General features: G+C 39.0%; 7 protein-coding genes across 9 annotated transcripts; 3 read left to right on the forward strand and 4 right to left on the reverse strand.

Annotated features, from left to right (window-relative positions):
* Nucleotides 1-12,756: 12,756 nt before the first annotated feature.
* ndufb6 (NADH:ubiquinone oxidoreductase subunit B) lies at nucleotides 12,757-52,190 on the reverse strand. Of its 2 annotated transcripts, XM_053338202.1 has the most exons (5): nucleotides 51,937-52,190; nucleotides 50,192-50,284; nucleotides 49,712-49,756; nucleotides 49,370-49,448; nucleotides 12,757-12,766 (listed from the first exon to the last, which is right to left on the reverse strand). In XM_053338202.1, exons 1-4 carry the CDS (start codon nucleotides 52,114-52,116, stop codon nucleotides 49,383-49,385), a joined length of 384 nt encoding a protein of 127 aa, XP_053194177.1. In that variant the 5' UTR covers nucleotides 52,117-52,190; the 3' UTR covers nucleotides 12,757-12,766; nucleotides 49,370-49,382. The 2 variants fall into 2 exon arrangements, with proteins under 2 accessions (XP_053194177.1, XP_053194169.1); XM_053338194.1 differs by lacking the exon at nucleotides 12,757-12,766 and having other exon boundaries at nucleotides 49,316-49,448.
* Nucleotides 19,569-21,308, forward strand: cdkn2a/b (cyclin-dependent kinase inhibitor 2A/B (p15, inhibits CDK4)). Its single transcript, XM_053338211.1, has 2 exons — nucleotides 19,569-19,697; nucleotides 20,943-21,308. The coding sequence occupies exons 1-2, from the start codon at nucleotides 19,569-19,571 to the stop codon at nucleotides 21,192-21,194; spliced, it is 381 nt and encodes a 126-aa protein (XP_053194186.1). The 3' UTR covers nucleotides 21,195-21,308.
* On the reverse strand, nucleotides 22,963-39,508 carry mtap (methylthioadenosine phosphorylase). The gene is made up of 8 exons (XM_053338165.1): nucleotides 39,402-39,508; nucleotides 37,286-37,372; nucleotides 37,101-37,159; nucleotides 36,693-36,860; nucleotides 31,462-31,564; nucleotides 29,190-29,429; nucleotides 25,400-25,522; nucleotides 22,963-24,032 (listed from the first exon to the last, which is right to left on the reverse strand). The coding sequence occupies exons 1-8, from the start codon at nucleotides 39,423-39,425 to the stop codon at nucleotides 23,994-23,996; spliced, it is 843 nt and encodes a 280-aa protein (XP_053194140.1). The 5' UTR covers nucleotides 39,426-39,508; the 3' UTR covers nucleotides 22,963-23,993.
* toporsa (topoisomerase I binding, arginine/serine-rich a) lies at nucleotides 41,733-47,695 on the reverse strand. 2 transcript variants are annotated; one of them, XM_053338102.1, is made up of 3 exons: nucleotides 47,575-47,695; nucleotides 45,142-45,188; nucleotides 41,733-44,798 (listed from the first exon to the last, which is right to left on the reverse strand). In XM_053338102.1, exon 3 carries the CDS (start codon nucleotides 44,793-44,795, stop codon nucleotides 42,342-42,344), a length of 2,454 nt encoding a protein of 817 aa, XP_053194077.1. In that variant the 5' UTR covers nucleotides 44,796-44,798; nucleotides 45,142-45,188; nucleotides 47,575-47,695; the 3' UTR covers nucleotides 41,733-42,341. The 2 variants fall into 2 exon arrangements, with proteins under 2 accessions (XP_053194077.1, XP_053194083.1); XM_053338108.1 differs by lacking the exon at nucleotides 45,142-45,188 and having other exon boundaries at nucleotides 47,575-47,689.
* Nucleotides 52,191-52,866: 676 nt separating the features above from the next.
* Nucleotides 52,867-63,292, forward strand: LOC128378613 (PRELI domain-containing protein 1, mitochondrial-like). Its single transcript, XM_053338185.1, has 6 exons — nucleotides 52,867-52,991; nucleotides 54,495-54,701; nucleotides 55,331-55,556; nucleotides 57,416-57,529; nucleotides 58,005-58,083; nucleotides 62,560-63,292. The coding sequence occupies exons 2-6, from the start codon at nucleotides 54,610-54,612 to the stop codon at nucleotides 62,685-62,687; spliced, it is 639 nt and encodes a 212-aa protein (XP_053194160.1). The 5' UTR covers nucleotides 52,867-52,991; nucleotides 54,495-54,609; the 3' UTR covers nucleotides 62,688-63,292.
* A 5,903-nt stretch (nucleotides 63,293-69,195) lies between these two features.
* mxd4 (MAX dimerization protein 4) lies at nucleotides 69,196-90,639 on the reverse strand. The gene is made up of 7 exons (XM_053338176.1): nucleotides 90,607-90,639; nucleotides 90,435-90,509; nucleotides 89,690-89,789; nucleotides 86,270-86,299; nucleotides 73,330-73,444; nucleotides 71,461-71,623; nucleotides 69,196-70,150 (listed from the first exon to the last, which is right to left on the reverse strand). Exons 2-7 carry the CDS (start codon nucleotides 90,496-90,498, stop codon nucleotides 69,984-69,986), a joined length of 639 nt encoding a protein of 212 aa, XP_053194151.1. The 5' UTR covers nucleotides 90,499-90,509; nucleotides 90,607-90,639; the 3' UTR covers nucleotides 69,196-69,983.
* Nucleotides 90,640-115,155: 24,516 nt separating this feature from the next.
* On the forward strand, nucleotides 115,156-120,726 carry LOC128365676 (WW domain-binding protein 1-like). Its single transcript, XM_053326282.1, has 8 exons — nucleotides 115,156-115,200; nucleotides 116,323-116,470; nucleotides 118,430-118,591; nucleotides 119,615-119,694; nucleotides 119,733-119,791; nucleotides 119,832-119,944; nucleotides 120,047-120,082; nucleotides 120,236-120,726. The coding sequence occupies exons 1-8, from the start codon at nucleotides 115,156-115,158 to the stop codon at nucleotides 120,724-120,726; spliced, it is 1,134 nt and encodes a 377-aa protein (XP_053182257.1).
* The last annotated feature ends 8,228 nt before the right edge of the window (nucleotides 120,727-128,954 follow it).

Raw genomic sequence — 128,954 nt, forward strand, 5'->3', positions numbered from 1 at the left:
AAAATCAGCCTGTGGGAAAGTGTCTTAATCCAGGCAGACACTGTAAAATTTTAGACACAGGATGAATGTCTGCCAGATCGTTGTCATTGGATGTGAATTAAATTATAGAGAGTAATTTTTTTTTAAACTTGTTTTCTTCTTCACAATAGAATGTCACAAAGTAATGCGTCACAGTTGTCTTTGTTTGAATAAACTTAATTAGAACTGAAAATCACATTTTCTGTATATTAGGGCTGTCAAACGATTAATTTTTTTAATCACGATTAATTGCGTTTTGAATTGCATGTTTAAAATCCTGTTATTTTACATTTCAAGGCAGTTTTAAGCCCATAATGTAAAGCATTTCTTACCAGAGTGTCTTAACTGGGAATCAATCACGGCTCTGCTGCGACTCCCACACTCCACAATGGTACTTTGGTGGAGCTGAGGCTCACTTGGCTGCACCTGGGTGTTTAGCGTGGAGGTGCTAACTCAAACTCGACGTACTCCAGTGGTAGTTAAACTCCGTTTTAACACAAGTTGCATTTTACTTTTGACTTGTCAACTGAACCGTCTGGAAGTTTTTTAAAGTTTAACAAGCCGTTCAAAAGTCCCGTAGCTCTCTTACTTTCCATCACCGCGGTAGGTTTACTGCAGGAAGCCACTTCAAAGCATAGCGCTACAGCTAGAGGAGCCGTCTACGGGTGAGTAGAAGGGACAAAAAGGCTTGCAAAATTAAAATGAGATTTAAAAAAATTAACGCGTTATGGATTGCATTAATCTAATTGCAATTAACGCGTTAACGCTGACAGCCCTAATATATATGATTTCACTATATCTCACACTTTTAACTGATCAGAAATGCCAATGAATTATTTGTTGTTTCATTTGTGAAGAAATGTTCACTATATTTTCAATTGCTGTGCAGTTCCAACCCTTCTAAATTTAACCTAAAAGAAATTCACTCGTTAAGTCTGATGATTGCGTGAAAACACAATCACTTGCAAAACATGAACATGAAGTCCAGACTTCCAAATGGCACTGCATTGAAAATGATCACGATAGCAGTTATTTTATCTTTTGCCATTATGATTGTGAGGTAAACAGTAGAAATACACTGTTCATGTTATATTATATAATAATCTACCATGCATGGATGTATTTGATTGGCCTCTGTTGCACCTTTCCAAATTACATCATGTTGTATTGCCACAAAAACTGAGCTAGGTTCAACTTTTTTGGGAAGAAATGAGTCGAAGGTAACACTTCAAGTCCATACAAGTCTTATGTGCCTAATGCCGGGGACACATTTCCTACATGAGCAGTGCATGTGCGTCAAAGAACCTTGTTTTTCATTTCAGCACCCATGTTAACAGGTTACAACAGCCCCACAGCCCACGTGAGCGACGCGTGGCTGCGTGTATAAGAACATCATTATAGATATAAGATCATTATAATTGTTGTCAGTTTCCCTCCTGACAGTTAGTTTGGAGGTTTGTTTGGGAACTTGATGTCTTATGGAGGGATTTTCTTCACATGTAGTGGTGACAGCAGGGGTTTAACTGGCAGAATAATCAATATAATCAATTTTAAAAAAGACCTGTCCTGTGTAAGGAGTGTATATTATTAATTTATTTTTCACAAGAAGAAGTAGGCTGTGTGTCCCAGATATAACAGCATTGGCACATGGAGCAAATAACACCTGCCAGAAATCATGTGGAAACATTATACCGTTGCAAAGTTTTACCCAAAAAGCTGTTTCTATCACAGTAAGTACATTTATTCAAGGCTTTAATTTTTTTGAATGACAAGTTGTGTTTGTTGTTTCATGTGTCATAGGCACTCATGATGATTTGACAGATTATTTAGTACTCTGGTACTTACCAGTTTACCATGTCAGAGCTTTCAGTATAGAAGCAAGTACAATTTAACTGTGAGGAGTTATTGGCAGGATGACTGTAACAGGTGTTTCTTTTTTCCCTCTACAGTAACACCTTCATTTTAAAATGAATTATATTTAACTGTAAGTCACTCAGTATGATTGGAAACAGGAATTTAAGGAAATGTAATGTGTTAATGGGCTGATCGACATTAAATACAAATGCACATCATTGATGATTAGGCCCTATGTTCTAATAGTAAGATTTTATATTTTTTTATTAAGTGTAAAGAACATAATATATTTGCAATTGCATATTAACAAGGATATTGTCAGACATTTTGAATAAAAACAAGAATAATATAAACAATTAAAGTTTATACCGTTAATTTTGACCCACCAGTGTGTCACTTTTGCCAAGACTGATGGGGTTGAAAGTAACGATGCGCAACTTCTGTTGACAGTGAAATTATGCTGAAGTCATTCCACATTTGTAGAAAATAGCTCCTGGTATTGATAGAAGACCTGTGAGTTGTTAATCACAATGAAAATTAGTTTCTGTGTGTAGCATTATCTTTTAAAATAACATTTATCTGAAAATTCATACTTTCAACATAATTTTCTCCTATTTGAGGCTCGAGGTCTCTTCAGCTTTCCTGAAAGAGTAATGCGTAGAATATTTACAAGATTATAGCATCCTTCATCGTTCTTATTATAAACACTTTCATTTGTAGGAAAATGAAACAAACACTGGGGACACCAAAGATGGAAATGTTGAGATTTTGGTAGTTTCAAGCTGTAAAACACACTAACATTTATTTCAAACTGACCAAAACATTTCCAGTGGACTAAAATGTGTTTGAAATGGTTGTTTTAAATCAATTAGTGTAATTCAACCAGCATTTAACTGTCTTTCACCACTCTCTTGGCACAGTGTTTTGATAGTCCGTCACAAAGACATATTTCCGAGTGATCTCGTTAAGCTGCAATATGGCGCAAAGACACTAATTTGACAACAACAGAATGTGGCGCTCACATAAACACAGGCCAATTTCATGTTGTGTTTATACAACTGCAAACAGACACACATAAACACTCTCCCACAGTCTGATGGGCTTAGCAAGATTTTTATTTTCTTCCCTTGACGTAGGTTGCACTCTCACGTCACACTCCTTTTTTTTTCTCCCACTGGTGCAGCTCCCCCCTCTCAGTCTCTCCCTGTGGCATCAGTCAATGAGCTGGAAGAAGGAAGAGACTAGAAGAGACTGCTGGAGCGCCATCTCGCTTCTACCCCCTACTCCACCCCACCTCTCTTTCATTTGTATGTGTGTGTGCACTCATACAGTCACATAATAGTCTCTTAAGGCTTTTGGAGGATACCGTATAAGAGTGTAAGGTGCTTACCTTACACTTCTCTCCCATGGTTGTCCTTCAACTCACCACTTACCTCTCAGAAGAGCTCTCTGCTGCTGCGCTGCCCATGTCTCAGCCATTGTCCCTAATTAGGGATTCAGGACCCAAGCCCATTCAATTAATGTGTAGCCACAATGCACCACAGATTCACCCCACTCTTCACCCTTTCAGCCCCTCCTGAAAGCCGTAAAAAGCCCTTTCTGCAGCAGATGGAGAATTTTTTAGTTAATTAAAATGACCAAAACTACTGTATGTGTGGCAAAAATATGCCCTGATAAAGATGATAAATCTATTTTTTATTTTCATGAAAAAGAAATAGCATAAAAACTGTACTATTCATGTCATCACTAAAGGGAAGAAGGTTACACAGTTACAACAAAATCATTGCCAAATATGCCTCACCGCCTAAACTGCAGGAGGATAATGACTTTTTCGCATGTCTCACAGTGCACGATTATGACTTAATGAAGAGGTCTGATGTATGCAGTCATATTGTATTTGCATAAGGGCAGCTGAAGCCATGATATGCTGGTGGCGCAAAAGCTTAAAGACAAATGGGCTCCTATCCATAATGTCACCAGTTTAAGTACCTGGACTGGTTGGGAAAATCTGGGCAGGGTGATGAGAGTGAGAAAGTATCTTTAACTACAGTGCCATCATCATTTCGCCTTCCAGCAAGGCACTTAACCCCCAGCTGCTCTGATGGAGCAGCTTAGTGGCCGACAGACTGTGGTGTACTTAGCAGCGCACTCTTGCCAGTTCCTACCAAGATAAATAAACCTTTCAGAAATTATGATCAGAGTTTTACTGAAGCCTATTTGGGATGAAGCATCCACACTCTTAAAATGTGTAACTCCAGATGAAGCTTTTTTTCTAGTGGATAGCACTTCACAATGCAAAAGTACTTGAATCCCATGACTTATTTAACCTGTTACTTCACCCCACCTCACTCCTCTTTGAAGCAAAGTCATTCTTCAAGTTGAATCATTTTTATTTATATGGTCTAAAACCACACAGTTTGTGAGGCTTTCCTATGTGAACCACATATCGTACACCTATCACTTGACACTTGATTTGGAGAAGTAGAAACACCACAAAAGAAACCTTTTCACAGGGAAATAGAAAAAAGAGCAACAGACAGCTCTGTTCCAGGATGCGCAATAGATGCCATGCAGGGGGCACAGAAATGGCAGTAGTAGAATTACAAAATAGAGGAACAATAAAATTAAGTAAATAAAGCCCACAACATATCACAACAAACTTAACATTTATTTTTATATATTATTACTATATAAAGTTGATATGGCAAACTTGAAAGGAAACAACTGTTCATTTACAGACCCGGCAGACACTGAGCAGCATGAGCATTTATTTGAAGTAAGGTTTGTGTCCATCTGATGAATGTAAGACCAGATTTCACTCTCCATGGCTAGCTTTGTGTTTGATGCTGGACAGGTAGTGTACAGCGTGTTTATCAGTGTTATTGCAGAAAATGGCCACGTGCTGCTGGAAACAGAGTTGAAGAGTGGGGCAAGCAGTAGCTACCACAGCTGGAGGTTGAAGTTGAAGAGGAAGTACCTGTGCAATGACACTGATGGCCACTAGTTGCTGGCTCCAACTGAATCCCATTAACAACCTCAACTTCTCTCTTCTCTAAGTCATTCTTCAAGCTAATAAGTATTAGTGGTAATGTTGGGAATAATTGTTCTGTTACTTGATTACAATACTGACTCTGTTAGCACAATTTAGCTGAAGTAGCTGACATAAGCCCAAGTGTGCACTGCTCAGTGTTCCTAGTAAGCTAGCATTCATTTAGGTCCAAAGTAGTTATTTCCAGAGCATGAAGAGCAACTGCCCGCATTCCTTATTTGGAAGGTCCTGGCTCAAATTGGAAGAGACGGTCAGAACATAAGCAGTATTTTTAAACAGCTTCAGTGTAAACTAATGGATGATGTCACACCTCGCTATGTCCATCTTTGTGTACAGTTTATGGAATGGAGCAGAACACAGAGGCATTTGCTTCACTGTTAATGTGAAATTATGAATTAGAGCACCTTTAGTAAATATAAAGTATAATAAGTTGAAGTGTTTCCAGAAAAGCATAAGACTATGCATCATGCTTGCCAGAAAAAATGTCTTCCCAGATCTACTATAGTGTATATACTAGCAATGAAAAATATAAATGACAGACAGTCCACAGGTCTGATGACTTACCCATGCAAGCTCTATCTTAACATGCACATTAGCCAAAATCTCAAACCATACAATGGGTGTACACTTAAAATCTGAAGCTACAGCCACTCTGAGTCTGCGTAGACACCTCCAACTGAGTGATACTTATCTTTCTTCTGTGCCAAATGATTCAATTACTTACACTCACCCAGACAGGAAATTAGGGATTTTATGTATGAAGTATTTTGCAGGGCTAGGAGGCGTGAACAGGCTTCTTAATGAAGCAAGCCAGCCTGAGTTCATAATGAAGATATCTGAGGAAGGAGAGAATTATTGCAACCTGACCTGTAGACCTTCAAGACACATTTACAAACACGTGCCCACTCTTTCACTCCCTTACAAGCACAGACACACACACACTCAGTCTAAACACATTCTGCAAATTCTTGCCTCTTGACATGAAGTTTACATTTCATTCCACTGCAGCGCATTACTATTTAGTAAAAAGAAGTTAAATCAAGTTACCCAAGTGGTGAAGAAAAATAAATACGCAGAGAAAAATGTACGTTTTTTTGACAACTTTGATACAGACATCAAAAGATCAACTGTTAGTTGCTGTTAGCAAAGCTAACACCGTCTCTAAACTCAGCTCCACTTATCCTAATGAGACTGAATGGATTGAAAAGGGTGAATGCTGGGAAGCAGGGGCCCCTGTGAGACTTTTGAAACCACTGGATCCGTCCCTGCACATGCTTAGCGCACATCTACATCATGATGGTCACTAGAGAGAATATTAAAATGAGTAATTTATATGCACATCACATACTGTAGGTGCATGGCTATTGGAAATCAGCATAGATGGGAGGAGGAATGCCTGCACACTGACTACAAACCACAATTAAAGGTCTCAAAATAATTAACAATTCACAAAGTATGCATGGAAACTTAATCAAAAGCAGGCTACATAACCTCTGAAACAGTGGGAGTACAGAGACAGTGTGCAGGCGCTACAGTTACTATGTTAATAAATACACATATAAATGAACAACAATCTGTATGCATGTAGAAATATTGGGGTGTCATGGTCGAAAAGTGATCCAGTATGCATACAGCACCATGTCACAGCATGATTGGTTTGAATCCAACAGAAGACCTCTGTTGCATCACATCTCTCTCTTTCTTTCTCTTTTCACATTCTCTGTCTCTTAAAAGGACAAAAATTACAAAAATTGTAAAGGCACAATCTTTAACCCTTGTGTCGTCCTCCCGGGTTAAATTGACCCCGTCTCCTTTGACTGTTCCTTCTTTCCTTCCTTCTTCCCCTCCTTCACTCTTTCTTTCTTTCCTTCTTTCCTTCCTTCCTCCCTTCCTTCTCTCCTTACTTCCTTCCTCTTTTCCTCCTTCCTCTTTTCCTCCGTCCCTCCTTACTCCTTTCCTTCCTTCCTTCCTTCCTTCCTCCTTTCCTTCCTCCTTTCCTCCCTCCCTCCTTCCTCCTTTCCTTCCTACCTTCCTTCCTTCCTTCCTTCCTTTCTCCCTTCCTTCTCTCCTTACTTCCTTCCTCTTTTCTTACTTTCTCCTTTCCTTCCTTCCTTCTGTCCTTCCTTGACCTGAGGACAACAGGGGGGTTAAACGTGTTGTAGTTTAAGATGTGTGAGTATTTTCTGGTATGTGTGTTTCCTTTGTACCATTAGAGGAGTTTTGGTAGAAAATAAATATATATTAGTGGTATAAAAACTAAACTTTGTTAAACTAAGTTAAGTTTTATGGCCCCTGGTTTAGGTAAAATGATGCCTGTCTACATAACCAGCAACCAGTGAAACTGCACAATTCTCAACATCTATCACATAATTGGGATGTCCAGTTATATTTTACATTCTTCAGGTTGGTTGAACAATATCACACTGAACTTTGAAAGTGATCTAATTATGTTGAAAGCTAATATAAATGCCAAAATAAAGATGTCGGAAAGAAAAAGAAAACCCTTCATAATAGGATATGCTTCAATAAAACATAAACGTAAGGTGTCAAAAGTGTGCATTATGTAATATGTTAGAATCAGTACTGAACATGAGTTATCCATCTGTGTCCTGCACACTGCACAGTGTCAAATATGAGCGAAAATACCTTAAACAAAAGCAATCCTGCTTACTTTTGACCATGAATATGGCTGAACATACAGTCTAATCCTCACAATTATTACAGCTGGTGTCGTTTTTTGCAGTTTAACTAGCAACGGGCAATAGATTCATTTTAAGTGGAATATATTTACCCTTCACATCAGCGTTGGTGTGTGGCAAGCAATTGCCCCATGGGTATATCACACAAACACAAACGTACAGGCTGGGAAACAGGCACGCATGCCCACACACATACAAACACACCTGTAAACATATAGCGTGCTCTGGTATGTCAGCAACTGTCTCCTCCTCTCATCACATACATATACACATCTCCTCCTCCTCCTCTCCCACCCCACCATCCAATTCCACACACAGAGCCTCCCCCGATGTTGTGGCCTGCCCGTGACAGTAATTGAGGGAAGCTGGCCGGAACAGTGTGAAGATGGGGGGAGGAAAAAGGGAAGGATAGGAGGAGAGAGAGATGAGAAGAGGAAGGGAGGGGGAAACCATTCATCTGAGACCCATGGATGTGGAATGGCATATTACAGGTCTAATGTGTAATTAGATAGATAGGGAATAAGGTCAGTGTGCTCTGAGAGGAGGATATCGCTGTCAGCACAGTGCCATCTAGTGGCGGCGTGTTGTACAAGGTGCCTCATCCTCAGGTGGACAGTTGTGAAATGAGTGCAGATCAAATTAGGAGTTAACAATGATTTATGACACATTCTTCACCATCTGTAAGTGGAATTTGTGTTTGTTTCCCAGACTGTGTGTCGTGTGGCTGTCACGTGCACTGCCAGACAATGGGGTATTTGTTTGTTTTCGTCATGTGGATGTTGCTGTTGGCAAATTGATTTAAATGATTTTCACACGGAAACTTTGATGACTTTTCATTCTTACAAATTATGCCTTGGTAAATTGGTTTGGATATGCTGAAATAATAAAAAGAAAACATACAGTACACCAGGTTGTGAATTTATGAGACTGTCTGTCAGAGACCTGTGAAGACAACAGACAGGCTTTTTTTCTGGGGTTATTTGAACATTCACATAGTTCAAACAACTTTGAAATGCATTTTTTTTCTATGTAGCCCTCCTATGATCCTGATTATAAGTTAAACCACTCTTTACCCACTCTCCCATCCATATTTTGACCCCCACCCCCTGTCCCTTAGTTCCTTTACAGTAAAAAAACCATATTATTAGATCTTATATAATCATTATTTCCACTCTATTTTGTATTCTTTTTTGTTTTTTTGTTTTTTTTAAATATCAACACAGGAGATATAGGAATACCATACTATAGCTTATGCATCAGATTAACTGAAATTAACATGATAATATAACCATGCCATAGTTTGTGTCAATTACAACATTCATAGTATTTCATAAAAATCTGGGAAAGAAAATAAACAAACAAAAAAATTAAATACATAGAATTACATTACATTACATACATTTAATACAAGAATTACATACATTTAATACATATTCATATTCACACAGTATATATGAATATGCCTGTACATGGGCTATACATCCATACAGACAGACAGGTAGACAGTCTAAATGTCCATCTGCCCACGTTCATGTCTGTGTTTACGTGTTTGCTATGGTAATTCTCTAGTCCCTAATGAGAGATCCAGGCCTCCCCTCCCTGCTTCCTGACGACAGGTGTTTGGTCCAGACCTCTTGGAGACAGTCAGATCACATGACAGGAAGCTGTTAAAGGTGCTGGGCCAGTAGTAAACACAGAAATTACCATCCTGGAGGCAGAAAAATATTCCCTCCCTGCATTTACAAGCCTCATGCAATATGTGTTTGTGCTACATAAAGCACCACAGATGTGTTTAGAAGTTATTTCTTTTAATTATTCACTATTTTCAATGTGTGCAGCAAAATCTTAAATGAATGTGCACAGGAGCGGCCCGAGGCATGGACCACATAGGTGGTTGCCTAAGGCGCCAAATGTGGGAGGGAGCACCAAATGAGTGGGATGGGTTGTTTTGTTTCTTACCAACAGGTGTGTGCTTGTAAACAGCTTTTGTAAATACACACTTGCTCTCCCTTCATTAAATTTTCTTTTTCCCACTTGTATGATTTGTGTGTTTTTTCATCCAGTTGGATTATAGGTCAGTTTTGGCTTGACATCTACCAAACTTCATGCTACCATAAACACTCACTGAATGCCACCTTATCCCTATACTTGTCTTTTTGTCTGGAGGACTTAGAAGACTTTGCCTAGGCTGTTAAAAAGTAATGTCATTTCTTGAAGTCCCATTGTGTCTGCATTGTTTAAGTTAATGCTTTTAACACTTTTATTTGAGGTGTACCAGTTGTGAATCACTCTTATTTTCAAAAGTTACTTCATTAAAATTATATGAACCCTAAAAATATTAAATTACTGCTGAAATTAGGGCTGGACTGCTGGTTACTCTCCAAACACTGCCAAATCCAACTGCTCAGCATATTAACATAAAACTTACATTGTGTGTGTGTGTGTGTGTGTGTGTGTGTGTGTGTGTGTGTGTGTGTGTGTGTGCGTGTGCGTGTGTGTGTGTCCACGCCGGCATACTCCTCTATCGTTCTATTACATGGGCCAGTGACTGCGCCATCTCTCCAGTTTCACCCTTCTGCTCTCCCAGACGTCTCATATTGCCCGGAGGGATGGTGTTGATGTAGGAGGCAGAGGGAAGGGGGGCTGACTACTCGCATTATCTGTCTGAATGTAGCTCAAACCGCACGGCCACAGCCTCTATCTCCTCTCCGCTGACTTCAACATCCAACATTTGGTCTCAATAATCTTAGATTTCTTTTGTTCATTGGGGTCTTGTTAATTTTGATAGGCAATAACTGCATTATTCACTGTGACAAAATGAGTGATGAAGCAGTGCAAAGAGAATCAAATATCAAAATATTGCAGTAACGTTCACTCAGATATGTTCAGAAATTGTAAATAAACTTTTATAGATCTAAACCTTTCAGGTATTGCATGATGTGATGAACTTTACTTGTGTAAGTTATCATGAATATGTTGCGCTGCAGGATAATTGATGATTAATAACAGTCACTCCTTCTATCTTACATAATAATGAAGACTTAACCATATCTATATATACCATATAATTGTGAGCATATCTGTACAGGTGGAAAAACACCAGTGTGTCACACATCCATTAGATAACCTCAGTCTAATTTAGAATCAATTCTGCCCCCTGGTGGTAAGATGTCAGACAAAAAAAAACCCACACAGTAAACTAAAGTAGAGCAATGAACTTTTACCAAGGTAAACTGAAGTACGCTAAACATAAAATAATAATCATAAAGATAACAGTGATAAAAATGTGATGATGGCTGTAAAAGTATTTTATACCGATCAAAATGCATTTTCTTATCAGAAAAGCAAAGGTCTGTCATTAAACGTAGCAACTATCATTAAAATGGCACGAAACGTATGAGTCATTGTACTTTTATAGGCAATTATAGGATCTAACAGCGGCTTATCATGTTATTTAATTCTGCTGATAGGTTTCTCTTTCTGTCTTGTATATCAAAAAATGAATAGGAACAAGATCTAGTTCATATTCAGCAGTCACCTACTATACTAAGATACAATAACACATTTAAGCATATTTTTTTAAGTGTTGCAAGTTAAATAGCATTGTTTTCTTGGATATAAACACTAGCGTTCTTGTAAATGTCTTATTCAAACTTCTGTTGTATCCAGTAATGTTTTTAAAGTGGTAGAATCAGACCACAGAAGTGTATCTCCACTGAGTAACCGTCTCCAATCCATTTGGTAAACACCCCCTCAGTGAATAGCAATGAACACACAGGAAGACAGGCAGCATACAGTAGCATGTGCAGAACTGATATTTCTCAACGCCAGATCATTTCATGTGAGCGAATATCACAGAGCAGAAAACAGAAACAACTTTTACTGTACACAGTACACAATGACAATCCAAAGACCAAGAGTGAGAGTTGCAGTGCTGACAACAAGAAAAACAGCAGGGCAGAGACAACTGACCACACCCTCAGCAAAGAGTAAACACGTGTGCTGAAGCTCACCTTTTATCAGAGCTGCAGATTATTTGCTCTGTTATGTAAATAACAAAATATGTTCTTATATATCTTCATAAAGAGGTGGGAGCATAAGTAGGCTATTATTAGAAAAAAAACAGGAACAACACATTTATTAGGCATATTCTTCCTTAAAGTTGATTTTAGAAAACTAAGCTATTTGTAAATTCCCTAATCTAAACTAATCTTTCTGTAATAAATACCAAACATTTCAATGAGGCTGGATTCTCAGATGCCAGAAGGCTTTTCGGCCACCCACGCACCTCAGAGAGCAGACATGACTAGCTTTGGCCGGAACTCATCAAGGGGAAGATCTGATGTTACATTATACTGAAAAACCTCAGAGTTTTACATCCTCAAGACTGTGGAGGAATATGCTGCTTCCAACTACTGTAAATTACTTGATAGGTGCAATGTGGAACAATGAGAATCGTGTTTCCAGCTTGACTGTTGCTGCTGGTTCGAAAATTAGTCGATAGTATACAAAAAGTATTATTACTCCAGATTAAGCCCTACTGCTGAATAATTATCTGTCAAGCATTGGCACGAATGTGAGACTGATTCTCATGTGGTGAGTCACTTGACACTTGTTTTTTTGCTACCCTGTCACTGGTGCATTTCCTGGTTAAAGGGTAGGATCACAATTTGTCACAGAGGATGTCAGGTGCCAATATGAACACTGAAACAGGTTTTTCTTGTTGTAATTGTTCATCCTGTTCATAACAACAATTAGAAGAACTCCCAAATGCACTTACAATGTAGGTGATGGGCAACAAAATCCGTAGCCCTCATTTTGAGCAAAAATGTAGTTTTATCTGAAGATAATATGAGGCTTGAGCATCTGAGTCATTTTAGTAAAAAACTAATCCCTGTTTGTGTTTCCTGTTCAGCTGCAGTGGGAAGATCTTAACTAAAAAGGGAATCGGGCACTAAAAAGGCATTGACTTTGAGAGATATTGACTTGATTTGGCTCATTTGGATGGCTGGAGTCTCATATTAGTTTGAAATAAACTTTCAAATATGTTTTTGCACAAAAGGAAAGGAAGGACTGCAGATCTCATCCCCAATTACTTACATTGTACAAGTTTCTTAATGGTAAGTATGAACAGGCGAAATTATTACAGCAAGAAAAACGTCAACTTTCATTAGGGAACCTGATTATTGGTTTAGGACTTTAAAAAAATTGGAACCTGTCCTTTGTCCTAGCAACCAACCACAAATAAAGTAGTCGAGAATCAGTTTTGTAGTAATGCAACACAAAAGAAGCACTGATTGCACCTTTAAAAAACAATTATTTTCATGCATATATTTATATGATAATAAAGAAGACTCTTGACCAAGTGTTCCCAGTAACTTAGAAACAGGTTTTAAAGACACTTTTCTTGCATGCTAAGCATATCTGCAGGTGCTGCCAGTAATCACTGTCATAATAAGCAGAAATGATGTCACCAACTAGTTAATCATTGTTCGAGCATGGAAGTAAATGCTGCCTTTATTATCCAGGACATATGGCTTTATCATCCTGTGTGCTTCCTGAAAAAACAAACAGCTGTGAACTGACTACACAGTACATTTCACTACCTCTACATTAAATATAGATAAACTTCAATATAAGCTTGTGCCCGAACTCTGACCCAAGGCAGTTTTCTTATAAATGGACAATAGACTCCTTGTGAGAGCAGTCAACTATTTAACCATTGTATGTTAGCCTTTTGACAGTTAATTATTTCCCCCTTTAGCTGTCTAACTCTTTCCATTTGCCTATCTATTTCAGCATTGAGGTGGCCCAGTGGTCATACGTAGGCGTTGGCTGCTCAATGTGCATGTGACAGGCTCAACAAGAAAACAGGACCTAAAGAGAAGCTACCTCCCTCTCTTCCTCCCTCTTTACTCCTGCTATCCATTTGCCGCCAAGTCCTAGAAAATCTGTGGCCTTATATGCCTCCGATACAGTCACAAACAGCTTATTGATATCATCTGTGGGAAGTGGGTGGCACACACTACACTCACCAGACTAAATCTAAAACAGTGGGATTTACTGTGCTCACCGTGTTTGACAAGCAAACACCACAAACACGACTGTAAAGACTATGAATTAATGAACGTATAAATTTGTCAATACTTCTCTCACATCTGAGAAAACAAAACCAGAAGTGATTTAGAAAAGTGTGACTCAAATCTAGCTTTCAGCTTTCGTGAAGATGGTAATGTTTTTTTCGTTTAGAAGTTAAAAGTAATCTGTCAACATGCTAAATTAGTAAGAATACATTAAATTGCAGGTGTTTACGAAGACCTGAAACCACTCCAGGTACCATGAGTATGATTAAGTGTTTACCAAGAGGCCAGACAACCTTTCGATTGTGCTTGACATTTGGTGCCTAAATGAACACCAGTATATGGAAATATAAGCTTGAGCTGCCATTAAGTATTTGGGAATGGCTTTAAATGGTTTTATAAATAAAACATTTAAAAAAGCCTACACACACTAAAGTGTGGAGTTGAGTGGCCAAAATTGAAATATAATACATCACAAACACAAAATAGCACACTGTAGATAACCAGTCTTATATTTAGAGGTACATTATTTGTCTCAAAATGAAACCAGTCTGGTTAGTAATTGATTTGACAGGAGATGTTTCAGTCTAATACAGGTGGGTGGTGTCACTATTGAATATAAGCGGACTGCTTCTTCTTGGGAACATAAAATTGAATAATTGACACCTCTGATTCTGTAGAAATGTCTGCCAAGCTAAAGGTCAAACCGGCCTCAAAAATGAGAGACAAAGCTATCAGTGAGCAACATGTACAACACCACTTCCTCTTGAATGAATTATAGTCAGCTTTTAGATGACTGAGAATTGCGAGAAGAGCATTGTAAATAAAAATTATCAAGGAAAATATTCAATAAACAGTTTCACTGTATAGCAAAGTGTGATTTATTCTATTGTATTATGGACAAGATGAGTACAGAAGAAAGAATTTAAGACTGACTGCATATTATGACTGGAATGAATGGATCAATTATGAGGGTATTAAAAAACAGTAACCTCAACTATGAGGCATCCTCCCTCTGTCTGGCGGTCATGGCTCTGATCATGTAAAGCATTCTGGCAGGAGGGCTTCAAAGCAAAAATGCCAACATAACAAAGGCTTTATCAGCAATACTGTATACTGAATAGTGTGTGTTTAACCTAAGACACAGTTTTGATGTGCCTTTGAAGAAATGTGCGGTCTGCAAATTGCAGAGGCAGGGTTGGATCTGTGTGTGTAGGTCTTCTCGGGACAAATGAGTCAAACTGAACCATGATAGGGACCTTCTAGTAATGTTTTGTGTGTCGTAAAGAACAGTGATACAAAGCAGGTCTAAAAACAGTTTGTGTAACATCATATGAATTAATCTGAGAAGTGTTAGAGTAGGATAAGACACAAATAACACCAGGCAATGAAAAAATAGAACAATGTGAAAGGCCAGTGTGTAAGTAGGGCAGAGCCGCTGCTCATCATAGCTTGGTGAAATACCACATATTGTGTAGAAGTGCTTACAATGAGAGACTATCAATAAGAGTGTGTTTCTACATGGCCTTATGAAAACTAGCTCCATAGTGTCTGCTGATGCCACTGGGTGGAGGCAAAATAAAGGAGATGCATGACAGTTATAGCACATTTCTTAAATGTGTTTGCCTTGAAGAAACTGAAATACAACATTTTAATGTATACTATATTTGAAGTTAACTACTGGCCATAATATTCAAAATGTATCTTTTCTATGATGAGGAAATGACAGAGGAAGAGTACTAGAACTAAACAAAAAAAACACAGAATCTGACCTAGAGTTTGTGTCATGTCACTGTATCACTGAAGATACATCTAGATTGAGTGGCAATACGTGTAAAGAATAATAATCATATTTGTGTAAATGTGTCAAGTGTTCATTCATAAACAGGGCCAGCCAGCCAGCCAGCCAGCCAGCCAGCCAGCCAGTAAAAACTTTTAAAAACAGTTTTGAAAAAAAAAGGGAGAATTTCAACAGGAGGTGATTTCATTCGATGGGAATCAGAAAGTAGGTATTCCCCTCTCTGGCTGTCGACAACAGTGGTTTGGATTGCACAACTATGTTAGTATGCAAAACAGTATTCAGTACAGATCGAAGTGTGAACGATAAGACATTTAAAAAACAAACAAAAAAACAACAACAAAAAAAATCTGAATGACCAAGTTGGCGTATAAGTTTCATTCACTCATTATTTAAAAGCCACATACTGTAACACTCAACAGCTAAACTGAGGTATGCAGCTCAGAGGAGGTTCACTGACAGATCACAATGATGGCCACATCACTATTGACCACTTTCCTCCAAACTAAGCAGCTAAATTTAGCAATGAAAAGGAGGACTTTCTTCCTAAAGCATTTTTTCTGACCAAAAGAACGTTCCAAATGCACTTATGTCATGAAGTCGAGCCCTACAAAGAAAAACCACTGAGTAAGACATGTTTGATGATGGCCTTGACTTTAATTGTCACCCACAAATCCCTTTTTTTTTCACTGTTTAAAATTATGAACTGTTTACTCTTCCATACTTTAAACAGAACATAAAAGGCATATAAGCCATAACGTCTGTAATCATTCTCAGTGCTCTTTTTTCACACCAAACACACAGTCACACACTCACATAAAAGCACACAAAGTCACACATGCGTGCGCACACAGGGGACTTCCAGACCAACACACCTCCACCCACACTCAACCTCCATCGCTACAGGCTGTGAACCCCCAGACAAGTACACATTCCACACAGGTCTGCTCACATTTACACCGATAAACTAAGAATTAATTGACACACACTCTGACTCTTTGACTCTAATACTGTAACGGCTGCAATAAACCGAGAATTATTATGTTAAATCAACATGCAGTTGATGAACTGCCAAGTCATGTGATAATCAATAATCATTTGGATCATTTCATTCCTCCCCTTACACAAACTCACAAAATCTTAACTGTAAAAAACATCTTTTGAGATACTTTTACTTTAGACTACATGAGTATTTTAATATTGAGTATATCAAAATAGGAAAATAGTACACTATGTTTATTGGACATATCTTTGTTACTTTCAGATTTTAACTTTACACGCAAAACATGATTGTCTTATACACAATTATACAAATATGTGTAAGAGTAGTTAAAAAGACTTCCACCTCGACTTGCTGCAATTTAAAAATGCTGTTAATGCAGTAATGCATCAGTAATAATCATATAATAACAACATAATATGACCATCCTGTCACATAATGATAATTTTTGACACATCAAATGCATTTTTATGTATGTACTTCTTGTACGATTGTGAATGCAAAACATTTAATTATGTTTAATCATTTCTACATTGTGTGAAAGTAATAAAAAACTACAACTTCTGCCAGTGGGGAAAACTAAATTCAAAGTGGCCTTTAATAGTTATCTTATATATCCGCTAACAAAAGTAGTTTTTAACTTATGCACCCACAGAGGGGTTAGCTGACTTTTCAGAGGGATACTGTAGATGAAATATGTTTGTCAGTGCTCTAAACTGGCTGTGGTAATGTGAACTTCCTTTTTATTGTGATTTTATTGACTCGAGAATGTGACTTTATGGTGCGGAGTAATTAAGACCTGGCTGACAATCTGGATATAATTAAATTTAACAATACAACTTTAAAATTTCCGTATGTGGTTGTGTGTCAAACTAAATGCTTTCACACTCACCACTCATACAAGGAATGGAATAGAGAACTATTCAGCTGCCCACAGACATGCTGAATAACCACCATCTGTGAAATCAAACTTGTCATATGTGTTGTGTTTTTAATTGCAAAATCAGCAGTTTTTTATTGGTCTCAGTAGGTAAGGAGCTTGCTGCACTTTATGTTTCAGTTTACTTTGCAATGACAAAAATGAGCTGATAGATAACACCCTAGCACCGCCCACGCTGAGTGAACACAGGCTAGATTTTACAAGCCAGTGCAGGTTTAAATAACCTTTGTCTAAATAACACCTGGACCACCTTTTGATTGAATTCTATTTAATTAAAGAGTGTAATGTAGCCATTGGGCGCACTTTTAAATACTAACCCTCCTCAGTCATAGCCCATTGTCACCCTTTATGTGTTGTATTTTAGAGGTGCAGCTATAGCAACCCATTTTGACAAACAATGAGTCTATCCATCCTCGTCTCACACCACATACATTCATTTACTAAACAATTACTGGGCACATTCCTAGCATAGACCTTGCACACAGTTTTATGTGGTTGTCTATTTTCCATTATATCCACGTGTGATGAGTGGTAACAGTAAATGAGAAACTTGCTTACTTACTTAATTTACTGCTGTGGTTAAACAATGGAGAAGCATGAAAATCACAGCTTCACCTGTCAATAGTTTCCTTTTATAATAGACTGATATATTAAGCATCTTCTTATAGAAATGGCAACTATTGTTTCACACAGTAATTGTTGACTCTGCCATTTTGGAGGTAGACAGGAATTCCAGTCAGTCTGTGAAAGGCCTCTATTGAGATGATGCACTGGGTCCACTGGCTCCTTAATACGAATCAGCTGTCATAGCCACCACCCAGTTAAAAATCTATTTTCGTCTGCTCAGCAAAAACTGACCCAAATTTGATTCCGGTTTATTCCAGTTTGTCGTAGTTGACGTAAAACAGAGAGCTTTGTTTGATGTTTTATATAAATTTCAGGTATTTTAGTGCAGACGCTAAGGCTGGATTGCCAGTCGAGGAAATCCTGAGCTCCCCTGGAGCTCTGGGACTCTGGGGGCGGTTTCAGGATTTGCTTTGCCACCCCTACAGTGCAGGAACTGGACTCCATTTCATACACTATAAACTGCTGTGGAGGTTTTGGGTGCCTGATAAGCCTTCCAAAACAATTATATAGTACTAAAACCAGCCTCCCTGAGTCATATTTTATTATCACTACATCAAACACAGGCCCTACAAATGTTGTGTTAGATTTTTTAAAGAAATGGATGTGATCTAAAAGCCCAGTAATACAGCCTCAGTTTTGCCCTGTAAGCCCTGGAGCGAGGTAATCAGGTGACAGACAAACTCCTCCTCTTTGGGGTCTTCAACCATTTTGCCTGCCTTACAAAATCTTTTCTGTTATCATATTATGTTGTTTTGCAGTGAAGGTAAATAACTGATAAGCTTCCTTGTCAATTAGCTGTTTTTGTCTTTACAGATAAATCAGCTACTGATTTATCTGTAAAGAGCAAAACAACCTTTTCTGAGAGCTTTCAATCAATCAAGCATATGACACATCGTCTTCAGCTGATGGAGTTTTACCAGTTCGAATTCAAATTTCCATTTTGACTTCTTGGCTTAAAGTTAAGTGGGAATAAATGGGAACTTGAAGAATGACAAGCAAACTCCAAACTGCAAAAAGGAGATCGTGTGATATAATTTAACCACCAGATACAGTTTGATGTTGTTGTGATTCTGTCACAGTCGTCGGGAGGAGTTGGTTTCCATCACTCCACAGCGCGATAAGGAGGAGCCATGGATGCTTAATGTGAGCAGACGGAAGCAAAATGTGCTCCTGCTGTCAAAACTAGTTCCGGCGCATGCGCACAATCGCGCCACTGCAGCAACAGACAATTACGTCACCCATTCAAAATACAGGCAAGCCCAGACACACACCGAGCTACAGCTGGACAGGCGATGGTGCACGGCTTACTTATCCCAGCCAGACGACCGGTGAGCCGGACAAAGTGACAAGCCGGGACAGTCGAGGACTACACCTCTATCACAAGCTGCAGTTCTTCTCTCCTGCCTGTTTGCGAGCTGTTCTCGTTCCCTAAACAGACGCATCTTCAGGCTACCTGTCAAAGCAATCTGTCACGGAGGTTATCGCTGCTGCAGAGTTTGGGACATGACAATGACTCTCGAGGATGATCTGACTACAGCAGCGGCGCAGGGAAACACGGTAGCTGTGGAGTGTCTCCTCCGGGAAGGGGCTGAAGTTAACGGGGTGAATCGCTTTGGACGAACCGCTCTACAGGTCAGTGTCACCAGATGCGCGTTCATCGGAAGATAAAAGACACATTTTGCACTTAAATGCGCTTAACAGACACCACCAACCTCTGCCTATGCTTCACAGACATCAACAACCAAATACAGCCAGTATTGACCAGGGAAACCATTTTAAACCAGGCTGTTTGGTGTTATTTACTTTCTGAAAAAAGTAAGGCGCACACAGTGACGCAGAGTCCCGTGAATCTTTGGACCATGGACTACACTAATCAAACTTTGGCTTTATTTTATTGAGGAAGAATACAGTCCAAGTTTCCATTCGTGATCATGTAATAAAAAATCGCACCGAGATAAATGAAACGAAACTGTTTTGACATTGGTTTTTTATTTGGGCACTGCGTTGTTTTTGATCGAGCTAAAAAAACAATAGTTTCTATTTAAAAATGGGATAGACCTATAGATGATGAAACAGCCTGGTATAGAATATATACTTGCGATAAAAATATAATAAGGCTATATTCTCATGAAAATAATAGGCCAGCTCCAGATGCGCATTACGCACTATACCCAGTCCACACAAAAACAGTTCTCATCCATTTGGGACGTATCCTGTTGTTTTTCTTTGAAATGGGATATTACAACAACAAATGTGTTGCCCGTGACATATCATCTTTAATCAGAACATATTGTTGTACATTTTTAAATATGTTTTTGAAAAGACTGACGCCTCTCAGCCCGTGTGCCGTGCGTTATCACTAACTGCATTATCAAAGTTTATCGAGGAAATAGTCACAAATCACCTTTGGCTACAGTATTTATCTTTAAGATTATGATAATGAAACGAAACTAAAGTGCATGGAACCTTTAAAATGTTGTTAAACAAGTCATGTTAGATGCGCTGTTGGTTTCATTGTCACGTTGCATTGTTTTGCTGAGTTAAAAATTAATAGCAGACCCAATGCTTCCCAGAGGCTCTGCACTCCTCTTTCCATTCAAAAAAATATTGGTTCAAATATAATGAATTATAGTGCAAATGGGACATTGTGTTATACTACATGTGTGTCAATGTTGCCACATTTCCAAACTTGAGTCAGCATTTGATTGAAAAGTAGGCCAGAGCAAAACTAATAAGTCATCTTTTTTTCTTTTTCTTAAATGTGAAATGTCTAAAATCTTCTGTGTTTTCTGTAAGATTTCAGAATAACTGAATAGATTTTTTTAAAATACTCTTCTAATCAAATTAAATGACACTCATGGTTATATTTTTATGAAGGTCATGATGATGGGCAGCACACCGGTGGCTCAGGTGTTATTGAGGCACGGAGCGGATCCTAACGTGGCGGACGGACCCACCGGCACCACACCGCTGCATGATGCGGCCAGGATGGGCTTTCTGGACACTGTACGGCTGCTGGTACAGTTCGTGGCTGACCCGCATGTCAAGGATAACACAGACTGTCGGCCTATCGATTTGGCCAGGCAGAGTGGTCATGCAGATGTGGTGGCTTTCCTGGACACTTTGTAAAACACCCTGACGCTGTGATGCCTAGTTTGGGGACAGGCTGCTGAAACTGGGCCCAACAGGCCTGGAGCCTAAATTACACAAAGACTATTCTGCTGTAAATTTGACTTATATTTATTTGACTGCTTTTTTTGCTGAATAGAAGCCATTATTTTATTTTTAACGAATTCATGATTATGAGTCGGCGTAGGGTCGGTGATATATTAAATAAGAAGAGATAATATTGCTTTAAAGCCTGGCATTTCAGGGTGTTCAGACATTTACGGAAACTTTGTCATGATTTATTGTACTTTCGGCTTCCGTTGAATCATCGAAATATTGTTAAAAATCTTTAGGAAATCCTACTGTAGGCCTACAGTTTAACAGTGGGAGCTGTCGGCCTGTAAAATTTTAAATAAGATGATGGTTCGTTTTTGTTAACTTGATGATATTTCCGTATTCTGATATATCTGTATTTATATTTAACCATATAACACGAAAGCGATTGAGGATATTTGCACATGTATGCAAATGTGTGTGTGTGTGTGTGTGTGTGTGTGTGTGTGTGTGTGTGTGTGTGTAGAAGAGATTAACTAACCGATCTGCATACACTTTGCTGTACAATGATATTTAGATTTCGGATATGATGCACTTTAATAAAAATGTCACTTCTTTAAGTTATAGACGGAACGCCAATTTTTAGTTGGCTATATTTCACAAATATTTTCTGAAGGATGGATACCAGAGAATTAAAAAAAACCTAAACAAACAATGATTTTATGACTTTTTAAATCCATGTGTTTGAATTAGCCTATAGCCTACAAATGCAAAAAGCACCGTTTAACTCCAGGCAAAGATTTTACTGTTAAATTAGGAAAACTTGCTTGATGACTTCCCCTAATTAGCTTTTTTTTTTTTTTTTCATTCTGACTAGATCAACACACAGGCTGCAGATTAAAAGTTTTTTCTAACACTTCATGCTAAATCTTGGGCTAAAGGATCAATTCTAGAAGTTAACATATCAATAAGCTGCAAAACAAAACTGATGCAAACGCGTGAGGCGACTTTTCGAGTAAAAATAACTAAAAACAGGCTTTTAATTATAACGTATGCATGTGACGTTTCAGGCTGCAGAAAATGAACAACTGACGTAAAACCCGTTCATTCATAGCCAAGACACATTTGCTTATGAACATTTCCCTTAAAAGGAAACCATGTTATCTGGCCGGGAGGGTTTGAAAGAGAAACAAGAGGACAGGAAAAAAATATGAGTATGAAAGCATGATTCATAAACAGTCTATAAGCATGATTCAGAATCATAATGTATGTTTCTGTGAGTTAAACATGAAGTCCAGTGGTTTTAATGACTTAGTGCACAACAATGGATTTGTCTACCCGAGCACATTTATAGGCTGTCTAAAACCACAAAGAGCATAAATAACCCTGCTGTTTTCGTTTCTTTTGAAATCATGTCTCCAGTAGTATAGTGTTTGCCTGATATAATAACGTTACCATGACAAACCCGTTTTATCTCTACATAAATTCAGCCCATCATGTCATCATGTCAGTGGCAGCATTTATTTCCAAATATCATTCAAAGTTCAAGAACAAACTTTCTAATCTTGACAGCCACTGCAGCAGGGTTTAAAAGCACAATTTATTTACCCATTATTTATTTTTCTGTATTTTTAGTATTAGTTTTTGATTTTTTTTTTGGTAGTCTCAAAGAGTTTGCCACCCAGTATTTCACAGATTCCACTGCACTTCTGTTCTGCACACAGTTCAAGTTGTTTGAAGATTTTCATATTTGGTCAACAACTTGTAATCAGGACCTGAACTCTTTGAACAGTTACAATATTTATAAGCATATATACATTTTTTTTAAAGCAGCCTTTATTAAGCTTATTATTCTGTACAATGTCTTCATATAGAGACAAGGTAACAAAGAGGAAATACAGTGCAAGGAGGCTAATATTTGTAGACACTGTGCAGCTTGATAATAATCAGATGCAGCAAATGTAGAGAAACATACTGATCTAATGTGAGTGACAGAAGGACCATCACTCTTACAGACATGCTAATTCCATTACACCATGGCAAATCTAACAGTATATAAAAGGTATTACATGTGAGAAAACAATGTCATTCACCTCAGTCAGTACCCAAAATACTGTCAAACTTAATTGTTTAATGAATAAGAACAATAAAGTTTACATGTAACATGCATGTACTGGAATTTATGGATGATTTGCTGTTGTGGTTTGATTCATTTAACATTGTCATTAAGACGAAATGCAAATGAAAGTATTCCACAAAATGTCTTAAAAAATTGCCCCAACAGCTAAAGATAGAGACATCCACTGTTCTTTTATCCTATAACTCAATCTTGCAGAGGTGTTGGCAGGTTTTTATTATATCTTACATTAACAGCAATACAGATTATGACAGTTTACCGATGACAAAAAAGATAAATCCACAAAAATAACACCGTTGATTTTTTTGAACTTAAACATGAGGTTGGACTGACAGGGAAAAAAAAGTCTGCTGGAAAGATGTGGTTGTTGTTCAGTGTTCAGAGAGAGTAATGGCGGGGGTGGTGTGTGTGTGTGTGTGTGTGTGTGGGGGGGGGGGGGGTGTAAGGTAAACAAAACCAATGACAGTCCAGCTTAAGACACAGCACATGCATTATTTATGTGAGGCACTTTCTTGTGATTCAATGATGACAAATCCACAGGCGGAGTTGAGTCTGTTGTTGTCCGTGTTGGTGTGGACGGTGTCTGGGATTTGTATCCGTTTGTTTTTCCTTCATTGTTCCGTACGCGCTTAGTGTTTTGGTAACATTACTGAGGATTGCGCCATTGACTGTAACAAGACAAAGAAAACAGTTAACATATATGGGTCAATTACATTTTCTTTTGTTCATGTGTTTTAGCCAAATTTAAAAAAGGGTTTAAATTTGAAAATAAACATATTAATGACTTTCACACATTCTTTTTTTGTAGACACAGCATAACATTTCTGCTTTTAATCCATTTTGAGAGAATATATTAGAGTATTATGGCAAAAGTGGTGTAACCATAAAAATTGTGTACCAAATAATTAAACTTGCTTAAAATGCAAAATTCTCAATAAAACACCATCAACTAGTTTGGTATGATCTTAGATAATAACTTTTTTTCATATTAAATAAAAAAGGTAATAAAATACAATTGTTCTAAATATTAAATTTAATCTGGGGAATCATGTCAATCAGGAACCATTTCTTTTTTTTTAAATGAAGTAATTCATTGTATAAGTGCACTTAAATACACTGTAGGTGGATAAAATATTTAATATATTTATCATTCTTTTGTGGTTACACCATTTGACATTTTCAGGAGCATCCAGTCTTACTTTTGGTATTTAAAAAATGATACAAATGTCATTTCAAATGACATAAAATCAACAAAAATACAAAATGTGCATTTTAACAAATCCAATGCATGCTTTTAAAACAATTTTTAAATATATTTTTGAATTGCTCATCTTCTCAACCCTTATTTGTCACTGACCCATACTGCAACACTAACTACATTTAGATGTATACGCTGTCCAGTATTTATTTCAAAGTACTGAAAAACTTCCATCTTTAATATACAGTTAAAACAACTGTCAACCCACCAACATCTAAAAAATAATAAATATTCAGAAGTTTTAATGCTTATACCTTTCCACTGCAAGCACTCCCAATAAACACATTGTGTGAGGTGGGATCATTTTGCAACAGAAATGAAACTACTTACCTTCCTGTGACCTTAACGTACTTCAAGCATATTAAAAACAATTATTACAAATGGATTCAAAGGATGTGCCCAGTGTTAAAGTGCTATTGGTCATATGGTATCACACCAGTGAGTAGTATTAACACTATACATGCTTATCTAACGTGCATTTGACTGTGTTGTCATTTTATAATGCTATAAAAAGATGCAAGACAGTACAATAACAGTTTCTTATACTTGCTGTGTGCAGCTGGGGGAAATTGATCATGATAATAATCACATGATAAACACCTATTGTTTGAGCAGTTGTGCATGGGATGCTTTGAAATTTAACAGGTTTAGGAGGTGGTGCCACGGAAGTCATTATAAATTAGTCTTAGTTCCAGATACCCAGCTTGGCAGTAAAAAGACCTTTCAAAACTTCCCCAGTTTGCTGAATGGAAATGAATCATAAACTTGACAACTTACTTTCAAGGTCTTTATTGTCTGAGCCCAGTCCATCTGACTAATCTGGGGGATTGCAGTTAGCAGGATACTGCTAGCTTTGTTGGCATTCTCCTTCATGGTCTTCATTACGTTGTCAACACAGACCTAAGAGAAGAAAAACAGTGAGGAGAATTGCTCACAGCAGTGCAAGTTTTACTTCCTTTAAGTACAGTCTCTTTGTATTTCCGAAAAATCTTTCAATGTACATTTGTTGTGGCAGAGCGTGATGTGAAGAAAGACACTATCCTGTAAAATTTGAGCTGATGTTGTGATAAGCATGAGAGACATATAAAACATATATTAACACATTTATTATGTTAAAAGGAGATCACATTAGGAAGGGAAAACCTTCAGTAGTGAGGCAGATTTAAGGGTCTTTATGTGAACAGCATGAGGACTTTGCTGCAACACTCACCTAGAAACACTTAAAAATTAGGGCAGGTCAATAAAATTAAAAATCAGTATCATGAAACTAAGAACATTGACAATAGGTATGAACCTATCTTGCTTGACTTTTACTCTTTTGTCATGTTAGGAATAACTTCAATTTTGTTTGTTTTTAATAACAATACTTGATCTCGTAACAGAGTTTTACAAAGACTCCACTGGCAGACAGTAAATTATTATCTTGAATTATCACCCTTTCCTGCATTGTGAAAAAACACACTGTACTGCACAAACGTAAAGTTGAAGCTTAAATTTGAAAAGTTAAAAGTGAAAGTCACTTGAATCTTGCTGTTTTTCTAGCAGCCAGCTGTGCCCTATACAACAGTGATTCGTTATGGGATATTAATGAGGCATGCCATGTGTATGACACTGATGATCACCACATTAGTGAGTAATATCACTGTAAGAAGATGAGAACTTTAAATCAAAGCAATGTAATAAAGTCATGTGCAATAACGGATGCTTCAGTCTCATGTGTCAAGATATTAATATATATATATATTAATATATTTTCATGGAATTATAGAATAATCTCTAAATGATAAGACAGAAAACATTACTTCCGTCTTGTGCAAGTGTTTACCTCCTGTAACCTTCATTAACGCGTGGGTGCTTTGTTTTCATGTCACATTCAATGACTAGTTTCATGTTTTCGTGGTGTTTGCCAGGATGAAGACAGTGAAGCTGATGACTCATTGTGACTCAACCTCCTCTGGCAGGGCTTGCACCGGAGGCTGGCAGGCGAGCTGACTGAGGCGGGTGGGAGGGGGGGTAAACAAGGGGAGAAGGCCAGGAGGTAGTATGAAGCTGGGAGGGAGCGGAGGGACTGAGGAGGAGGGGGGGCGGAAGGATGTGGCGAGTGTTCTGCAACAGGAGGGGGAAGAGGTCAGCTGCAGGAACTCGGAAGTGGAGTTGTGAGTTGGGCTGGATCGGTGACAAATCAGCCAAAACTCACCCACACACAGTATATCAACTGCATTATCCTGAGTGTCTGACAAACAGTAGGTCACTCGGAAGTCATGAGAGCACACATACTCTGTGGTTAGCCTGCGTACAGTGCACAGATGGTACAAACCTCTGTGCAGAACCCAACATACTAATAAAATATATAATAAAAGAGAACTTTTTTTTTTCTTGTGAATGCAGTGTTTTAGAAATGCGCCCACTTTAAAAACACTGAAGAAAGTTCAAAATACTATTTAAACCAAATGAAACAAACCATTATTAAAAGCAAAGACTTCCCTTTTTTGCAGATGGGTACAATTAAATACTCATCTGCAAAAACGCTCCAAGAGGAACGTGGGAAGAATCTTCAAACAGAGCTGACTGAAAAGTATTGCCAAAAAAACTTGCATTTTTTTTTGTTAACATGAAGAGAAATTAAGCTTACCATTTACATTTCTTTAAATGCTGGAAAGTATAGATTAAGTATAAGATATATGTGGTGTTTTTTTAAAAGTTGCTTTCCTAATCTGCAAATACATATAATTACCCAAACAATGCCCAAACAATACTATAACTCTTAGTCTATTGACTACATGAATAAATGACTAGATACATTTTGGTAGTTTGTAATAAATGGGAATGTGTCTCCAAGGTTTGACTTTAGCAATACATTTAAATGTATAAAAAGAGGAATGTTATAGATGGTAAAGAGGACTTTATGTTGTTGTGTGTCTAACTACAACACGATGCTTTACAGTAAACAAAGTCCTTTTGTGACTCACTAAATCTTCCAGTCAGGAAGTGAAAGCGCAAAGTGACCTGATGCTTATGTGTGAAGCACCAAAGTGTCAAGTAAAATTTTAAAAACGAGAAAAGAAACAAAAGCTAGATTATGATTTTTGATTTTCACTCATTTTTCATTGATTTATTTAATCTATTTTTAAACACATTAATATTCAAAAATATGATGTTTTTTGCTAAAAGTGAAATAATGAGCCCTAACACAGGCAAATCAACAAAAGATGTCCCACTTCAGCTTTATTGATAAGTAAACAGGCTTTCAGTATGAAAACCATTTTTGTAAACGTGACTTTCTGGTTACTATTCTCAGATTTTTAGGTACAAGAACAATGGTTATCACACAGATGTAATGTGTTGCAATTATATCACAGTTACTACTGGCTCAAAGATAATGTGGGAGGATTGGACATTATTGTGCAATAACTGTTTTATTGCGCAGCTTGGTACAAGTAGTGCATGCCTGTGCAGTTTAATGAAGTGGCACAATATTATCGGAAGAGATTATTTTGCAAAGCCAGTGGTTGTGTGTGTCATGGACCCTCAGGGGTTCCTGTATCCTACTCTGAGAATCACTGGGATGAAGTTACCCAGTCAATGCTGGTCAAACTGTTGAGAAAATCAGTGGTTTGACTAGAGGGAATAGGGAAAAATCCCAGAGAGAATTCGTAAACAGTAGAGTAGAAGGGTGAAAGCAACTGGGGACAGATATGATTATACAGAGGACATCACTATTTAAAGTTAAGAAGATGAGAATGAACAGAGATATCTGTAACTTTAGATAATAATGGCTGAGACACAAAAAGCTCAAGAGGATATGCCTTTTAGTGTGTTTCCGTATTTGTGTCATGGACCATCAGTTTAAATATAATCTCAGTTTTTTAATATAACACAACGTTGAATACTGACCAAAGAAATATGCACATTTAAGAACTGTGTCTGTGAGTCAACTTAAAACAACCTGTATATCGATCTCCTCCATGCTTTATGCCATTTTTGTGGCAATTTTTAATACTCCTTTTTTTCCCCCGTCTAGCTCAGGAAAATGACATCCTCACAATTAATCCTGCCACATATTTTGGCAAAGGTCGTTTTACCAAATAAGGGAAACAGTTGACAATGAGCATCAGACCTATTTGAATTGTTTCAAAAACAGGCCATAGCAGTGCATCTGCAAAGCTGTCACCACAGCGTGGTAAAGAAAGGAGAAGTATAAAACCAGTTATTATAATGACCTATTATGACAAACACAGTACACAAACGTTACAATGCTGTTTATAGCTAAAATGATGCGGTGTACTGATCCCTTTCTGACAGCTTTCAGCTCAGCTCTCCAGTTATGCTAAGCTGAATGCTAAAAAAATGTCAACAGGATGAAGTTGGTAACTCACTATAATTCTGGTACAATTAAAAAGTTGACAGTGCTCTAAAGATAAACACACTGTGACAGGATGTGATGTCGTCCGGTGCACCACCAGTGCTTCATCCTTTGGCCACACAGACTCACACAAGACACAAACAAAGACAGAGGAGACATCAAAACCATAAAAACGACAGTTAAGACCTTCAGCCAGCCACTCACCGCCTCCTCATGTTCCTTCCAACAGTCATAGTCTGTTGCCATGGCAATGCTGGCATAGCACAAGCCGGCCTCCTTGGCGAGGACCACCTCAGGCACGGTGGTCATGTTGATGACATCAGCACCCCACTGGCGGAACATCAGACTTTCTGCCCGCGACGAAAAGCGAGGCCCCTCGATGGATAGCATAGTTCCTCTCACATGGCACTTGACCCCGAGACTCCGAGCCACCTCCACCAAAACCTGCACCAGGATAGAGAGTAGGGTTGGAAAATTCCGGGAATTTTCAAACTTGGAAACTTTCCATGGGAATTAACGGGAATAAACCAGGAATTTACTAAACTGAAGGTATGTTCTTATTAGGGAACTTAAATATAGTTGTGTAAAATATTTGAGCATAATCCTGACTAAAACAACCAGATAACATGCAGTACAGTTGAATATCTATGCTATCTGAGACCACGCCCCCTACATGCACTGTGCATTCCTCCATCACATGCACAGATCCCGTCAGGGATGTGTAGCTTCACTGACACATTGTTGTATTTTGTGTGTGAGTTGTGTGTGAAACCATTAAGAATAATAACATTTAGTTGTTTTTTTAATAGTAAATTATAAATAATTTTATAATTTAATATAACTTCAACAGTTCAGGGACATCAAGCGACATTGTGCACCTTTTTTTATCGTCAACTTAAAATAATGTTCTGTTTTTTAATGAAGGGGTGGGCTTTTTTTTATCCAATTAATCAATTAAATGATGATACCTTTCCACTAAATTACCCTCAGTTGCCATAAATTCCCATAAATTCCCATTTAATTCCCATAAATTCCCATAAATTCCCATTTAATTCCCATAAATTCCCATAATTCCCATGGAAAGTTTCCAATTTGGAATATTTCCAAAATTCCCCAGCTTAACTTCCCATGGAAATTTACCGGAAACTTTCCGGAAATATACTGGAAATTTTCCACCCCTTTGCAACCCTAATAGAGAGTCTATAACTGTCCGCATAAAACCAACAAGAGAAGAAGTAGCAAGTTTTCACGTGGCTTAAACAGCTAGTCAGCTCATCCCCAAAACTGTTCACACGTCCTGCTACACTGTGTGGTCTCAGTTGATCCATAAGCGGTTTTAGTGAATTACAGAAGCAACAGCTGCCCCCAACCCGAGATGGCCTTTTTGGCACAATAATATGTCCTGACAGAACCAAGCAATAGTGCTTGTTCTGTACAAGCCAACAGATCTGAAACGTCCATAGACAGAAAACTGAACTGGTAAAAGTTACAAATGACCTTTTAACCTCATCAGACAATGGACTTCTCTCTGTCCTCATCCTGTTAGACCTTAGTGCTGCCTTTGACACTATTGATCATCAAATCCTGTTGCAGAGACTTGAACATTAAATTGGCATTAAAGAAACAGCATTGAAATGGTTTAAAACATATTTATCTGATAGATTTCAGTTTGTAAATGTTAATGATAAATCCTCCATGCAAACAAAAGTTAGACATGGTGTTCCTCAAGGCTCAGTGCTTGGACCAATACTATTCTCCTTATATATGCGTCCTTTAGGAAACATTATCCGGAATCACTCAATAAATTTTCATTGTTATGCAGACGATACTCAATTATATCTATCAATAAAGCCAAATGAAATCAACCAGTTAACTAAACTACAAACATGCATTAAGGACATAAAGGCCTGGATGACTTGCAACTTCCTGTTATTAAACTCAGAAAAAACTGAAGTTATTGTGCTTGGCCCTAAACACCTTAGAAACTCATTATCAAATGACATAACTACTCTGGATGGCATTACTCTGGCCCCAAGCTCCACTGTAAGGAACCTAGGAGTTATATTTGATCAGGATCTGTCCTTTAATTCCCACACAAAACAAATCTCAAGGACTGCCTTCTTTCATCTGCATAGTATTGCAAGAATTAGACATATCCTGTCTCAAAATGATGCTGAAAAACTAGTCCATGGACATTAGCCATATCCTATGGACATTAGTCCATAACATATGGTTCAGAGTGTGCGATGAGTCGTCTGACTCAGCGTTTTCATGCCTGCAGGCTGTGCAAACTTTGCCGCTCACATGCTGCTTTTTTTGCATCACTCCTTGTCTATTTTTAATCAGCTTACTTGTGTCATTGAAACGTGGAATATATTTTGATTAGTGACTGTTTAATGATGATAATACAAAAAAATAAAATAATAATAATAATTAAAAAAATAATAATAATAATAATAAATATGATCAAACTCACCTCTCTGGTTCTGTTGCAGAAAGGCTCAGCCATAGGAATGTGACTCACACCTGGAGGACTGGTGGGCTGCCCGTCATACAGTGTCTGAGCCCTCTTGGTAGTCCTGGCAAAAAGGTAATATTGAACATTGAAAAGCTATTATTAAGCTAACACAGGCACAAAATCCATAATTATCAAAAAGGTTTTGCAAATCTTACTTACTCTCATTAACAAATTGATCACAGACAGATTTGTTGCAGATGGGGAAAAAAAATTAACAAATGAAAATAAAACTGAAAAACTGCAAAGACATACAACTCAGCGAACAAAATTATTCTAGGAAACTCTGTCGACATGAACACTAAATGATATGAGTCAAGCAGAAAAGTAAAAAAATAAATGTATATCATAACCATAATCTAAATGTCTATTTGCCTGATAGAAATCTTCTGAGGCAGCCATAGTTTTACAGACATATTTGAGTGAAAATGTGTTTTAAAAGTCTATTTTATTTAAAATATGTAGTAGTAGAAGCACTAACACTAAACAGAAGCTCCTGCCCCTGGCACCATGTCAGCAACTGTCCAGTTTCCAGCATTGCTGAGTCAGTGAAGCTCCACCAAGCATAGCCTCAACTTGCTTACTCCAGTTAAGAGGCGAGCGGCTGCATTTTGCACCAACTGGAGACGTGAGATGGAGGACTGACTGACACCAAAATAAAGTGCATTACAGTAATCCTGCTGGGATGTGATGAAGGCATGGATTACTTTTTCAAAGTGCTGTATTGTGAGGAAGGGCTTTACTTTTGCCAGCTGTCTAATGTAAAAAAAGTTGAACTTCACCACATCAGAGTAATTTATGTTTCCTGTTAGCCTCTCGGCTTGTTCTGTAAATGCTGAATTCTATTCCAGTGTTCAGTGATATCAAAGTAAGTTCATCATTATGTAACAGAGTAATAACAAAGACATGTCTTATTAGCGTTCTAATTCATGGCATAACTTGGTTTTTCTTCTATTTTGACAGGAATTGCCGAGGCACAACACAAATTATAATCAAAATATGAACATTTCTGCTGACAGTAATCTTGTGAGCTGATGCCCAACCCTATATCTTACTCATAACCCTGGCATTACAGACTTAAGTCAATACTTCAGCCAGCTGCACCTCCACCCTGCCAAAAATAAATACCAGTAGTGTGTGTGGCAATCTGTGAGCCGAGCACAATACTTGTTTATGCTACCTAAATCGAGTTAATGTAACGTGGCCTGACATTTCATCAGCAGTGTCATTTCTCAGTCACTGTTACAGAGAATGTTTTCCTCGATCAATAATTATCAGATATTTAAATTATGCCTGAAATGCAAAGGTTATGTGATGTGAACAATTATACATCAAATATACTGAAAACATCCATTTCCAATATAATATAATAATATTAATATCTACAAGCTTCAGGAAATAATTGACCTGATTTTATTACAAAACTACATAAATACTACAACAGCTTGTAAAAATTAAATTATATGTTATGAAGTTATCTGAAAGTTTTTCTTATTATATTGTAAATTTTAATTATTCATACATTTTAAAATATAGACAGTGACATAAAACAGATCAATTTAATGTCTTTGTTTTTGAAATGCCACTTGGCTGATATGAAGAAATTAAGCCCTTTCATTAAATGTCACCAACCAACCAAAGTTAAGAGTAAAGTGAAAATGAAAATACTGTTACAGCACCCAAATATTTGGTTTGCAAGAGCCATAAAAATACGAGTACGCAGAGGTGATGATATAACAATTGTGGCATCAATGAGGCCAAGCCTTCAGAAACACACTGTCACATGCTGCAGGACAAGTCTGAACAAGTCCCAACAAGCAACTTCCTCATTTCTGATAAACAGATCTTGTCTGTGCTTGATACTAGTGGCTAAGCTATTCATCGGTTTCAGCAAAATGGACAAGCGGAGCAGCAGACAACGTGATGCAGTCGTGTATGTATGAAGCGTAACACACTGACACGACTGTGGGAAGGCAGTTTACTACTTATCTTATTTTAACCAGCTGTATGACAATTCATTGGGCACAAATAAGCATATTTAAACAGCACCTCTCTCTGCACATATTGAGTTATTTAATGGAATTTGTGCAACTCAGCTAACAGAGTGCACGACACTCCCAAAAGGGTAATGCTCGTTGTATGCTACACATTAGTAGATATGTACTGTTAGCGTGGTGAATGGTGGAGTTGAATGTGTATTTTATGCCATTTACTTAAGGTGTTTGGATTTGAAATGAAAAGATGAGTGCAAAATAAAAAGGAGCAAACATCAACTTTCATTTAATGGTCTCAAATGGCTGTGTTGTGTTGACTACACCAATTTCAGGAATGCAAAAGTTGTCTAACAACAGTTGTAACTGCTCGTTGCCCAGGTGTTTCCTTTTGTATGGATTGCTCACATATAAAAAGGGCAGTGCGTGTCTAGCCTTCATTTTGGTCTATCTTTTCAACTGTTGGGATTGCAATTGGTGCCAGGGGGCATAAACCGACATTAAGACCAGACAACCGACTATGACACAAAAATGGCTCAACTGTAAGCAGAGTAAACAAAACGGTCATTGAGAAGCATCACCACAAGAAATGGATGTATCAAGTACAGCAGTGTGAAGAGTTCTGAGGCAAAAATAAATTCTGCTGAAAAGGCAGAAGACAGACAGTCTCAACTGAAGGCAGTTGTTTTGAAGGCCGGGAAAAGCATTTCCAAACAAGATAGTAAAGGTTTAGATATGTCATTGAGTCATTGACTTGATGCCATCATTGCGTCAATGGGCCATGCAACCAAATATTAAACTTTATAACTACATTTATTAACTTTTGCACATTCGAAAAAGGGGACTCAACTTTAAAAACTGATTTTTAAATTAAATGTCAAAATGTATGTACATGTAGGTTTGGGGAATATATTCATATCGTGGTATTCAGAGGTGGAAAGTAATGAATTACATTCACTCATGTTACTGTAAATGAGTAGTTTTTTTGTGTACTTTTTAAAGTAGTTTTAAAAACTACTTTCACTTAAGTATGGTTTGTTGTGAAGTATTGTACTTTGCTACATTTTAAATCCCATCCGTTACTGAGTAAAAAATGTTGGCCAGATGTTTTTGGTTTTTTTAAAGCAAAAGGTACAGCATCATTAACCAGCATGATACAATAACTTAACATTGAGAAATTATTGCAGCTTGTGACAACCTGGCAGCCAGTTCTCATAGCAACATAAACTCTAACAGAACACAATAAACTCACATATTTATGGACACACACGAAAAGAAATGTCCATTAGACGTTCACGTGAAAAGGACAGCGTCAGAAATGAGAGAATTGAGTGAATGGTGCTAGATATAGTGTTGGATTTTGAATATCGTAATATGGCATAAGTGTTGTCTTTTCCTGATTTTAAAAGGGTGCATTACAGTAAACATTTTCTGAACTTACCAGACTGTTCTAGCTGTTCTATTATTTGTATTAACCCACTTAGTCATTATATCTACATTACTGATGATTATTTATCAAAAATCTCAGAGTGTAAATATTTTGTGAAAGCACCAATAGCCATCCCTATAATATTGTCACAATATCAATAAAAGGTATTTGGTCAAAAATATTGTGATATTTGTCACAATGTCACCCAGCCCTATGTGCAAAGTGTGAAATAAAAGCTAAAAGCCTGTCTTTACTCTTGTCGCGTCATGTTTTGACCTCAAATTCAAATGTGTAAAGTAGAAAAAATTTTATTCAAATTTCACTCATTTTTTTTTTTTTTTAACCAGCAAGTGCGTGTATTTCTAAGGAAAGATTCAGGACTCACTTAGTACAGTCTCCACTGAGACAGAATAAGCAGAATATATATGTGGTGTGATAACTACCAGTATGTGAAAGACTGTATGAAAAAAGCTCAACAGCTGATGGTTACTGATGGTGTTAGTGCAGTAAAATTAATGAATTTGAACTGAAGGCTGAAATTCTCACGAGTCAGGGGAAGTGAAACACTACACGAAAAGTGAAAGGGACAGGAAGAAGTTGCGAACTGTTTATAAAAATATCTTTGTAGCAGTTTGTGTTCCAGTGTATCCGTCATCATCGTGTCGGTGTTAACTATCATCTGAGGTGGAATGTCACAGTGTTAACATTTTTTAGCTCTCACCAAAGCCCTAAGCAAACTGTGACACTCAAGAACCCTACACACTATGTACTACTGGGAAGTCAGTAGCTCTTCCCATTGAACAGGATAGTAAACAAATAATGACTTTGACAAACATGTCAAACATGGTGAGTCTGAACACTCATCACGCTGTAACATGTATCCTGCTAGTGAGATGTGTGGGAACATGCTTGAATTGTTATACAGTAGATCCTCTTGTATGATAATTACAGGATAACCACCAACAAAAACCTTTTGACAAAGGTTATTTAAAAAGGGAAGCTAGACAGTCAGCAGTACTAATCCTATTTTACAGAGTTTAATTAATAAAACATTAGCAAGTAATATTGCAGTTTTACTTACAAACTTTACACAAGGGAAGTTTGTTTTCCAGACTGAATTTTAAGGAGGTCAATCTATTAAATTTTGTCCTACTTCCAAAAGTGTCCATAGCAGTGTTTCCCACAGGTTGAGAATTCATTAGTGGGTAGTGGGTGGTGCAGTGTGTGACAAATGTGCATGCAGAGACTCATGCAGTTTAGAGGGGGCGAGTGTAACCCAGGTTATTTTCTGTAACTACAATTTACAGATGTCCCTAAATGCCTCACATGCAGAAAGTCAATAGACACAAACCACTTACTGATGTTCCTTAAATGCCTCACATTCAGACCATCGGTAGATGTTAGCTAGGTGGCTGTGCACAGAGTAGCCTCTAGTCCCCGATTAGTTACTGCAGCAAACAACTCGGATTCTACCTCTTAATTTAGTAGAGCCTATATTTGGGAAATGCTGCATAGTCCCCATTAAACAGTATATTGGCGGTAATAGAGAAGAAACTCTTACACACCAGTGTTATACTTGTAATGTTTTATTTGTATATTCTGTTTACTGAGAACTTTAATTACATGTACTTAATACTGTATGGCAAGCCCTACTCACATCTTTGCAGACAGCTGCTCTAAAAGTCTAGTCAATATCACTTAATCTTATTCTATTTGAGAAAATAGGTTAAAAAAAACAAAACAAATATCTAATATGGTCAAAGCCCACTCACCGGTCAATGAACTGATCAATGATGACAATGTCTCCTGGCTGAATCTCCTCCCGAAGTGAGCCACATGCCGTAGTAACCAGCAGATGTGTACAGCCCTCTTCTTTCAGTGCCCAGATGTTGGCCTGGTAGTTCACGTTAGATGGCATTATGGTGTGTTGTCTTCCATGCCTAATGACAAAAAAAGAGGAAAGAAATTGTTATATTGTTTTCTGAATTTAATGTCACATATGTGAAAATACACACTTGGATTTATCAGACGGATTAAATATTGATGAGAAAAATGCATCTTTTCATTCAGATATGTACTGTATGTTGCCCAGTCGAGCAGGTCTGAAAGTGCAGAGTTTGTCCACTAGATGGTGCTAATACAACATGCATTTTCACACAGAGTAAAATGCCATTTCTTACCTTGCAAGGAGCACACATTCAACATTTTTGATCTTCCCCAGTATCAGGGCATCTGATGGCTGTTAAACAAGAGCAGAATATGCTATTACAAATTAAACACTGCATTGATTTATTATTTTGAAGGCAGAATATGTGAGAATACTGGGAGAGTTCATCCTGAAATATGGCCACAGTGCAAAACTAACCTTTCCATATGGTGTATCAACATAACGCTCAGTCCTTCCCTCCAAGATATCAGGATCATCAAGGCCCGAACCACCAATTATTCCAATCTGAACAAAAGTTTAGAGACAGTCATGAATTAATATCTGTACAATTCATCTGTACAGCAAATTAAAAAACATGAAAAATCTAAACTTTAAATAATGAGTTTTACATTGAGGCATGGATGAAAAAAAGCGAGAAGTCTTGTGTTTGTGTACATATTTACTGTTATTAACAGTGGTTTAAGGTGAGTGTATTTATTCAAATACTGTGCTTATACTTAGGCTTCATTACATATTTACTTTACTGTTTGTAGTCAGTTAACAGCAGTGCTCAAAGGCAAGTTTACACAAGTAACATACTCAAGCTTCAGGTAAATATACTTGTTTTACTCCACTACTCCATTTATTTGACAGCTGTTGTATTAATGGAGAGTACTTTACAGATTAAGATTTCACATATGACCAGATTGTAGTCTATAATATAGTTGAAAAAATAATTTACCTACAGTGTGTTACATTCTTCAGATTAGCTCCAACACTGGAGTGCTGCTTGCACATTAATTAATGCATCAATAATAGTTATAAAGCTGCAACAATTAGTCAATTAATCAATCAATAGAAAGAAAATCTGCATTTATTTTGACAGTAAAGCTACTCTCAAACCAAAAATACAAAAAATTCCCTAATTCCAGCTTGTTATTTGTATTTGCTAGTAGAGCTGCAACAATTAGTCAATTAATCAGTTAGTTCATCAACAGCAAATCAAACTGAAATCAAATTTTGATCAAATCATTTTAGTTTTTATTATTCTCTTATGCCAAATGTGGTGATTTAATGCTTTTCTGTCATACATGGTGTTAAAATAAATATTATAGTTGGTTTAAGTTGCTTAATGCTGCAGTGTGTGTTGTGTCTCATTAAAAGCTGGAGTTCCCTACGTTAACATTAGTATAGTGTAGAAAGTTCGTCGCAAAGGCAATTACTTAGTCATTAAATTAATACGAAGTCATTAAATCAAAAAATGCCTCCAACCACTGCTGTTTTTAAAGATGAACTACATAGTAACTGTCATTTTCAACAATGTCCAGTAAGAGATGAAAACCCTGGTGATGTAAATACAGACATTTACCATTTACCATTGGATTCTGGGAAATGTCTATTAGAGAACTGTCAAATATTTGTGACATTTCTTTAAATGAAAATCCACTAATTCTACTTCTGATGAAATTAGTAGGAAATATTCTCACTTGTTCTTAGTAATCAGAATATAATATCTATATATATATTATATACACACACACATATATACATGCATACACACACATATGTATGCAGATATGGTATATGTGGTTCCTATTCCTTGTTTGTATACCGACATGCTATATCCTCTGACCTTTAAGTATTTGTTTACTTGGTTTACATAACTACTAATCTACAAATTGATATCTGATGAACTAGTATTAGGTGGCTTTTTCCCCCTGGTTGTCATTTTTTTCCTTATGCTATGTAACCACAGCATAATTGCGTAATATGATTTCTTAAAATGCAAATTAAAAAACAAAAAATTACACAATATTAATTACAATATTACACCACATGGGGATACTTCCAGTTTTAGCTAATGCTTTAAGTATAATCTGCTGACCATACCTAGTTACATAATGTTTTCAGTGTGCCACTTTTACTTAAGGTGAGACTTCCTCCACCACTCTTCAGCAGCCTAGATTCACATTACACATCACTTGAGCTGTCTCTGTGCAGGGAGCGAGACCTGCAGGGTGCACGCTGCCAGACCACGTGTTAAATCAACTCTACCTGGGATGGTTCAGCATTACCTGTTCTCACTATACCGCACTTGCTAACTTAAGCAGCTAGGATACAAATGTAAGCCGTGGTCGGTTCTTTTTGAAGACTGTAAACTTTACTTAAACCGTGACCACAGCCAAGAGCCTCACCCACACTTCCAGGGTGGACATACAAGCAAGCACATCCTGCATTAAATAACCCAGATATGCTTTTCTTCTTTCTTCCTCTGTTATAGCATGTTCAAACACACAATGTTCAGTCACCAAGGCTTACAGTGTAACATATTTACCTTTATGGGTGTCGTGGAAGCCATGACGACGCTCTCCTTAGATGCAGAAGTGAATATTTCTAAGTTTAAACGAGGTAGACAATTTGAACACAATTTGGCGTTGACAACATCCGTCACCTCAGGAGGCGTTATTTCCCCCACCCGCATTCTGCAGAGACCCGCCCCTTCCCTGCCTGTGATTGGCTCTAATCCTGACATTTTTGCTCTAACCCAGAGTCCTGTAGAACAGAGTCACGTCAATGGAAATACTCAATACTACAGGGTTGGGAAGGTTACTATAGGTTACAGATTACAAATTACCCTATTTAAAATGTATGTTTTCCAACTAAGTGTACCTATTAAGCCCACCAAAATCTAAATTCAGGCGTTTCTCATGGATACTGACATGATTTATAAGGGAGATAATTTCTTATGAAGCAAGATGTATCTCTCATTTGAAAATGTATTAGGTAGGTGACACACCATTTAAACCTGTGTGTCCCAAATAAGGGAAACCCTCCTCCTGAGCAAACTCTTAAAGTAACTGTCATTTAATTACGCTTTTTTTTCTCAGTAACTGTAACGGATTACAGTCACATTTATTTTATAATTAAATTAAGTAATGCCGTTACATATAACTAGTTACTCTCCAACACTGCATACAGGGGTCTGCTCCATAGAAACATGTTCTGCACATAGACTGTTGGTTCTGCACTACCCTACAGAAGAAATCCATTTACCCATTTAGGAGAAAGGAGGTGACGCGACTCTCGCTTCTACAAAACTCTGCTCTAACCAATAATGTCATTCCTCGTGCTTAAATCTAACCAATCCAACCACCGAAGGCAACAACTGCTAGCCAATCAGAGGCAGAGTAGGTAGAGGAGGGCGGGTCTTTGCGGAACGCGGGTGGAAAGAGAAATGAACCCAAGGGACCGAAGACATGTCTCTTCCTGTTTGATAACTCGGCCTTCATGTGCAAACATATCGTGGTTTCAGGCTGTTTATCTAGTCTATTTTTCACTGAGGGTCGTTTTCCAAAGTAAACTATTTATTTACCATTATTTGCTTACGTTGTAGGAGGCCGTTGGTTCCCCTTCAGTTTTTTACGATTAAGTCCACTTGATGCCTCCTAATCTAATTAACACCTTTGCTTTAGTTGTCATATTTTTACTTAACTATAGGTAATAAAACTTCATTTATATTTTACTTCAAGAATTATTGACGTTACCAATTTATAGGTTGATATTTTTAAAAGTAAATTTAAGACTTACCTTTTTACTCAAGCTTTCAATTGAACTTTATTGTATTTATTAATGAATGAATCGTTGTTTTCTTTTTATGTTTTAGCCTGTTTTTCTACTTGGAAATCTGTTTTTATGCTATTTTATTTCATGACCGTTTTCCACATATTTATGTCCGGTTTTACTTCTTCACATTTACTCTTAATTGTTTTATTTTCCTCTTATCGTTTTCCTTTTAATACCCTCCCTCACACTTCTGGTTTTACTTACTTTATTCTATGGTGACTTTATTATTTCTTTATTGTATTTAATTAATCTTTTATTACCTTTTATTTATCTGGTTAATCTTAATTTTTTATATTTTTATCCTACCTCTGGTGTTTCCTCATTGCAGATTCATGAGTTATGATAGTGTTTCATTTTTTATTTACTCTATTTGTTTGTGTGGTTGTTTTTTACTAAGCACTGTTACATAACCATGTATGAAAAGTGCTATACAAATTAAGTTGATTGTTATTACTTTCATGACTATATGTATAGAGTGTTCATTATCTGCCACATCCAAGTCAAAATGCTGAATGGTTTTCCTATTATAGTAAAATAAAAATGGAGTGGTTGCCTGAAAGGTGCAAAAAAAAACAAATTCATATTCAATACACATGAGCATATTTTTTAAATAATTTTCAGCCCTGTGAAAATTATTGTATGTGTTTGTAGTACTGCACCAAATTGTGCAAAAGAACATAGCACGTTTCCTGTTTTATTGGAGTCTTGATAAATACTTTGTAATAAAACAGAGTACGATTTTTTAAATACAATTTCAGTGCTTTTAAGTTTGCTTAGAAAAATAGGTGCAACTTGGAGTCCAGCCCCAAAGCAAAGCACATAGCAGTCAGACAGACATCCGTTGTGTCTTCCATGTGATCTGTGTGCATAGTGGAATACTACTTATAATGGCAAGTCAATTATGTATTGAATGTATGTAAGCAGGTTTGCTGTTATGTAACAAATCTATGACCCAACTATCACAAATATGAATCTAAACTCACTAACAACAGTACTAACAGAACAGCAACATTAAAAAAAAAAATACTACACACAATTGCTAATTACAATTTATTTTTAAATAAAATTCCATACAAAAGAGCCCATTCGTGAAATCCAATTACAATCTGTTGATAATTAGCGCTACTCCACGAGCAGCAGGTAGAAACGGTTTTGTCTCAAGAATATAGCTGACTTAACCATAACAAAAAAAATCACTGTAATCAACATTATCCCTGAGAGCACCTGAGAAATTAAAATATTTCCTTTGAAAATAATGAATATCCAGAACACGAACAAGTGAACGACTCCCTATTTATTCAATTGAGCTTTGTTCATAGTGGCACTTCGCAAGTAAAATAGGATTGTTTAGGTGTTAGTTATCAGAGTCAAGAAAGTAGGCCGTGATGGTCTAAAACAGTCACTTATCCACAGATGACCTCCATCCAATTCTACAAGAATATATATGTTTGTTATGTAAGCCGATGTCCAATGAATACTTGTGGTTGCATTTAAAAAGGGACCTGTGTATAATCCACCACATCCATCGAGGTCAGATGACCTGCAAACTATTTTACACTGTTCTCATCTAAAATACTGCTGGCAGGTTTTAGCAGCTGAGGGTGAATCCATCAGTTCCCACCACACACACAGTGGATATGTGCCCTCCCAGTTATGGCAGTGGAGAGTCCAGAGGGGTGGGGTCTACTGGGTCATCTGTGGCATTATTGATGAGGTCGTTAGAGATACTGGCCTGGGTAACGCTGTCATTAGCAACATCATCAGTGTCACTATCAATGGTAATGACAGTGGGTGAATGTTTCTCTGTGCGTTCGTGACTCTTGTGCCTTTTGCTTTTCTTCTTGTGCTTCTTCTTTTTCTTGTGGTGACGTCTGCTTCGTTCACATGAATTTTCCTCGTTGACGAGCTCCACACTGAGGCTCCTACTACCCTTCCTTGACCTCTCCTTGGACTTTTTATGATGCTTCTCTTTGCTCTTTTTACTGTGTTTTGTATGTGTTGTCAAGGCGTCGCCTTCAGGGTGAGAGCTGGAAAGCGTGTTGGAAGGTTCCTCCAAGTGTCTCGTTTTGTATTTCCTCTTCCCACCGGGCTTGTCATGATGAGGCCTCCTTCTCGATGAGGGGGAGCGACTGCTCGAATTAGTCCTCGATCGAGAATGCCTCCGGTCTTGTCGGTATGATTCCCTACTGTGGCTCCTAGAGCGAGAGTAGGAGTGTCGATCAGAGTACTTTCGGCTACTGTAATAGTAGGACCGTCTCTCTTTGTAATGCAGCCCACTCTCATCTCTTTCTTGGCTGTAATGGCTATATGACTGATAGCTGTGTGGTGGTGTATTGTAGCTAAAATTATTGTCCCTTCTTTTATATTTGCTGTCACATTTTGAGTAGGTGAAGTCTCTGCCACCGGAGTAAGAATAACCTCTTTCTCTACTACTTTGCGAAACCACTGGGCTCCTGCTAGAGTGTCTGCGCTCTGCACTCCTTGACCTCCTCTTTCTCCTATGATCTATTTCCTTTGACCAGTGCCTCTCCCATGATCCACTACTATTACCATATCTTCTGTCTGCGTCACGGCGATCCCTGTTTTTTCTTTCGGACTTACTGGATGTCTTGTGTCTGCTAGATGTGAAAGATCTACATCCTTCTTTTGAATCCGACTGACTACATTGGTCAGTTTCTACATATTCTGACCGTCCAGGATCGCTACTCTGTGAAGCTAGAGGACTGAGACTGGTGAAGCGGATGTGTTGAGGTAGATGAGGCACTTCTTTAGTATCTTCCCCTGCAGACTCATCAGAGTCAGAGGAGAGCTGGACCAGCTCAGGAGTCCTATCAGCTGTTGGCTTAATAAAACCCACAATTAAACAGTCATCAGTATCAGAGGACAAACACTCCTTGATGTTAACTTCACCCTGAGTCAAGTCTGTTTGGTCATGAGAACTAATTTGCTGTGGAGAAACCCCAAACGCTTGTGTCTCCTCCTCTAGACTGTCTGTGTCTGAGTCAGGGACTGACAGCCTCTCTGTCCTGCTCTGCTCTGCTGTCGTAGAATATGATGGTCCAGGCGTCTCATCATCCCACATAGAGTGGCTCAGAGTAGATGTGGTGTCTCCTGGAGGGTCCAAATCCACAGAGGTTTCCTCATCCTCTGAGATAGCTATTACAGATGAGTTGGAGCTGCTGTCCTCATTGGAAGAAGGGGCTGGGCAGTCATAGACGGCATGCTGGTCATAAGCTTCCATATTGAAAGGGGACTTTGCAAAGCTGATGAACTCATGCAGAAAATGCTCCGTGCGTCCCTGGAGGAACGGCCTGAGCTCTTCATGAATAGGTCCCTCCTCCATATCATAACGTGTAATGCGAGACATAATGATGTGTTGAACTATGTTGACCAAAGAGCCATGGAGCCCGTACAGCACCACAAGTTCTCTTTTTAGCCAGGGGATAAGTCTATGGAGGCAGGCAGGATTTCTTCGGTAGAACTCAGCCGAGGTGTCTCGAGAGCGGCCGCCATCCCTCACACCCCTCACCCTCACACCTCTTCGGTACAGTTCCCTCCTGAAGTTGACCATTTCTTGCTCTCTGACATTGTTCACTGCCCTGCCTTCACTTGCAGCTCTCCTCTTGGCTGCCAACCTCATCATCATGCGCCTGATGTAACGGTCCTGTCGATGTTGGGGAGGGTTTGTTGAGGCTTCAAACATTACTCCATTGTCTGGAGGAGGAGAGGTCCTTCTCTGCATCTGTCGATGTACCCCAGTAAGAGTTGTGCGGTATCTAAACCGCACTCCCTCAAAAGACCCAAAGGAGCCATTATCTAGTGGCTTCAGGTCATACTTCTTAAAGTCTTGCTCTGACTTTATACTGTGATATATTGAATTAAATGGCTGTTTGCAGAGAGGGCACTCAGCTTTGTTCTTGGACCATTCGTGAATACAACGGAAACAGAACTTGTGCAGGCATAGGTCCAGGTATGAAATGTTGTTAAAAATGTCCAAACAGATGGGACACTTGGAGTCTGGGGACACATCTTCAGACATTGCTTCAGAGGTTTTCCGCCTGTCCCTCTTTTTGCTCTGCTGCAGGGCGATCTTGATAGCTGACATGATCTGATACGATAAGAAAACATGGGTTAAAATCATTTTGAAATTGGAAATCCTCACATTTACCAAACAGAAATATTATGGCAGCAGTAATCTGTAAAGTTCTTATGATGTGCTGAAATTCAGTCTACAAATCATATGTATAAATTAAAGCAGCCAAAATGAACCCCACGACTGCACAAAATATGTTCCCGTTCACTCAAAAAGAATGTACTTTAAGTATTTTTCATGTACCTGAATCATGAGGTAACTTGAGTTTGTATCCTGTGGTTTGTGCAGAAAATATAATTAAATGTGTTGCATTTAATTGCTCATTTGTAATATTTGGTGTTTGAGTCAGTGTGCAAACCTTTCAGTTGCCTTATGTGTCAGCTCTGAACTTCTAGCACCCATGCACTGAAAATGAAAAAGAAGATAAGAGTCACATTTTATAACATACACTGCACATGAATCAGTTTTATATATATATCATGTTGAAGGGTTATGACTTGGTGTTGTTAGCAGGCATGTTCTCATCCAGGTAATCATCATCTTTCTTGATACAGTTAACACGATTTCATCATAATGAGGACAATATAAGAGTATACTCTAGCAGTGTTTCCCATTAATTATATAGACAGTCTAATTTGTGCCACCACAGTTTCCTAGTGAGCCAAACATGTCTGTACATTCTCACTTCCAAAATGTCCAGCAAAGCATGTCACCCTGCACCAGAGCTAATCTGCCCTAGTGAACTAGTTGAACTTGGATAATCACTTCTGCTCTCTTTGTTTCAGAGCTGAAATATGGACATTAGTTTCTTGTTGATGGTTTTGTTGGAACATTTATGAACTGGTAAAAATGTATTTCCCATGCTTTGTGGGTGTAACCATTTTGCTGTGGCATCACCATTCATACCAATACAACCAGTAGTTAAATTACTAAAGCATAACATTGTTTAGAGTAGAGCACAAATTTTATTTATTTTTTATAGATTAATAGATTAATTTTTCTCATTTGGTGTTTTGATGATGGTGGTGGACACACTGGTCGAAAATCTCCCATAGATGTTCAGTTGTGTTGAGATCAGTTGACTGCGAAGGCTTCACATAATTGTCATACTCAAAGAGACCACTCCAATCAGGATAGAAATCAGTGTTTCCCACAATACTTTGAGAGACACTCTAGGGGAGCCCGGGGACATATTTTTAAGTCAAACGCATCATTCTGGTGCACTCTAAGAGCAAAATTAAGAAGTAATATATATTTTTTAAAGTGCTCTAAACTATTTTGTGCTATAGTAATTTAACTACTGGTTGTATTGGTATGAATGGTGATGACAAATGACACCTACAAAGCAAGGGAAATTACTTTGACCAGTTAATAAATGTTCCAAATAAACCAACCAGAGACTGATGTCCAGCTCTGAAACAAAGAGAGCAGAGGTGATTATCCAAGTTCAACTAATTGACTCGGGCAGATTATCTCTGGTGCAAGGTGACAAGCTTTGCTGAACGTTTTGGAAAATGTGCAGACATGTTTGGCTCACTATGAAACTGTGGTGGCACAAATTAAGACTATGGTGGACCGTCACAGTCTATATAATTAATGGGAAACACTGAAAATGTTTCATAGGATAAACATGATCACTCCCAGCAACTTTGTATTGATTTGCAGTGACCCTCCGCTTTAAAAGGGGCGAGTGGACGAAAACCATACCAGCAAATTCCTTAGTCACCTGTCTATGCCTGTCTACATAAATAACCCCAACACTAGCCAGTACACATCCCACCCCATTTAATGGCCAAGTATGTTTGCACAAACAAGGAATTTGACTCAAATTAAGTGGCTCTCTAATGCACTTACATTAAATAACAACACAATAACCTTCAGAAAGATACACAAGAAATGAATATTTACAGGTGAAACTGTTTGTGAACTGTACACAAGATTCAAATAGTGCAAAAAGCCGTTTAAGGTGTGCTGAGATTAATGTTAAATGGTAAGAAAAGATTTTGCTTTATTTATCAAACGTAGGTTGGTTAAAGATTTACAGTATACACAGCCTGCTCACAAAAATAGTATTGAATGAAATGCATTGCACGTTTTGTATTTTGATTTAAAATAAATGTGTTTAAAAGGTGTATTGCTCTCTCTTCATGTACAGCTCTCCTCTTGGCTATCTATAAACGAAATTACCTTGTAATAACAAAAATTGCTGAGAAACCAACCAAATAAATAAATAAAAATAAGTAGCCAGTGATGAGGCCATACATGGAGATACTGTATGCTCGTTATGACAGCATGTGATAAGCTACTTTGAGGGTTATACATCAGGTTTATACACTGCCGTATTAACCTTGAACCTGATGAATCCCTTGCTCATTTATCGGTAATCGTGATATCATTTTTAGACCTTGAATTCACAGCGAAAATGCTGCATTCAAGGCAATTATGACTCTGCCTTTCTGCCCCTTTCGAATGCGCTGTTTTCACTTAGTTAGCTTAGCAGGCTACACCAATAGCTTCTTAGCTCCTTCAAAGCATCAAAGTAATGTCCCAAAATAGCGTCAGTTTAAAAACAAACACGTCGGATTTAGCTGATGACAGTATATTAATAATCCCGAGATTTACACAAACTAGCTTGTCAGAAGAAATTTGACAATACCACTTAAATATTGTGTTGCGTCAGTTTAAAAACAGATGAACTTGGTTAGCTAAAGTTAGCCAGATAGCTAAGGAAGCTAGGTAGGCTCGCACTGTCACGGCTAGGCTTAAAAAAGTTGTGTAATTCATATTTTACCTCAAACTTTCAAAGGTGAGCGTTTGGCAGCTAATTGGCCCTCTTCGTCTTGTGGAAACCTACTTATTTCTACATTTCCGAGCAGCTGTTTACATTAAACCTCAGTCTAGCTTCTTCAGCCCCTTTCTGCCCCAGCGGTGAGGTATTTTATCTTTCAACAAGCGACAGGGAACTTCCGGCCTTCAGAATAAAAGCACCACACTGGTGTTTTGAAGACCTATCACTGTAAAAGTAATTTGTATTCGCAATAAAGCAATACAAACTCACTTTAAATCTTTAACGTCTACATTTCTATTAATAATAGCTACTCTTTAATATTATAATTAATAATTAATATATCAAAACAGCCATTGTGTCCAAAAATGCATTTTAAAGTTTATGTGAAGCTTACGTAAGGCGTCAGCAGTTTGAGTTAGTCATATCAAGTGGATATCTGGTAGCCTGGCTGACACCAGACTGCGTCTCAATCTCATGTGAGATTGAGGTAGGGTCTTTTTTTGTTATTGAAAAAAGAACATACAGACAGTATACAGTGAACAGTATACAAGTAAGACATCAAATAACAGATGAGCCAGGGGTAGTTAAACAAAAATGTTGTAATGGGTAGGCTACAGATATTTGATGTTTTAATAGCCTTTTGATTAGTCAAATTATCAAGTAACTTAAAATAATGCTCGATTTCTTTCTGAACAACAACAAAACAAGGTTATTTCCTATTAAATGTACTCATATGGATAAAAAACTTTGCCATAAATAAAATCAAATGTATTAAGAAATAACATTTTTCTTCCTTCTTAGGATAATCATGGAAGCCAAACAAAACATTTTCCCAGAGTACAAGGAAATATTTGATGAGATGATCAATAATAAATCTGCTGAAGTCTGCCCATAATTTCTTTGTAGATTGAGGTAGGGTCTGGCAAGGAGCCGTTCATTTGGACAAATCATATTTCATATCATATTTCGCCAATCATATCAACGATAGACAATATGTTTCCCTGCTGTGGAAATATAGCAACAAAGAGAGGGACTCTGGCACTAAAAAAAACAGTGACACAGAAAGATATCTACTTGATTTTAGATAGAATCCTAAAATAAGCTTCAGAGAAACTTTTAATTATATTTTTGCACTGGACTTTTTGATGTTGCCCCCCATCAATTATATGTTATATGTATTATGCCATTCTTAAGTAAAGGGATCTTATGACTAGTATTAAATGATCAAAGAAGTATAGCAAGAAAACCCCTTTCAATGTTCCTTTTGGCACCAGACTACTGTTTTAAAACAGACATAACATTGTGAACCCATCTTCAATGACACAAGCATACAGTGTTCTTCTTTTTAAGGTGAGTGTTCTTGTTCCAGTTTAGTGGCATGTCTGATAAACACCAAGTCAAAATTTGAAAAAAAAACATGTATGCTTTCACTTTCATTAGGCTAACTTGGTTTCCTGGAAATCTAGTGCAACTTCACGGTTTAACTTATGCTGTATCACATTTGATATGAATCTAAAAGTCAAACCACGCATAAAATTTAATGCGTCAGAAATGTATCAATCTATTGAAGTAACATGGTTTCAAACTGTCATTAACAGCTTACTGTGACCACACAGGAGCACAGAAAAAAAAACATACGATCAGTATATCTAATTGAATGCACAATAAAAGCCTTTAACTTGTGAAAAGAGCAAAAATAGTCACTATTCACATGAATTTGTAAAATCAGACTCATATTCTAAAATGGATTTGTAATATTTAATGGCATATACACAGTTTTTACAACAGACACTTATTGAAATATTTCAACTTCAGTGGTGACCATGGGTCTCGGGGAGATCTGGAACAACTTCGCCTGTCTCCAGAATGGTGTCACCCTAGACACAGAAACAAGAACAAACATGTAAGAATTCTTTTTTTTTTCTCCATCAAGACATCTACTGTTAGAGAGCAACTCTTCTAGGTTTCTGTGGGATCATCTCAGGACAGAAGCCTGTTTGTGTGGGATTAGTCTGTGGGGAAATCAGGCCTAGGTATGTCTGGTAAATCAAGCTCATAAGCAGCTGCACACACAAAGAAGGGCTATAAATAAAGGACAAACTATCATACAGAGTACAGTGAATAAATGAGTCATACTTACAGGGAACAGCCTGGGCTTCAACTCCACAATACCAAATGGCTTTTGCTGTGAAGGACAATGGCATTGTTATTTAGTAAGTCTAATGATCACTACATTGTCTCATGACTCATTTTACTTTCTTGTAATATCTTGTCTTGTAAAATGTGTTCCTGCTTTATTTGCAAATGACTCTACTTGTTTGTGACCCAACAAATGAAAGAACGCTATTAATACTAAAACATGAATGCAGAGTTCACAGCTCTCTTATCCAATTCCTGTCATTTTTCAGCAGGTTACATGTGCAAATGTGTAAAAGAAAAGCTCCTAAATGGCACGCACAACAATAACAGAAACATCCAGCTCAGGAAGTCTTACAATTCAGTTCACAAGATATGTGGAACATTCATAATATGTGATAGGTTTCTATTCTGTTTCCTTACTACACACAGGACATTTCGCAGTGTGATATAATGTCACAAATAAACATTTCAGTTAACTTACGGTAACATGGTACTTCACGTAGTAGTGAACAATCCAAGCAGGGATCAACAGCCGTGTTAATGCAAAAACTCCACCTGTGTATGCTTTGTAGGTCTGCAAAGAAAATAGATTTGCATGTAAATATGAATGAAGACAAGTACATAATGAATTACAGTGATTATCCTGACTGCTCCTAACAGATGCATACTTCAACCTAGACTGAAGATGGTACTCTCACTCCAAGTAGGTTAGATGTTAATACATGTTAGACAAAAGAAAACTGAATTGAAACTGGAGCTGTTTTGCAGACTTGATACAAGCTGAAACAGTAAGTGAATTGGGGCCTGATCACTATATTGGTCAACTGATATTAGTGGCCGATATTGTCCTATTCACAACCATATTAATATTGATATATATGTTGTCCAATCTGTACCTTTATTTTCTTAAAGAATTTTAAAGCAGATACGTATGTATATTTGATCATTTTTCTAAATTCAAGTTTAATGTACATAGGTTTGTTTATGTTCTATATATTTTTTAAATGTATAGTTATTTATAATGATTGCACTTCCAGTAAAGTTGACTGTTTCAGTGCACCTGTGTCATTGATCACTGCAAAAATAGTGTGTCTATTTATGTATAACCTCAAATAAACTACTGTAAGAAACAACCATCACAGCAAAATGTTAACATATTGCTTCTAAAGCATTATTAGTTATGTGATTAATGTAATCTTAAAAATAAAAAAAAATAAATAAATAATACAAATTACAGCTTTTATCCAAAGTACAATTTTTCCACAACGCCTCTCTGATGGTAATACTTTAAATGAACAAACATGTATTCAGTAAATAGTTTAATTAAAACTGCATAGAGGTGCCTTGGACTGGGGTCACCCAGGATGCCAATATATCAGGGTTTTTTTTTTTTTAAACAAACACTAATCAAAACAGAAACAATGATATGAAGTCCTTATGAACAAACTGACAAAGTCATAAATATTGGAAAGATAGAATAAAGCACCTGTGAGATATGATATAAAGTATACCTCTGGGGTCAGTGGGGACCCCAGCCGGTAGGTAGAGATGCACCAATACTGATGTCAGATCTGTGATCTAGTGTCCGATATCATCAACTTAATTGAGTAAATAAATGTATGTATGTATGTATGTATGTATGTATGTATGTTACATTTTGTTTTAAAGTTAAACATAAAAGAATGATCACAGTCTCTTCAACACAGTGAGCCATTCAGCTCATTAAATAACATTAAGACTCAAACCATACACCACTCACTCTGTAGTGTATTTACTTTACTTTACTATGTAAGCCCCAACATATTGCACATGTATATACCTCAGATTTTCTACACATTGCACATTTATTTATTTCCAGCTTGCTGTATGTAGTATTTTATTTGATCCTATCCTAAAACATTTTTTTATAGCAGAGGAACCCCCAGACCCCTTGTTTTGTCCCCCCTACTTCTCAAACCAAAGTTACACCCTTGACTTCCACCCTACGCTGCTACTTTTTTCCACTGTACTGCTGTGTCAATTTGAATTTCTCCCAAAGGGGGGGTCAATAAAGATACCTCTTATCTTTTCTCAACACTATTACGGATCGGTACACTAAGTTTCACTACAAAACCAATCATGTGGTGTCCTGACAGCTTCATTTGTCATGCAGCTTGGTTATCCTGTTATCACCAGTGGTTGTTGGTTAGCTAGCTCTCGTTAGCTTTAAGCTACAACGGGACTCACGTAAAGCCTCCACAGGCTCTTGGGCTCCAAGAAGCCTGCCCAGAACTTGGCGACAGCGCCGGGAGCTTTAGCTGGAAGCACGGGCTCCCTCGGGCTCAGCTCCTGGTCCTTCAGCCACTGCCTCCGGAGCTTGGTGAGCTGGTTGACACGGAGCTGCTCGTCTGGCGTGTACCCAGACATGGTTTATTATTACTGCAGATTCAACCTCAACAGACCTACAATGACACCATGGAGGACACTTCCTCTGGTAGACAAGTGCGCCGAAGAAGAAGAAAGAGGACACGTGATGCCGATTGGACAGGATGACATATTTTAGTGCGACACCTACTGCACTGGATGATGAAGTGTGACCTAATGCCCATAACATCTGTAACTTGTGTTATTCTGTCTTTCATTTCATACTCTTCTATTTGTAATTCAGTTATGAATGACAGTGAATGAAGATCAAGCGTGACAGAAGCAGTGATGGTTTAGGAGCCAGGTTCGTCCATATGATCTATATCTAGGCCTATGTGTCTATATTATCTATTTCTATATGTCTATATTATCTTTATCTATATAGCTATACATCTATATTGTCTATATGAATCTATTTCTATACTCCTATATTGTCTATATCATCTATTTATATACCCCTATATTGTGTATCTGAATCTATTTCTATACGTCTATATTGTCTTTAAGAATTTATTTCTATCATCTATATTGTCTATATGAATCTATTTTTATATGCCTATATTGTCTATATGAATCTATTTCTATACGTCTACGTTATATCTATCTATCTATCTATCTCTCTATCTATCTATCTATCTATCTATCTAAGGATTTACAGATGGCCGGTAGAGGGCATAAATGCTGCGTCTCCTCTGACCATCAGAAGAAGGAGAAGAAGAAGATTTTAATGAGGTAATCTGTCAGACTGTCAGACCTCATTGCCTGCCCGGTGTTTCTGTCACATGGAGCACAATAATGGGTGTAAATGGCTAACGTAAGCTAGTCAATTTGTGGGCTAGAGGCACACCAGGCTGGCACTCACACTGCGGATACATCAGGTAAGACTGTCCTTGTTCCCTGTTTGTCAAGAGCGACTGAAACTTCATTAATTACTGTCCACTTAGTATTCAGGCTAGTGAACTACGATAGCCAACCTTAACTTAGTTGACTTGTAAAATCCTCACTCAGTTTTACTATCACTATTAGACACACACTTAGTCACACGTTTACACCATAGACTGGTTTACACTAGTTGGGTAAGTTTATTTTATTTATAGGTCAGCTGGCTCGATATTTCCAGGTAACTAGCATATCATTAGCAGCAGCGTTAGCCGGCGAGGTAACCCATGCAAAGCAATTTAAAACCACAAGCCAAGGACATGTGTGCAGGTTGCATAAGAAGCAGTAATAGATAGTTAATTACGACGTGTCAGTGATTGTTGAGTTGTTAAGAGCTCAGGCTGCCATAGTGGCACGGTGTAGCATTTAATGTGAATAATAACAGACATGATAACATGCAAAGATATTTGCATATGAGTATAATTAGGCATTAAGGGATAGGTTCACATTTTTCAAGTCTGCCTTAAGTAATTAGGGCTAAAATCCTCAGTGTGTCCACACAGTCATTTTGTGTCGAATACATTTAAAAGTTTATCTGAAGCTTATATGGCACTTCAGCAGTTAATTATAGCAAGTGGATATTTCCCACATTTACAATCTTTTTAGCATAACATTCCCTCTTTGTGTTTTCCTGTTGAACTGTCCTGGAAGTATTGTAACAAAAAAGGGTCTTTGGCACTAAAAAGACTGTAATGCTGAATGATATCTACTTGATTTGGCTAAGTTGGATAACTTCGTATTAGCTTCACATGAACTTGTAAATTGCAAAAAAGGAAGCTTGTGAATTCCCCCCCACCCCCATCACTTACAATGCTTTATTATAAAACATTTTTCAGTCTTCATCTGGGCACCTGACTGCTATTTCAGGACAGACTTGAAAAACTGTCGCCCCCATTTAAGGACATTTCAGCTATACACCAGGGAGCAATTACTTTCTGCAGTAAAAAATCCCATCTTCCAAGCTCCAATTTAGATATACAGATGTGTGTGTACAGAGAACTTTATTGGCCAAATATGTGGAAATACAAAAGGAATTTGTACATTTATAACAGGAAAAGCTAAGTCACCAATAGCTAAAATGAACATAAACATCCTATTATGTACAGGGAAGCAGGCATGAGAATAGATAAACAATGATGGAATAAAAAAAATAAGGTTTATAATAAAATCCTCTATGACAGCATAGTGTATATAAATTTATATTGTTATATTTCCAGATATAGTAATGAAGAGAGTGTCCTGGAAAATCAGTTGAAGAACTGTTTATGGATCTAATGACCACAGAGGAATGGCTATTTTTGGCTAATCTGGCAAATTTAATGTGTACCAAATAAATGTATTTAATCACAATTTGACAATTAAAGGATATAATGAACATGTTATGGCACAAATATATAACATACTATACATATTTGTTAAAGCTTTTATCTTCATCTTTACAGGACTGTGACAGACTTTGGATGGAGTCAGCACTCAAGTTTTCATTGTCTTGTGTAGTTGCAGTGAGGAACCTCTGGGTTCAGGTTTCAGGTCATTCTGCACATCATCGAGAGAAGAATGGTCAAGTACTTCTGTAACAACACAGACATCAGGGGTATGTGGGACCACGTTGTCTCTGCTTTCTGGCAGAGGTATCCTAACCCTTTCAGGTATTGTAATATTTTCATGGTCAGTCTTTTTGTTTTATTTGTGCTCATTTGAAAGAATGTTGTGACTGTCAAAGTCCTCTCTCTCTTCAACATATTCAAGCATTTATAAGTTGAATCAATCATACTTTCTCACTTTGTATAAGAAACCACAATAATGATATGTACAGTTATCTATAACATCATTATAATTATTATAGTAATGTCAGTTAATGGAGGACTTTGGGGATAACTTTATGAAACCACAGTGCTCGTACCATTAGTCTGATGATAGATCTGAGTCGTGTCATATACCTTCAGCTAAAACGAACTCTCAGTCATAACTGAGACTGACAACTGAGAAAATGCATCAGAGAAGTAAAACTAATTTGAGCATATTCAAAGTTATATGGTTTTATTCTCATTACGAATTGACTTAACATCACCAGAAACTTGACGGGTCTTTGTTCACAAGTTTTCACAAACATCAACGATGAACTTTGAGCACAATACAATTCAAGAAAACACCCATACACATTTCCAGTAAATTAACTGTTTTCAACAGAACTGAAAATAATCACAAACCAATATGAAACCTGAAAGTAACTAGTAAACCTGTGGCTGGCATGGCTGTGTGTTTCTGTGCCAATCAGCACCCATGTCCTCACAGAGGACGTTGTGTACCGGGAGGTTACTGCGGACCACCGGCTTCTCTCCAGACGCCTCCTGATGAAGACCAATCGGCTGCCTCGCTGGGCGGAGAGGTTCTTCCCGTCTGGCATGTCTCGCTATGTGTATATCATCGAGGACTCCATCGTGGATCCTATCAACAGGAGCCTGACAACCTACACTTGGAACCTCAACCACACAACTCTCATGGTGAGGAAACTGATACCGTGTGGTTTGTAGCTTTGAGAATCACATTTCAGTTACATTTTTAACCCTTTTTGCAGCCAGGTGTCTATTTTCCAGTCAGTATAGATGTAGTTATAAAGTTTTCACCTATGTCTTGCTAACTTTGTACACTTGGCCTACATTACACAGAGAAAGCTCACATTTTTACTTGGCTTCAGCATTTTGTATTTTGTTTTAGATTCTTAAGGCCGGTGTCTTGCATGGCAATTTGAATTAAATTCAATTCACAAAGTAAAAAGAAATCTAATTTTATGGATCTCTTCACTTGTTAAAGTATACTTTATTGATAGAATAGAAAAGACTTAATTCTGTGCCATGATAGCACAGTGCAGTCAGGTGTAGCTGCTAACTTCAGAGAGGAGGAAATATTCATTCTACCAACCTGATCTTCAGAGATGACGATCATTAGGACGCAGTTCAGATGTAATAATCTGTCAGGGAAGAAGAACCTTGATATGGTTTGTACCATATTTCATTTTATTTATTTATTAATAAGGTCCCCACACATTAATCAACATTTCTATAAATGTGTTGGTGTTAGCCAGCTAATTTTCAACCACAGTCCTCTGATGAGACGTTTTGACACCTATGAGGTGCTAAAACATAGAGAAGGAAGACAACAAAACAAGAATACTCAACACAGAACACAAGCTATGCAGAGTAACAAGAAACAGTAACGCATTACTACAGTAATATCACACAATAATAAACACCACACAGCCACGCAAGCAACACAAAGTAACAAAACAATACAGAGTTATAATTCAGCTATGGGAGAACATACTGGATTGTTAAAAAAATAGTAGATATCCCATGTTTACCTAAGCCATGCAAAGCAGGCTGCTTGGGAACAGCCAGACGTGACAAGTTTGCAGCAGGTTAGCCAGTAATAACAACAATGATAATAAAATGAGCAATGTACTATGTAGATAAGACACTTTCACATGTCTGACACGCCTTGAGTCTTTGTGAAGTTGTGGTAGGTGGTACAGTTTCCTATTTTAGTTGGTAGGGTTTTTCATAATTGAGAAGCATGATTGGCTGAAGGAACAGGACCTGAAAGAGGTTACACAGAGCAGCTCTTGTAGATCAGTTGGAATTTTTTTGCTTAATAAAAGTATTAAGTGGTGTAGGAGCCATTTAGGATCTTAAGCATCAGGCAGGTGTCTTGTATTTTGTTAGATTTTCCCAGGTAAGGATGTAATATTTGCCAAGAATATTGCAGTGATGGTAAGCATCAGGTTTTCTGTTTAACATTGTGAGAGCCTACTCATATGCAGCTTGAGATTGTGCTATTTTTACACTCTTACTGATGTGCGTTACACATTAAAGCAGCGAAGATAAGTCAGTGAGATAACTAAGCGGTCGTGATCAAACCAATTGACTCATCAAAGTCAGTGTTTTCTATTTGAAAGAGTTACGGAAACATTGGAAACAAACTCTCTTCTGCAGCTTTGAAACATTTGGGTAATGTAATGTTGGGTAAGATTGCGTAATTTAAAAAAATTAGACATACATTTTCAAGTGAGAATTAATTTGGATCCAATATTGACCCCACTAATTCAAATCAAATTGTAAAATTCACACAGATTCCCACCTGCAATTATCTCTCATTGGTTTAACATATAATTAGTTCAAAGAAAAATGGATTTATTAGGTTCAAGCCTGTTTTTGCACTATGAATCAGCTCTTAAATACCTGTATATGAAAACTGTACACCGAAAGCTGTTATTAAGCTCTTTTTCATTGGCTCCTGAACTCTGTGAGAAAGTAGAATGTTCTTTACCATAACCTGTTGACGCTTGCCTCTCTCCCAAAATCAGTCGGTTGAAGAACGTTGTGTTTTTCGAGACTCCGAGGAGCAGCCGGCCACCACCCAGCTGAAACGGGAGGCGTGGATATCATCAAGCATTTACGGCTTCTCCAGACCTATTCAGGTACTTTTCATCTCAACATACGATAAAACGTTTTTTTTTTGTTTCAGCCAGTATTAATATTATTATACATATTACATATATATATTAATTATACAGACACCCTTACTTTTCTATGCTGGATTGCCACGATATATGTTTATGCTTCAGTTTATGTAGATGCATTTGTTTTTATCATAGAGGGTGACATACATAATCCCATATTCAAGCCTGTACAGTAGTTTGATTTGTAGGTCAGAGGTGTGTGTGTGTGTGGGGGGGGGGGGGGGGGGACTGTGTGCAAACACCAAAATAAACAAATGAGAGATTTGAGAGAAGCAAAAAAGAATTAGTCTGAAATTGTTATTATTAGCTGCGGAACATGCCAGGCTTGCTCCAACATCCCAGGAGAAAAGGAGAGAGAAGACTTGTCAGCTGTTGGTTGTTTTTCAGACGTCTCCCCCACGTAAAGCCATTTCCTGTTTTTGTCTTTAACCAGGAGTTTGGATTGGCCCGCTTCAAGAGCAACCAGGTGAAAGCCATGAAAGGGCTTGAATACGCACTGACAAACTTACAGGGTAAGTACACATCACCAGAAATTAAAAGGGAATGCAAGGACAAGTGAGGAGGAGGTAGAAAATACGTTTATTTTTAACTGTTACCATATCTGGAAAGGAGAAAACTCACACAGGAAGAAGGGCTGTCTTTCCTCAAAACATTGAACCACAATACATTGTACACTATATTTATTTTGAATTTATAGATTAAACTTTTTTTTTTTTAGATTTGAAAGAAATGTCTAAACATCCTTGAAACATTCTCAGTGGAAGTAAAAACTGAAGTGGCTTACCGCAGACATTCCAAGCTTAACATTTACATCTTAAGGCTACATTCACACCCAATCCTACAATACGGAAAAAACATCAGTCATAATATTCATTTCAATGGGGATGGTGAGTTTAGGGTGCAGGAAAAAAAACCCAGCAGCAGCCACAGGGGAAGAAGTTGAACCAGAATCAACTTCTTGCCAAAACACAACCCAACATCTTGCTGCTGTGCCAATCACGTAAGCCGGCGATTGGTCTAAAGATGCCCACGAGAAGAAGACTTTATTAGGACGAGGAGAGAACACTTATCTTCGTTTAATAATGTTAAGATTGGCTCTCTGCTTTCTGACTCATTTTATAAAAAGATGAGAAAAAGAGAGAAATGGAGAACAGTGGTGGTCAAGCGAGCCTGAGAGTGAAGGAAAAGCGGGAGTAACGTTAGCGAGAACAAAGCAGTGAATCAGAGAAATAACATTCAATATGTTACACTAAAGGTTATTTTTCTGCTTGTTTCATGGAGGTTATTTTCTAAAGCACAAATAAACTCGTCCACACCTCCTCACAACCCTGCGGGAAGGTGCGGCATTGCCGGATTTGGTGTGAATACGGCTTAATACCCCCCAATCCTTTTTTATCTGATCAAAATGGACTCGAGTGTCACAGAGCAATTGAAAGCATGTTCAGGAATTCTTATTTTTGTCAGTAAAGCCTCTCAGCATTGCCTAGAAATGTACTCTCACATGTCTTAGAAAACGAGTTGATTTAAACACCCAAAGCAGCCTAAAGGACCTTTTGAAATGACTGTAGAGGGATATGAAACCATGACAACCACAGTGGCAAGAAGCTTGAATTAGACTTAGACAAAACCTATTTGGGTAGTTAGTGTTGCATGAACATGTTATATCAAGAAAAACTATCCTCTGAGACAAACAGGTGCAAAATGATCAATGAACTGATAATAGACACAGTAATAACCTTCCTGTTTTTAAAGGTGCAGGCTGTAAAATGTTAGTTGACAGTAACAAACACAAGTGTGTTTCCGTGATCTTTGCCGAGAAGAGAAATCAATACCACGCAAACCATCAAGAATGAAAAGTCAGTAATCATCAGGCAGGTGTATTTGAAGCTATGCAGACATGGAATAAGCAGTGTCTTGTTTGGCAGTGAGTCATGACAAGTCAGGTTTGTGTTGTGCTACAAAGTGTAAGTTGTGCTGATGCAGCGCTCTGTTGTCTGAAAGGACATTCTCCCATTGTTGTGATTTTTGTCCCACTGCCCCTTTGTTGATGGCACTGCAGGAATTGGCATCATGCTGAGCGTTGTGGTGAGTATTTTAGCAGCGGGGCATCCATCTGCCATCCCTGGCCTCGCCTGGGTTTGTCACATGATGCCGTACAGTATATGGGCCATTGCACAGTAGTCTGTGTAGCAGAGGTAGTGACTGTCTCCCCTTATGTGTTGTGTGGGCAGGTACATGATGTACTTGTCTTGAAAGAAATCAAAGAGCAGAAACTCGTAGTAGTAAAACTGAGAGAAGTGACAGAAAAGTGAATCTAGTGGTATAGATGTAGGTAGTGTATAGTTTTAGTATACTTTGATGTTATTTTTGCATGAAGTGAAAACAACCCTAGTGATGACCTTTCTGTAGTTACAGCAATTTCTAGGCAGTGATTCTTTTTCCCTTAAATGTCAAAATGAATGTTTTGATGTTACATTTGATGTCTATAATCTAGCAACTCCAGGGCCAAATGAAGGATTTAACATAAATACACTTTCATTAGAATCCTCATACACAATAAGTCAAATGTGTACCATTACAGTCAGGAACATCGCTTGTGATACGATCTAGCTGAAATATACTGTGTATAATGGTTTTTACCTCAACATTATACACAACTGGTTTTCACAAGAACCACTTATACGTTATTTGTTCTTAAGAGGCAGGTATAAGTAATTTAAGAACATCACAATCCATCAGTTTTCTATACTTAAAATTTCATGAGTGAAGTGTCATGAGTAAGTCATCTCTGCCTTTCGGCACAAGGTAGAAACTCTCGTTTCACTTAAAATTTAATGTCCTTATCTGATTTAATATGACACTGAAATTAACATAAAATATACATATATAACTAAAACATACTTGATGCAAAATTAAATAGTTATTTGCCATGTTTTCATCATTATGGCTGAAGTTTTTTTTTTTTTTTGGCTCAGAAACTTGTATATATGAGTAATTGCTATGTGGTGCCTCTGTATCTCTGTGATGCTTTCTGTTCTGTATCATCTTATGTTGAAGCTGACAGTGTAACATCACTAGTAGATTATAATATTCTCCTCTAACATCTCTGTGACTGTCACATGACCGCCTCCATTCAAGGAGCACTTGGCTTTAGAACTATATTTTTTTAGCATCTAACTTCATTGTAAAATATTCCCTCTTTATTTCTGTCACAGTGCAGAGCCTCTCTGACACGTCGCTGGCAGCTGCATTCATATTTTCTAATTATTTTGGGTCTCCTACTGTCACTCCTAAATTTATGTTTTTGTTTACTGATTTCTGAAAGCAGGCCTTGAAGCGTTTTTACTCAGCGGGAAGTTTTTTGTGAATGAAACTCGCCCACAAACGGAGCAGATAATTGAGCCTTGTATGGCAATTTTCGGGGCATGTATCATGCTAATGATCACTTCTCACGAACACCGACACCTCATGAGCCAAAGGCATAAACCAGGCTGAAATGAACGATTTACAACAAGTTCAGGCAGTTTTAGGATAAGAATACAAAATGTTCTTGCCTGAGGCCCATTGATCAATAATTTAATGGTATTAATATTTTTTTTACGTGCTACCTGTATTGTACTGAACTGCAGTAGTACATATCAGAAGCAAAACCAAAATGAAGCAACGATTCCAAATTCCTATTTTGCATTTCTCATCTTGTTTTGATCTTACTGCATTTTTGATGTTTTGATATTACAGTTCAAGATGAATAGTCACATTGTTAGATTAGACAGATAACTGTAGAAGCAAACCATGCGACTCTAGAAAATAACGTCACTTACTACATGTGGCCATTGTATGGCAGTATAGTCAATGACAAGTGATGTGGAACAGAGTGGTTCTAACGTGTTAATGCTTTTAAAGCTTTGAGGAATTCCAGTAGTTATGTATGTCATCATCTTTTATATTTCCTTCTAAATATATTTTATCTAATCTTATAGAGTGTAGTAAACTCGTCAATCTGATCTTTTTTATTTATGACTTTTTAATGAGGTGGCTGTCAAAGTTCAAAGTACTTTTTTTGTCATTGTCACAAGAACAGCAAGACAGCACAGCATCTCTAGAAAATAGGCAATACAAGTTGAGAAATGTGCAATACTACAATAAATAAATAAATAAATAAATGAATAAATAGGTGTCACCACACAGGACTACAATCATAAAGTGCAAAAAATATATAAAAGTGCATGAGCTGAGTGCTGACGGAGGTCCTTACAAGCGTTTCAAAGCATCTACAATAATACCAGTACCGAAAAAGACTGCATTTACATGTCAGATACAATGCTCACCTCATAGATTATTTTTTAAACATTCAAAATTAAATTTTGCAGCAAGCAGGTCGTCCAAGAAAGATGTATGACGATGACGTGAAAGTAAAAATAAAGATGGCTTTTAAAAAAAGAAACAAGGAAGTAATTTTGATTCAACTGTGTAAGCTGTACAGCTTTAGTGCATTGTTTTTAGCTCCCGTGAATTCCTACGTTTCACTCCCTGCAGTCACTGTCAGCCTCCAAACATGTGAAGAGGCTGCCATGGCAGGTGGCACACAGCCACCTGCCATGGCAGAGCTCTTGGTGAAAACCCAGTGCTCTGTCTGAAAGCACCTAAAAGTGGAGGAAACCGTTGAGCTGCTCTCTCGTATTGTGACTCAAGTTGTTGTTGTTCTGGTACTTTAAGGCTGAGGGTTCACAGTGAGGTCAGACACAAAAAGACTCTGCAGCCTCTGCTATTGGCCTGATGAAGTGTGTATTAAAAACTATCTTTGTAGAGGAAGGTCTATGATAATATAATAATATAATAATAATAATAATAATTATAAGTTTTGTCATCTTTACATCTTGCATGCCCTTACATATTTTCAGCCAGCTGTATGTTGACATGCATAAAAAGCTGTTTTGTATGGTGACACCCACTCTGTTGTGTCTGTGTCTCCCTCTCTGGACTCACAGGAGAGACGCCCCAGCGGCTGCTCAGGGACAGGGACAGGGTGAAAGACGCATCAGAGAAGGCCAAGGAGGCAGCCAAGAGTCTGGCGTCAGCTGCTGCCGCCCCACAGAAACCCCCACAGTTTGTGTGACAGAGTGTCAAGTACTGTACAGGTGACATGAAGTCAGCACAATGCCTTTTGATCATCTCGATTATCTCAAAGAGACAGAAGTTTTGCTGGGATCTTTCTCAATGCTGTTTTTATCAGTGTTTTTCTATTGTTGGAACCAGCCTCTGTCGGGTTAGCTTATCTCTCTACTGCTAGACTGGTTTTTATTTCTCTCTCTATCCTCTCAGCTCTTTCTTTCTTTCTCTTTCTACTTTCATTAAATCTCAGGTCATTAGCCTTTGAATGAAACCTTTGGCCTTGATGTAAACTTTCAGACTTTGATCAGCAACACCCTTTTAATGCTGTAATTATGTCAGCTGTAAATTCATATTTTGATATCTTGGTCACATATTTAATATTTAAACGTATTTTTATGCAAAATGATAGAATTCTCAATGAACATTTTTGGTATATTATCAGCAATACAAGTAAGATATTGCATTGCTTTAGGTATTAGTCCAGCCTGAAGTCATTAGACCAAATCATATGACTGTGACTGTACTTTTAATTTCACTTTGGCAAGGAAGGGTAACAATTACAGCTTGCAGGGGATTTTACAGACTCTAAAATCCTTTTGTAAAAGGATCCTTTAAATCCTTTTGTGAAGTGATCCCTTGCTTACTCATTTTACAATGAGTGTGTTTACATGTGCACTAGTATCATGGTTATGTATTGAGCAATATTTAGAGAGACTTTGGTTTACTCTGCTAGAAAACAGGGTATTTTGTGATGTTAACATTTTATGCTATGTTAGCAGGTGCTTCCTTAGCTTGATTTTTGTAGTAGTTTAGTTAGTAAAACAAAGAATATTACAACATATGACAATCAACAGCAGCCTGATAAAGGGAAAATACGAGTTGGGTAATGCAGAAAAAAACCCAAAAACAAAATATATGTATCGTCATATTGTAACATCCAGAAACCAAACTATCATCCATGGCAGTTAAAACTAACTTAGTAAGAACACAAGTGATTGCCTGAGATGTTAAGAAATCAAAGACACACATTCATACCAACAATCAGAAACCTGGATTATCATGTTATTATTATGCCAACAGAAAAATGCATAAGCAGGTTTCTCTTGTTTCATGTAAACGTGACATTAAGAGTGGTAGATTAAGAGTCAAAGCCAAGACACTAATGTGCATGTAAACACTCATTTTCTGGGTCCAGCACTGTTAATACATTGGGTTAGCTGTGGCTCAGGAGGTAGAACAGGTTGTCCACTAATTAGGTGGTTCGATCCTTGGCTCCTCCTGTCTGCATCTGTCTTAGTCAAGATACTGAACCCCAAATTGCTCCAGATGGGGTGAGTATGAATGGGTGAGCATAGAAACATTGTGGGCTGCTTTGGACAAGAAGTGCTATATATCGCTCCCAATGAGCAGGTTGGCACCTTGCATGGCAGTTTCTGCCATCAGTGTATGAATGTGTGTGTGTGTGTGAATGGTGACGTTTATTTTAATGCGCTTCAGGTGGCCGATAAGACTAGAAAGGTGCTATGTAAATGTAATCTATTCAATAAACTTCCCACTTTAAACCCACAAGCACACAATATATTCTGAAATATTGCAAACATAATTAGAAAGTTGGGTGTAAATGCTGCTGGTTAGTCACTGCCAGCAAGGCCTGTACAGAAGCACTGAAAATGTAAAGAAACCAAAGTGACTTGTAGTTTCACTGTGTAATGTGATTAGCCTTTAACTGTATGAGTGTGTCACGGTTGAGATAAGCTGAAGTATCGATGAAGATTATATTATTTTATTGTGAACATTTAAGTTAATTGCATTCCCTTTAAGGTGGAATTGACTGGATTCTCTGCAGAAAGACTTGAATTATAGTAGAACAATAATGAATGTGATATATTTTACTGGATTATGTAGCATTAAGGATTATGTAATATTCTGTAATTTATTTAACCTGGTAGCAAGGTGTTTTATGTATAAATAGAGTTGCTGGTCTTCAAATTTAAAAAGATATTTGAAGTGTGTGTGTGAGAGGAGAAAACAATTTTCAAACAACAGTTGTAAGTTTTGTTTTTTTTCTTTGTCAAGTTGAGCTTTAATAAAAAGTTTGATAAGTTATTGATTTAATTCAGCCTATTTTTTCATTAACTTTTCTCCTTTTCATCGGTGACAGGAGATGAACTCTGCCCTTTTTAAAAACTGATTAATTTTCCATACTGCAGATCACAGTTTCACAGCTGCACAACCAAACAGGAAGTCTCGTAACATTTGAACATCTTTATCTGCATATTCCTATTGATTTGTTCAGTTGAAGGTTGCTCTGTGGTATTTTTCTCCACATTAAGCGGCGTGTTGTGAATCATTTTACAAGCAATAATGAGGCTGCAGAGAGTTTTTATGTATAAAACATTTTAATTATATTACAATGAGAGAATACACAATACCGTCAAGTGTTTGCTAAATTGTAGCCAGCACCAGGTACTCGTGTACACGCACTCGCACACACAAAACAAAATCAAAAAAAAAAAGGAACTTATATAACATCTTCTGAATGCATATTACACATCTACTGAAAAGAAAATATTCACAGGTCTCTGGCACAGAACTCTCCCTACTCTGCACAGTATGTCAGCCCAAACAAGCTCCACGCCATCCTCTTCTCAACGAAACCCCAGCCAGCTCACCCTCGCTATGGCCTCCAGGTTGTTATGGGTACACAAAGAGAACCCCAACACTGGTAAGACACCTTGCGTAGAGTCTAGAGTATCGCTCAATACATGAAGATTGAAAGTAAGGAGAAAAGACATGAAGGCTGACGTCCAGAAAGGGGGCTGCTTACCTAAAACCTACAAGTACTTTAAAGCTATCTGGAATTAAATAAAGGAACTTTTACCTGTCAATCGGTATGGAAGGTTTAAAAGTGACTATTTATTTGGCAGGAATATTTCATGGAAGTCATCGTGTCGGTTTTTAAAAGCACTGCTAACAAAGCAGGCTCGGGTAAAGGAAGATGTCTTCTGTGTTTTTCAATTCATCTGTGCACATAGACATTTCTGCCTTGACCCCAATCTCTGCGCTAACTGTTCTCAGTCTGTGCTTATTTCACTCCACCCCCCCATCCACCCATCCACCCCTCACTCACTCACTCACTCTTTTCTCTGTGCGTCTCTGCCTGCTGACTTCCCCAAACATCACGCTGTGCTTTTGTGTTCTTAGAAAACCCACACACTTAAGTAAATCTCTGTGCAACAGAAACATGAAAGCAAATATCAGACCTTGTCTGTGCTTGCTCTGAAGTCAATTTTAGATCAAGATAAATGAGATCAATGTTTTTACCTTTTTCGCAATGAAGAAGAAAGAAGCGGTGACATTGTGTGTTGTCTCTCCACGGGGTTAATGATAAGAGCAACTGAATCTTAACTAACAGGTACAATCTCTACTTCTTTTTTTTTTTTTACGAAAATAACTTTTTCCAAGGCACATCATTAAAAGAATTTCCATAATAACTATCCATCCAGCATCCAAACAAAATGTTACCACGTCCAGTCAGCGAGTGTGTGCTATGTTCATTTTTCAATGACGCCACTGAAAAATTATAATCTCATGTCTGGCCCTCTGCTCATCCCATTCACTCCGTCTTTATCTTACTGGGAGGTTCTGTGCAAGAGAATAAATGTATGCCATTAACATGGTTTACTTACTCAGTTGTTCATTTGACCAACAAACTGAAAAAGGACATTTTTTGCTACCAACAGTCATGTACAAATCCTTGACATGAATGTAAACTCTGGATGACGAAAAAAAAAAACAGCTTTTCAAACAAAAAAAAAAACAAAAACATTTTTTTAAACCTCTAGTTAATTTTTTTTGCCCTCCTGCAGTGTTTGGAGAGAGTGCAGATAGGAGGTCAAAAATTCATCAAAACAACAAAAAAAAAAGTCAATAAAGAGTTGGTCAATAATAAATGCACCACAGAGTCAAAAGCAAAACCACCTGTTTGTCTTAAAAACCCTGCCCGCCCACCCTCCCTCAGAAAGCACAAGATGGTAATATTGCTGTGTCTCAAGAGGTCCCCTGATCAGCGGGTAACACTATGTCGGGACGGACCACTGGGAGCGTGGAGGATAACACCTTAAGCTGCCATCATTGGATTATTCTTTTATCGCTCCTCTCCCAGTGACTCCCATTGAACAAACACATAGTCGACATACAATAATAGTAAAATGACAAAAAAAAAAAAAAAAAAAGAAACACGCTTCAAGCCCATAAGTTTTGAACCCCGTTGGTGACCATTCGGGGTGACTGGAAGCTGCCATGGGAGTTTACCAGTGTGTTTTTATCATTTCTTGTGACAGAGGCTGCACTGGCAGACGGGCGGGCGTTAAGAGGGTGGGGAGTGCCTGGACAGGGCGTATAACAACAGCGTCTCCTCAGTAGAGATCGAAGGGTCTTTTTTTTTGTTTCCTCCTTTATTTTCAACAAGGTCTTCTCTTCACGTGCCCCTTGCTCATGGAAGTGTTGACTGTTTTGGCATGGTGAGGGTCGAAAAGCTTTCAACCCCGCCGGATGAGAAGAAGAGGGAAGATGAGATTAAGAGAAGGGGAGGGGAGTGCGTTGGAGGGGTGACGACCTGAGTAGGGACCAAGGCTGGGGAGGTGGGAGTAGGAAGTGGGAGGAGGATGAGGAAGGAGGTCGAAGGCTCACCAAGGCACAGAATGGCAGCAGGAGAGTCACCCAAGGGAGAGGGGCCAGTGTATCAGCTCCCCTGCCCCCACTCTCCCATCAACAAGCCTGGCCTCCTGTCTGTCTCTCATATATATATATATACATATACACACACAATATATATACTATATATACATATATATGTATATATATATGTGTATATATATATATATATATATATGTATATGTATGTATATAATATTGATATATAGATATACTCACTCTTTTTTGTCTTTTCATTACAAGAGAACATTTAGGAAAATATAATACAAAATTTAATACAAGAAATATAGACACTGGCTATTATCACTTTTAGCAACAAGTAGCTTCTTTTGTATGCAAGTTTTTTTGTTTTGAGTCTTTTGTAGTTTTTTTTCTTTTTGTTTGGTCAGACCTGCCATGGTGGACTGGCCCTTGTTTTGTTTTTTTGTGAAGTGTTGGGATGCCAAGCTCTAAAGACTGCCAGAGAAACCGAGGCCTTGTGATTATTAAATGGTCAGAGAGCAACAGAAGTGCCTCCTCCGTCAATAGTGACTATTGTTATTAATAACCTTACAGAATAAATTTCAACAGTGCCCATTAGCTCCAGAAAAAGGTAATGCAAAGAAAATAAGATCATTAGTCTGGTTAAGTACTACTGAAAGTGATTAGTTTTACTAAAGTTAACTAAAATGAACGCCTCTACAGAGAACAAATCATTAGAGCTGGCCCTTTTTACACGTTTACAGCTTTGACTTGTTAATCAGGTAAAAAAAACAAAAATAATTCTACATGAACACTGCGTAAAAAAGTAACAGAGCTGTAGAGAAGTGCAAATTCTGGATCAATGGACTTGTGAGCAAACAGGACGAACCACTAGTGAAAAAGAAAAAGGAGGTCCGTTCTCTGTAGCCACCCACTTGCCATCTATAGGGTAAAAAGGTAAAGGAAAAAGTCTCCCGCAACACCTTATGGTCCACCAGAATCGTTTTAAAACACTCTGAGGAAGCACCCTCCTCTCGTATTTATTGCTACATCAATTCGCTACTGAGAAGGAAACACAAGACTTGAGTCAATCTTTAAGGAGTTTTAGTTGTGAGGCAACTCTTGTTTTCATTTGATATAGTAGTCCATCCACACCATAGGGTGGTATAGTGTAGTGGTCAGTAGTGTGGAATAGTGGTTAGGCAACCCAACCAAAGGGAGACAAGAGGGTTTGGACAGCAACTGTACATCTATATACATTCTTTCTTCTCTGCTACGGCTCTGTCACTTTTTTAGTTTGTCTTAGGCCAAAAGTCGGCCACATTTGGTAGACAAGATCTGACTACAAACAGAATATTTAGATTACAGAGGTGCTGCTCCGCTTTGACACTATCCTAAAAAAGTGAAAAATTAAAAAGGAAAAAGTATGTTCATTCATGTTCTTGCCGAGAGTTAAATGAGAAGATTGATACCACTCTCTTAAATGTCCATTTAATATGAAGCTGGAGGCCGTTAGCTTAGCCTAGCATAAAGATTGGGTTCTGTCCAAATAAAAAAAAACAATCTGCCTAACAACACAACTGTCTTGTTTGTTTTGTCTTATAAAAAACAAAACAAAAAATCAGTCATCATAATGGTGGGGGGGTAGGGGGTCATGTGAAAGTCACTTCTTGGGACAAACAACTCCCCTTAAAACTGCAGCTTGCTTTTTACAGATTAAACAAACAAGATACAACATGTACTGAGTTTTCAAGGTACTGGTCATTTTTTTCATCTTTGGACAGAACCATGCTAGCCGGACCCCCCCCCCCCCCCCCCTCTCTCTCTAAATGTTTCCAGGCTCCAGCTTAATATTGACTGGACACATATGAGAATGCTATCAATCTTCTCATCTAACTCTCTCTAAGAACATCAATCAAGAGTATTTCCCAAAATGTGAAACTATTCCTTTAATCTTTCACCATTTTAGGGAACATCTGCTAAAGCTACCCCTGTGAATCATGCTTGTGTGAAGGGAAGATACTGTGTGATGTAAATACATTTTGAGGTCCCAATGTTGCATGTATTGCAGAACAAACAGAAGTGCTAAACCTTGTTTGTGTATTATTGCCACATGGAAATGACATGGAGCTTATATGTTGTTTCTGACCTCTCTTAAACTCGCTAGCTTGGTCTTTCTCTCTTGTACACACACACACACTAACACACACAGACACACACACATTTACAAAACCCTGATTAACAAGTCAAAGCTGTCCACCACACCACAGAAGTCTCTCCGACAAAACCCACAACTTCTACTCTGCTCTCTCTGAGCCTGCAGCAAAACATTAGGTAGGGGTTGGGAGGGCAGGGTGTGTCAGGAGGGGCAGGTTCAGGCAGGATACAGAAGGGTGAGGTAGGGTCAGTGGTATATAGGAAAGAGGAGGAGGGAGGTCAGGAAAGGCTTGAGTGGCATTTCAGCTCCACGGCTTCCTGGAGAGCCGGAGCCGGGATAGGAGGAACAGGTTCAGGGTGTACCGCCTTTGTGGACTGGTCTGATGTAGGTAGTGGGCGGCGTTCGAGAAGGAAAAGCAATGTGTGAGGGAGCTGGATCAGGCTGGGAGATGGAGGGCCGCTGCGTCTAACAGTGGTGCGGCTGCAGTCTGTGGGAATGTGTGGCTGTGTAGCTGGTGTCGCTGGAGCTGCTCTGGAGGCTGTAGTGGTCCTCCTCCTCCTCCTCGCCGTCGCTGATGCTGTCCACACTGTCAGCCTCGCCGGGGGTGAACTCCATACCCTCGATGTCCACCTCTGCACACAAAACAGAGAAGAGAAAACAGTTCTTTAGAGCGCTGTTTGAAAACAGAGCAAAAGAGAGGAAACTGTTTATTTCCACCCGCCAACTGTGGGCATGTTTATTAGGGATCCTGCTGCGCCTGTGGATTAAACCTGGATTTAAACGGCCATTAACTCTGGGCAAGCAGACAGATCTTTGTGCTCCTGCAGCTAATCCCCATCCATTGATAAACAACTGCATTTGTGTTTACCTCATCCAGTATCAGTAACCCTTCAGCAACAGTGTGAAATAAGCATTCGATTAGAGAGTCTGTGACACTGGTGAGCAGCAGATGCACCTCAACACCCCTGACCTTTTTATTTATCTAATTTCTACAGATAAAATGTGATAAAGCTACAACCAGTACTGCACCAACACACAGCAGACCCACCCCAACTTGACATCTCTCACTTTCAGTAGCTAAAGAGGGAAAGCCCAGATTTCTTTATCTGGATTCTAGGGTGTTAACCTTTTGACCTCAGAGCATCACCTGCAAACATTTTCACTTGGATAACAGTGTAGCTCAGAGTTTATCAGTGGACAACGAGAGGAATTCAAACAGCCAAACAACCCACACTGGATTTACATGTGGACAAAAGCTATATTAATGTTGCACTGTAGCAGTTATTTGCTAACAGATATAGATTAAGGGAATACAGTGTGCGTGTTGAGACTGGTCTAAGCCATACTGTAGCTTGGCCTTACTGATTTGCATCAAATGTGGAGGTGATGCACATTTGATTGAGAATAAAGCCACAGTTACATAAAGCCATGACCGCAACAATGGTCGGAGGTGTATATGAAAACCTTCTGTAGAAATAATATGGATTGGTTTGGGATATAGTTTAAGTTCCAGTAAGTCCCATTTAGATTAGCCTGTAAGCAGCGATGATTTGAAACATACTGTAACATATTGCAGTTTAGCGCTGTCACAATATCAAAGTTTCACTAAATGAATACACAATAACAATATTATCACTTTAGCTATAGAAAATATGAAAAAAAAATGCTATCAGTTAAATCCTCTTTAACTTTGTCTGTTGATTGTTTTGTTTCTTTTCAGGCAAATAAATTACGCTCAAAATACAAGTGGAGGTGGAGGTGGAGGTGGAGGTGGAGAGAAAGTCTGTAACCATATCTGCACAAAAGTATACAAAAAGGTCAATTACACTTCATGGATTGTGAAAAGGCCACACCCCTACTGCAGTTAAACTGTCCAGAATTTGGGACAAATGTGTTGCTATTAAAGCGTTGATCCTTGTTTTAGTGCAACTGGTTGGCGTACCTTGCTCGGAGTCGGTGGAGATGGTGGAGCCCATGCTGTCAGTGCGGATGCGCTCCACGGATCCTGACACAGAGAGCTGCTCCAGGCGGCGTTTGAGGTAGCGGTGCTCTCTCTGCAGCTGCTCCTTCACGTTTAAAGCCTTCCTGTCCTGCTCCTCCAGCTTCTGCAGACACACACAAATAAAAAAAATAAAAAAATCAGTGTTTGTTGGATCTAACCAGCTCAAAATGTATACTCTATTAAATTTCTAATTGAACCAGTGCTTTTCTTTTACATGTGTGCCATTCTATTGAAATGTGCACATCCCCCCAAAAGGTCACGGTGGGAAATGTTTCTGTTTCTACTTTTGTGTTGCAATACGTTATTTTTTTTCATTTCCTGGCAACGGGGATCCAAAAGCTCTTATCAAAAGGAACATAAAAGAAGTTAAGAAAAAAAAAGATCCCACTGTGACCTTTCAGGGACTCTGTAGAAGTCCCACAATCACACAGCATATAATTTAAGATCTCTGGCATTTGACTTTCAAATTTAAAAGACATGTCACTGCTGGAAGCAAAATATTTCTGTTTTTCTTTGCTTGCTTTTACAGCAATTACTTCTGTAATTACTGTTGTTGGACACAGTGTCATCTTTCTTTGCTTAAATTTGAATTTACGTCATACTTATAGATATTGCTGCTGTTTACGTAAAACTATGAAAACTTATGAAACCAGTTTTGTTTTCTGTCATATCAGTCGAGCCTCAGCCAAAGTTTCAAAAGAGAGTGTTTAACAATAACAAAATTTCAACGTGTAATTGGGGAAGTTGCTTTATGACTGTGTAAGGGTAGTGGGTTAGAAAGTAAAAATAAACATAAACTCTTGTAAAAGTTTGACTCAACGCGGGATTGGATTTTGCATGTATTTGCATGTGAAAGTTTCTCTGTAGTGAATCGAGGCAAATTGCACCGACGCATGTCGTTGCCCCCCTATGACATGAGAACAGGAGATATAGCGAAATGACGAGAATTAGCAGAGGCCTTCTGAGCAGAGACAATTTGCACAGTAAACAGGAAGTGAAGGGTTAAAACTCGGCGTGTCTGGATTTTCCACCGACCACACTATGACTGCTGTTGCTTCTTGTAAACAGCAAGATCAGTGCTCACATGTGCAGCTCATCTTCTACAAATTAAGATTTTTTTTTTATTTTTAAAGTTCTGAAAGTGATGATGTGTAAAGTTTTATAAGCTCCTCTGTGTCACTGCTCCTCCTTCTCCTGCTGCTGCATGCCCCCCCCCCCAAAGTATCTCACATATCCTTTTGTGTATGAGAGCTGCAACGGTTAATGAACCAGAGAGGAGGAGCCTTAAACAAACTTCCAATTATCTACTTTCACATATCTGAAGATCAGCCACCAAATGTGCTGCTAGTTCCACTCTGTTGAATCATTTGTTTAGGGTTTCAGTCTTGGGGAGATTCTGAACTGCTCTGATTGAAAGATTAGAAATAAGCACACCACTTAAAGAAGGCTAAAAGAAAAAAAAAAGTGTTTGAAGAATCCTTTAACAAAAATGCTCTTAATAACTTACCAAAGCCTATGATGACATATTCAAACGTAAAAATCAACTTTTCCTCAAATGTAACACGTCTGAACCAAGTGGTCAAATGCCACCCACGGCTCCGAAAGAAGGAAAAAGATAGCACTGACTGCAGCAATGTAAACCAATGGTTAACTACTTCTCTTCGTCCATCTTTATATACAGTCTACGGTTGAAAATGTTGCAGTTTTTGCTCGATAAACATCAAACGGTTAAAGCAATTATCCTAATTGTTGTGAATGTGGTACGTATTTGGCATTCTTCGTGAGGCTGTGTGTGTGTTTTTTTAGTACCTTGATGTGCATCTTGGCCCTTTTCAGCAGGCTCAGTGTGGTGTGTCTCGTGCTGTCTGGACCCAAAGGCACCAGCTTCTTCAACTGCTCCAAGTACAGTCGTAGTTTGGCACGTCTGCAAACAACACAGGACACGGGGTGAGTCAGCAAGTATCCACCAGCAGAAAAGACAGACTACACCTACACAAACACACTGACAACAGGCTTATCCGCCAGTCCCTCGAAGGACAGAAACAAATCAAACTCTTTGTACCCTGTGAATTTGATGTCCTTGGGTGAGAATAGTGACTGAATACTACATGATCAGAGTTGGTTTCAGTTCTGATTTCAGGCTTGACCGTGAAAGAAGGTTCAAAGGATTGAAGAGTCTTGCTAGTTATAGGTGTTAAAAGCTTGCAGAGGCTCCAGTAAACCACTTTCAGATTTGTTTTACACTGAGAATATCTACACCCATCGATGACATGCAACCAGATATTCAACCAAACAGCCCAAAGTCAGAGTTCATGTGTCAGATGAGATTCCTCTATCCCTTTTTATGATTGATTTTTAGCTGTGGTTTTCTTTCTTTGATTCACAAAAACCTGCACATAATACATATGCACAACCAAAGGAATGACACACTGACTTCCTCGCTGTCCATGATGGATTGACTGATGCACAAAATGGCAACCCAGCTGTGCCCTACTGAGGGAGACTCCTTAAAGCCACAGTCCCCATGAGCGATAAATCATTATTGAGTAAAGTGACAGCTATGAGAGGTTTCTCATCTGTTCTGGTCACTGTTGGCTGAACTCAAGATGCAAACCGTGGCCCCAGAAAACCCTGCATCCTTGCCAAAAGCCCTAGAGGCCAACAACCCCGGATCCACGAGTAAACAGCTCGCTGGATACAGCATGTGGATGTTCAATTAAGTGACAGTGACGACAAAGAAAAGTTAATCTCTGTGCGGACACGGATTGACTGCACGGATATTGTATATTATGTCAAAGGACTGCCTTTTATTTACAACATTTTTATCAGCAGATTACCTCCCCTCTCTGTCCTTGGTCCATTCAGATTTGCTCATAAAGGCCATTCAGGCCTCCATTAGTCAAGCTAGTGCATGAACCATTTCTTTGTTCTGAGTGAGGCTTCCCCCCTTTTCTCCTGTTCCTTTGGCTAACTCCGGCAGAACGGTAAACAAACTCCGACAATGCGAGGTCTCCGCTGGCCATCGCTACGATTACAATAAACCTAATCAGAGAAATGAAGCTTTCTGGGGATGACTGCAGAGCTAAGAACACAGGAGGCCACAGCTCAAGCACAAGAATACACACTCTAAACATATGCACACAAACACACACACACACACACAGTCGTTTCCCTGTTTCTTTTTCAGGAAGGGCGTCGCCTATGTTTTTCACATAAAGTAAGACCCTCTCAGTAGCCCTGTCTGTTTCAATTAGAGGTGGACCAGAGACGGCCAGAGGGCAACAAGAGAGTCTCAGGGACTAAATATAATAATCCAAAATCTTAAATGATAATTGCATTTTTAATTTTTAGGGATTTGATTGTAGCTGTAAAAAAAATGCTCTGGATTTTTAGATTATGCCTTTCAAACCATCTCTACCTCTCTACAGGTGCACACACAAGCGTTCCCAAAAAAAGGGCGTGTGAAAGTGCTCCAGTTCTTTTATTTCCTCTTCTCCCAGGGGGCGCTTCCACTCCCCCCCACCCCCCTCCACTCCCACCCCCATCCGCTGAACCCCTCCAACCCTCTGCTCCACCCTGCCAACACCAACACACCCTAGTCCCACTGGAAAACAAGTGTCTTCTGAGGACAGGGGTGGGGGCCCACCTCCAACCTGCCCCAGTCACAGCCACATGAAGCACTTGAACTCCAGCCAGGGGAAGCAGGCAGGAAGGAGCTGGGGGTCTGTAGCGGGGGAAGGGGGGGTTTGGAAGGGAGTGGGGTCCGAGCAAGTGGATGACTTTCTCTTGGGTTGAAAAAAGGGCTCTTTGAGTGCAGTGTGCTCAGCTGCACTAGGCAGCGCTCCACACACATCATCCAAAGGGTAACTTGAGCCAATGGGCAACCATCTTGCAACCCCCCCCCCTCCCCCCCGCTTCTCCATCTCCTCTAATGAAAAACAAAAACAAGGCGTTCCCCTTCACTGCCCTCCTGCCCTCCTTCCCCAGAAAAACCTCTGGTGTTTTTTATGGACTTATTCATCACAGGCCCCACCTGTACGCTCACCACATATTTTACCTGGCAGACAAACAGTAGAAATGTGCACAGATGTGCTTTCACCATCACTGTTACCACATAAAAATAAAATCAATGTCTGCACTGTTTGGTGTTCAAGCTGTCAGATAAACCTTCTGATTCATAAGCAGACATCGAGCTAGTCGACAACTGTGTGGTGACTTAGAGACAGACCGTACACGTGACAACAATAAGACGATCACAAAACACAATGGCTTATATACAGTATGTCATTCCTTACTATTGTTCTGTAATGTATCTTGGGAGCACTGAGGGCTTGTGGTCAGCAGAAAAGCTGATTATTTACTTGAGTCAAGATGCAAAATAAGGAATCTAAAGAATTGAAAAAACAATCTCTCCATAAGGTCCATTTAGTAGCTGCTTTAGAGCTTTTGATCCTATCACATGATCCTCATCAGCAGATGGAGATTGCCCAGTTCCCTTGGAACTGTGGATGTTTGAATTTCCATTTTCTAATCATTTCAAGGACTACTTTTCCATGTTGGCTTCAAAGTTTGAAATGATTGACAGCTCCAGAACTTTTAAACTAAACTAAATGAACCTTGTGGTGAGATTATGTTATTGAATACTGTGTCCTGAGTCCTAGACTGAACTTTCATTGTCAATGGAACAACTATCCTGATCTTGTTATCCTGATGTCTAATAAATTTGAATACATCTGTTTCAACTGGGGCTGCATGTTATCAGTTTTAAATTTAAAACTCAAACTAATTTAAAAACATATCTTTGCATCCTCTGTGGCACATTTTACTTCCTACATCCAAGATATAGTTTTGGCTTCACAACATGCACGCTCATACTTTTAATGCTGATAACAATCCACACAAGTATTTCTGTCTCGTGGGCTGCAACAGGTCTGGGCAGTGTCTGGCTGCTCCAAATTTCTCTTTCTTCTATCTATCTTTTCCACGTCATCCGTCTGATGCATATCAGTGGGACAAGACCTGGTTAAACCTGGCAGCGTGTCCCTGACAGCTTCCTTACAGCAGCATGTGTTCCCCCACCGAGAGACACACACACTATTTTTCTTCAAGACCGCACAGACTATTTAGGGCGGAGCAGGACCCTCCCTCCCTCATGTCTGTTATTCCTGAGCAAAGCCCTGGTCACGCAATGTTTATCAGATTGCCTCAAACAGCCGTGCAAAGTGTGGCACCAGATGAACGTTGTGTCCATGCAGGAGAGCAGACAGTTTACACCGACTGGTCCACATGGTTCTGAATCACATCAAATTTTCCAATTTGTCTGGGTTTGAAAATAGGACAGGCTTTGGTATGTCACTCATGAATAGAGAGTAGTCGTGTGGTGGCACATAAGGGTTTGCAGAGCTGGCAGATTTCTGGTTTGTTTGCGTCAAACATTGTACAAAAGTCAAGGTTTTGTGTATAGTGCACGCAGCACTCACAGGCTGTTCTCAGCACGCCAATGATCTCATTTTAAAGCAAACTTCTAAAGAATAGTAAAAAGTTAATTTAGTACAATATTATGGCAGCATTTTAACACTGAAAAGTTTTTGTGAAAATTGGAAAGCTGCAAAAACATAATGCTGTGTAATTTCAATAGTAAATCTGCAATTTGATTAACATGGATTCATGCCTGCAGGGAAATGACCACCTGACCATTCTCACGTGCAGAGTACCACGGGATGATTTGTGTCTGATCTCTGGCCTTCCCTCCCCCTCCTATTCCCTCTCCATCAGGCGCTCAGTGCCAAAACAAAGCGAAGGCGTAGGGGAGGAAAAAAAGGAACTTTTGCTCAGAATGCTGCACACTGCTGAAACTAGAACAAGCTATTTAAACTGCTGACTTGTGCTCCAAGGTTACTGGGTACACATCAGGCCTTTCTCACAGATCTGCCCATACTTTGGGCCTTGGAAGGTGAACAGCCATGAAATATCTTGGTTTGCTGCTTAAAACAAATGCTGTTTGTCTGCAGCCGCCTGTGTATGTCTGCCTGATGCATACTGCAAGAAATGTCTGCACCAGAGGATGACCACAATCAGTTTCACAGTGTCCACACACAGTCATGACGGTTTGTCCTGGAGACGGCAGTGTGTCTCTGGACCGTCCAGTGCTCTGGGATCTAGGATCTATGGGCACACAAAGCACTATAGGGCCTGAGAAGGCAAGCCAGTGCAAACAACGGGCCTTCACCCCTCACTCACTGCACTGTTTAATGAGCTCGCTGCAGCCCGGCGCATTCCTCCACCCATACGCACAGGACCGAGTGGCTCGTCTGGCTCGGAGCCATACCCACTAAACTAAGGTCAAAGGTCATCAGAAACACCACTGCAATGTTTCCTCTCACTGCTAGAGCTGACTCGGTTTGTCCCTGTTGGTTTTAAAGAAAAGAAAATGTGATATGTTGCCTCTGGTGTTGTTTTGACTTGAGCCCACAAGACATCAACACTTAGGTTTCACTGCCGAGTCAGCTCATATTGAATACTTATAGAACAATTCAGTATCAAACTTGGTTATGTCCTTTGAAGTCTCTAAAAAAAGGGGATCTGGTCTGTGTTTTTAAAGAAGAACTAAGTAAAAACCACACTGTTCTCACAGAGTTATTTTGGAAAACTCACTAAAAACAAGTCTGACAGAGGCAAAGAGCACAAACAGCCAGATGATCAAACAGCTTTTAAAAAGTAAAACTATGGCTAAAACTGACAGTTGTAAACATCCATCACAGTTTATGGATTCAAATTTGACCAGTTTTCCATTTACATAGAGTGCTTAAACACAGTGCTCTAATAATCTGATCTATTTGAGCTTGTTTACAACCTGTCTGATTGCGTGACTGCTCATGTTTCAGCCAAGTCAAATTTTAACTGTAGCATGGTTTCAGTATTTCCAGATCACAGCAAGTACCAGAACTTCAGTGTTGCAGTTTCATATCTCATTTTTTAGGCTAAATTCTTAATTCAAAGCATCAGTGTTTTTTTCTTAACTTTTAAGCAAGTATACAAAAAACATCTCAAAGTTTTCAAAACCTTCCTGCATCTGGTCCTGTGTTTACAGCGTGTCTCTGTAATGTGAAGTGAAAGTGGGGGCTGCGTTGCGTGAGTGTGGATCACCGCGGTGCAGTGGTGGAATTTAGGGGTTGCCATTGGAGTGGCTCCACATCTGGCTGGCAGGTTCCTGGGGAGTACGATGCAGATGGAGGGAGGGAGGCTTGAGGTGGTGAGGGACCCTACCCAGGGGCCAGCCGACAAACACACACACACACTAGGTCTTTCAGCAGCCCCTCATCAGTCTCCCTGTCACCCTCTAGCCCTGCCCTGAACGTGTTTACATTTAACAGAGATCTGATGTGCCGCCTCTGAAAAACAAGAGGGTAGAAAAATAAGACGGCGCTGAGACAACTCATGTGAAACTGGCAGAGTGGTTTGCCACGCTGCCCACGCCAGCGAGTCAAAAAGACAAACGCAAACACACACACACACACACACACACACACACACACACTTAAACAGTGAGAACTAGGGAGACACGAGAGGCTTTTATCATGCAGTCATCTGGGACGAGCTGTATTTGTTTTCTGTCGTTGAGGATGCCGCACCCACCCACTGTGTGCAGTGACAACTGTGAGGCGAGACAGACGGATACAAGTCCCCCATAAACACATTCTCCTGACGGCAGGAACATGGAGCTCTCTCTCACATGACTCTGCTCTGACACGCAAGCAGCAAACAGAAACTTGAATACTCCAAAAACAACAACGCACACGGAGAGAGGGAGGGGCCTAATTACTTTACTACAACCAAAGAAAAGGCTCTGCATAGTTTACTGGTGAATAAACAACAGGAAACTGAAGAATTAGGCAGTTTGTTGTTCACTCGACATAGTAGTATTTCTACAAAGCTAACTGGAATTTCCACTGGGCGTGCTTGGGAATGCCTTCTAATTAGATTCATTTGATTTTTGTGTGTGTGTGTGTGTGCAGTGAAACAATCCCCTGTGTGAGTATGGATCATTACAAAATCCCTTCCTCTGCACCGACAGCTTATACTGGTGTTAATAGAAAAACAGATGTCAAATAGAATTTAAAGAGGAGAGCGTGTGAGCAAACAGTGAGGTAGAAGGGGGGGAAGCTAAAGAACAGTCTCTGTCTCTGTGCATCTCTGAATCATGTCAACACAATGTGAAATGACAGACCTGGACATTAATTGCCTTCCGCTGCATGCATTTGAAAAGTACATGTGCAAATGTTGGACTAGACTAGCAGAGACAAGTTCAGCGAGCTCAATAAACACATTCCCCCTGACACCGAGGTTGTGGTTTTATAAGGAATCTTTGTCAATGATTAACACGCAGGAATCCAGTGGTATAAGAGAGGAGATCTCAGCTTCCATGTTGACTGTAAAAGTTGTTGTTTACTTTGGGAGAGGAGGTTTTGGAACAGTGGGGCGGGGTCCATCCTTGGGGTCTGGAGCCACTTATGGGGGTCGCAAGATAAATCTGAGGAGTGCAGAATGATAACAGAACAAATTGTGCTTTTTTTTTTCAGACTTTCCTCAATATGTTTTTTTTTGCTGTGAATTGCAGGATGTTGGTACCTCTTGAGGATTTTTAAAAAAATAAAACAGGTGGGAAAGGTTTACATAGGCTCATGCAACCTGTGACAAGCAGTTCTTTTTCAATACAGAACAACTAAACTAGACAGAATAAAGAAGAGAAAAAAAAATAGACTGATTTATGACAGAACGCCTGCAGCTCTTAACCCATCTATTGATGCATAATCAAACAAATATTTGCTTGCTTGCCAAAAAAACAAGCATTGCTGAATGAGTTTGTGGCTGCAGAGCATTCTAGTAGTACTTGGCCTGCTAGTTTTGTGATCCCCCATCCACCCACACACTCTTCCCCTTAAACTGCCTCTCTTACTTAACTCTGCATTCCAGCATATGTGTGCATACTCTGCTGACCTGAATTTCAGGCTGACTGCTCGACACACAGAGCAGCCACGTCCTACACTGCCTCCAGTCCCTCCCTTCGGCAACACTCAAGAATGTTTTTGCCTCCTCCTCCTCCCCCTTCTCCCCCTGAGCAGAAGGGGCGATCTGCAGGCCTACACGACACACCCACTTCATTACATGACCCACCTGATTGATGTAGCAGCATGCTCACACTGCATCCCCCCCAACCTCTAACCCTACACATCTCAATGCTCTTGTCTAACCCTAACCAAGTGCATATAGTAAAATGGGTGTGTCATGACACAGCGAGTCTGCAGATAAACCAACTTCCTATTTCCTTTTCATTGTGTTTCCTGCTCTTCAAAATCCCCCCCAAAAGCAACGTCCGTACCCAGGATGATGGTGCAACGATAGAAAAACATCTATTGTTTCATATTATGCATATTATTTCTTTGTGTCGCAAATCAGACTCTGTAGGCCAATATTTTTTTGTCATTTGGATTACACTGTGCGTCCTTCAGCAAGGATGCAGGCAGGGAATTTGCATCATTAACAAACATGGAGGAGAGCAGGAGAAGAACTTTGACCTACCAACACAAAATGAGGAACTCGTACCTAAAAGACAGACTTTGTACTTCTGTCACATGGATGTGGTTAGGGTCTGAAAAGTCTGACATGGACCAGAAAACTGAAGTTTATATCATTATCTGGATATGACATTACCTATATCGGGACATAAGATCTTTGTCGTATCGCACAGCCCTACTTGCACCTTGCCACACTGTTGTTTTTATGAGCATCAGCTGCTTTGCTAGCCAAGTTTACTGACACAGAAACGTGGTGTACCCTGCAGCAGTGACACCTGAGAGGGAGCAGGAAGGTTCTCACTTAAATGTAGGTCTACATTGGTCGTGATCACACACTCAAATGACAAAGAAGTCAGTAAACATCATCTACAGACAGTACAGGCCTTTTGTAAACAGCTACTCTGTGACCACGGTCGGGGCTTTGACCTGAGTGAGCTTCTCAGCACCTGGTGACCTCACAGCGGAGAAATTCAACATGTGACCTCTTCTGCTGACCTCCAGCTTGAAGCCTGTTTCTTATTCTTTGTCCGCATAAAGACTCTGCTTTTTCAACACCACAATTACAACCCTGACTGTCCCAAGGCTATATCCACAGACTTCAGTAAATGCTTAACTACTAGGACAAATCCAGTGCCACAGATTTTATCACACCGGTTAAATGCCCCTTTAATATCTCTGGTTGTGTAACTCTGCTACACTCTACATTCCCATAGTTATTTTATCCACAAATGTTTATTCAACTGACTGTTCCACTGATCACAAAATGCATACATTTAAAGCTAAAGCAAGTTGATTAATTGATTAGTAAAAAATGAATACATAACTAGTTTGATCATCTAAATAATCATAAGTCATTTTTAAAGCATCTTATCTTGGGCTCTGAAACACTTTAAACATTTGGATCTGTTCAAATATTTTCTGGCTTTTATGGACCACACAAGAAAAACATCAGTTAACTAATCTGTAATGAAAATAATCATTGTATATAAATATAAATTCATTTATACACTGATAGAAAATTTGACCTATATCAGCCCTATGCCAACTGTAACATTGGGTCACATTGACTGAATGTACATGAACTATGCCATGTGCCTTATTGACTGAACAACACTGAGTATATAAATCATTACACTGGTTTATTATCTGCCGATGCAGGTCTAATGACTCCAGCTCACCACATACCCATGAGGAATATAGTGTGACATTTTAGGAAGTTAAGTACAAAAGCCACGTGCAAACATGTGAGACACATGAATGCCACATTAAAACCAAAACTGCATTACATACAGAAATGCGTGTCACTTTTGTTAATGATATTATATGACCTCAATCTTAGCTGTGATCACGATGGTTGTGGGGTTTACAATCCACATTAAAATGTAGATTAGCAGGATTAACGGGCCTATCAAAACCCGCTGTCCTCCACATAAACTCACTGTCACGAAAGAAGATTTATTTCTCAAAAGAGGAGAAATGGGCACAAATGAGTTTTGGCAGTCAGACCAGGAAAGAGTGATAAAGACCTTCTATAAGAAGGGCGCGCAGCTCTCCTCCTCCTTACTGCCTCAGGTTTCTGCTGACTCAGGCACTTTTAGGGGGAGAAATGGAGCGCCAGAATGTGGAGAGGGTGGGGAGGGGAGATAACAGAAAAAACAGATGTGGTCTCTGGAGAAAGAGGGAGACAAAGAGTAGAAGGCAGGGAGGTGAAGTAACAGGGCAGCGGACGGCTCTCCCTCCCAACCCATAACTCAAAAAGCTCAGCGAGGTGTGTCTATAGACACACACACACACACACACACACACATATACACACAGGCCAGCTTCACTCGAGGGGAAAGAGCTCCCTAAAGCCAAATAAGTCATTCATCACAGCTGGGAGTAGAAGACACTTGGAGAGTAAATTTAATTAGAGAGACGATTAGACCGTGACAAACTGTGTGCCGGCTCCTGTGTTCATAAAGTGCGTGTAAATTTAAAGTGAAATTCAACAGGTGCTGCTGTGATGTGCAGCCAGATATACCGTATATTGTAAAGGAACTGTATTTGTTGGAAATCAAACCAGTTCTCTCTCAGCGTCACTCGCTCATGTCATCTCACAAATGAAACCGAGAGCACCTGACTGCTATGGGTGGTGTCTGTCTGGAGAGTTAAAAATAGAGCTGTAAATCCTTTTTTCAATTGAGGGAAGCAGAACAAACATACCAGATACTCTGCCTTACGCGCCCGGACTGATTTCCCGTAAACAGGTGTTATGTGGGAAAACAAAACGTCTGTAGTTTCGCAACTACTTGGTGTTGCTAGAAAAGGAAACGTGTGGCACGGATGAGTCGTCATAGGCGTGATAAACAGCGGTTGAAGTAAGAAATGGGAAGGAAGCAATGCCAGCGGAGACCAACCACACAGTAGCACTTGGTTTCACAGAAACGTCAAGCTGATGCTCTACAGCTCTGGCTTGTGCCAATAATGCAATGATAGGAGAAAAAAAAGGGGAAAAAAGCAGCAGAGTCACCCTCTAGATGGTCTTTACAGAGCTGTCACGGCTACACTCGGGCTGCAGCAGATAAGCAGGTTGCGTCAGGACAGACCACCCTGTGGGACGCTGCTGGCACCCAACCAGACGTCTCACTCTGATAACAGGACACAAATATATGCAGGGTGCCTCCTGAACAGCAGCCAAGGCAGCCATTGGTTTCATGAGCAACACCTAGCATGCATAATATCACTAAGGGTTGCCAGAGAGGCTGATGTCACAGAAAACAGGAAAATTTAGAAAACTGTCACATTAGACATTGACATTGCCTTCAGTATGACTTTTGAAATGTACAACCTTTAGACTACTAGCTTGTTTTTAGGCAACATTTAGCATTTGATAAGTTGAAAAAAAAAGGGAGGGTTGTAGAATTTTTAAAAATGATTTTTCATAGTAAAGTATCCAAAAAAAACTAAAAGTGTTTAAACTAAAAAAAGGGCTTCAAAAAGATTCAGGAACTGTGAAGGTAATGCTAATAAACGACATTTTGACTACCCACAATGCCAATAGCTTCCAGCATCTAAACCAGACATTCATCAGTCACCTAGTCTACCTCGTGAACATACAGTACAAGGATGGCTCTGTTGTACCAGCGTGAACCAAACACACCGACACATGACCAAACAAAGACAGTGAGTCAGCCTGAAACAGCAGCACCTCCCCTGGAGTGGCGTCTGAGGGCGTGAGGGGAGGTTGAGCCCTTGGAGACGATACTGGGACTAGTGCAGATTAAACACTGGGTGAGTGATCCGAACTGGTCACGCACTCATTGAACTGGTTGAACGGGAAGGCTTTTTTGTTTTCTTATGAATTGACAGCAGAGAGCCAGATATCAAATGGGGACGATGAAAACGTTCTGTATGAGTTTATATCAGTAAAACAGAAACTAACCTTTTTCATTATTATTATTGATTGTTTTATCTATAAAATGTGAAGTGAAAAACCCCAGAGGACTGCTTAGTTAGTCCGACCAACAGTCCAAACCACAAAGACAATTAACAGCAATATATGACTAAATAATCCTGACGTATGAGAAGCTGGAACCAGTGAATGAAAGGTGCTTCATACCTTCACACCCTCTAAAATAATTGTACTAATTAAAGCCTGAAGTTGTGGTTTAAACACCTGCATGTAGGTGTAATGACCGTGTTATTTAAGGCCGCAGGTCCAGACAGGGGGAATCAGGATGTGTTCTGTTTCAAAAGGTTGACAATGACACCTCATCACTGCAGAGGCCTGTCAAAAAAAGGAAGGGCCAATTTTTCCATTCAAAACAGTCATGGGTGTAAAAAAAAAGGGAGGAAAGTACTTTTAAATAAACAAGAATGCATTACGTGTCCCTAAGGATGGTTTAGTGTGACTTACACAGCGTTAGAAAATTTCCTTTCTTTAGGCTCTTACATCATGTTTAGTGAATCAGTAAACAAACATGTTTTACCACTACAGTAAAAAGAAACTATTTTCTTTCTTCCCTAAAAACTTGTGGCCGTAGTGATGACGCAGGAAGTGATTAAACAATTTACCAGCATTTCTCAGTTTGACTGGACATCACTTCTTTCCTAAATAACCACACCCGTCATCGGACATGAGGTAACCGTGGTGTCTCAACACCTGCAGCGTAATCAGCCAGGGCCTCCTCTGTCTGTCAGGTCGGAGTGGAATATGCCCTTACTTGTTTCTCGACGCGCGACACACACATCCATTACTCACTCCTAAACATGTGACTGGCAAACCCTAATCCCTCAGCGTGGGTGACAGTGTGTCACGCACATGCAGCCAAACACACCCATTTCTGCCTCTGCTCACATGCTGAAAGTCACATCAGCTGTTTCTTAAATCCTCCTCTCGGGCAGGAGTTTTGGAAGAGTCTGTGAGAGCAGCTTGGGGTGACACTGAGGCAAAAACAAAAACAACAAAAGCGAAAACTGTTTTACACCTTCCATCACAACATTCTTCTCCAAACAATCTAGGATTTGTCATATAAATGAAGAAGTTTTGCTTCCTGACTACAGATCCCTGATCTGTGAAGTCACATCCCCTGCTGGTGAAGTCAAAACAAAGCAAAAACAGACATCTAAGTCTTCAGCGAGCAAGGATATCACATCACCACAAGCCGAGCACTGTACCCCGAAGGGAGGCGAAGAAAAAAAAAAAACTGTTTATGAGCTAGAGTGAGATGCATGCTGGGAGGAGACAGGAATCGCTTCTGTATGAGTCTGTGGGCTTCTCAGTTTGGAGAAATGACAGGCGAGGGCCAGATTCACCACGCCTCCGTTCACAGCGTCAGTCTGGGCTAGATTATCACATTACTGACAGGATTCCCTCTCCATACAAGGTAACAAGTTTCATCCGTGAAATGGAGACAGATCTAATCAACATGAAGGTGCTCTTTGAAATCAGCTTATTATCCATTTTCAGACATGAGGAATTAATTGATTAAATCTCTTCCTCTTTGAAGATGACCTCTGATCTGATCCTTGGTGACTTTGGTGCTTTTGACTGAGAGGAATATATCTGACATTTACCTGCAGCCAGACAGTATCTTCAGTCAGTACGTTAGGAACTCAAGGGTACTGCGTGAAGACATGCACACACATCAGACAAACATGAGAGACGGGGGCGGGATAAGATGTCACCTCACCTGTGTTTCTCCAGCTCGTTGTGCGACGATCTGAAAGTGCAAACAGAAAAAAAGACAATGTTTACTGTCAGAGCAGAAAGTGCTGAAATCACAAACACTACATAAACTTTGCATGACATGACGTGAGAGCTGGGATCTAAATGCAAGACAGATGAAAGCAAGAGGTTTGGAGCAAAATGTCAAATAAGAGTAGCTCAGGGAAACATTTGAAAAAAATAATGTGTTGATTATTTTCTGCTTTTTCTTTTGTTTCTGCCTCCAGGTGGCTCCAGGGTTTTAAAATGCTAGAATGGCTGTACTGTTAAAATGTTAACGATTATAATACTCAGAAACAGGCCTCGTGTGTTGCATATTCATGCTGATTTGTACTGGAACTAAAGGCACAAGCAAGCAACATAAATGGTTGTTTACACATTCTGGTAATAGTGAGTCTAATTCTGAGAATTTTTTTTTCCATTTCTGTGTGACATCTGTCAGAGTGCATGCAACAGAGGGCAAAAAATGGCCCTGAGAGGGGGAGAGAGAGAGAGAGAGAGAGAGAGAGAGAGAGAGAGAGAGAGAGAGAGAGAGTGTCTGCTCAACACCCCCTGCCCCCGCCTGCTCCCACACACATACAAACAGCATGCAAACACTGCTGTTGTAGCTGCACGCTGGCTGAACAGCAGTGTGGACATGGATAAAAACACACTCAGACGTCTGGAGGCCTAGACGCTGCAGAATTCCTCAGCGTGTGGGCTATTCCAAGGAGAGCCCTATTATGATGTGCAGCCGGGAGCAGCGAGGGCACTGCAGTCCATCTGAAACAGGCCCTCTGTTCATGAGACCGTCATGGATACCGCGGCAATAAAAACAAAAACAGCGACAACAAAGAGTCAGACTGACAACAAGCCTTTTCAGATTTTCCGCTGTTCGAGAGCCCTTGTGCTTGTGAAGCAGTGGTTCCCACAGCTGTGCCGAGGCGCCTGCACGGCGACGCTGCTCACTGCACCGAAAAAGGGGTTACAGTTGACCATGTCACTGGATTAATGTGGCACAGAATCATCCCAGAAGCAGCACAGGATGTTGCACTGTTGCTGATAACCTGATCCAAACCTAGCAACTCCTTTTTCTTAAAGGCCGACAAAGAGCTTTACTTCATCATGGAGGAAGTGGAGCTATTCAAACCTGCACAAATTGGGGAAACGTCTCAGTCAAAGCACAGGGCATGACCAGGAAATCATATGGTTACTGTAGAGGAAGGGAATGCTCAGAGAGCTGTAATAACAGCAGGTTAACACACATACTTTTACATGTTATGTAAAAGAATGGTGTGGCATGCAAAGAGCTGCGTGTCATAAACTCAACACTGGTGATCAAAGGCCTGTAAATGAGTCTTATATCATTGCTATCGCCTATCATCTATATAGCTTTTTATGGGATGTAAAACTGCCTGAGCTTATCCCCAAAGCACCCTGGGTATATTTTCCCACATTCACATGACGGATTTCAGGGCTGTAAAGGAAATTAAGCAAGCAATTTCTTGTCATCTGAGTTAAAGCTATTTATATTAATTTCAGGCGTGATGTCTGGTGAAATGGTGTTTGTCACAGTTTGTGTGTATGTTTGTCTGTTTTGGCAACCACACCCACGCACTCGCAAATAATTGTGTTATGCCATCAGACACAATATCAGAGGAATGTAGAGGCGGCTTGGATTCTCATTTGTGAGACACCACGCAAATGTCAGTTTCAAATTTGCAAAACTACACGCCTTAAAAGGATTTTGACAGTGTCATTACAACAGTGACACCACATGATGATGTACGTGCAGTGACGTAACTGGCACACTCACTACTTAGGAAATTGGGCTGTGCTTCCCTAAACTAATATTAGCCAACAGGACATTTTATCTTTTCATCGAATCTTGATGCGCCACTCTTCTTCAAAATAATGTCAGCTCATGCAAATGTTCCCAAAAACACATTTAGATAGTTCATAGACAACAACCAATAACCCTGCAATTATTTGCATGCTGTGAGGATGTAAAAGTCTTAAAACTGGAGTCACATGACGACAAAGGCGATTCCTGATTAAGGTGTGTCCCAAATTGATTCAATCATTTTAAACACAGTCAGTCAATTTTGGGTGTCAACCATGTCATTAGTGACCCACCTCCTAAATGAGCCTTTAATGTCAAGAGTCTTTGTGTTAAATATTAACCTCACATTTAAATGACCCTTAGCCAGTTGTCCAACTGCTCCATAAAGAGTGAAAGCAAGACAGAACCGAAACTGAAACTTTAATTTATTGACTTAAGTAATTGGATGTGATTACAGTGTAGTGTTAAACTGTATTTGCTATCTGTTACCTGCCCTGATGTTATTCCCCCAACCATCTCACTCCTCGTGGCTAAACTTAACCAACCCGACCAACACTGCAGGTCACAGAATCTGATGGGCCACCAAATACACTGTAACCCCAGTCTTGCAGTACAGCAGTATCTAGTTGCAGGAAGCATGAATGGGGTCAAACGTGCATTAATGAACGCATGAGGAGTGAAGAATAAAATCCAATAGATATTGTAAGCAGAAGCTCAAATCTGCAGCGTCTCATGAACTCTGCGTGTGTGTCTGTGTGTGAAAGTGAGTGAGAGAGAGAGCGAGAGCGAGAGTGAGAGGGAGGTACAGAGAGAGAGAGAGAGAAAGAGAGAGAGAGAGAGAGAGAAGAGTGGTCTGACATGGGACATTTACTTTCATTTAACCTCTTAACCACATGAATAAAAAAGGCAGGTGAAAGCACGATAGCCATGTGAGACTGGGTGAAAATATGAAGAGTTATGTGCATGTTTTATGTCAGCAAGCGAAGGGTTTGAGGCATGTGTGCGTGTGACACACATAGACTGTATTCTATTTGCTGCCACCATCCCCTGTTGTTATTTGTTTGTTTTTATGCTGTTATTTATAGACTAAAAGCTGACTAATCTCTTTACTTTATTATCAGCAGATTAAGGCTTACATTGTTTCTGTTTGTCTTGCGTTGTTAAAGCCACATTGAAATTCTTACTTGTACTCATAAAATATTTTTTATTAATTTACTTATTTTGATCATCTAAAATTATTGTTTTCATTATTATTATTTTTTTTTTGTTCATTTCATTCCTTAACAATGTCTTTTCATTTTTATGATATGGCAACACATGTCAAATGTCATGCCAATAAAGCCATATTGACTTGAATTGAGATTGAATTGAGTGGGAGCAGCTGAGTTGACAGTGTACGCGTGGCAGTGTTTATTGGAGACCAAAACACAGAGAGAGCCCAGCCCCGGCAGCACAGAGATGCCATGAAAACACTTCTCAACCACTAGATATATACGTGTGTGTTTACGCTTTTCTTACAAATATATAACACTCATTTTTAAAGAAGCAGGAATTCATATTTACCTATTGTTCTGAGTTTTTCTGGAGATTGGCGATGCTTTCGTTTTCTTCCTGGAGAAGTCGCTACTGTACGGTAAAACAGAAGCATAGCCGTGCTCTGCCTCTATCGAGAAAAGTCAACAAGACAAAAACATGCATGTTAACATTTACTGTGGTGTCCGAAAGCAAAACAAAAAAAACAGGATATAAATATCTATACGCTGACACAGGCGTTTAGGGGAAATGGTAGAAACACGACATAGCTATAGAGGAGGCATAAACGTGATAATCGATAATCATTACAATCGCTTCCACTATATCCATACAGTCTCCAGCTAGGTCTATATTTTAAACACTTCATGCTACACGGTCATGCATGTATGAGTATCTGTCATTATGATACAGGCTCATATTCTCAATGTCACTCTTGTTTACTCATTTCTCTACAATGAATAGAAAACACATACTGCATTATGAGTACAGCCTATATAACACCTAGCCTGTGTTAGAAATAATGCAAACACAACTCATCATTACATGACACACTTTAAATATATGCTGTTATAGCTGCTCTTTTCTAGCATACAGGCTACCGGGTCCAGTTTGCACCCATCGTTTGTCCCATTGTCTCCAAAGTGACATCATACCTGCACTATGGCAGTGCCAGTAAAAACTTTACCAATGAGAGAAAATGAAAGAGAGCTATCCAATTTTAAAATATCTCGGCAAAAAAATCCCTTGTCAACTTGTCAAATTTAGCTTGAAATACCTCTGTCTCTTCTTTCCAAGTACTCTGCAGCCTCCAGCAGAATTAGGAGAGAATTAAGTTCCATCTTGTTGTTGTCTTGTTATAAAAATAGAAACAATCTATTTACACAAATGTACAAGTCATAAAATAATGGAATGGAAATTAACTTTAAAAAATAAAAATAAAAAACTACTTCAGAGCGATGTATGTGCGCAGCTATGTTCACTTCTGAGTCTTGGTGACTCCAAACTACAGTATCAACAGCACCTAACGAAAACTCAGGGACGTGAGTGATTTGGCAGTAGCCAATAAGAAAAGCCAGAGGGCGGGCTCTCACGGTGTGTTGTAACCAATGAGCAGGCTTTAAGCGTGGAGGTGTGACTCGATTGGCTCGATGGTGTAAAAGTCATCAGGGACATGGCCTAGCAACAGCATGTTCGACCCGCCCCCTGCGTAGCTGATTGGTTTGGTACGCAGACAAGCAGCCTGTGATTGGCTGAGAGGTATTTTGGGTGTTTCTTAGTGGAACTTAATTTGTTGCACTGGTTGCCAAATTTGATAACTTCTCAAAAGATGCTTTTGGTTTTGGACTGCAAAATAAAGTGCATTCAGTGGCCATACAGTCAATAAGGTCGTTTTAGATATGTCAGCTCTTTCTCATCAGAGTGTGTGACATGGCAGAGTTTTAGTCACAGGGCTTGTATCGGCCTCATTTCCTGCCCAAGTCATAATGAAAGTGTTGTATGAGGCTGCAGAAATTGTTTTATGACTGCCAAAGTATAAAGATGACCTAACCTATAGTATAATTTGCTTGGCGTGGAAAAAAATACAGTGAAAATGTGAAGTTGCAGAATGCATATGTTTCTAGTAAGTAGCCTACTGTAAAAAATTGACAGCCACAAGTGGGACAAAGTGATTTTGCAAGTCACAAGTGTTGACCCTGAAGTCCCAGGTCAATACCAAGAAGTTACTATTCAAAACACAGTAATTAGTATAGTAAATGTAATGATGTGGTGTATGCTTTAAATAAAAAATAAAAAATAATTTTATTTCAAAATAAAGTTAGAGCCTAACATTTAAAAGCAAAGTGATACGGTGCACCTATATGTCATACACAATTTGACCCAATTTGTTTTAATTTGCAAGTTACTGCTGTGTGCTGTATGAAATCCAAATTAAGTTATGATTCATTGGTTATTAAGTCAGCTGTTTTGATTTTATCGAATCAAGTCTAAAGTCCGCAGATCAAGTATGACTGAAGTCCACATCATATGACTTGAGTCCACACCTCCAGTAGCCACAGCACTTCACCTCAAAGGGCAAATGTTGCTTTATTCTCACTGCAAATCCTCAGCTGTGTAATAAGCATGTTGCTGAGTTGTGGGAGTTCAGAAGGTGTCACAATTGCCAGAGCAACAAAGAAGAGTTATGAATATCTCAGCAGGAGTGCCTGCAGAGTATAAATGTGGGTTGCTCTGGCAGGCAGTCCATAGTGCTATAGCAGCCAGATGTTTGTGCCTCAGATTGTTGGGCTACATGCTGAAGAAATCACAAAGGCATTATGATGAGGAAAGTGACTTTTAGTGTCAATTATACAGAAAATAACCCCTGAGGACCAGACCCACAAACATTGTTTTTGTTGTACTGTCACGCAAGATCCTCTTGGGGCCTATTCTGCAGACACTTTGTCATAAATTGCAAGATTTTCTGACAGTACAAATTGCATGTTAAATTTGTTGCTGTTTGAGTGGGATGTGTGATTCCCAAAATACATAAAGAAATGTGTAAAAATATGTAATTGACAGGCATAGACACAAATGAAGACATACAAGCTATGATTAAATGAATTATAGTTATTTGTATACAACATATCTTAATACTGACTGCCCCACATTGTGTGAATATACACCTAGTTGCCATTGCTTTATACTGAGAGGTGTTTCTAATATGTGGTTCATCCACATTTATACATGTATGTGTTATGTTAGAAATACCTTTTAGTAAAATGCAATACAATTTCACAGCTCCATATACAGCCTCCAAAAAGGCCACAAAGTTGAATAACACTGCTCTCAATTCAAGTAAAAAATTTTAAACTTGAAATTCAAAATTGCACAAGACATTTAATATGGAGGTAAGAGTAGATGTTTTGACATTTACAAAAAAATTATTACATTTGGTTCACCCAGCTGAAGCCATGCAGAAACCACATTCAGCTGCTGTACATGAATTCATATATCAAGAGCTTTTATTTCCTGTGTTTTGCCAGCCTGTGTTTTGCATGACTTAATTTCAGTCTCATCTGAATGAAGGGTTAACGCCCGTTAGAATTTCTTTTTTTTTTTTTTAAGTAAATGTTGCCATGATGCCGACAGCTATAAAAGCCAAAATTATCTGGATAGCCTCTGTGCTGTGTGCTATCTTTTGAGGCAAGGCTTTTGGGATGATTAATGATTTCTCATCCCATACTATTTTAATTCACTGTATACAGATCACAGGGGAGATATTTGCCTTTTTTTGGTATCCCTCCTCAACCTTAATGGAATACAATGATTTATTTATAAGGCAGTTTGATAGCTTTTCACAGGATAATAGTGTCTGCTGTCCTGTCTGTATAGGTTCTCCATGGCAAGCTGAAAACACTAAACAAGCTACCAAATTTGCCTCACGACATCCTTGTTTGAGACAGTGCAGCCGCTGTACAGTCATAGTGAGAGCATGCACACACTGTGAGAATGTTTCACAACAACTAAGTTGTTGCATTTTCTCTGGTCAAGCCTGATGCTCTGTTTGGGCTACACCTCATGACTATTCGTGGGGTAATTATAGAGAAGTTATGCAACTTGTACACTTCTTATCGTAGGCCCACATATGCAGTGATGTTGTTGCACTGTTCCAGTGAACTCTGTACATCTGTAGCTCATTTTTAGATTGCAGGAGGGCTCAGGTTTATGGAGTCACACGGGGTGTTTGTCTCTTTAAATTTTGTTCTGTGAGCATTTGTTTGACCCTACCAGAGGTCAATGCAATCGTGCAAATGTCTGAGGGAACCTTGACCCTTCATGGATATTTTATGTAAGCAAGCAATTCACCAACTTGTGCATGTTAACACACTGAAATTTTATTCACCCAGCACAGTTTTAGAAGCACTGTTTCCTCTTACTGAAATGAACTTCAGTGGAAACATGTGGCTTTTTGCTGTTGCATTTGCTTTAATTATTCAGTGACATGGTTTGACAATCATCTCCGTTATCTATAGCCTTTTTTAAAAAGGCTTGTATTGTTAATGTGTACTGATCAGACAGGCAGGAATAAAATGTGCCTTCTGTTCAATTAGAATGTAAAAGACTTGCAAAATAACATCTGGTTTTGAAAAATTCATGTACAGCTACTTGAGCTGCTTGGATCTCAGCCTGTATCACATTTGAAATTGCTTTTAAAATGGAAACTGAACCACTGTTATGTAGACATCTGTGGATTTCTGGCTGCACAGCCAGAAAAAATGGACACAATCCTTTTGATCAGGGAGGCCATTTTAATGTACACATGATCATTTCCTTCATTTAAAATGAATAGCATTGAATAGCCTGGTGTTGTGCATGTTTGAAAAATGCATGAATATTTTTTTAGTTCCTACAGCCCCCAAAAATGCTGGAATAAAGTGTTTATTGTCGTCTCATAAACCCTCCTGGTGATATAAGTTTAGAAATCAAATCTTGTGATATTTGATGATAATACTATGGTAAAAATAGTCCTCATGCTGGTGTGCTTGACGTCATTGGGCCAAAATGGAGGGAAATATGCAATGATAACTGGTCATGTTCTAAAGACCTTGTTACAGTACAGAAATTCAACCAGCCTCCTGCATCATTTGAAAGGAAATAGCCTTTGTCCCTCCCGCTGCATGCTGCTATTTATAGACTTATCATCTGCATGCACTCTGATCATAGTGGCTCAGGCCTTGCATTGCTCATTGCCTCGGGCCTGTCAGCCAAATGACTACTCTCTCCCCACTTTCTTTGTTTTCCTCCTTCTATCATTCTATCTTACCTAAACATCTCGACCCTGTCGACCCCACCAGTCCCCAGCTGGCCTCTGACCAGTGTCAACATTTATGCCATGGATCATCAGTGTCTAACTCTGCACAGTAAATACGAGCATTATGACTTTTTTTTTAAGGAATTTTGATTATAAAATCAACGAAGTATGAGTTTTGCTTGGACTTTTTCTGATGATTGAATTAGTTTTAGGTAACAGCTGTTGTTTTGAGCAGCTGTCAGTTTCATTATCTTTTCATATACTTATTTCAGAGTCAACTGAAACTACTGGTCTATACATTTTGTGCATTTAAACCTCTAAAATGTCCACCACAAAATTTCCCCTTTCGCTAGTTTACTTGTGTATCACTGTGCAAACTGCTTTGATCCACATTTATACATTTAATACCAAAGCCTGTGCTGCGAAACCACAAAATGTAGGTTATGGTTTTTAATGTTCAAAATTAACAATAATGACAAACATATTCTTCAGTATGCAGTCATGTTCTAAAGTAACCAGTCATTTAAAAAAATATATATAAAATGCAAATTTAATGTTTCATTTTCCAATGTTTTAGTCTATTTCCATTTTTAGGCATGTCTGAGGAACAAAATATCAGCAACATGTGTTTTCCGCTTCCTCAGCCAAGGCAGGGTGCCTCAAAGTGATAATCCCCCAATCAAAGTGATGTTCTCAGGAAATTACCCAAATGCTTTCAATATGTGACTGGAGGGTGGTTCTTTTTGTTTTTTTAACATAGAACTTCTGAATCCGTTTCATTGCATTTACAGTCATGCTTAGGGCTCATAAAACCTTCCCAACAATAAATAGGATTGAGCAGTGGAGCCAGGGCAGACACACTGTGTCACACGGATATCATTAAGTTTGTGTCATTTATTTTTTTTTATCTATTCACCTTCCTTTAACTAGGATTGTGTGTTTTTAATGTGCTTATTGGGTAGTGAAATGTTCAGCCCAGTAAGGTTTGCCCTCTGAAGGTCTTTCTTTTTGTGTTGTGTTTCCTTTCATATCAAAGCCTGTTCTTATTCGGGCCTGCTTATGCCTGTGGAAAATCATAGTTCTGCTACACTGTGCTAATGCTAATCCAGCATGAATGTTAATTAGGAAAGCTAATGAGAGACGAGGGATAGGAGATTTTAGAGTTGGGGAATTGTTCATCTTGTTGACACTGATTGTTTACTGACTGCCTTCCTCCGATTTGCAAGCACCCCTCAAACCCCATCCTACACTCCATCCTTTAGAGTAAAGGTCACTGTTGTCGCCATTTTGATTCCACATATCATCAGGATTAGGTCTGTTAATGCCACTCCACTAGTATAATTACAGACAGGGCACAATTTGCATTTTCTGTCAACAGACTCTGAACAAGGTTGCTGTAAACGTGGTAAAAGCTTTTTAAACACAGCTAGGTCAAAACCTAGTATATGGCTACATTGTGTATAAAACCACAAGGATGCAGGAAGTGGCGACACGTGGCAACACCCAGCCAAGGGGAGTGATGAAGTTACAACATTGGACATTGTCATTTATATGGCTGGCCCCGCTGTTGTAGCCTAGTCAGAAGTACAAATCAAGCCATATAGGTCTTGTATGTGTTGAAATAGATGTTAAAACCCTGAGCTGATAGAGTTAAAGCCTATTATATATCAGAAATCCAGTGTTCATGCCCATACTGAACAAAGGTCACATCGTATTAGTGAAAGCACGCTGTGATTGGTCTCAAGCAACATCTCATGTTCATTGCACTAATTATGTCCCATGACAGAAAAGGTGTTCCTTCTCTTATGAGACTTCACACCTGCAATTTAAAATTTTCCATTCAGCTTCAGCTTGATGCAATACATTACACGGTTTGCAAAATCTACACAAGCACAAAAAGACTTAGTCATTGAAATTATCATGTCCCATCATCGGTTCCTCCCCCACTGTATTTTCAGGAGCATCCTATGTCTCATAGGCGGCAAAGTACCAGAAAAATACCAAAGAGTTAACTGTCTGAAAATCTTCCTAAAGGGCAGGGTGAGGTTTGTACACAACAGGGGCTGACACACACGCAATGTGTACACCTACTCTACACGTATGCACTAACGCATCCAATCGCATGATGCGATGTTTGTCAGATCTCAGCCTATAGTGTTCTATCAAAATCTGCTGATTTACTGTACTAAGCAAACTTTGTTAATTCCTCTGTTTTGTTTGTCACCAACAAGAAGAAAGAGATGTATTTGCAGAGCTCACTTGATTTATATTATTGTGATTATAAGGCAGGGTGCTCTCAGGGTATAGCTGGCCGTTTATGTCAAATGACAAAACCTCAGTAAGCCTATGAGACTCCTCTCAACCTTGAATTGAAAACCAGTGATGTTGTTGTTCAAACATACGTTGAGCAGATATTCTTTCTTTTAGTCAGAATATCCCACATGTATAGAGCAGTCCACCCACACATGTACACACACAAACACACACGCACACACACACACACACACACACACACACACACACACACACACACACACACACACACACACACACACACACACACACACACACACATTTGTATATCCAGTCTAGACATTTTCCTTCCACAATCATTGTGCTCGATCTTCATGTTTATGTTTTGCAGCAACATGTAGAAGTGTTTGGGGACGACCAAGTCAGGTAACTTCAGCCTTTTTTCATTTTTTTATAAGACACCCAGTCAGCTTTTAAGCTGCAGCTTCAATGTGCTGGCTGTCACGTCTGTTTGAGTCATATTTAATCACAGTTATGCTTATGTCAGCATGTATGATGAGCATAGATTAAGATGTTTTAAAGGTCATAGACCAAATAAATTTAACTGATGATGAAATAGCACAGATGTTACTGAACCTTGTAAGAAAATGGGAAGTACATATATTACCAATGCATATAACAAAGTTGCATGCCTACCAGGCCTATTAGCAGTTGTTTTTTTTTTACAGAAATACAAAATGTTCAGAGTATGTCCATTATATCACTGGCTATTAAAATTCACACATCCAATTTTGGAATGTCAGGATTATGGATGTTATTCAACTTGACCCTTTTCATATTTTTACCTCCCACAATTTGCCTAATAAAAGGTATTTTGCAAATTAAACAGGCACGTTGTTTGTACCTGCACTTCACAACGACCCATTGGAGCATTGTCAGAATGACCCATAAGAGTTTAATATGGCGTTTTCCAAAACTGTTACATGCCACTATTAAAAATAATTATGTCATATATTAAGGTCTGGTAAGGTTTAGGCACAAAAACACTTGGTAGAGTTTAGAGAAAGATCATGAACTTGAAACATGGTTAAACATGGCAGTCATCGTTGTCATGTCAATAGTATACCTCACTGGAAACAGGTAGCTTTTGCCACTTTTTGCCATCTATCTCTCCACCCAACCCACATCCACCTCATAAGGAAGTCACTTTATATTGATGTCATCTGAGCTGCGTTACTTCCCTAGGTCATAGTTACTATGGCCACTATATGCCACCTGTCATTCAAATGTTTTTGGTGACTGAATTTACGACCTATAGAACAATTTTTCTCAGGCCGACGGGTTTGTAATTTTCTACTGGTCACTTTGGCAACAATGTTTTCTGGGATTATAAATGTGCATAGACTATCCATAAGGCTCTTCCCTCCCCTTCCACCCATCCATTCTCCCATCTGTGTCCCCTCTTCTGTCTTGCTTTCTCCACCAACGTGGATCTGCCCACAGAGCTGACAGCTGTTCACTCAGCAAGAGGCTGAAAGGTGGCAAACTCTTCGGCTCCTGCGTTCCAACCTTTTCTCTGCACCACTAGCAGTAGCACCTGGACTGCCCTCTACGTCTGGCACCATTCACCTGGACTCCTTCCAGGATCCTGTGATCCTCAGTTCCCCTACCTTCTTGGCCAGGTTGCTGCAGTGGGCCGACTGTCGCTTTCAGATCCATGTGAAAAACGCCATGTTGCTGTGGCATATGTCCTCCATGGGACCTCCAGGAACTCATGCAGTGCTAAAGCATGAGTGCACTGGCCTGTTACTCTCAGCTATGTTGTTGAAGATGTGGAAATCATAAGATTTTTTACTCAGTTTTTAAACTTTATTATGTTGCCTCTGGTTAACTAGTAAGGGAAAATCCCATCAGGCTAAAAGACAGACACCAGCACCATGTAAAAAAGCTATATAGCTATAGAAACTCAAGGAAGCCAAGGGGGGCAGGGATGTGTGTATGTGAGGTTGAATGGGCTCAAATAAAACAACCATATCCGTGGCCATGGCAACTGCTGAACTTAAGCTAATTCATACACTCAAACAGCGGGTCTCTAACAACAAACATCCTCCCTATAAATATGCAAACCAGGCTATCTTCTCTTGCGGATGGGCAGCAGAGAAGGCGGTGACAGACCACCCACCAATGGATGTGATTCTCTTCTGATAATAGATGAATATTAGAAAATGAAAGTGCTTACTTGTTGAAATGAGAAGCAGAACTGAAGCCTCTGCTCTGGTTTGAGATATGAGTCCGAGATTTCAATGAGAAGCCTTCTGAGGATGTCTGGATTTCCAAAAACCCCCTGCAGGCCTGAAAGGGTGGCTTTAAATGTTTGTAGTTTTTCTGATAGAGACCAGTAGCAGTGCTTGGCTTTGATTGCTGGACATTAATCCAATGTTGATCAGATTCAACTGCAGGAAAAAGGAAAAGTTTGTCATTTAAGCATTGAGCTTGAGCCTGCAGCTGGTTAGTCTATGCTTAGCATAAAGACTGGAAGTAGGCTAAAGAAAAACAGATAACATGTCCACAGTTGAAAAAAATCACCCAGCAGCACTTCTAAAGCTCACCAATTATTATGTTTTTTAATCCTTACACAAACAGTGATGTAGAGAAAAAAAACATTTTGTGGTTTTATGGGAAGTTACCTATTGTACCACAGATTCCCTTCTTTATGTTTTGTATGTGGTATGGATCCTCTCCACTAACTCTGTTGGCAAGAAAGTGAATAAACTGTCATTCTGATTACTCACTATGTTCCTTATGATCAAAGTCTGGCTAAGATATGGCTAAATATGCTGACAATATATTTTCATCAGCTAGCTCACAAGTGGTTAAAGGCATGGCAGGGACAATTTTCTAACACATCACACCACTGTAATTACTACCATTTTTACAGGATTATACTGCATATACAGTACAATAATGCACTTTGTATGCTTGCACATATATTTGCTTTGTGAGTATGTGTGGATATGTGTGTGGGTGTCTGTATTTGTCTGTGAGCATTATTTTGCCCATTTGGCATTTTAAGCCCACAGCTGCAAGGTACAGGGTTTGGCTCATATCCGGTGCTGAGCTGGCAGTGGAGGGAGGGGTGTTGAAGGGTCCAGAGTGTGAAGAGTCATCACAGCTCTCCCTTCCTGCTGTACTCTTCCACTACTTCACTTTCCTAACACACAACTTCAAGCACTGTGTTTTCATGCCTGTGTGGTTTTGTTTCTTGCTTTGTGTACTTGTACTTGTGTAATTGTGAAAGTGAAGATTTATACACAAGGCACTCCTTCCAACAAAAATGAGCCATCTTTCTTTTCTCCACACACACTCTGAGGCCCCTGACAGGTGGCGTCCCCATGGGCCATGACAGGTAATTACCCCCAGGTGCTCTGTGTGTATATGCATGTATATAACAGCCAGCCTGGCAATGAGGGCAGGTCTGGAGGGGCAGCAAGGGGTAATCCAGACATGCTAGTATTGGTGTCACCTTCAGGACCACCGCAGCTCTGACTCAAACTCAGGCACTCGTTGGTTAATTCATGCTACACATCAGCCATTGTCCAGAGCAGCAGGAGGGAAACACATTCTGCAGTTGAGCAATGTTTTCATTCGAAAACAATAGGCAGAACCTCGGGCTCAGAGAAAAGGAGGGCAATGAACCTCCAGGGGTGTTTTTATGAGGGAACTGAAAGAGCATTAAGAAAGGGAAAATGCATGTTGGTAAAAAAAAACAAAAAAAAACAAACATGCCACACATTTTTATTTTTCTGCACGCATATGCATCATTAGGACAGGAGTGATGAGCATGACTCAGACGATTTGTTCTCATGTAAATCCAGAAGCACAGATCTTAAGAGCTGACCAAAACTGAAGCCCTCATGCTATCCCCCTTATTCATCATTTTAGTAGAAAGAAGTGCATGAGTTTCAGTGTAATGGGCATTTGAAAAGTGAAGTTATAGTTCAGTTCTGCTGTGCGATGGTTGCTGGCCTCAGCAGACAGGGAGAATGGCCCACAAACGCACAGCTGTTTCTAATCGGTAACTCAGCACCGATGGCTGACCTACATTCTGGTGCTTGCACGTCTTTGAACCCGTGGCCCTGCCAGACTCAGCCATGGGGGAAGGTAGAGGGAATGAGGGAGAAAAACAAGAGGGAGGAGATCCTGGAGTTAAGAAAAAAAAGGATGAGAAAGAAAGAAAGAAAAAAAGAAAAGAAAGAAAAAGATAGAAAGAAAGAAAGATAGTCCCCCCCCCCCCTTTTTTTGTTTTGTTTTCATGTTATGATGGATTGTGCAGGTATAGACCCAACACAGGTTGCATGCATGTTTAATGACAGAGTATGTCAGACAGGCAGAGCCCTGTGCGTGCCTGCAAATGTTTCCACAGCCCCAAAGTGCAGCTGTGCACACCTAAAAAAGAAAAAGGGAAAAAAGGACTCATAAAAACCTCCTGACCGTCAATTTTCTGGTCTTCTGGATGGACTTGTTACGCTTGGAAATTCCTCATTTTTCAAAATTGCTTTTCTTTGTCAACACCCTGCTGTCAATCAAACTTTCATAAAGTTCTGCTGTCTGCATCTGAATGAGTGTCCCTTTTCATTAAGGCTGGAGTGCATCTAGCTAGCATTCCTTGCATGCAGAGGAGGGGTACAGCCGAGTGCCAGGGGTCCCCTGGTAATGACTCATGGCAAAGATCCCTATCCACTCCCACTCCCAAACAGGCCGCTTCCCTGGGTCATGCAGAGAGAGAGAGAGAGAGAGACAGAGAGGGAGAGAGAGAGAGAGAGAGAGAGAGTGGGGGTGGTGTGTTGTAGGGGAGAGTGAAAACAGAGGGGAGGGGGGGCCTCCACTGCAAAAATGCTGCAAAAACAAAAACCGTTAGTCGTTTGCTTTAACATTTACACACACTCAGCTTCGAAGAGAGGAAGGAACTGGAAGTGGGTCACTATGTCTCAGGACTCCAGAGGAAAAAAAAGAAACAAAACAGAGCGCGGGGGAGAAGGGAAAACTGAGAGAGCAAGTCAGTGGTGGACTCAGGCCAGCCAAAAAAATCAGCGGATTGAAATGTGCATCCACAAATCTACAAGGAGAGGAGCAGAGGGAGGGGTGAATTAAGACATCATTATTTGAGCAAAAGCGTTACACTTCACAGACTTTCATCTTGTGTCACCAAAAGCAGGTGTGACACAGAAAAGTGCAAGCCTCAAAAGCTGTTTGCAATACAGCACAAATGGGCATGTTTCAATATTAGTCAGACCCTTATTATAGATACCATATTAACGGTTTCTCTTCATGGCAATATGGCTGCAACGAATGTGCATGTCTTTTCTATATATGTGCATGTTTTTCTTAGTTAAATTTAAGGTCCTTCAGTGGTGCTATTGATCATAAAGTGACTGCAGCAGTGAACCGTCTTTGAAACAGTGTCAATGAACTCAAATAAGACATGCAGATTGAGAAACAGACACAATTTTTCTGCTTGTGCTTGAGTTTCCTCTGCAGACGGGCTTGCAGCAGTAAAAGCAGTGTTGAAACTGAAATTGATGCACGTGTTGTCCTGCTCATACTGCTCTGTTCCTCTCTGGACCCTGATAGTCCTCTGGGTTCCTCATGTTTTGTGCTGTTCTGAGACAAAAGGCTGATGTCAGCATCAGCACCACCACCAAACTTGAAGAAAGCCATCAAGGTCCTGCTGAAAGAGTAGAATCAACAGGGGAGTAAAATGAAGGACTGTGCTAATATGGCAGCATTTATTTATATTGCATTTTTTTAAAGTTCGTCATCTTTTCTTTCTGTTTTCTATTCCTGCCTCCTTCAGTGCCCTTCCCCAATTCTTTAGCCTAGCCTATAGAGTCTCCTAGTGGCTTGTCTCATGGGCTCATGCTTGACCTTTCAATGGATACTTCATTTAGACAGGGTAAAAGTTTTTTTAACTTGTGTCCCTATGGGGGCTTGCATCTTCTTTTACTCTGATATATTCTGTTTTTGAAGTGCACAACAGGGTAAACTATTGTTGTTCGTGTCATTCCTTTGTTCACATACAAGCAAGTGCATGAGAAGTAGACAAAAGTGAAGGGGTGGCTACTAAAAGAATCACACACCCCTATGGGACGATTTTTTATTACATCAGTGAGTCACAAGCATTACTGTTCTTTATTTAAGTATGTGGATGTGGTTTTTTCAAACCGACAAGTCAATTTTTCCACCCACACTACCCATTATTGTTTGTATTTTCTGCTAAAATGACATTATGACTTTTTCAATGCATCTGTCTGACTTTTCAATGTCAGACAGATGTGTCTGACCGTCTGACTTTTGTATAAAGTGTGACGTGAGAAAAATGACATGAGCTTACTCAACAATGCCCCAGACTGAATCGCTAATCCTTTGTAAACTGCAAAGTAAACAAAAATATCAAAACTTAAGTCTTGGGATTATAAAATACATCATATGTATGTGTTTGTGTTCTTTGGTCGTGATCCTCTTCAGGTAGTAGAGTGAGGTAACCCGATCCAAGTCTTCTCAGATGATGTTTTGGTTGTTTCACTCAACGGCATGATAATCATGTTTGATAGCATGCACTTGTGTGTGCGTGTGTGTGTGTGTGTGTGTGTGTGTGCGTGTGTGTGTGTGTGTGTGTGTGTGTGTGTGTGTGTGAGTTGAGGTCTCTACTACCCTCATTAAGTTAACTACGGTTGACTTGCCAGGACTTGTTATGAACCTCTGCTTGGCCTGTGGTTCCAGACTGTGTTGTGTGTGTGTGTGTGTGTGTGTGTGTGTGTGTGTGTGTGGTGTGTGTGTGTGTATGTGTGTTTGTGTGTTGTGGGGGCGGGTCCTGTCAGTTTAATCCGCTGTCAAAGAGAGGAACAGGAGAGTATGGGTGCAAAACAGCCTGTCAGTCACGTGTGCTTTCTCTCTGTATGTAACCAGTATTTGTCTCCTTGTGAATGACTTCAGAATTACAGAGCAGTACATTATGTTTGCCTGAACTGCCTTCATGTGAAAACAATACTGTCATTAATAAACACAAAAGCATGGGAGGAATACAAAATGTTAGAACAAGAAGCTGTTTGTGTCAGTGAGGTAAGAGTTGCAGTTTGTGTCCAAATCTGCTAGCTCATTATTAAACTGCTAGCAGAGTCAGAGTTGACTCACATTAATGTAACTGTCACAGCTCTATTGAAATACCCCTACACATCACACATCCCACATCAGCTGAAAAAGTTTTCCTTCTGAACTTAGCAAAAACAATGAGAAGAGAATGCATCATGAAGAGATAAAGCTAGAGTATTCACAATAAGTCCTGTTGTGTCTGTGTATAGCAGAGCAACCCCCCCCCCCCCCCGTTTGGTTTGTATTTTGCTTGTGCAGGGCTGCACCGAGGTACATCATGACAAATGTTTTGCATCCGGATTAGTGATGTGATCCTTCAACAAACATCAGAGGAATAACTTTGTGTGTCTGACAGTGCAGATGATAATATACTGCTGTCATGCTTCAAACAAAGGAGGCCAAAGACACTGATTCACTGACTTGTTGTGTCTTAACCACTGACAGCTGCTGTAGTATCTTCTAGGGGGCACGTGAAGGCTCTGAGTGGGATGTCAGGTATCACTGTCATGTAAGTGATTGATGGGACAGGGGATGACAGGGTGCTTTAAGTATGGTGCCCGTTTCCAAGAGGGTTGACAGTTCATACTGCACCTGAACATGTAGGTTCACATGTTAAATATCTATGTACAGCATGAAATATGTTTATATGTTGCTTAAATAATCTATTAAAGGTGAAATTGAATAAAAGCATTCTTAGGATTCAGTTTTGAAGAGTTAAACACTAAAAAAATCAGTTTCATGGGGAGTGTGTGGGTGTGGTTAGATCAGATTTGACAGACAATGGTGACATATTTCCCTGCCAATGTAAGCAAACAACCTCACACTGTCATCACATTCTGTCTGAAATCACTCAGTATTTGCTAATGTAAGATTTATGCACTATATAGAGCTCTAAAACGCTCACAAATGCACAGGCTGTGCATACTTTCTGCTATTAATCCCTCAATTCAAAAAAAAAAAAAATATATATATATACTGTATATGTGAATATATTTAGTTGAGTGGTACTAATCCAGTCACTGATTATGCAAAATGTCTGAAATTTCAATGTACTTTTTAATATTGAATGTCTTTTATATAGGATACAATCAACATGCAATCATATAACAATCAAAAGTGAAGAAGGAGGTCATTTTGGACACAGCCTTATTAATATATTGTTAAATTTTCCTTGGTGATCAGAAATATGTGATGACATCTTTCAACAGCCCTGACCACTTCAAACCAATACGAAGAGCACAGAAAACACAAAAATATTAACTAATATTAACTATTTATTGTTATATTACCAATATTGTGTTAAATGTGTCAGACAACAGTGTTCTTATAGGATTCTTGCTTATAATTAGAAACTGTTTTAAGAGAGTAGCTTTTCTTTGCCTTTACGCAGTCAGTATGGAAAACTAGAAGATGATGAATTTGATTTTTTTGACAATGAAATTAGAGTCAAGAACTTTGACTTTAATAAAATGTTATCAGCACATCTCTGGTTAGGCATATCAGTAAATTAAGGACCTGTGGCTTTGCATGTTCAATACCACCAGGTCAGATACAGTGCAAAATAGGGCTTTGAAAAGGGGCCATGGTGGCAGAAAATTCATATATTATATATATATATATATATATATATATATATATATATATATATATATATATATATATATATATATATATATATATATATATCTGATATGCATGCATACACAGTGAGTGGCTGTAACTTAACATGGAGGTAAGCAAATAGCTCAGTGATTTACATTGCTTTGTAAAGCAGCTGGTATTATGTGAAGTATGTGGAATTTTGCTATTCACTTTGGGGACCTATTGTGCATTGTGCTCATTTACAGTGGCATTTGTAAATGTCACATGTCCACAAGGCACAGGATGTGACTTGACAATGTGGTAAGTGCAGGCAGATGTATGTTGTCTTTGCAGCACCCGGCCACTTTGCATTTCCCAGCATTAGCAAATTATTAAGCTTTAGTGGTGACTTTGTGGACTTTCTGCTGGAAATTTGAAGAGAACAGGGAAGTTGTATAGTTGCACTTTACAACAAAGAGACTTAGACTATCACTTGATGGACAGGCTTTGAAACAACACTTTAAATGTAGCCATAGGAAACATTCCTCCTGTCATAGAGCTTCATTTCTGACATCTGTGTCAAAGTCTACAGTAAGAACTCTTGAGTTTGGGCCCAGGCTGCGTCTTATCGTTCTCTAAACAACCAGTGTTATGTCATTCCCCATGCTGTCATACAGCATCTATTGTGTGCACTGTTGTGCTGTAAGACATTTGTGTATGTATATGTATATGTATATGTATATATGTATATATGTATATATATATATATATCCTCCATTTTATCAGCAGGATGGGGAATATAGAACAACTAATCAAATCCAATCCAATCCACTTTATTTATATAGCACAATTTTAGTTTTCAAAGTGCTGCACAATAGAAGCACAATAAAAAGATGAAGTACACAATAGAAAGATAAAAGCAATAAAATAAAATAAAATAAAATAAATGCACTGCCTGCACAAGATAAAAATATGCATGTATAAACATAAAATCAACACTCTACGTGGTGTCAAAAGCCGGAGAAAAGAGGTGGGTTTTAAGAAGGGTTTTAAAATGAGACAGTGAGGGGGCCTGCCTAATGGGCCACTGCAATTCATTCCAAAGTTTGGAGCTGCAACGGCAAACGCTAGACCCCTCTGAGCTTAAGCCTAGCTTTAGGCACTGTGAGGAGCAGCTGGTCAGCTCACCTGAGAGATAGGCTGGGAGTGTAGGGGTACAGCAGCTCAGAGAGGTAAGGTGGGGCAAGGCCATTCAAAGAATTTTAAAATTAATCCTAAAATGGACAGGCAGCCAGTGGAGTGAAGCTAAAATAGGTGAAATGTGCTCGTACTTGCTTATGCCAATTAAAAGACGTGCAGCAGCATTTTGTACCAGTTGAAGACGAGCAATGGAGGACCCACTAACCCCCATATAAAGTGCATTACAGTAATCCAGCCGAGTGGTCACAAAGGCATGGATTACTGTCTCAAAGTGCTTTCTCTGAAGGACTGGTTTAATTTTTGCCAGCTGACTTAACTGGAAAAAGCTAGACTTCACCACAGCTTTAATCTGGCTGTCAAAATTAAGGTCTGAATGTTCACAATTGGCTCGCAATACTGTGCCAAAGAACCCAGATCAACTAGGGGGGTCACAGAAGTGCCACCAAATACCATGACTTCTGTATTTCTTTCATTAAAATTCAGAAAATATAAAGACATCTACGCTTTAAGATCATGCAAACACTTTAGCAGAGTAGGAGGTTAACAGAGTAGGAGTCAGACTTTTTAAGGGGGACATATATCTGACTGTTATCCACATAGCAGTAAAAGAAATGCCATGTTTCCTGAGAATGGAAGCAAGTGGGAGTAGATAGAGAGAAAATAAAAGAGGGCCAAGCACAGAACCCTGTGGGACCCCACATGAGAGAGGAGCAGTGGAGGACACAGAGTCATCAAGGCTGAAAGTCCAATGTGACAGGTAGGACCTGAACCATTCAAGTGCTGTGCCACTGATGCCCACCCACTGCTCCAAATGAGCAATCAGGATTTCATGGTCCACTGTATCAAATGCTGCAGGCAAATCTAAAAGTACAAGGACAACACACTGACCAGAGTCAGTAGCTAAAAAGATATAAAAAACTCTTAAAAGCACTGATTCTGTGCTGTGCAATGTTTTAAAACCGGATTGGAAAATCTCAAGAATATTTTGTTCATTTAGAAGTCCATGAGCTGAGAATAAACAACATAGGCCTGAAATTTTCCAAAACAGTTGGATCCAGCCCAGATTTGTTAACAAAGGCTGCACAACTGCATGTTTAAAATTTACAGGGACCACTCCAGAGGACAGACTGCTATTAATAACTGTGAGAAAAGATGGCCCAAAAGTGGGGAAAAACCTCCTTAAAAAATTGGGGAGGGACAGTATCATCTGGAGAACCCGAGGCCTTCAAATGACCCACAATCTCCTGCACTAAGAGCAGGGTCACAGGCTCAACTAATATTTGTAGTAAATATATTTCCATATCGTTTGCTAATATATGAAAGTCAACTCTGTCAAGGCGAGCTTATGGGAATGTATTAAATATGGAAGTTTAAAGGTCTGTCATCAGGTCAGGACAATCCAGCAATAAACAAACTTTGATCTCTCTTAAACTGTCCATTTAAACTGCTCACTCAGTTAGTTTCAGTTTGAATAAAAATCTCTTATTGCAATGTATTAAAAATGAATCTGTCCATTCTCTATATACACTTGCTTGGAGTAAAATACATCTTTGTTCATGTATTTGTGAATGTATGTATGTGCTGCTTGGGAGTGTCTACATTTCTGAAGAATAAAAAGGCAATAACTCTAACGTGAGATAAGCCAGAGACAGAGACAGAGACAGAGACAGAGACAGAGACAGAGACAGAGACAGAGATGTGACGCCACATTGCACACAGAGAATGCCAGTTTTCCAATGTGTGTAAACCACATATCTGTCGGACTAGGAAGACATAAAATAATTAGCAGGTGCAATTACTGTATAAATCACATGTCTAAACACATCATGGAAGGGGAAACAAATTTCTTCTTCTTTCTTGTTTCCTGTACCTGTTGACAAGTCTTATGTGACATAAAGGCGTGATATAGCTATAACTGTTCTGAATGAAACAGTTAGTAACAAAGACTCTTCTTTATGTGCCACACGGTGTATTTATATAAATTAATTCTCACAGCATCTGACATTTGCATTAGTTATGATTAATTGTTTTAGTGTGTGCCAACATGCGAGTGTGCACATGCATATGGATGTGCTAACATGGATCAGAGGAAGTGTGTATTGACACATTGTGTCATTATGTAGGTGAGCAAACATGTTGACAAAACATTTTCCATGTAATGTTTGGGGAAATTTCAGTAAATCAGGTATTGCATCAAGGTGGACACACCTGAAATGTTTTTTTTGGGGGGAAGTTTAGAGTCTTCTCGATTATTCTACTTTTAGTTTTCTTTCATGAACTGTGTCAACTGTCTATTTTGAGCTTTAGGTCAAATGGACAGTTGCATTAAGTCTTGCTCACATTTGAATTAGTGATTCATTTGGCTTCATTTTAAGGCAGACAGTTGTGAATATTTTCAAGAATTTAAAAGATGCTCTTCGTAAACTTCTGTATGCATGTGGCTCACTGATGTAGTATGGAACATTGTGTGGTTACAATTAACACCCATGGCTGGTAAAACACAACATGACTGAGAAGCTAACACACCTTTTTTTTTTTACTAGTGCTTAAATGCACAACCAAAAACTAGTTAGTGAGCAAAAGCTCAAACTTCTATTTCACCATCAGGTTTTCAACCACAGGTATGAAATATAAAGAAAACAATAGGCGGTGGAGATACTTTAGAGTTTCCTTGTTCCCTTTTTACACACACACAATTGCACATGCACAAACCACATGAACACAAACAAACACACACACACACACACACACACACACACACAAACACATAAAATGAATGAACCAAAATAAACTTGTTTCTTGCATTAGTATTCCTTGCTGGAGTCTTTTTTTCTACCACAGATGATTAGTAAAACTCCAAAGCAGCAGTGTGAGAAAATAACGTCAAAACCTGTACTCTGCTGCCCCCTTGTGAAAAAATGTATGTATGACACACACGACAGGATAATGCCTAATAGCCACATGCACAATGTGTTCAGAGATCATTGATTTTAATTGAACTTACCTTGCTTTTTTGCTAGGACAATACCCCGTCAGATTCAAGATCTGTTTTACAAGATTTCTTTATGGTAATGAACAGACTCATGTAACATATGTGTATTCTTTGGTCAGGAGGTTATTCTAAGGTGGTAAAAACATTAAAAGCAGAGTGAGTGACATAATACTGATCTTGCACCTTGCATACCTCTGCACTATTGAGAACATACTGTATGTTGTCAATGCATTAAAAACATTTTTAAAAACCTGTTCATTGGGCAACATCTGCAGGAAGAGGCATATACAATGGTCAGGCAGCGCAGGCAGAGTCTTCAATGTCATCTTTGACAACCTGTATGTCCACTGCAACAGGATTGCTTTGCAACATGTACATTGATGTATACTTCCAACAGCAAAAAGAGACTGAAAATTTCAGGAAGGAACAATAGACAACCCCAAAGCTTGGCGCTCTTTTGCACTTGCCGAAATGTAGTCAAAGGAATGTATCCCCAAACAAAAGAGGAACCATGGAAACTGCTGCATGTTAAGTTAAAAAAGAAAATCAAAATGCCCAATAGAAGATAAGGAGATCACAGTCTTGTGACCTGTTGAAAGTTTAAATGATGTCTCTAACAGAAATTATGCAGAAGTAATTCATGTCAAAAGATGAGTGGATTGGACCATTCTTTCTCTATGTTCTTATGGAGAAAACAATGTTTAATAGTTAAACACTATGTTAGCTGATATAGGTGAGAGTAGGGAGTAAGATGAGCCAATTTTAACATATGTTGTTCTCTAGGTACAAAAAATTGAGACAGCAGTAGAATGAAAATATCCTTTATTTCTTTGTGATGACCCTCCTTGCTGCTGTTCCACTCAATGTTTTCACTTAGATAAGTTTGTTTTGGCATAGCAGTCATTACACATTATATATAATTTACTTTGACCAGCAAAAAACGTTTTCTGTGTTAAAAAAAATATGGCGAGTTCTCTTATGTGCTTCTCTCCATCACAGTCAGATCATGGATATGGTCCACAGATAAAACAAAACTGGATACAGCGCAAATTGGCTTCAAAGGTTAACACTCGTCCTAGGGGCTTGCTTGAGTGAGGTAGACAGAGTGGGTGCTTCCTGAATTTAAGGTTGTTACCTACATACTGGGGGTGGGTTAACTTGCCCATTGGCTCATCTTACCCTACTCTCCCCTACTGGGTCCTTGAAAGCAGCACTCTAAAGCACAAAATTTCCAATCTCACTGCAAAAATTGGTATCACTGTACTTACCTATTTTTTATTTATCCAATAATTGGGACTATAAACGGTTGTGAAGAAATGTCTTTCGGGTGTCATATAGCTACAACTAAACTAACAAGATGAGGACTAACATTTGTTAGTGTTAACAGCTCTCAGGTGATGCAGAGGGAAATGTAATTTTAAAATGACTTAAGATATAACACAAATACAATCGATCAAAATAGCTCACTTTCCATTTGCAACAACAAACATGGTTTACATCTGTTAGTAGATCAACATATAAACTCTGAAGTCAATAATATAACATGTATTCTTTACTTTGGATATTTCAGCTACTTGTTACATTATCTAATGGGTATTTACGTAGGCTAAATTAATATTATTTATACTACTCAATAATACTCCTAGAGTAGGGCATATTTGTACAACTATATTGTTTAAAAATCTTGCTTATATATAACAGCACACAGGTGTCAGGTGTAATGTTAGGCAGTGTAAATGTAATGGAGCAACAGGCCCAGTTGAGGCAGCCTCTGTGCGGCTGTTGCTGGGAGCTCCGGCCAATCAAAGTCGCAGCGCTACCATACAAGTAGTTTGGGGGCTGGAGAAGCATGACATCATGCACAGCTCCGACCCTCTCTCCGAAAGCAAAGAGTCAAACATCTGTATTTTCCTTCAGTAAATACCAGTCGACGACAGAACCATCTGCACTGTGATATTCCGTCCTTCGCATCCTTAAAAAACTCACCGATACATCCGTGTGTGGAGACGAGTCTGGGAGGGGCGTCAGTCCATCCGTCCATCCGTCAGTGCGGGGGGAATGGCGGATGGGGAGGCCGCCGTGTCTTTGGAGTGGGGCAGCGGTGATGGGGGTTTAACAGAATAACATTCCACTGGTGAATTTTTATTTTCTGCGTTGATTTTGATGTCCAGCTCTCGCCATGGATCCTGAGAAAACGTTGACATTCTGCCACGGGCTGAGGGCTGAGGAGGTAACGCACTGCACAGCTTTCCTTTCATGCACTTGCTGTCAACAGCTGGGTTCCAGTTATTCTGCAGAGCAACATGCTTCCCTCGGCTTGTGTTGTTGTTATTGGCCTGGCCTTAACTTGTTTTATCTACCGTTCTGTCTTCTAATTTCTTCATCTTTTGATGCATTTCTCAAAACAACAGTAGATGCATTTTTAACCACTGCAGCAATTTGTATCAGTGAAGTCAGACAGCTATGTGGTTTCTATTTGATGATTTTTTGTGTCCATGCAAAGGTGTCCAGGATGCTGTAGTACATGCAAAAAAAGAAACATTGTAGGTTTTAGGGGTGTGTCTCTCAGTAATGCACAAGAAAATGTCGATAAAACTGTTGAAATAGTTCTTAAAAATATGCAATAAAGTGGCTAAACTCAGGCATACACTCAACTTTCTCTGGGAATACTGCAGTATATGCAGTATGTCATGCTATATTGATCTCAGTAATAGATTGTGACTTGTTGACTGAAACTGCACTTTGATTTCTTGTTTTCTCACAGTAAAGCCTAGAAAATCTGTGGTATTTCACCAATGATTGAATTTATCCAGATGTAATTAAACACGCTTTTACTACCTGACCTTGATAGCCTAAGATATCTAAACAGCTGTTTGTCCAGTAAAACAACACCATATTGCTGATTCAGTGCCAGCTAAATACTGAGGATGGTGTCCCCTTTTTCAAGAGTGTTCAGGATTTTACTGCTGCATTTACACCATATGGAAACTATACAGTTTATATGTAGATTTACAGCATGTTCAAAATATTCAGTACACTGAGGTATATTTAACATGTAAATGCACAGTATGTTAAAAGTACTTAACTGTGTTCAGCCAGTCATCATCACATCTAAAGCAACAATCATAATTCATTATAGTATTTATAAAGCAGGTCGTACAGGATTTGCAGTGTGAATCAGACAGTAATACACAAAACTCAATAATAGATTGACACATTATTACTCAGTATACTAATGTTTAATTAAAAAAACCCCAAAGCAATTCAAACTATCAGTTAACATAATGATGACAACTGTTGGAGGAGAGAGATTAAGGCAGATTTCCGCAGAGCTCAATGCAGTTTTATGTTGTTGACAGTATTTTGCTGCTTCCATGGCAATGTCAGTTTTTTTATGCTCATGTCTTTATATAAACTGCAGTGTGGCAGAAAATGTTGCTCTGTCTTTCCTGAATTGAAGTTCAGCCTCCTAAATGACAACTGTTTGCTTTAGCATTAAGAAGTCTGACCCAACCTCTCCGTACTCCATTTACACGCCAGTTTTATTATTTATGAACCTTGATCATAATCTGGATTGCACATCATCTAATGGCGTGTTTTCCATGTATCTTTTCTAATTTACTGTCAACTTGCCGCTGAAATGAATGTTGTTGATGTGGCAGGTCACAAAATTTTGAATGACATCATACATCCTGCAACCTCTGATTTTCCCCTCCACCCATCATCGAGCTCGTCACAGGTTTCGTGTTGTGACGGAAGATGTGAAGGTGTATGTGTGTGGCTACCTCATGGGTAGAAAGCATTAGTGGTTAGTCTGTGGTCTCTGAGGAAGCCTGAATTACTTCACTTCACATTCATGTGCGCGTGTATGTACTCAATGCCATGTGGTGGGTTTACCACAGGAACTCAGCTCGACATCACAGATGCCAAAACGTTTCCTGCCTTGACTCTGACTGTCATAACAGCACAGAAGCCTAGTTATGAATCACATGAGGTTATATTTGACAGACAGATATGCAGCATGACTTCTCTATTGGGGTTTGTTGTTGCACCATATTTATTCTGCACAAATCAGAATCAAATACACAGTTAAGCAAAGAAATGTGTAGTAGAAAGTAAATCAAAGGTACAAAATAGCAAAAAATATTCTACTTATTACATATTCTTATATATTCTTCAGTACACTTTTAAGTTCTTATGTCAATGGATAGACATTGCTCTTGCAACATAATGTCATGTAGTGCTGTTGATTCATTTAGTGTATAAGAGGTATATACTATGCACTCTTGTATTATGCTACATTTCAGCATCTTTAACAGTTTTGGAGAGGGTGTTGAGTCACAGTAGTTGCTTGTTAAATTTCGGTTCATCGTTATTTTATAGATCTGCAGTGTTGGACCAACATTTTTTCCTGTGCTGACCACATAACCAGCAGCCAGTTTTTAACAAAAGACCTCTCATTTACAAGGCTGCAGGCCTGGTTTGCAACAAGGCAGTGATCCCCTAGAGTCTCCACATTGTTTTTTGACAGTGGCCCCTCATCCAGCAACACACGCACAGGCAATGTTTCTCTTAAATCCCTGTGTGCGTGACATTTACAGAGGCGTGAGAGTCACACTGAATTTTTAAATCTGGACAGTGACAGATTTACGTATGGGGAAGGCTTCGATACATATTGCAGATATTTGGACAAATTGGTGGCTAATTTCAAATCATAATATGATCATTCACTTGTGTTGCCTGTGTGCCAGCATAGACCATTATAGGTAGGTACCTATTGAGATGAGATGCCACACAAAACTCAGTCTTTTTAATTTTTGATATCTGATTAATTTTGCAAGCAAGTGGGCTGTATTTATATTGCTCTCTGCACACACTTATAAATCAAATTTCCTTTAAATTTGCTGAAATTTGTTAATCTCTCAAATATGAGAATTCACTGCTTTTCTCCATATTATAACATTGTTAATGGAGAACATTTGGTTTTTGGACTGTTGATCAGGCAGAGCAAGCAATGTGAAAACGTTACCATGGGCACTGGGAAATAGTGATGGGCATTTTCAGACATTTTCTATTTGGAGATTTTTGTGTAGTGAAAATAATCGTTAGTTGCATTCCTAGACTATCATTACATTTTTAGAGGTGTATCTTTCACATGCTTGTATGCCCTTGAAAGAGAAAGAGACAGAGAGGGAGGTTTAAGCATGTCTGGGAATTGGTGCTGTCTGTCTGCTATATCAACCCACAGAGGAGAAATAGGTTTTGTTAAAAAAAATCCATTGACCTCCCCATCTCCTTGAGGTGGAAGAGAGAGTTGTGAAACCAGTGTCTTTAGAATGGAAAGTAGGCCTGTTGTAGCTTTTTTCCCCTCTTTTCTTCATGCTTGATTGTCTCTTGTGAAGGGTTTGCCCTTGTCAAAATGTAGTGCTAGTATTTCGTTTAGTTTCTTCATTTACATTGTATCATTCCTCTCTTTATACTATATCACTGCTCCATCGAATTAGTTGAACCTCTCCTGTCTTTTACTAGATGACCATGTCCCTGAAGGGGCAGGACAGGACCGAAGCTACTACGGTAAGGAACTCGACCTTCAATGACAATAAAACATTTCATACCACTGGATAATATTTGTTTAAAAAAGCCGCAAAGTGTAACCACAGTGGTTGCTATGGCAATGCATAATTATTTGTTAGCACTTCTCAGTCTCATTTAGAAACCTCCTTGCTGCATTATTACTGTGCTTGCGCTCATCTAGACCTCATCTAGGCGTTGAAACTGTCTGTCAAACATATTTAATGCCTTGATTGAGATCTTCATTTGCTTCTGTCCCTTTGTAGTGATGTATTAATGAATAAAATGTAACTGTAAAATTCACAGAGGACTTTTCATCTCTCATTTTAGGTGGCAGTTTCTCAGATGGAGGTTGACATGAGCACAGTTAATTCGGTGGGATTTTTTTCTAAATTTAACATTAACCTGTAGCTGCCATCGAACATGCTGACAAAATAATGTTAATGCTGTGCTAATTCTTATTTTTAAATTTAACACCATTTCGATTTAATCTAACAGCTCTTGTCAGTCTTGCTTCCAGTTGCAGCAGGAAGCTGTTTTTAATGAAAAAGCTCAGATGAACCCACTCTACAGCGCCAAGTCACCAGCACCAAATGACATACAGTTAACAAAGGTCAACAAAGCTAAGCAGCCAGACAGAGTGATATTTCCTTCATTAGTCGATGGAGACAAAAACAGAGCTGTAAGGAGAGTGAATATTGACCTTCCATTATTTAGGTAGACACAAACATTAGTTTACATTAGTGTCCACACTGCTTTGTATTGACACATTCAACATATCAATTTAAAAGGTATAATATGCCCAGTGGTGTGTTCACAGCCTGTTGCACTGGCTCCTAGAAGCCCCAAAAAATAAATTAGTACAGATTTAAAACTTAAAGTTAAACTTTGTTGTGGTTCAAAGACAGAAGATGACTTCCTATTCTGGCCTTAACTTCTGGTTAAAAGCTCCACCAGAGATCTTGAGTTAAGATTATTTTGTCAAACTACTATTTCTAAGGTCAAGAATGAGCTTTCATCCTCATCTGTCAAAGGAAAAACTGTAAATGTAACAGCAGCTTTCTGTAATAACTGTGGTAACATTTGCCTTGTGGTTATATTGCCATGTGGTGTTTTGTCCACCAGGTGGCGAATCATCACGGAGGCGCTGGTAGCCAGCCTGTAGTCAGTCCCAAGTACTGTCCTGGGGTAAACAACAATCCAGGTTACCTCTGTGAAACAGGACACTGCTGCGGAGAGACAGGCTGCTGTACCTACTATTATGAACTCTGGTGTGAGTCAACTGACTGGCTTCTTCTCCACTGACAGGGTCCCAAGGCAATGGCTCTACTTTGTGACATGTATTATCCAGTCCTGCCAGGACACATTAAGTTAAAGATCTGGGCACACAAAAATGTGTTTGCTTACACCCCTGTTAGATGCTGATCTGCAGGACTTCATAAGCTACTATGTGAATTGATGGAAAATTCAATCAAAAATCAATTTAAAATGAAATCACACATTCTGTCTCATATTCTACATATTTCAAAACAGCTCAGTAGCTATAAATAAGAGATAACCTTTTGAAATAAAAGTTAAGAAAAATTGTCCCCTTTTAGGTCTTTTTCTATGGAGCCTCTCTGGTATCATGGTAAAAAAAAATCTAATTGTGGCCACAATGTCGCTATAACGTGCACACGAGATACTAATTTGTGGCCACGAAATAAGTAGGCTATAGCTTGCCCACAAAATACTAATTCATATAATCATTCCTGGGTGCTTGTTGCACTCCTGTATTTCTGGTGACAGCTGCACATTGTAGAGCTGATTTAAACATTATGCTCACTCTCTGACACTGTCCTATGAAATCACTTTAGTCTTTGGTAAATCAAAGTGGAATTATTTTTATTGATCAGATATTATCTGTGGTAATACAGGATTGCACAATTTTCTAATCAGGGTTCTATTAGCTGTAATATAGCAGTGTAAAATGGACTTCAGCAAATCAGGAACAAGCATAAAACATCATCAAAGTGTTAACATAATGGTTTAAAGGAATTATAGCACATTTCGTCAGACTGATCAATAATATAGTGAACTTTTAATCTTCTGTGATTTTATTGAAGGACAAATGTCCAGAGAACACTACAGACACATGCAGTAGTTCAGTTTAGCAACAACGACCTGCAAATCAATACAAACTAGATTCTGATCACTGATGGGCTATAGGTTCCCTTGGCAACGTGATACATACAGTGAGCGCTACTGTAACTGCATCATTTAACGCTGCGGTTCAGTCTGACACACATGATGCCACTTTCATAGGAGATGAGCAGGGAAAAAGGCACTTTTTAAGATGATTTCAAGCTGAAACTGTGAACAGAATTAGGCTATTGCAGGTTCTAGAGAAGGTGCGCTCGATTTGCTTACCCAGCTGTCCAGGAATGATATTAATATTATTAATTAGTATTTTGTGCGCACGTTATAGCCTACTTATTTCGTGGCCACGAATTAGTATCTCGTGCGCACGGTAGGCCTATAGCTATATTTTGGCCACAATTATTATTATTTTTTTACCATGATACCAGAGGGGCTCCCTATTTTTCTTTCTTTCTGTGAATTTTAACATGTGCAAATAAATTAAGAAGTTAAGAGGTCAAAAATTATCATGAAAAAAAGATTGTAAATGAACACTGTGAGGCACCAAAAGGCTGTTTTAGGCTACATGTCGTTGTGTGATCAAATGAACCCTGGTCTTTAGATCTTAGAAAATATTTTTTTCTTGGTCACATCACATGATCAAGATTGTGTGCACTACAACCCTGGCCTGGGCAATTAAAGTTAGAGGTTTAGTGAGGATTTATTTAAGGATTTAAATAAAGTGAGTGACTACTCCTGCAGTATAACTGTGGTCTGCTGAAAAGACCAACCAAGACTTTTGCAAGATATAATTATATATGTCAACATATAAAAGCAACATATTCTGCATTGTGATAACTCACCTATCTTACACTTGCTTTAGACGTCAGTTGTTCAGAAAGTAGATTTTCATATGATATTTTTATATGAGAAAATCTTAGAGTATGTTTTGGAAATGTCACCAGTAATGTAACACATACCTTTTTTATGTATTAGGATAGTTTGCGTCATCTGAATATGTCTGAGATGTTGATAAAAAACATAACACTAAAATTAGGGGGTTTTTTATGTTGAAAGGAGGATTTATTGTGAGTTCATTATCTGTTTCCTGCAGGGTTCTGGCTGCTGTGGACAGTGCTGACCCTTTTCAGCTGTTTCTGTGCTTACCGCCATCGTCGGTCCAAGCTGAGGATCCAACAACAGCAGAGACAGAGAGAAATCAATCTGATCGCCTATAACGGAGCCTGCAACTACCCTTCCTCAATGCTTGACCTCAGTATGTTTATTTCATTTCAAACATGTATTTTATTTTTGCTGGGTAGCATCTGAAAAGGTTAAAATAAAAAGATAAAGAGATAAAAAGATAAATACAGCTTTTTATAACTTAAAATCTATTTCCCATAACTTACATGTTGTTGTTACCTTAGTGTCCTCTTGTGAACACTTATACATTTAGATAGGTCTATATTATGTTTAATCCAATAATCTCCACCATTAAGACAATTGTAAAGAAATCAATAAAAATGAATAGAAACATTAAGTAATGTTAAACGCATCATGCAAATTTAGACTTATTTGCATTATTAAAGTCCTAAAAGCTGTTGTTAAACTTCACTTAATAAATCATGATGGTGTTTGATGTTGGTGAAATCAACCTCTAGACATAAAATCCTCGCAAAATTGTGTAATTTGTTTGGCTGTAACTTCATTGTTAAAGGATAAGGATGGCAGCTTTTCTACGGTCTACTAAGCTCATGAAAAACCCCCAAACCAAACTGTGTTAGTCCGCTCTCAATACTTTCTGACTTCCTGACCCTCTCTGTGGCACTCAGCCTCAAACTCATTGAGTCCTACTGACAAAAAATATTTAAAAGCAGGTCACAAATATATAGTTTCATTTCTAAAAAGGCTCAACAATTAAATAAAACACTCAACCACTGCAGTTTTTAGCAAATGATACTTAAACTGGACTAAATAGTGCATTTGCTGAGAGTATTTTTTTTTAGCTGTAGATAATACACTTCTGGTGCTCCAATGGGTATTTGTGCCATCAGGACAGTGTGTGTGGGATTGCTTCAAATTAACCTACAGTGTCCATGTTTGTTGTAGTGAAGGGATGTGTCACCCAGTTCAACAGCATGACAGTAATGGAGGGTGGCATTTAGTTATATCAGGCTTTACATATAAAAGCAATACTTGTTAGTAGGATCCATTCATTGTTGGTTTGAGAGTTTTTCTTCATTGGATTTGTTGACAATAAGTTAATTATAGATTTTGAGCTGTTTTTTTCTTTTTATAGGTTTTCTTGCTTCCTTCAAGTTGCCCTCTTACGAGGAGGTGGCAGCACAGCCCAGCACACCTCCTCCATCTTACAGCTCCGTCTTTGCCCTTCAGGGAGGCGCCATGGGGGGTCCGAGCTCTTCTTATCCCCATCATCACCACCACCGCCACCCCTGCCCTCCCTATTTGGGCCCTGGTCCCAGTGGACTGACATCCTCCCAGAGCTCTTACACCAGCTGCTCCTGTGAGTCGTGCTCTCTCACCTCCCCCTCCAGCACCTCCTTCTCTGTCCAGGTGACAGACGAGACATATGATAGCAGCCACATGTCCACACCCAGTGAAGCAGGGGGTGAGTCTGTCTTGCCAAGAGTTGGGGCCACTTGCACACCAACTCCCTCCCCGTCACCTCCATTACAAGTTCCTACTGATGTTATACCTGCATCCACTCCAGATGTGATTCCCATACAGAGACAGTCCCCTAATGGCAGTGAGGGTGTCTCAGCTTCAATTCCACAGCTCTCTCTTCCTTTACACTCTCTTAATCCCTCTTTTCCTTCACACCATCCTCGCCTCCCGCTTTCACCCCTCATTCTGTTATCCTCTCTTCCTGCTGGTCAAATCCAACCTCTCATTTTCTCAGACCCACTTGAAGCCGTGCCCATTCAGAGAGAAAAACACGAAGCGGCCTCACCCCATGGTCTGACTCCCCAGCCCACTCCATCTCAATCAAACATGGCTGTTTTCATGCATTGTTACAACAAAGAGGAGCAAAAACGAGAAAAAGAAGAGGAGGAGGAGGAAGAAGAGGATGACGAGGAGGACCATTTCCGCCATCGACGTCTAACGGGTGACTCAGGCATTGAGGTATGCCGCTGCCGCGTCAAGAGAGAGGAACAAGAGGAAGAGGAACTGCAGAAAGGGCATTTTGGTAATGGAAGGAAAGAAGCTGTGAAGGATGGGGGGAGGCCAGACATGCTGCATGACAGTATGGACTGTTCCCTCCGAGCAAAGGCCACTGTCCTGTCACCGCTCCTGGATGACTGCGCTGAGCAACGCTGCCACGTCTCCTCCTCATCCTCCAATATCATCTCGAAGACAGGAGAGGCCTTCATCACTGTGGAGTCCTCGTAAGCTGGCAGCCAGTGAGATGTAGTAAAATAAGTGAAGAAAAATGAGATGTTTATTCTTAATCACATCCTCATAGATCAAGACTAGTAGGTGAAAAGTTGTATCACTGAAGTAAAGTCTTGGCTGAAAGCAAAGGGACGAGCTGAGTAGTAGAACCTGTTGTTTTCTCTGTAATTCTATTTCAAATGATAAACTGCAGGAGAATCCAACACCGGGAAGTTGTAAATTTATCTGGGGTTTGGGAGAAGGTATATTTTTTTCTCTTCTAAAGTGGTGAAAATATTAATGAATTGCTCTTTTCTGTCTCACTCGTATTCTCACATCCTAACCACATCTCTTTACTACTCAGCTTTTCATCTCTTGTTTCTCTGCATGATGTAACATTGCTGAAATTACATCTTAGCTCTTTGAAATGAAATTCCCTTACATCATTTGTTCCAGACCTGGCAGTCAGGATCCCTGAAAGTGGGTTACGAGAAATCAATATATGTTTTCCAACTTTTCTCCAATTTTTGAATATTTATTTTATCTAATTCTGCAGAGTTTATACCTCGTATCGGCATTTGAAAACCATTCCAACGAAACAATCTGAGAAGCGAAAAGCAATCTTTGGTGGAACTGCTGATAATTTATTAACGTATGCAAGGTGTTGGGTACCTCTCCCTCACAGTCCTCCCATTTTTTCCTGTCAGTTTAATTAACATCGGTAAACATAAAGAAGACAATTTATTATTAATTGACATTTTTCTTTAATTGAAAAAATATAGAATATATAAATATATGATAAATAATAAAAGTTCATTTTCAAAAGAGCAGCTCTAAAAAAGTGTCTGGATTGTGTTATGTAATCTTAATTTACTGGATTTTTAAAAAGATATGGTTTCACAAATATTGAACATGTGGTTTGAGATCACAGGACTAACCTGTAACCCTTTGTTTGTTGTAGGGTGAATATTGCTTTCACCAGCCTACTTATCTCTGTTTGTCAGAGACAATAATGAGAAAAAGCTACTACTACAACCAATTCAAAGGGTGTGTGTTTTATACATTGTGTCTTATAAATGCTCCCTTTTGGAAAAGGGGTGCAGGCATTGACTAAAATGATGTGTGGGTGGCAAAGCTTTACATTGGTAGTGGTTGTTTCTGACTGTTACATGAACATACTGTATAATTGACTGTTTGACTTTGGATTTTATGTGTTTGAACACGTTCCTGGTTGGTTGTTGTCATTTTTGCAAGGCAATGCAAATCTGATTCCTTCACAGATGGACTGTTGAGTTTTTATGAGGCAGACATTTTAAGCCTAATCTCATCACTGATAATGAATGTAAAAGGTTATGCATCGCAACAAAATATAAACTGAAGTTGTTTACGGATTTTTTTTATAGCCTGCACCAAGGCAATACAATCCACCAGGTGTGAGCTCTGAGAGGACACTTTGAAATGAAGTGCCCATTGTGCCATCTGAGTCGAGTAATGATTGTTAAATATCAAATGTGTAAAATGTATGAAGTGAAAGTTTAAAGTCACGGTCGTGATAATGTTTTTTGATTATTGCTGTGGCTAAACATGTAGTCACATCTGAGAGTTGGACTGATACACATTGTGTATTCTGGTTGATCCTGTTTTTGTATGTAAGATCATTCATCAATTGTACATCTGCCACCATTGAATAGTCTCTGCCTCAGTGAGTGGACTGTTGGTTTGATATCCTTGATTGATGCTCTGTACTTCCTAGGATTAAGTCAAGTTAGTCTGTCCTGGTCTCACAACTTAGTGGGAATAGCACACATGTACTATCTTGTAATTAAATTCCCAGTACAAAATGTACTGGATTGTAGAACAGTATGAGAAAAATCATATGTTTTTGTACATTTGTCTTGCTGTAGTTATTATGAGACCAACGTCTCTGTAGTCCGTTGACTAGAGGCCACTTTTGTAGGACTTTGCTGTGTCCTTGGCAGACTTAATTGTCTAATGCCTGAAGGCAAAGCTTTCAACTCATTTAAAGGTCTCTGTACAGATATCGTTGCCTCAGCTTTTTTTTTTTTTGGTCACAGACAAATCATGTGTGTTTGTTTGTACCTGAATGTGTTCGTCTAGGGAGTGCGAGGAAGTTACTGTTTTGCCATTTGGTTTTGTTATGAAGGTCATTTTGACATCTTCTGATCATCTGTGTTTAAAGCTCTTGTGCAGTGACTCACAGGTGTGTCTCAGAGGTGACCAACGCTCTGGTGGAGGCTGTTCATCCTCTGAACATATCAACTTTAAAGCCTTTTGGCGACTGTACATTTTAAGGCTAAAAAATGAAGAGTTATTCACTTTAATAGCTCTTGCCGATGTATGTTCTTTAACAAAGTCTATGGTGCCTAGATGAAAATAGACTTTCTGTTAGGCATTCTATAGTTTACTGCTGCTGATGGGGGTATGAGTGTGCGTGTGTGTGTGTGTGTGTGTGTGTGTGTGTATGTGTGTGTGTCTGTTTTCGGTAAGTTGCATATAGTCTTACATCAAATGGGCAAACATTTTTTAGCTGTGCTTAAGCAGTCTCTTTATAAAATATACACAGTACATAGTACATGTGAGACTTGCAAAAATAGTATTTAGCAATAGTATTCACACTTTTTTCCTTACTCTAGTTGATGCTGGTTGACAGGAAATAAACTGTTGTGAAAAATGACATTTACCTCTTTATAACTGATCCGTGAGCTGTGCTGGGCAGAGACCCTTGATTGTATGTAACACAGCATTTTAAATGCCTTGGCTTAAGGTTTCTCCCAAGTGCAAACTCAGATTATCTGGTATTACCTTAGTCTAAGTTTGCCTCACATGTATTTTTATTATTATATTTGGGTCACAGAGCTAAGCATCCATTTTTCTGAATGACATGTACCTGTCAATCTTTTACTAGCGCTTATGACTGTTGTGAAGGTATTTTCAGATTATTCAAAGACTCTTCTGTCAATCTGTAAAAAAACATCCTCCCCAGTTTAAAAAAAATCCTGTTTCCATAGATGTAATTCGCACAAAGATGGCAGCAAGAGATGCTCAAAAGTTTTATTATATACAAAATAATGTGTTTGGACTTGATGCATATTTCACATCTTATTTATCTAGAGGCAAAGAGTACTAAATGCACAGTTGAGAATTGGTATTCATCTTGTGGCTATTGAGGTTAGCAGATTCAAAAACACTGAAGAGGAAAACACACTGATCAGTGTTATTTGAGAAAAAAGGGAGTCTTGATCAAAAATAGGAGTGTTACATTTTGGCGCATATAACTTTGTCTCAAAAGCCTGGAAAAGAAGGCAGGATAGGTTATTTGATTAGCATGAATTCTGATTTCTCAAGTATTAAATTGTACATGTTAGGTCAGGAAATGTTTCAATTTTATTGTAGTTTAAAAAATGAACCTTTTAACCTTGATGGCTAGCTCTGCAACTCGAATGTAATGGTTATACACCAGAGGCAGAAATTTAGAGGCTAATTTTTCCCAAACTCTGATTTCACATTGAAGCCAAACTCATCTGAGTTCAGTGTGTACAGAACACATTTGATTTATTTTGCCTTGTCCGCAGCAAGTATGTACAGACAAAATGCCCAAACTCTGCCCTCATTGCCACTGTAGGCCAAGGCCTGATATAAGACTGTTACCTCGCTGAGTTTTGACTGCAAAGGACTGTTTACTTCTCCTTATCAAGATAGTATTTACTCTATATTTGTACTGACTTTATTTTGTAATGCTGATAATTGAAGAATTGAAAAAAGAAAGCCCACATTGGTACGGCTGAATTAGTTTGCCAGGAAAAAAAACATCAAACCCTGTTGATTCAGGATAACTCAAGACTGTTTGTCTGGGAAAACAAAGCATTCACCTTTTACTCCTGCAGCTACCAGACAGCGGGATTTATAGCAGTATCTATACGTGACTGTATTTGGAGTAGTTCAGATTAATATTACTACAGAATGTGGTGTTCTTTAAAGGGTATCTTTGTGCAATTTTACCTGCAGCTCTTCAGTGTGTTGTACGCATGTCTGAGAGAGTTAACGTCAGCCGTGTTGTTGTGGTGTTTATTCATTGTTGCTTATTATGAGGCCAAAGTTAATTGTCCTTGATATTTGTTAACATGATATGTGTCGATATAAATATCCAAACATTTTTTATGTCATCATGAATATAGAGTTGATTTTGTATCTTGGTGTATAGCATAGACATTTCTGATGCATACTCTGATGTAAAATCTGAACAATGGGATTCTCTCTGCATTTTGGTTGCATATTTCTTGGTTCTTTTATCAAGGAAGTTGGAGTTGTATTTCATTTTCTTCCACTTGAGTTTTTATTGTTTTCTTTCATTGTTGCTACAACATTGGACACGGACATCTGCGCTATTTTATTCAATAAAACTGTGGATTTTGTGTCAAAATAAACGCTACCAAGTGCTATCAAATATATGTCTTTGCTTTTTGTGAACATTATAACATTTATAGTTTTTGTTGCCTGGGGTACATTTAATATTCTGATTTCAAATAAAGCTAATGTGCCAATTTATTTAGGCAGAGTATGAGCTAAAAACTCCCACTCATGAGTAGCTGTCACTGTGACTCGGGATGAATCATGAGACAGCACTCACTTTGGAAGCTTCATCTTTTCAAGCGTAAACCACCAGAAAAATGAAATCTGTGGCCGTGTCTCTGACTGAGATTATGAACACAACAAGCAGTATGAGAACAAATGTAGTTTAAAGGCCTTGGGCTTACATATTGCATTAAAACTACTTCTGATGAGGTGGGGCTGGGGGAAGGAGAGGGGTGCAGTCACGTCAATGATTGCACAGTCAGTGTGAGGTTACAGCAGAAAGAGACGGTATGGAGTATAAGGGAATAAACAACTGAAACTTTTTGGATTTTTCCAAAATAAGGCAAAGGGTAAGAAGGAATATTTGGTAACTTCAATAACGGTCCATAAAGTCAGATTGTCAATCATCATCTGGCTTTCATACTACAGACCAGTCAGTCACCTGCCAGTGAAAGATTTCCAATGTGGTGCCAGTCAGATCTGTTGAATCTGCTGAAGGTTAGTCTGACATTTTTAAGTTTCAGTTTGTACATTAGTGACTACAACAATCACCAGAAGTCATTATTTAAGGAGTTGTTTTTAAAAATGTCCTCCTGGGGAGCATGCGCCTGGACCCCTACCATTGTTGTGTCAAATCCGTCTTTCACCACTCTATTAAAGTGTGTTTAATTAAATGACCACACTGTAAAGCTATAGGCCAGGTAGCACAGGAAAACTACACAAATAGTTAAATGAACAGGAGTTTAATATCAATCAATCAATCTTTATTTGTATAGTGCCAAATCACAACAAAGTCATCTCAAGGCACTTTACACATAGAGCAGATTCTAAACCGAACTCTTCAGGTTTTAACATTCCCACATGAGCAAGCACTTGGCAACAGTGGCAAGAAAAAACTCGCTTTTAACAGGAAGAATCCTCAGGCAGAACCAGACTCAGAGTGGGCGGCCATCTGCCTCGACCGGTTGGGGTAGAGAGGAGAGAGAGGAAGGATAGAAGAAAGAAGTACAATGAAAAACAACAATGAAGGTAGTAGGTCCGGGACAGGAGTCTGTCTTCCGGACATCTACCGGCCTGGATTACCTGTCAGACGAGAAAGGTTATTGAATGCATTAATAGTACACAAATGTTAATGGATATAGATAGATGGATAGAGAGAGAGAGAGAGAGAGAGAGAGAGAGAGAGAGAGAGAGAGAGAGAGAGAGAGAGAGAGAGAGAGAGAGAGAGAGAGAAAGAGAGAGAGAGAGGAACTCAGTGCATCGTGGAAGTCCCCCGGCAGTCTAAGCCTATAGCAGCATAAGCTAAGAGCTCTAAGAGCCCTAACGATAAGGTTTATCAAAAAGGAAAGTTTTAAGCCTACTCTTACATGTAGAGAGGGTGTCTGCCGCCTGATAATAATGAATTACAATAATCCAGCCTAGAAGTAACAAATGCATGGACTAGTTTTTCAGCATCATTTTGAGACAGGATGTGTCTGATTTTTACACAGATGAAAGAAGGCAGTCCTTGAGATTTGTTTTGTGTGGGAATTAAAGGACAGATCCTGATCAAATATAACTCCTAGGTTCCTTACAGTGGTGCTGGAGGCCAGAGTAATGCCATCCAGATAAGTTATGTCATTTGATAGTGTGTTTCTAAGGTGTTTAGGGCCAAGCATAATAACTTCACTGCATAACAATGAAAATTTATTGAGTGTTTCCGAATAATGTTTCCTAAAGGAAGCATATATAAGGAGAATAGTATTGGTCCAAGCACTGAGCCTTGAGGAACACCATGTCTAACTTTTGTTTGCATGGAGGATTTATCATTAACATTTACAAACTGAAATCTATCAGATGAATATGATTTAAACCATTTTAAAGCTGTTCCTTTCATACCAATTAAAAGTCTCTGTAACATGATTTGATGATCAATAGTGTCAAAGGCAGCACTAAGATCTAACAGAACGAGGACAGAGAGAAGTCCATTTTCTGATGAGGTTAAAAGGTCATTTGTAACTTTTACTAGTGAGGTCTCTGTGCTATGATGAGCTCTAAATCCAGACTGAAAATCCTCAAAAAAGCTGTTACTATGAAGAAAGACACACAACTGGTTGGCGACTGCTTTCTCAAGGATCTTAGAGAGAAAGCGGAGGTTAGATGTAGGTGTATAGTTGGCTAGAACCTCTGAATCAAGAGTAGGCTTTTTAGGAAGTGGTTTAATTACAGCTTCCTTTAAAGACGGTGGTACATATCCTGTCACCAAAGACAGATTGATCATATCTAATAAGGAAGTATTAACTGAGGGAAATACTTCCTTAAGCAGCCTAGTTGGAATTGGGTCTAAGAGACAGGTTGATGGTTTGGAAGAAGTTATCATTGAAGTTAATTCTGTAAGGTCGACTGTAGAAAAATAGTCTAAATATATCAGGTTTAACAGTGATTTCTATATTTCCTGTGTTAGAGGATAGATCGGTGCTTATTGAGGGCAGGAGGTGATTAATTTTGTCTCTAATAGTTAAAATTATATCATTAAAGAAACTCATGAAGTCATCACTACTGAGAGTTAAAGGAATACATGGATCAGTAGTATTGTGGCTCTTTGTCAGTTTAGCCAAAGTGCTGAAAAGAAACCTTGGACTATTTTTATTCTCCTCTGTAAGTGATGAGTAATAGGCGACTCTGGCGTTACGGAGGGCCTTCTTATATATTTTAAGACTATCTTGCCAGGCTAAGTGAGATTTTTCTAATTTAGTGGAATGCCATATTCTTTCTAATTTTCGTGAAGTTTGCTTTAATTGTCCAGTTTGGAGCTGTTCTCTGTTGTTTAATTACCTTCTTTTTTAGAGGGGTGATGGAGTTTAGAGTTGTTCTCAGTAAATCTGCAGCACTATCGACAATACAGTCACTCTGGGGGCAATTAATAAATAATTTCGACCATGAGGCTTCCCTCTGGATAATATGGCCATGATTATGATAAGTTATTGTGGGCTAACAGGTATGTCATAAAGACCTTTTCTTTTGCAGATGTAAATAGGAATAGGAAATTGGTCCAGAAACAAAACCAAGAAGATAAAAACTGTATATGTGCCCCATAATAAATTTATACAACCCATTTTAGTCATACTTGACATAGTTACCTGATACTGATATAGAGTATATCAACTTCTTACTGACAAATATAGTTGCATGGGTTTTAGCGCCATCTGCTGGTGTGAGTGTAGCCGACAACTATACCTCAGTGTGACTGGTGAGGTAGTCTTGTAAAATTCTACCAAAGTTCTTTATTCTTTTCCGTCTTAAGTATTTTTGGACATTTTGCCTTTATTTTATCGGAGACATTAAGTTGTTGACAGGATTTGAGGAGATGTCATTAAGGTTCTCAACAAGCCACAAACAAAAGACATTGTGATCACACCGTACGCTTATCAAACCTCTGGGTGCCAGGATGACCCCAATATTCTTCATTTTGAATAAATAAAACTCTGAAAGGTGTATTGTGTGTCACAGAAATTGAACGGGCTGGTCCACAATGTGCTGGAAAAGGCTGATGAGATGCCAAAACTTCAAAAAAGCACAAAAAGATGGATTAAAGTCAAAACCCAAACATCTGTAACAACGTCAGATTAGCATCAGCATCAACAGTTTTTCATTCATGCAGCAGTCACTGAAAG

Source organism: Scomber japonicus, chromosome 2 (genome assembly GCF_027409825.1).
Source record: "Scomber japonicus isolate fScoJap1 chromosome 2, fScoJap1.pri, whole genome shotgun sequence".
Classification (NCBI taxonomy): Eukaryota; Metazoa; Chordata; class Actinopteri; order Scombriformes; family Scombridae; genus Scomber; species Scomber japonicus.

What these genes read in the sequence shown, in the direction of transcription:
- cdkn2a/b (XM_053338211.1), top strand. Translation starts at nt 19,569, where the DNA reads ATGACAATGACTCTCGAGGATGATCTGACTACAGCAGCGGCGCAGGGA. An exon ending in TTGGACGAACCGCTCTACAG is followed by an intron (nt 19,698 to 20,942) that starts GTCAGTGTCACC and finishes ATTTTTATGAAG; the next exon opens with GTCATGATGATGGGCAGCAC.
- mtap (XM_053338165.1), bottom strand. Translation starts at nt 39,425, where the DNA reads ATGGCTTCCACGACACCCATAAAG. An exon ending in TTGATACACCATATGGAAAG is followed by an intron (nt 37,160 to 37,285) that starts GTTAGTTTTGCA and finishes CTTGTTTAACAG; the next exon opens with CCATCAGATGCCCTGATACT. An exon ending in ATTGATCAGTTCATTGACCG is followed by an intron (nt 31,565 to 36,692) that starts GTGAGTGGGCTT and finishes CCTTTTTGCCAG; the next exon opens with GACTACCAAGAGGGCTCAGA.
- toporsa (XM_053338102.1), bottom strand. Translation starts at nt 44,795, where the DNA reads ATGTCAGCTATCAAGATCGCCCTGCAGCAGAGCAAAAAGAGGGACAGG.
- ndufb6 (XM_053338202.1), bottom strand. Translation starts at nt 52,116, where the DNA reads ATGTCTGGGTACACGCCAGACGAGCAGCTCCGTGTCAACCAGCTCACC. An exon ending in AGAGCCTGTGGAGGCTTTAC is followed by an intron (nt 50,285 to 51,936) that starts GTGAGTCCCGTT and finishes TTTTCTTTGCAG; the next exon opens with ACCTACAAAGCATACACAGG. An exon ending in ACGTGAAGTACCATGTTACC is followed by an intron (nt 49,757 to 50,191) that starts GTAAGTTAACTG and finishes TGTCCTTCACAG; the next exon opens with CAAAAGCCATTTGGTATTGT.
- LOC128378613 (XM_053338185.1), top strand. Translation starts at nt 54,610, where the DNA reads ATGGTCAAGTACTTCTGTAACAACACAGACATCAGGGGTATGTGGGAC. An exon ending in AGGTATCCTAACCCTTTCAG is followed by an intron (nt 54,702 to 55,330) that starts GTATTGTAATAT and finishes TGTGCCAATCAG; the next exon opens with CACCCATGTCCTCACAGAGG. An exon ending in CGCACTGACAAACTTACAGG is followed by an intron (nt 58,084 to 62,559) that starts GTAAGTACACAT and finishes CTGGACTCACAG; the next exon opens with GAGAGACGCCCCAGCGGCTG.
- mxd4 (XM_053338176.1), bottom strand. Translation starts at nt 90,498, where the DNA reads ATGGAACTTAATTCTCTCCTAATTCTGCTGGAGGCTGCAGAGTACTTG. An exon ending in AGAAAAACTCAGAACAATAG is followed by an intron (nt 86,300 to 89,689) that starts GTAAATATGAAT and finishes TTGCACTTTCAG; the next exon opens with ATCGTCGCACAACGAGCTGG. An exon ending in GGGCCAAGATGCACATCAAG is followed by an intron (nt 71,624 to 73,329) that starts GTACTAAAAAAA and finishes GTGTGTCTGCAG; the next exon opens with AAGCTGGAGGAGCAGGACAG.
- LOC128365676 (XM_053326282.1), top strand. Translation starts at nt 115,156, where the DNA reads ATGACCATGTCCCTGAAGGGGCAGGACAGGACCGAAGCTACTACG. An exon ending in TTCCTCAATGCTTGACCTCA is followed by an intron (nt 118,592 to 119,614) that starts GTATGTTTATTT and finishes TTCTTTTTATAG; the next exon opens with GTTTTCTTGCTTCCTTCAAG. An exon ending in CCCTCCCTATTTGGGCCCTG is followed by an intron (nt 119,792 to 119,831) that starts GTCCCAGTGGAC and finishes CTCTTACACCAG; the next exon opens with CTGCTCCTGTGAGTCGTGCT.